Source organism: Haliotis asinina, chromosome 9 (genome assembly GCF_037392515.1).
Source record: "Haliotis asinina isolate JCU_RB_2024 chromosome 9, JCU_Hal_asi_v2, whole genome shotgun sequence".
NCBI classification, from domain to species: domain Eukaryota; kingdom Metazoa; phylum Mollusca; class Gastropoda; order Lepetellida; family Haliotidae; genus Haliotis; species Haliotis asinina.
The window spans coordinates 30,420,753-30,564,931 of record NC_090288.1 but is presented as its reverse complement, the minus strand read 5'-3'; the positions used below and the strand labels follow the sequence as shown (position 1 = coordinate 30,564,931).

Genomic DNA, 144,179 nt, shown 5'->3' with positions numbered 1-144,179 from the left:
TGCCACAGTTCTCAATGATAAACATATAAAACATATAAGACCGACAGAAAATCAAATGAATTACGTTCAGTGTCGTTTGTGGACGTCAGGGCGCCATGTTGAACCTGTGGCCACAAGGTTAAGTCGTAAATGCCACTTCCATGGTTTGAATACTAGGATGTGATGTCCATTTATGTTGTTTCCAGTACTGGAATCTTACGAGAAGCAGATGTATTTGTCGTATTTAAGAAAATGAAAATATATCTGAGACAATACTGCAATACTGACGTTCAGTTAGTTTCACGATCAGCCGCGGTAGTCCCCCTTGCGATCATCGAGTCAGTATAAGGGATCTCTCCTGTCATGCTGATTAATTCCCCAGAAAAATAAATACGACGTAAGTATACACTAGTACAACCAGCTAAACTCGTACACTCTTCCTTGTATGTGCAGTCATTTTGAACGCGATGTTCAATGCACTTTCCGAATCACGTTATGTTTCCATTGGCTCTAGTTGAATAGTTGACATGTAGACTTCACGTTACTGAGACTAGTGTCCGAAATAAAAAAAAGTAAAAATCCAAGTCGGACCATTAGATCTTTAGAGTCACTGGCCTGACTGAGCAATTAATTTCGATGGGGTCGTTTTGTAGATATATCACTCTCTCCTACCTGTTAAGTAATAATACACTTTCAAATCAAGCAATGCAAAATAATATTCTGATTACGTTCATCAGCTTAGCATCTTAATAGTGAAACCTGTATCTACATTCAAATTTCAGACAAGTGAATTTTGTAGGCTAGAAACTTTCGGGCATATCTACGCTGACTGGCTACCAAACTTCTGGCAAATAGTTCGAACACTGACTGAGACAGCGATTACGTTGCACCTGTAGACTAAGTCATCTCTAAAGCCTCAGTTCAATGCATCGCTTTATTCCGCGATTTCATCCAAGGCTTGTACAGATCGCCTCTAAATAATAAGCGGTGTCAAGAGCCCAACGAAATCTACAGAGGTTACCTCAACTTGCCTTGAATCGGACACCCGGTGTTTCCTTACTCGTCTGCAAAGGAAATACAAGGGCATAAAACGTACATCTAATGACTCAGGGTGAATGAACGAATGATATTTTGTGTCGCAGTTAGCAAAATTCCATAGGATAGAAAGCAAGAGAAAGCAGTATATCTGACGACCTGCCATTAACATGCATCACTTATAAATGCCATTCAAAGACCGTTTACTTCAATTATCTAAGAGTCTACGATACTGATGACAAACACCATGACTCCAAGTCAAGGACCGCGTTTCATTAAGTGATCTTAGCGCTACGACTGTTGTCACTCGGTGTTAAAGATTAGGAGATACGGGAGTCAAAGCGTGTTCTTTGTGAAACGCGACCAAGGAATGATTATTTTGTACGCCACCTGCAGCAATATTCCTTTCGGACGGGAGACACCAGGAATGGGCTCCACACATTGTATCCGTATTGTGGGGACTCGCACCCGAGTGACGGGTGGGCCCATTAACCGATAGGACACCCCACCCTCCGCCTTAACTCCTAATGTCAATTACTTATGTGGAATACTTCAGTTACGAGACTAGTGTACTTTCACTGTTTCTGTTTTGCCATTGCGACGAAAATGTCACTAAATTCATGCACTATTTGCAAGGGTCGTCTCGAAATCATCGTCTGGAAAATGCCATAGTTTCACATGTGTTTTGGCTGTTCTGTCTTTTTGTGGATTTAATCGTAACTAACATCACCACAAGTTCCAGTTACTCAGAAGTGTTTGTAAGGAAGACTACGGTATGAGTTGCAGTCAGCACTATTGCAGCTATATCGAGGCTTTATGTCCTGGAGTGTGAGCATAGCTTATAGAGGGGTTGTTAGAATGAGCAGCTTGGTAGCCATCCGTGGCACTATGATTCATGGTTTAACCTCACCTTCCCCACATGTTGGTAGCCGTCCGTGGCACTAAGATTCACGGCTCAACCTCACTTTCCTCACATCTGGATGTTTGGATGAGGGATTTGGAGGTCACTGGACTGTAGATGTCGGACTATGGTCTGTTCTATTTAGTGTAACTGATAACAATTCTCACTATCACTAGAAGGGAACTAAGGCCAGTTGTGGAAATCAGTTCACTTATAAATTGTGACCTGGTCTTGACGTATTAGTTAATTTGAAATGAAAGAAATAAACTACTGCCATTTCATTGTTGCTTATCGTTTTGACAGTCAACTTTAGTTACATGGCTAATGCTAAAAGTGGTCAGAATTTAGTGTTAGATAGTTTCAATTTCAGAATAAAGTCTAGACCTAATATTAACAAATACTGGGAATGTTGCGAAAAAGACTGCACAGCCAGAGTTACCATTCCTGATGGTCAGAGCTTACCGCAGAGCGTAGTGCAGAGCTGTACCTTCTTTGTTACTGACTATACCTCAATCCCCTTTGTTAACTAATTGGTCGTGGTCTGGTTGACTAGACTCTAAACAATAGATGTGGGGAATGTGAGGTCCTCCCCGACTCAGGACCAGCTATAACGCACAGAAACAACTGAAGTAGTCTCTCTCGAAAAGCAGGAATGAACTTCACATATTGTACACATGCCGGGATCTTCTGCGTGACGTGCGAACGCTATAACCATTAAGCTCCCTTGTTGTTAGAGCATTCTCGCCTAAGACCCAGTTCGATTCCCAACATGGATTATCACATCTCGACCTGATGTCTCCCAACACATGGCGGCGAAGTAATCGTGTGAGTAATGTCTTTGCTTGTCGTGCATGTCCCGGATTTGATTCGATGGAATGTGCGAAGCCCATTTCTGGTGTCAATCGTTATGACATCTCAAGCCAGTCAATGACAGTGACGTGGCGTGTCACGTCCCTGAATATGTCAGATCAATTTCTGCTGTCACCCGTCCTGACATCTCACAAGAAGCAGGTATTGGTGCTGTATTCTCCTCACCCGGTTCCTGGGAATAATGGCACAGGTCACAGTCTAGACAGCCCACAAAGGAACACTGGGTCTCACGGCAGTTCGGGGGACAACCTTGGACAAATGAAAACAAAGTAATTATAATTCCAGGAATTTACAAATTGGTAAGTCTTCTAACTAAACGACAAAACTCTTGTAAAACATAAAAGTAGCGTGAGCGATCACTAAAAGGTACGACTGTGGTCCCTCGGCAAAAGGTGTTGAAGAATTACACAATTAACCGTCTTAATATAACTGTGAGGGAACAGCTTTCATGGAACCATATAATCTGTATGTAACTGGTGGTAGAAGAACACGTGTACACAATGTAATTTATAAAATGTTCAAGTGTAATATGTCTTATATTGGTGATTACACGTTCTCAGTAAAGTATAGATTGTCCAGCTTTTACGTTGTACACGTTCAAAGAGTACCTATGTACATGGACCTCGGTTACGTGCTTTGTAAAGTAAAGATGTCCGTATGGGCGTTCACGTTAACTTTTGAGGATTTTATTAAAGTGGCAAACTAACAAACAACATACAGTTACTGTCATCGAACTGTGTCATTAAGTCTCATTAAGCTATTAAGACCTACTTTTCACCCGATCCGAATTTTCTCGAGTGAAAGTGAAAATAGACACCACAAACAACTCTGGTTAAACTGAATTCCAATTCCTTGTTTCATTAGAAAATAGTATTTACAAATTGATTTTAACTTACAAGTTTAATAACACCGTCTTTCTGATACGTTATGTCGAGGTTGAGGCAGCATGTACCCGTGTAACAGTGGAATCACAGATTGCCCTGTCTGATGAGGTAAAATGATTCACAATGTATCTGGCCACTGGTTTGTATTTTCTTACGCTTATTCAATGTAGTTGTGTAACGCAGAATGAGGCTGCTGTAATATCAGTTCCGTACCAGACCGCCAAACTTTGCTAGCGGCAGAGCCTCGTTTTGAGATTTCCACGATTTCCGTTCGTCAGAGCTTGCTGTACGACAGACCACACTGTACGATGCGTCCGCTAGGATTAGAAGGAGCGTAGTGTGGCAGTATACAAGTGCTTAGACTTATCAAATCGGTCTGGTTAATATTTTTGCATCCAGTTAAATGACACAGTCTAAAAATTCTGGACTGGTTATCGCACAAAGTTGAGAAGTAGGACGGAATTCATCCTCGATATCTCCAGGGTATACGTTCCGATAAGTCTCCACTATACCCTGGACGCATCTACTGTTCGGTCACCTCCATTTGCTGGCTCCACATTGTCACAATAGCCAATCTGCTATGCCTCTGTTACAACAGAACTTGACAGTGTCAATAAAGAGAGCTGTCGCAGCAGAAGGTTTGTTCGCAGTGCGACTTAGATTTTGCGGAAATCATACAGACACATTGATAGGCAGAACTCTTTCTGCCTCTTTCAGAGAACCTGTGCATGGTTCGTGTTGCCAAGTCTAATCGGTTAGATAATTTAAGAAGAGAAAGTGAGTTGTGGTTGTTCGCTCAACTTCAAAGCGTATACACATGATTGGATAAAAAGCCAGCCAAGGGAGGTAATAAATTCATCTCCACTATACCCTGAAGATACTGAGGATGGGCGGAATCCAGTAAACGCGAAACGAGACTATTCTGTAATCGATGTTTTGACATCTGGTTGAGGTGGGAATGTTTCTGTCCTTGCAAGTATCTATTGGTTATCATGTCATTGTGTTAAAATGAAAGCATGAAGTCTCGCCTTAAGTTCGTGGTCTTATTTGACAAGTCTAAAAATGTCACAACAGTAGAGAGAATCATATGTATTAGAAACAGACCTGGAGTCCGAAAACGTTTTCCAGACCCAAAGGTCAAGATCCTGAAAATGGTCATTACTGTATTCCATACAATTAATCTTGTACGACGCCGTATAGGTGCATATCATTCAAAAGCACCTATCAGATATCTCCTTGTTTAAAACATTTACTAATCCTATCAGTGTATATAAACAAGACACGAATCAGGTCAGCAGTTAAACAAAACACAACAAGAAGGAAATCGGTAATGTCAATATCGACTGTTATAAACCAATCACAAGCTGAGCGAGCGAATATAAGAACTGGGTGACTCGGTATAACGTGTCGAGTACACGTGAATAACCTAAGTATGTATTTGTGCACACCCTGGGAGAATGAATATCCTGGGTGAAGGTGATATCCACACAACTGCTGGTTATCTTGAGATGAAATATAAGATCAGAGTAAGATCTCATTAAAAGTGTCCTAAAGATTCTGCCCAATGTCAATAATAAATGTTGCACTCATCTCATGAAGGACTAGACATATGATTAAAGTTGTTCACTGGTCACGAGTGGGTGATGGGTTGTTGTACCCATGGGCCCCGAGGTGCCAGTGAATAACGTATTTACCTTACCGAACACACCAGTGTTAATTTTGAACTGTTTGAAGCAGGGGTATCGGATCGGACACTTCAGCCAGCCTATGTGAATCAAACGATTCTAATCTTGTGCTTTGTTTTTCCCGCAGGTAGTGTCTTAGTAAAGTCACCACAGTGTAATTCCCCTTCTTTTCACAGTCAAAATGTATTTATTAGAATGCGAGGTCAATTGTTTCGTAGCCGTCGCTAGATTTTGCAAACGACACAAGAAAAACAGATTTACAGATGTCCCTTCCATCGATTTGCATTCGCATCGGTAATTTCAATTATGTTATTCGATATCAAGAAGTACAACCACGGAGTACCGAATGAGTTGCCATTGGCATCGGGGACATTGAAATGTACCTCCCTTGTACGTGGGGTACACTGAAAATAATAGAAGAGCGCTTAGTCAGAAAACCGCATGTACGTGTGAGGCAAGATAATAATATTAATACAATGTTGACAAACAGAGCATACCTCCACAGTAAGGTATACTCTTCAGGAAAAGTAGGGGAACTGTACTTTCAATGTACGATTGTCGAAATTGGGAGATATATGCTATTGAACCAATGTTGATACAATCATAATGGATGTTTTGAGAATGCATCACTACATAGGTTTCATTCAGCTGTTCTTTCAGTTATCACCTTGTTAGGTGACTGGAGTATGACATGAAAATTTCAGGTTTACAATTTTCGGAAGAAGTGTGTGATTTCACCCTGAAAACCCTGACTATGCACGGATGCAAAACAATTATCGGAAAAAATGGTCTACCTGCCTGAAAAACATCAAGATTCATAATGACAACCCACGCACGTGTAGGAGGCTCCCACGTTGTGCACGTGCTTCCCATCTATTGTGTTTGCGTGTGGTGATAACGTGAAATGAAGATGAGTGTCAATATAACGTTCCCCAATGGGAACCAGACTTCAAAGTTCAGGTTCCCCTACTTATTTTGAAGAGTATATATAGCACGCAATACAGGAGGCTCCAGTGATGGTGATAGACTAACACTTTGTCCCTGAATATATATATGATTCTGTGGTTCAGGCACTGTGAGACAGACCACATTGCAGGGAGGTTTAGACATTTGGGAAAGTAAACTCACTTGACCATCCCCCTGCCTTTTATGACAACCAGCGTCACGTGATTTAAACATATTTTCACCTGTCAATAGAAGGCGATAGCGTGAAGAGTACTTTCCATTTTGCCTGTACAAATGAGATGCTACGTACTGAAATGAACCGACTTCATAAATGAGACCTGTGAATGTCAAGGTCATCGACCACGCAGCCTTAATACGAGACCCGCGTGTACTTTGTCACACATATATTTTCTTACCTGTAATCTAATCTGTAGGTATTTCTTCAACTCCTTTAGGTTCCTTGTGAGCAATGCGTCCAATGACACAAACGTCTAAGTGCATGAATGCAGTTTAATAAAATATTAATATTTACTTTACAAACCCTTCAGTTGCTCAAATTCATAGATGCTTATCGTTTCGGTTAGAACGTGTTGATATATTGTGACGTCTCTTCTTATTTCATGATTCTCCTGGGTGTTCATCATTATGGTAACGGGTACGACAGTGACTTTTTCTTCGTAGACATCGCTAGATTTTGCAGACCCCACAATAAAAACAGATTTAGAGTTATCTCCCTTCCATCGATTTGCTTTCGCAAAACATCGGTATTTTCCGTGCATCATTCGTGATTCAATGTTATTCGAAATGAAGAAGTACTACCACTAGGCATCGAATAACTAAGTGGTATATATATGTGGTATATTCTCTATTGCAATGTTGTTGATCACTGGAGTGTCTGGTCCAGACAGTCACACGCCACGTCGTTACCTGTATGACAATCTTGAACTGAACTTTAAGTCTCAATACCCGTATCAAATCTCATGTAGACAATATAGTAATTGATACATTGTTTCTGTCAAGATTTACTTATGTTCTAAATTTCATCAGTTTAATGTATAAACTTTTCTCATCACGATATGGTTAAACTATTGTCGATGTCACTAACTTAAGATTCGCGATAAGGCAGCATTGTGGATATAACCATACTTAGATGCTTTTCGGATCCAAGGTGCTCCAGAATCTTCTAGTAACGTATTGATATACTCACTATTTTTCTGACTATATAAAAGGGCAAACACGTGCTTCTCTCCTTATGCACATTTCACTTATAACAGTTAGCAGCTGAATTTAATGTGTAGTCCTGTTTGGAACTTGGCAATTGGTGTGAGTGAGTTTAGTTTTACGCCGCACTCAGAACTATTCCAGATCAACTGGGATATGATGACGTGTCAATCAAGTTAGCGAGTCTGACCACCCTATCCCGTAGGTCGCCTCTTACGACAAGCATGGGTTACTGAAGATCAACGAGTTCTGTGGATATACAATTTCTTTAATATAATATGAGCGAAATTTCGGTGAACCTACTAACCACGTTATCAAGCAAGTGGTCTGCTTCAGGGTCGGGCTTCCCCGTCAGCCACCGGTCCGTATAACTCTGATGAAGAGTTAAGCTATATAGCGTGTGTTTATCCTCCAAAACTGTGTTCCAGAGGAGATATCGCCTGTGTGAGACCAGACGATATCTCCTAGGAGATATGGCGTTGACAATAGATTTTGCACAATGCCCTGACACTGCTTTGACGACATAAACGTGATGACGTCACAATGCTATGTCATCGTTGCACTGCAAATCTATTGACAGTGTTGTGTTGAGATGTAGATTTTTCACTGAAAACTAATGAAGATGATTTGGATGATAAATAGAATCTCACCCTCCTGTCTACTGATATCAGTTATATCAACACTCGTTGATAAAGGTAAAAATATTTTAGATCCATAGTTAATCAATATGACATTTGTCTTGAACATTGATTTTGAACGAGATTCGTCGCTCATTAAGCGTACCTGATCATCAAGTTACGTGTATATTACCTGCCAACGCTGATAGCAATGTAAGTAACATCAGTAATATTAGAAAGAATTATTTCAACAGAACGAAATGAGATAAAAACAACATGGGTGTGTTCGAAAATCAACCTGAATAACAAACATCGGATGGCCTGAGGCGTTGAAAATATCAAGGGAGGTAACTCCTTGAATCCTTGCTTTCATGATCACCATGTAAAATTATTCTTCTTTGGTCAAACTGTTAGGGACTCATTGACTGTTTACAAATGCTGTCAGGCACAACGAGATGATATCTGTAGCTGCCGTAGACAGATGCGTCAGTCCTGATATATGAAGGTGATAAATGTTTCCATCATCGGAAACCCATTATATTTTCTCCATTCGGAATGTTCCAACTCCCCCCCCCCACCCCCTCACGCACACATGCACCGCGCACACACACGCAGGCACGCACAGACAGACAGACAGACAGACACACACACACACACACACACACACACACACACACACACACACACACACACACACACACACACACACACACACACACACACACACACTCAAACACACACAAGGAACAAATAAACAAATCCCCCCAAAAATATGATTTCCAGCGATGTGTCCTCTGTAATTTAAGTACCATAAAATCATTGTGGTTGACCCCAATCCTAGTAAAAACGGTGCACTGGAGTAGCCTAGTGGCTAAAGCATTCGATCATCACACCGAAGATCCGGGTTCGATCCTCCCCACGGGTACCATATGTTTAGTCCATGTCTGATACCCCCTTCCTTGATATTGCTGGAATATTGCTAAAAGCGGCGTAAAACCCATGTGGGGAATCGAACCCGAGTCTTCGACCTGACGAGTTAACCACGAGGCTACCCCACCGCCTACATATGGTTGTCAGCGCAATGCATTGACACTAACAGTATTAACAGTGTATGAAACTCCTACAAAAAGACAGGAAGCCCCCAGGGCTGATAACTTCAAAATGTTGCCGACCCTATTAACATGTAACCAGCCCTGCATTAAATATTAGGGAATTGAGACATGGTGTTAAAAGAAGGTACTTAATGAATTACCTGTAGTGAGGTAAACTTTAACATGTGCAAAAGCAAATTTGATTAAACCATGGCTTGGTGGTCACTGTTAATTCAATCAGTGTCTCTGCCATCAGAAAAGAACGACGTTATTCATTGGCTGAAAGAATTCTCTAGACCGGTCACATTTAGTGTTTGAAAAATGGGTAGGTTGATCTGTGTAAGTTACAGTTTGATTGATCATGAACTATACAGACATCATCAGTTACCACAGTTGTAAAATATTTTCGATATATTTCCCGTAGTCAGTGACATGGTCAAATATATACCCTTGGAAAATGTATTAGCTCACAGGACCTGCTATAAATTCAAATAAAGTTGTAAGCCCGACATGTAACTAGCAAGCAGTGGGCCGCCGGGCAGATGCTGTTTCATACACTGATATTAACTAGTATTTCTGAAAGTCACCCTTTCAACGGGCATCCTTATCTGAATACCACTGCATAACAGCACTACTCGTGCTGTCTCCAAGTGAAACAGGAGGACGAATCATAGATTTGAACTCCCAAACTAACACCTGCCACTTCGTAATAATCACTCTTTACGTAAGGCAGATAACTCTTCAAAATATACTGACGAGCAACAAGTCCTTGTTTGTATCCGGGTAGGACATAACAGATCTCATATCTCGCCATCGCGTCCGCAACTGCTGTAAAGATTCGATATTTCCCCAGCCCTGAGACAGGACCCGCCCACGACAGTGTGAAGGTCAGTATAACCCAGATATACTTCACAGACGGTAGCCCTTATGATTGACCTCGATACGGGTAGTGCAGTTGTTCACTCTCAGACACGGTCTTACATGTCGTAACAACCTGTATACCCCAATCACGAGTGACTTGTTTGTACAGGATAACTTACTATGGTCATTCGTACGCATGTGTTACGTATGTGTACATATTCCATGCTACAGATTTGACAGGTAATATTTTACTTGTCCTAGCACAAGCCTAAGATTCGATAAAGAAGTGCTTACTGATCAACAGTGAATTTCTTGAATTACAATTGCTTGTGTAGCATATAGGTCACCTTTACCACCTGTGTTGTCCATACCGTACATACCCTGTTTGTAAACCCGACTATGTTGAAGGCAGTATTCATGTAAATGGAATTGTTTGTCGAAAATCAATAGTTTTTGGTGTTTCACCTTGGACACATATTCCAAACTTGTAACAGCTTGTGTTTACAAATATATTATGAGGAAACACGAGCGTGAGGGTAAGGAAACAGAAAGTGGTTTGCATGGCCTCTATGCTCTCGGTGTGTGACATTTTTCGCCTTACTTTGGCGTGTGATATATATGTGTTGATGAACAGGCATAGTCTATTTATATACTCTCCCCACAAGGATATTTATCTATTTAAAAAGGAGACCTTGCAAGATATAGTACAGTTAGCTAACTTTAGCTACGTTTGTAGGTAGTTAAACGCAGATGTGCATAGTGTACATAACAGCAAAGAAAGTACGCGCATCTAATTAGTTCTTTCCATACGCTGACGGCTGCTGTTGATGTTGTGTTCAGACGTCGACTCTGTTGATTCTATTGTCAAATATTCTGTTGATGAAGCAAAAATGTTACACTTGACAAAATCGAAGATTTTTATGTATTATAAACGATAAAATGTGCTTGAGTATTCTGAAATCAACACACCTGTTGCATACACAGATACTCAAAAAGGTATCTGACTTCGTGCAATGTGATAAGTTTGGAAAGACACCGTGACGTTCTTAACACTGTAGGTGATCGGGTACTGTTAACGTCAAGATTAGTGTAACGTTATGAAAAATCAGGTGTTCTTTTGATACGTCTGAGAAAACTATTGTAAAAGTTTTCACCAGCACAAGTGAGTGCGTGTGTGTGTGGAATCCGAGACGGGACATTGTCGCATTGTCTCGTTGTCACGCTTTGGTTATGTTTTGTCTCATTTTGCTTTTTTTTTTTTTTTTTTTGTTTATTTTGTTTTGTTTTGGTTTTTTTTTGTTTTGTTTTTTTTTTGGGGGGGGGGGGGGGGCGACAATGCGGCAACACGAAACACGACAACGCCACAATGTCCCTTATCTGATTCAACATCTGTGTGTCTATGTACATGCATGTATATAATATAGACTCTAGGTGCATGTGCTGTTCTAAACTCCTATATATATACAACCAAGTACTCTGAACATCGAATTTAGTGTCGCTGTCAATGATTTATTTGAAATTTATGGCACATTCCTCTTGACAACTAGCAATACGTTTTTTTACAATATTTATTACGATGAAATATTACGTTCTGATTTAAAGATGTGTAGCCCTTCGTCCCAGTTACGCCTCACCTGCCACGGATGGCAAAGGCTGCGATCGATAACGTCTAGAACAGTGTCCAACCTGCGTGGTAGGATTCTATAAGTTTTGGAGGGGATTGTGTCACTGTGATAGATCTCGAACCGCATTAATTTTCCCTTACACCAAACTCTGCCTGCAATGATTAGATCTAAATAAAGCAAGATTAATATTCGGTTTCTGCAAGTTCCAAATCCCCCTTCTTTTGGGGGCACCTCTTCAATGTAAAATAAATTATATAGTATTATATATATTATATATTCAGAGATTATGCTTTAGTCGAGGTTCTCAGTAGCTGACGACGCTACATGACCGATCTCGGAGTGAGTAAGAGAGTGAGTTTAGTTTTGCGCCGTACTCAGCAATATTCCAACTGTATGGCGGCGGTCTGTAAATACTCGAGTCTGGGTCGATGCTCATGCTGTTGATCACTGGAATGTCTGGTCCAGACTGGATTATACGGAAAACCGCCGCCATATAGCTTAAATATTGCTGAGCGCGGTGTAAAATGTAACTCACTCACTCACTCACCCTATCATCATCACTGTCCCTCGTTCATATATATTGCTGTCCCTATATTCATACATAAAGTTGGGTGGATAAACTCCACGTCGCAAATGCTGGTGCCTTTGTATATATAATTACCGCGTCTTGCCCACTCTGACAAACCCTACATGCTAAGATCTGTGCATACGTCTTTATGATGCACAATGTGCCTGTACGACACAATATTAACCGTGAACTTCTCTCCACTACAAACTCCACTATGGTAGAACTGCACTAAACATTCAGTTACTATAACAGTAAACCCAGATATGTAACTATCCTGCCCATGGGCGAGCGAGTATATATTTTGAGTTTTGGGGGAAAAAATCACTTTTTCATCCTCAGTACATGTTTCTGGACTTTAGTGACTCCAGAATTAAATTGTGACGAGTTTAACAGTAATCCAGATCAGTTGTAATACGTATTTGTAGACTAATGAGAGTACACCTTCTTAAATGTCTTTTCTTTTTTTTTGTTTTTTGTTTTTGTTTTTTGGTTGTTTTTTTATTTTTGTTTTTTGTTTTTGCTTAAGGAAGCCCTGTTATCATGTGACGTATCAGAATCAAAATACGTATGATATTTATCTTATCAGGTCACGCTCCAGTATTCAGTTTCATATTTTCATACGCATCCAAAAACTGAGTTTAACAAAACAAAGAGTAAAACAATGTCATTTACCCAACATGTATCAAGTGTGAACACTGTGTAGAATGGTATAAATACAAAGAAATCTTGGGAGGTATCACCGATGATACAGGATACACTTGCCCCTTTCGGAAACACCCAGTGTCGGAACTATTTGATGCTGAATCCCTCTTACACACGTCCTAAGGGTATCGTCATTGTCGCACAGAATTTGCAGCTTTGATTAACGACGTTTCACCTTCCACAAAAGGACAAGGTATGATAACGGTGGGTTTTGGCCCACTAACAGAATTGGCTGAAAACATGTTATTTGTTTAGAGACAAGTTAGCTTTGCATAAAAATGCTAGATTCTATATCATCTGAGGTGTAAAAGAGGGGCCCAAAATTGGTTTTATCAGTTCCCATGAAAAATAACAAGAAGTCTGAAATATCAGTGTGCCATAATGACTTATTTACAACTGTCGTTATATTTACATACATATTACAGCAGTTTTACGACAGGTACTCATGCTGGAAAACATGTCAATGTCAGTCATAATGTCTTAACCTCAAGGGGCCCAATTAGGGTTGCAAAACACTGGTAATTCAATTACTCGCCAATTGTATCCCCAAAACTCACTCATTATTCACAGCATTCTTTGCAAATGTAATCCATGGGTCAATTTTACAACATGTAAGCATGATAACGAATAATGTTGTACTAAGAATCACAAGGGCCTGTTTTGGGTAAAGCTACATTTTGGGCACAGCTTCATGTTAACTAGTAAGTGTTACAAGTCAACATTTACAATCAGTTTTAGCAGATATACACTTAACATCTCAATCATCATATGTTATTACAATAACCTATCACGTTGCACTAAAAATCATAGGTCATGACCTCAAAGGGGCCCATTTCGGGTGACATTTCATTGACAGTACAGGTTCATATTAACACCATGCAAGTGTTAAAGCCAGTAATCACCATGTTCACATAGTAATTATTCACAACTTATCCACTTTAAAGATATAAAGCATCCACTATTACTCTTCATTCACACAGGCATCAATCTCAGTTTCTGACTCATTGTCTAGAACTGCAGTATTCAAGAGTGTATAAACCTAAAGTAGATCAAAATATATAAATTATTAATTTTAAGATATTGGGAACTAGACTAGACTAGACCGACTTGAAAAAGTGAATGGTCAGTGTCTTAAGAAACAATTTACATGATGTTAATCAAAGTTTGTTTCAACAGTGTTGTAACACAAATTACCAAACTTAAGAAAAACATACAATATTTGGATTTGATGTGAAATAGTTTTATTAAACATTGTAGACTTGATAAACAAACTTTAAAAAAGCAAGAAAGAAAAGTTACATGGATTTGAACCTGCATGTCTGATAACAAAAATCCCCCAACAATTCACTATTGCAACTACAAGGCTACATATTCCTTTGTCCCACAATGTGAACTTAAGCTTATATATTACACTTTACAACTATGTATGACTACGTCTGCTTGTGTTCATCATCTGCTAAACCTTGATACAATGTTCTTATTCTAGCTAAAACAAATCCTTTTCACACAGTTAAGTGTAGTCATTATGATTAAATGATATCTAACATGTCACTGGAAACATCAAGGTACATACGTTCTTGGAAAATGCATATGTTTATACATGGCAATCCTGTTGAATGACAGTGCTATTTTGACAGTGACAGGTGACTCAAAGGTGCTTGATAAACAGATGATAGAAAAACTATTATCAAATTCTGACATAATAACAAAGATTCTCACCTTTACAGTGCTCATATTTTGAAAATCTTCAGACGTCTTCTTACTTTTCTAGCAGAGACCAACAACCAAAATCCATTGTTTACCCCTCATATATCTGCCTTGCGAGTATTTAAAATTTTAATTAAGATGTTTGATATGTGTATTTTAGAGTACAAAACCATTCGAAATATAATGTCTCATGGCACAGATGTGTAAATGTGATGGATTGTTTATAAAGATGTTATTTTATGTCAATGTTTATTTTTTGAGATGTTGTATGGGGCATTTTCATACACTGAAAAAATAAAAAGCGTGACCCACCACAATTTTTTAGGTGTGCATTCTAATTTACTCTCTTCATATGTAGTGAAAAAATTGGGATGGGTCATGCTTTTGCTCACACTTTTCTATCAATCTGAAAATCAGAAAATGTAGGCTTCTAGAAGATGTTGTAAAATATGTTAACTTTGAGGTCTTCAAAGAGGAAAACAAACAACATTAAAAACATAACAATGCAATTGGAGGTAACGTCAATAATTTATTTAACCCTTTTTATGCTAAAATTATTATGCTGTAAAATTTTGATTATCATGACCTGTTGCGGGCCAATAAGGGCCTCTAAAATACCTTGTTCTTTACATTTGCCCAATACAGGGACTGTAATAAAAAAAACAGGCAACGCTTGTTTATTGTTATCATTGCGCTATGTGTCCAAACTGAACTACTGGATCATAGTCTGTACCAGACAATCCAGTGATTGAACATCGATGTAATAATGTGGAATATGATCACGTTGTCTGAACCTAGTCATCAAATCTGTTCAACTGGCCCCGATTTCTCAAACCAAATTTTCACTCAATTTCAAACTGTGTTTGACAATTTGAGTCCGCTTAAGTTGCTCAACTGCATTTAAAAAATTCTGTTTCGATTTCAGTTCATTCTGAGAATGCATTTTCTAAGAAAACACTAACTGCATTCAAAACTCGGTTTGTTTCGAGACATATGAGCCTGAGCTATGTATTTATTATACAGTATTACACAGAACCCTTACCACTAGTCTCTGTTAAAGGCGGAGTCGAGTGTACAGTTCTGTATATATCATGTTTCTTGCACGCCATATTCTGTAGTATCACAACTGTATCACGTGGTCTGTGGACAGTCATGTGTTCTTCTTACATCCTGTTTTCGTCAACCTTTAGCATAGCACGTACACATGAGATTAACAATCTGAATGAACACTGAACGCTGTCATTGTATTATGTGTATGTCATGTCATTCATTTTACAGATAAAAGTGTATCGTGATAGAATATGTACAGTATTTACCAATATATTGAAACATTGGTTTCCGTTACATTCGTTCCTTCGTCTCAGTAATAACCTATAACATCAATATACCTTCAAACACTGTCATAATGCAAGAAAATACATTATCATTTGTTATCAATTCTATGGAATAATTCCTTTTCATACCTGACAAAGGTTTGGCTGTAGTATCTGTTTAGTATTTAAATACGGGCTAGAACGGTGCAATAAGAGATGAATTTACTACAAACATATTGGGTTTCATGTTTTTCATGCGATACCCTAAGGCAAAATATCACTTTACAAGGAGTTGTTCCATTTCAAGCCTCAATCTCGAAGGGAACTACTTTTTTCAGTTATGAAATTTGACTATGTTTTACTACGTTCATTCACAGATGAGTATATTTTTCAATAAAATACATAATTAATATGCATTACAATTTTATCATCACGCGTGTTACATCGTGTTTACCTGCAGGCCATAAGGTAAACAAAGAATATGGCTGCCCTATCGGTTTTACCGCTGTCTGAATCAATGACTTTGTCACGATCGATGGCCGATTAGTTGGAATAGTGAAGAGTGTAGCCGCTTCGGACATTTCATGTGTATAATGTTCGAACGGAAACAGAAGGTGTGAAAAAGACCAAAGACACCGCCTCCAGATTTTGTCCGAGACTGTCACTCGTTCAATTGCGTCTGGCAGTCTGATAGTTGTCATGTGACGCAGTAACGTGTTCCACCGGTGACGTCAAAATTGTGACGTGACGTAATCATTCTTGCTCTGGTACTGTCTTGTGCACATTCCGGCACAGAGATGACTTAGCATAACTTCACTGCCACACGCTAATTTACATATCACATGACCGTAAACAAATGCGCACATTTAGGAGATAAACATACTGTGTTGGAAAAATATAAATACAAAATTTAGAGCTATTATAATTTCGTTATATACCTCTGAGTTTCCAACACAATACAATAATGTCCATTCTACTATAACCGTGTTATTCAGATTTTAAACAAATACATAAAGTGTTGGAAAATCAGAGGTATATAACGTGATTATATACCTCTGAATGACTTTGATTAACCAATCACAATCCAGTATTTACTGAAGTCATGGTAGAATCATTAATATGCTGAGACTGGCATAAGGCAAGCGATTTGACGATGTTTTCATAATGTTTTACACTGCTATGTTAATATTTTTATAAAACTACGTCAGTAAGCTTTATGACAACACATATTTATATTTCACACCGGCTGCATCGTTTGCTATCCACTAGGCTTCGATGACAGCATGTGGAGCCGTACAACCCATGTAATTAAAGGGTCGCTATGCAAATCGATATAGTATTACAAGTTTTAGGTTTATTCATCAGTGAAACTGAACCATTTCAACACAGATGTTTAACTGGATGTGTAAACTCATAAAAAATAGAACAGTTATGAAATCTGTACATTATATTGACTGAACTGTGTAAGATGTGACGAATCGTCATATCTTTCTGGCTTGTGGCTCGCCGCATGGAACTCTGGGTAGGAGAGTGTGTCTTCTGTTGAATTTGCTCTGCGTCCAAAAGTTGCTGTTTCAAACAAACTTCGTGTTTAAACGTCGTGAATTACATATGTACGACCTGAAATATATTCTTCCGTTTTTATTTAAAATCAAAGTTGACAAATAACCGTCGATGAAAATGTGCACTTGTTTCATATGCGTGTATGGAAGCTGTCGGTAAGTGGTGCTGAGGTCTTCGCCGAATTACGTGGATATTTACTGCCGCCCCCATTACAGATCATGCGGCATTATATATAATTATAGCTAAAGTGGATAGTATTATCATTAAAACGCCCGCACGTTATCAGAAATGAGCGGACCACTGTAACTTCATAATGCTCGCAAAATGCTTGACAACGGGCCATTATCAAGCCCTTGGTTAGGTGATGTCACAAGTAGCTCAGCTACGGCTCGTCTGAACTTGGGGTCACTGCTGACGATATATCTGGCTCACATTCGTCACATGTACTTGTGCCATTATGCACTTTCTTGCTCGTGTCAACCATAACAATTGTACCATAAATCACCGCATACAGCAATGAAAATATCGACTTGAAGTCTAACGTTGTTGATCACTGAAAACGATGGCGGCTATGGGCAAAGGTCAAGGTCACTCTCAATAGTGACGTCATCTGTGTTGTTTTATGACGTGTCTATGTTTCTAAAACGTGTGTCAGTGACCTCCGTCGTTTGTTGTTAGCAGTAAATGCTTCTAAACCGATGCCGTTGTTTTTATTCTTATTTCATTAAAATTTTTATTCACTTTAGCCATAATAACGGTAACGCTACTTCTTCAGGGCATTATCAGTTGCAGGATCCCACGGTTAATGAAAGACGTCGGGCTTCTGCAAATGATAATGCCCTGAAAAATAGCATTACCCTTATAACATACCCTTTGTTTCGTGACTGCATACATGGTACATATTTCTCAGGTAACAAACATAATATCACATTCGTGTCCATCCCATACAATGTTTTCAACACTGGTATACCTAAACTTCGGTATGCCCCTCGCTCGGGAAGTACCAACATTTCAGCACTCGTCTCGTACAGCGAATGAGTGAGTTTAGTTTTACGCCGCACTCAGCAATATTCCAGCTGACAATCCAGTGACCAACAACATGAGCATCGATCTGCGCAATAAGAAACCGATGACATGTGTCAACCAAGTCAGTGAGCCTGACCACCCGATCCCTCTTACGTCAAGCATAGTCGCCTTTTATGGCAAGAATGGGTTGCTGAAGGCCTATTCTATCTCGTACAAACATTATTACATGGTCACTATGCAATAACCTCTATATAGAGCACGACCAACATAGGCACCCTTATCGAGTAGACAGGATTCTTCAAAAGAGCACTTTAAATAACAACCATTAAGAACTGTTTGTCATCTTGTCCGTTTTGCTCACATGACTCGTGGGGTGGGTTACTCATTTCATTTCATAGTTCATGATCGATTACACCACGCCGTGATCAAACACACACGTCCTGATTGCTCGATGCACCACGATGTGTTCTCTCGTCCGGAATGAGTTTCGTCTGTGTAATTTCGGACTGAATTTTCTTCACCCTGAATACTTTGGGATCTCACAGGTAAGATACGCTACATATGTATTTACTTTCATATGAGGCATGAATATTAATTAAATAGTGTCAAAATAAAGTGATTTAATTTTTCGAATAAAATCATAGTGATGTTTTAGAATTTTGTAAATGTGGAAAGGCTGAGAATTATTGGGAAGAAAACAGACTGATCAGCAGTGAAAGAAAATATTAATTATGTACAAAAAATTCAAAACATATACTGGACAAATATAACAAATCTTGACATTATGAAAATGATCTGTATATTCATGGACAATTTGATGAAATATCAACCATAAATATACCAATATCCCTAAATTATTTTGTCCAATATATATAAAAAAACAAATCAACTGAAACAACAAAAAAAAAGAGAACAAAAATAACGCAAACAAACGTTTTCTCTCCTCCCCCTCCCTAACTCGGGTTAACAACGATGCTGTCGGTGTAAAACATTTTTATCACAATTCTAGTGCAATACGTAAGAGGCCCGCAGAACATTACAGAATATCTAGTCCCTACCAATAAATAGGTATTTAAGACACGGGACTGTTTTGACTATTATTATCGGATTTTTACAACAAAAGTCCATTGGCTTTTTCCTTCTTGCAAATTTCTCCCCTGTCCTTTGGACAATGACAACTGCAAGTCATTTCTTAAATCCACCTTGAAATCATTGAATGTTTAGTTTAGTATTACTGCTAAGTACACATGAAGCACTCAACACTTGGCGTTGAGCCGCCAGTGTTTGTTGTAGTAACACACACAATAGCATGAGTACTTCGTCAACATTATACCAATATGAGCCTCAAAATGGATAAAACGTTATGGATAACACCTTTATTATAATGTAATGTCCCCGTTTCGGTATAGATCTGTATACCATTGTCATGCAAGACATGTTTATGACTGATTAACTACTAGATACCGCACATAGGAGGAAGGAACGAAGGATGATAGTCGAGTGCTCAACTCCAAAAGCCAAGTAAACCGTATTAAATTATTTAGATGATATACCTGAACCTCACACAGTAGGAGAAAGGTTGAAGGCTCGTTTGGCGACTGTAGAGATGAATCTCTTAGATTGTAAGTTGAGGTTAGAGTATAATGGAGAAGTGCAAATAAAACAAAATGTCCACAAAGACTGCGTTAATAACCTTGTATTAAAAGTACCCAGCATTCATTGTTGAACCAATATCGAACCTTGGGTGTTATCAGTTGCGTTATATGCTTGCACCTGCACAAGTGTGGGCCTGGAGTAATTCATGCATGCACCTAGTGTAATATTTGCATGCACCGAGACTAATCTATGCATGCAACGAGAGATATATATCCATGCACCTATAGTAATGTAGGTATGCACCTTAAGTAGTATATGCATACAGCAAGAATTATATAGATGCATGCACCTATAGTAATGTAGGTATGCCCCTTAAGTAGTATATGCATACAGCAAGAATTATATATATCCATGCACCTATAGTAATCTAGGTATGCACCTTAAGTAGTATATGCATACAGCAAGAATTATATATATCCATGCACCTATAGTAATCTAGGTATGCCCCTTAAGTAGTATATGCATACAGCAAGAATTATATATATCCATGCACCTATAGTAATCTAGGTATGCACCTTAAGTAGTATATGCATACAGCAAGAATTATATATATCCATGCACCTATAGTAATCTAGGTATGCACCTTAAGTAGTATATGCATACAGCAAGAATTATATATATGCATGCACCTAGAATAACTTATACATGCGTTTCCAAAGTGAAATGGGGCATTGTGCAAATGCTTGACGTTCATTCTAGACTTGACTATAGTAACAGCTTGCTGATAGGAATCAGTAAACGTCAGTTGTACAAACTCCAGAAAGTCCAGAACACTGCTGCTAGGATAGTGACGGGAACACCAAAATAATCGCACATAACGCCAGTTCTTAATGATCTGCATAGGCTTCCAATTGAAGAGAAAATCAACTTTAAAGTTCTACGCATGGTGTACAAATGTCAAAACGATACGGTCCCACCGTTTCTTTCTAATATGCTAGTAGACTACATCCCTACAAAGACTCTTCGATCTCAAAATCTGAATCTTCAGAGCACACCAAAGTATAATCTTGCCACCTATGTAGGGAAGTCCTTCAATCACGCTGCTCCTCAACTATGGAACAAACTCCCTCTGGACATCAACCATTCATTATCATTAACTGCATTCAAATCAAAGATCTAGACGCAACTATTTTCAGGCTTTTATTCATAGACTCTATTTACCCTATTATTCATGAACTATACTTCACAGACAGTTTCTGCAGCTATTATTAATAGGCTTTATTTCATTCATAGGTTTTTATTTCATAATATTACTATTTTATGCGCTTTGAACATGCTCCTTGTGGATGGGTACAGTGCTTTATATACTCATTTTTATTATTATCATTTTCATTAGATGGCGTGAGATGGTGTTTACTGAACAGAGAATGTACGACTGGATTGAATTTCTTAAGCATGCGTGTACTTTGGCAACTGATCTGTTCATACTTCTCAGCTCCGAACAACTGAACTTAAAATTTCTGACTGGGATTGAAAACAAAATGTGAAAACAAAATTTGTGCATCAAATTTTAAGACAATTTTGATAACATATGATACATTTTCGGACACATTATTCTCACTGGATCGCTGTCTGTATCGACATTGTTCATAATATTGCGAAGAGAATACCATAGGTATGTGGATGCAATTGCCGATACTATGGAAAACATTGAAAGTCTGTATTACTGTTTATATGTATACTTTCAGTGGAGATGGCCCCGTCCAGTATATCTGACGTACCGTCTGGTGATGGCGGGATATACACTATTTGCCCTCATCTACACACTGGCGGAAGTCGAGACTGACAACAGCAGCGATGTAGCATCAGCAGAGCCCGCGTTCAATCCAATGGTGTTCTTAACCAACTGGTCATATCTAGTTCTGACTTTTCATTTCTTCATAGCTTTCGTTGTCGCTGTTGTATGTTACATACGTGACAGGGCGTCTACCAAACCACAACCAACGTCAGAAAACGCCCCGCCCAGGCACGTCGGTGAATCCCCGACTATCAGCAACCACGACAAAGGTATAGAAAGTCATGAAGACATTGCCGTTAAAAGTGACAATGAGATGGGCTCTGGTGGACCAAAGCCAGAATCCAAATCCCCAGACCTCAGTGAGACTCAAGACTTAAACACAACACCCTGGTATTCCAAGATATCCTGGATCCTTGCCAACATCACATCTGATACCTGCATCATTGTCACGTCCATCTACTTCGCTGCTTTATACGATCCTTCATCAGGAATGACACTGTCAAACCTGAACGTCCATGGCCTCAACACAGTCTTCGTTATTGTGGACACCTTCATCAGCGCACGGCCTGTCCGAATCTTACATTTTATCTATACGTTGATATACGCGGTGGCGTATATCATCTTCAGCCTCATCTATTGGGCTACAGATAGAGCCATCATCTACAAAAATATACTTGACTGGTCCACACCGGGGTCCACCGTTGGTATATTGATAGGGATATCCGTGCTTGTGTTTTTACTACAATTCATATACTTTGGTCTTTATCAACTCAGGTTGTATATCTACAGGAAAGTATACGGTAAAGAGAGCCGGTAGGCGAAATCATGTGATATCTCGAGCTTAAAAAACCCCGTTCTTCACTCTCAGTCATAATATTTCATTTCCCCTGTGGTAAGGGGTGACAATGGTCTTTTGTTGACGTCCTGATATGTTTATAGTCTAGGTCATTCCCATGAAGATCTGGGTGTGCATTACTGGCCTTCAACAATCCATGCTTGTCGTGAGAGACGACTAACGAATGCTCAGGCCTTTCTCATTTGGTTAACACATCCTATAGTATCTGAAGTGCGTAGATGCGGTTGATCACTGGATTGTCATTTGACTTATTGGACAAGAATCGATCATTTAGTTTGAAAAACTGCTAAATTTGGAGTAATACAACAAGCAAACATCCCTACAACAACCATAAAAAGGCAAAATAACATCACTTTATGCTAGTTATGAAGTCAGCAGCATACCTAGCAACTGCTTAGCAGCGTCTGTTTTTCAAACGGTATAGTTCGAAATTTTGTTTTGCATTAAAAACAGTAAATTTCTTAGGTTTCCATCTGATAAAAGCACTGTGCGACGATTATTTCGTATTTGTCATCTTTACAGAAAGTAAGCAAAATTAAAGTAATGCCAAGCATATCTGCATATGTGAAATGGGGTTATGCATTCGTATATAACGTTGTACACTCTATATGCAAACTGACTTGTGATAAATAACTGAACTTCCTCTATGACGTCAAAGGACGACCGAGAGGTCACACCGTAATGAAGATAAGTGGACAAACTACGCAATGTTTAACGTTAGGTCAGTATAGCTGTGGATGCGGATAATATATTTTCGTTCGTTTTGTTCACAATGAACAAAACTTTTCCAGTACAAATATCCACACTATAACCGGATACGTTTTGGTGGTGTAACAATTTATAAGAATTTCTGACATGGTATTACGAGAGTAAACAAGTAATATTGTAATATCGATCGAATTGGATTACCGCGTCCAACATGTAAATTAGTTCTTAAATCCTCATATTCTCTTGACTGTGTACATGCATTTTTTCTCAAATTTGCGTATGTCTTTTGTATGTTGTATGCGTGCGTTTGCGTATATGTGCGAGGGGGCGTGTGTGTGACGTTATTATCAATCTGTTCTCATATAACTGTGATATGTGTGTCGTATATTGACTATCTGGACAGATGTTGTCAGTTTTTATAAATTCCTGGAACAATGAAAGTGGATTATTGTAATTCAGCATGGGATACAGTAATAAACTCCCATTCCTCATCGTCTTCTTGTTATGAAATTACAAAGAACAGTACACCATTTGGCGTCCTTCCGTTCAAGTGGCGTCCTGGCTTACCTTGTGAGTTTTTGCGACGCCGGATGAAGGCGACATTGATAACGTATTTCCTCTAATAAACGCCACTTCTCTTAAAAGCGCCGGGGATAGAGCAGTTCATTAACACTTACGGTACTTACATCCAGTAAGTGCAAAAGCGCCGTGCCCCTTATAAGCGTTAGGTCCATAGTAAGCGCCGAGTTGGGAAGTCCGTATCTCATCTAATTTCAATAAATCGTAAAAGAAGCCTTGGTTTGGATGTCAGTATTTGACGCCCTTTCGGTAGAACCTAAAATTGTTTTACTATTTAAATAATGTCCTGAATCCAATGTAAACAATCACAAAATATTGTGCATTTTAATGTGGAAATATTATTTGGCAAAGTAAATGGGAAAAATAATGTTTGCGATAGGTGAATATATATTTTCACGATAAGGATTTTCATTGTTTTCATTGCTGTTTTTCGCCATCAGTATACAATGGACGGTGTCAAAAGATAGCCTTTTTGTATGGGCCTATCAGAATAATGAGGTTTATGCAAAGGCAGATATAGAATGGATTATATTTTTTAGCGTTCCTGTTGAAATATATACAATCATGTAGTTACAGTCAGATGTACTGTCACTTTTCGAATTAATAAATTGATGATTGTATTGAAAACAATGAGATTGAAGAATGAACGTTTGTGACTAAAGCTTTTCTGGACATTTTGCATGTTTTGTCCATAAAACGACAATCAGAAACAAATTGAATGCATGGACCAATTCCTTCAAAATGTTTAAATATACTGTTCACAAAATATGTCAAGCATTTTCATTAAGGTTGCTAGTTTTACTAACATTTTCTTAATTCAAAAATCAAGAGTTGATAAGTAACAAATATCCGAGGCTTGTCGAGGATATTTTTACTTTTATCAACGAGCGTTGATATAATTGATATCACTAGATACGAGGGTGAGATTCTATTTATCATCCCAAATCATTTTTCATTAGTTTTCAATGGAAAATGCACATCTCTAAACACAGCACTGACATTAGATTTGCAGTGCAACGATGTCATAGCATTGTGACGCCATCAAGCATTGATGCAGGGCATTGTGGAACATCTACTGTCAAAGCGATAGGAGATATCGTCTGATCTCACACAAGCGATATCTCCTGTGGAACACAGTTTTGGATGATAAAGATGTACAACACATTCCCACATTTGATAATACTGAACAAGGCAAGGTCGATAACAAAATTGGTTTTGTTAACAAATATCTGAACGCTACGCAAATAAATAGAGGATACTAAACTCGCTTCCGTGTAATATAATTTTTATTAAACGAGTTAATGATTTGGTATCAAACGAGCGAAAGCGAGTTTGATACTAAATCTTTAACGAGTTTAATAAAAATGATTTATCACGGAAGCGAGTTTAGTATTCTGTTTATTACTCGCCAACATAAATTGACATAAATTGACAGAAACTGCCGCGAAATTCCCTACAGTGTGACCACTCTTAGCTTTCCGAGTCAAGCAAGGGCTAGTAAAATTGCGACATCGGCATTAGCATTGTGACGTCACAACTTTGAAATATTTTGACGTCATACGTCAAGCGGTATTACACTAGTGGAATATTGCCGTAAAAATATTACACTGCAGTATCTTCAACGGGCGAGTAATAACACATATTATTAAAGTGTTTGCAGCAGGATTGGGGGATTGTATGTATTTATTCATTTGACCTACACCTGCAAGAAATTGCCAAATGTGTACGACAATGTTAACGTATGACATCACTGCCTATGACATCACTAACAAAACGGTGGGTTCACTAATATAGGTGAGAAGGATTTTGGGACTGGCCTTCCTTTATTCCAGGGAACGTTTGTCCATATGTAGAGTGTATCTACTCAGAATGGAGATTCTGTTAGCCTATTGTTTGTAAATTTAATGTTGTCATTGTAAGTAAGAGTTGTCAGAAATGCCAATATTTACCCTTGTTATTCTGATTGAGTCAATAATAATTAATGCAGATCATGAAAGCTAATCGCAGGATTTGTAACTGTACTCACCCATGATGAAACCGGAACCAGATTCGGCATCGCACACATGTACGTAAAATATGCACGACTTGGAAAACAACTATTGATACATCATCTAAATAGATTCAAATACCACTGAAATGCCAAAATGTATTGAATAATTAACTTTTTAATCACCTTCCCTTGTTTAGTGGTAATTGGTATCAACTGTTTTTGTTTTTTCTTGTATGTTTTCTTTCGCAATATTGCCGCCGGTGCGAGGGTTTTTTTTGCCACAAATCCTAAGTCGTGAATGATTTTTCTGTCGATGATCGAATGCAGTCGAATAATGTTCTGACACAGGGTGATGTTATAAAACATCAGCATGCTGTAACAATCACATATTATTGTTCTTTGTTTATCATCACTAGAAGGGCGATTTCTAATTTATGAAATCGTGTTCTGATGGAGTCGTATCACAAAAGGATAAAACATAACTTGTGTAAGAAACTGGATTTATGATAATTGGAGAGAGAGGCGTTAGTTCACCTTATACGGTTCACAGTTCTCAGTATTGAGTATCCATTATCGCTATCCTGAAAACAAAACTCGGGAGAGAAAGTGTTTCGTAAACAATGAAATTCTCACCCTATAATCCGAGTTTTTGATGAAGTCAGGCTGATCGCAGAGAGATTCCCTTTTGAGAAACTAAAACCCTTATATTTTAAACTGGAGTGAAGGATCGTATCATTGATTCATATAAACTTGCGTGACGATTATTGTGCATTCACACGTAAGCATGAGACGCTTTCTTTAGGCTTCTATGGCAGGTGACAACCCCTTCCTGTTCAAATACCTGAGGGTTCAAGGGCTCGTGTCATGTCAATTCACAGGTGCATATAGCCGTGACTGAAGTCCTGGCAAAATGGCTGAGGTACAGAGCAGACTGCGCTCGTTTGTGAGGCAACTCTCCCCCGTTCCCGAGAGAATAGAACCCTTCACCGAATCACAGGTAAGAGTGGAACGTGAATAGATTCTCATTTCTGTTTGATTATGGAAATAGCCCCTTCGCTTCTATTTGTTAGAGTACACTTTGACACTTCAGGTATCCAATTGCACAACGAACCCGTAATCCCAACTGCCGAACCTCAGCATCCAATGAATTATTGACGAGCACAGACCACATGGTTTTCTAGAGTTACTACCCACGTTTGATGCACTGTGTTGTGGATGTGAGGAGGGGTGGGGAACCTCTAGGGTTGTGGGGTAAAGGGATTAAGGCGAGTATTAAGGGTGAAGCTGGGTTTTGATGGATGGTTTTGGATATGTGTGTGTGTGTGTGTGTGTGCGCGCGTGCGTGGATGGAGAGAGAGAGAGTAGAGGGATTGAAAGAGAGGGTTCAGGGGTGGGGGACTGAAGATTGCGAAAAGCATTCAGGGGACGTTGGGGTGAATAGGTGTGGGGGATGGGGAGTGAAGGGGGGCATTCGTGGATATTGCATGGAGGGTGTGGAGTGGAGGGATCAGGGAGAATGTGAGCTTTAGATCCTTCAGGAAAGTGGGATGTCGGGGGTGAAATCGAGCCCTCAAAGTTATGGAGGTGGGATTAAAGAGACCTATTAGGAGAGTTGGGGAGGAGGAGAGCCTTCAGCAGCCTGGTCTATTTACAGACCGGCGAGTTATATGCGGAACAGACCGGCGTTAAGCTACAAACGAATTCACAAATATCCTTTCCAAGAAAGTGTGTCATTACTTGGAAAATGATCACTCCATTACTGATTTGTTTCAGTGGAGATGGTGCCCGTCCATAGTCCTGGCAGTGTTCTATGCGGTAGTGACGATCTATTCCTTGTATGCCCTCACACTGTGGTACAAGTCAGCTGATGTCAAGTATGGTGTGGACGTATATCTCACCACGTGGTCCTACTGTACGGTATTCCTCCACTTCCTTCTGTCCACAGTCATTGTATGTACTCACCACATATCACACTACTGTCACCAGTCAGGTTCACCTGTTGCTGTAAGATATAAACAAGGCGATGAGGAGTCCTCGAACCTGGACGGTCTACCAGACCCCAATGACATCCTTAAAGAAGACGACACCAACATTTCTGACAGCAACACCAACGAGTGGATTACGTGTAGAGACCACTTCCTGAAACACGTGACCATCCCAGGATCATGGATACTTTCCAATATTGTTTTTGTGTTTGTGATCGTTGTGACCGGCGTTTACTACACCGTCATGTGTCCGAAGGATGTCACCTGCTGGAGATACTTCAACATCAACGTTCACGCTCTGAACACTGTCTTCATCATCGTGGACGTCATCGTCAACGGACGCCCAGTGCGAATGTGTCACGTTGTTTATCCTTTCATCTTTGGATTCATCTACGTGATGTTCAGTATATTTTTCTGGGCGCCCGATCACAGTCGTGTTATTTACCGCATTGTGTTGAACTGGAACAATCCAGGACTGACAATTGGTGTTTTGGTTGGTGCCTTTATTGGCATTGTGTTTCTCCATGCTCTTCACCTCGGACTCTACAAACTGAAACTTTATCTGTACAATAGAAATTACCAACAACCTGTTCGAGTGTAAATGATAAGATACATGAAAGCACGACCATGCTGTAAAGGTCCTCATCTTGCCGCAACTTTGCCCTAATTGCACAGCAACCGCGTATACGAGGGGGCGTTCATTGAACATTTCCCCAGACCCTTTTCTGGTTTTCATATGTGCCTGAAACTTCAGGTGAGTAATGACACACATGTCTATGGGTCATGTGGTTATTGTCAGCACTGAAGTATGAAAGTTATTTCTTTGTCACGCGTTATACTGAAGCATGGTGTCACAGCGGAACCAGCTGAATACCGAGCTGTGATCAAGTACTTGAAAGGTCGCATAGCAAAAGAGACCTCTGATGAAATGAAAGCAGCTTATAGGAATATGCCGCATCGTATGACGTAGTTAAACACTGGCATCGCCAGTTTAAATCAGTTCGGAAATCTGTGGAAACTGATCCCATTCCTGATCGACCTCATTCAGCCATTGATCTCCGTCACTGGTGACTGTCATTTTGTTTGCCAGTTAGCCCATGATGAGATTTGCATGAGATTGCTATGTAGAGGAGGACTAAAAACTCTGCCAAGTTTCGTTCAACTAAGTCCACTGCAAGTGGGACAGGGGAATAATGAACGCCCCTCGTAAACATATTGCAGAATAACATTATACATGTACAGTTTGCAACGGCCTACCAATCCTACAAGAGAAGTCTTGGATTTTTAGAATCAAACGACACGTCAGTGAAGTGTTTTTACTCGATTCCACTGATCGATTCGAGCCGACATTCACAGAGTACTCGTGGTAATAGATTTCATGATTGCGAGAGAGGGTTACTTAGATTGTAGGATTTGTTTACCTGCTTCTGTTTACTCATATTTGAACATATTATCCTCTAATGTGTGTATATATATATATATATATATATATATATATCTTGGAGAATGATTTCTAAACGACTTACTTTGAAGTATGACCAGACGTTGCCAGACAGTTGCGAAAGCACACGGAGAACATACTCGATCTAACGTCTTTATCTTTTCTTTATCTAACTTTGTGATGTTTGATACGATTTAAATTTGGAATTTTATGCTATCCCTTATTGTTTCCTCACATTACAGAAAAATGAATTCCAATTCTCAGATAGGTTATATATTGCTTCCGACAAACGTGAACAAGGATGGGGATGTAATGCTATACTATGACCCTAACGTGTAACCTTTGACTTACCAGATGCTTGACAATAACATGAGAATCTACATGGAAACGTCGCTTTCATAGAATAAAGAAGTTTTATATCCATAAAATGATCCTCATTCTTCATTGCCTGGATTTCTAAAACGACTATCGAAGACGTGTTAGAATATTGCTCATGGAAGGTGACTGATAGAAGAATTATTATTATTATTATTATTATCATTAACACACGCCTTGATATTTCGGTGGTCGAACTGTGTTACGCCCTGCTATGTTAGATGTCTGGTACATATTTCTGTATGTCATTATGTAACGACCATTATGACAGAGAGTTAGAAGACATGTTTCCTGAAAATAAAAATGAAAAAAATAAAAAATGGAGGGAGGACTTAATCAAATGGAATAACTAAAAAATAAAAAACAACTACCACATTCTTGCATAGAAGTATCTCTCTAGCAGCTCTGCAATAAATGTCAAAAAGTATCTATGAATATTTAAAGGATAGCTCTGAGACTGTTGTGCATGGGGTGAATGGATTAGAAAAGATCATGTTAAAGCTGAGTCTACAATCGACTATGTTCTTGGCAGAACTTATCAAGTAAATGAGTCAAAAGTATGTTGTGTCACTTATATATATCCCATATGGGTACAGTGTGTGAAGCTCATTTCTGGTGTTCCCCGTCATGAAGTTGTTTGAATATTTCTGAGAGTGGCATAAAACTAAACTCACTCACTCAGAGGTTTGTACCTGAAAGGTATTAACCTACACAGCTGCAGGTGGTTACCTATATGTTCACCAGTAATTCGTCCACGTGAGCGTAAAGGGCACAGCAACATCGTGAACACCCAGGTATGCATAATGAACTTCAGTCAACTTGAGAACACAGTTATCATTCGTGAAGTATGTTCCTCCTTGCAGTGAAATCTAAAACTACTCTTTTCGCAACACCGTATACTTTAGTTTTACTGCGTTGGTAGGTATTTTAAAAACCACCTGTACAGCTATACAAGCGTTCAGGCTTCAGGTGTACTGAGTTTGACACTACGCGAGTAAACGAAACCTGTTTGAAAAACGCAATGCACAAGGAAGTAACATGGTATAATTACACCATAGTATTTGCGTGTTTTGTTGCGGAGATAACACAGGGCGCCACCAGACTGTTACAGCTGTTTGCTATTGTTAATGCACAGGAGCTCATCATTTGCAACACGTCTTTGATAGGTTAATGTGACGGATATCCCTTCTCCATCCGGGCTTACAAAAATATTTCAGGCATATCTTGAAGAAAAGTGTGAAAATCGTTTTTTCGTAAGTGACTATCATAATAGTACAATACCTAGGTAAACATTGGTCGGAATAAGGGAAAACTATATTGGCTAAAAGGTGAGGTGACGTTACACGGGGTTTAACGTCACACTTGAAAATATTTCACTCATATGACTGCCTGCATGTGTTCATGTATCTGATTGTAATAGTCCAGATATAAGCTGGTTTTATAGTGTTAGCTCACCGAGATACCATGCTACAGTTAAGCATGAATACATAACTCAAACTGACTCCGAGTCGACCAGCCCTTGTGTTACCCAATGGCATTATTGCCCAGTGTCAGGCAGAGACCAACACGCACCATATTATTTTAACGTCTTTTGGTACAACGCGACCGGGGATCGAACACGGGACATTCTGCTCTCAGGACAGTGATTTCATTGAAGGTCCCAAATGTATCTTTAAGCATTGTAAAAACAGTTCAAGAATATTTTAAGCATATACCGAAAATGGAATTCAAACTGGAAGCACCAATATTCCCATACCTAACTGAAAAATTAATAATATCCCACTACCTTCCCTTTATATAAAACTGATACAACTCTAAAACGCCAATCAAATTCGTGAAGTTGGCTCCAGCTCCAACGCACATGACATCAAAATACCATTCCATAGTTGTTTTCGGCATCATGAAGTTGGGACGATGCTGAGTGCCGATTTAATCACCAACCAAGCCAAAGAAAACCTGGTTCCAAGCAAAATGGTATCAGTGTCGAATAATCCGTACGATATTACCACCAAATGAAATGGCGCCACGGACCTCAACATGTGCAGTATATGTGATCAAAGTATGGTAAGAATTGTAACAATTCCTAATATATGGCACTTTTGTAAAAGCTACAAAAAACCTAAAGTGGTAATGGCTCTTTAAGAAGTCTCACCTGACGACAGACAAGGTGAGACGTGCAAAATGCATAGACGATGAACATTGATTATTCAGCTAACAACTACTTGTCACTCCAACAGAGAACTTCTGGTGCTTGGAATAAGTCGGAGTTATTGACAGGTATCGGGAGGTAAACATGCTGGCATTTTTAATGTGCTGTTAGAATATCTGTACACGTTGCCACACTACAATGAGCTGGCATTGAAATCCTGATGCCAAGGTACAAATACGACCTGGGCCATGTCGCCAAACTAGACCAAACTGGATTAAATAGAGAAAAGAACCAAGATAAATCTGTGTAATAAGTAGGTATTGACATTTTAGTTGTAAATATACATGTAGTTTATAGTTTATACACACGTTACTCGCAATTCACTTGACAAAAATCAAAATGGTATTTTTTGCTGTAAATGATTGATGTAAATACTTTTGGAATATTTCAGCTGATGTCATGCTCTCGAGTAACTTCGATGTAGATTTCTAAGGTCCTCTTCAAGAGGCTCTTTATAGTTCCAAGTTCAAGCAGTTACATTTCATTGAATCACACCTATCATCACCACCTGTAAACCATAAAGGAAGCTTAACCTTATGCAGAGAGCGTAAACGTCGTCCAACAGAAACTGGTGGATGGTGTGGGCAGAGACTCAGAGACACGTGATCTAATTGCCCAATCATTGATGTCCCCAAGGGTACATCCACCGAGCACTGTTGTAATGCTGACATTGGTTGCAATGGCCCCAACATTCAAGCAGTTCTTTAAATCACTGGAAGACTCTGTGAGAACAGAGATTTTCGGATCTTCAGCATGCCATAAATCGGTAAGTGTAATACTATTTTCTACATCTATGTTGCATCTTGCTGGTGCTCCCACTGCTTGTACTGTTCATTCTACAGCTGCCGTTAAACGCTGGATGAATACCATTCACATTCAAGGAAGCATAGAAAAGTAATTGTAATAAACATCATGAACGACAAACATCTGAACAAAGACAAGATAGTTATAACCTTGTTGAAATTTTTTTCAGGGCAATAAATGACAAACGTCAAAAATGGATTCGGACAAAATATGTAAAAATCATGCACTGTTAATTACAAGGACAAAAACGAAAAGAAAGATGGAGAAGAAGACGTAAACAAAATATTGCTCAAAAATGATGACACACAACAGGCACTGAATCTACAAACATTCCTATCTAATGAGTTGTTATTATTTTTAATATGTAGAGTTAAAAAACATGTGTTGATAAAAACAGTAAAGTGTTCAGTTTGTTGACGCATTTCGGTAATGGAACCCCAAAGGACACTAACAATACACAAAATATTGAGAAAACTTAAATAGTACGGACATATGGTTCAGGAACACATAAATCTGTATTTTAGTTAATCATGCATTGTGCCCAAATGTTGAATGCCACACAATCTGCTACCACGTCTCGTCTCGAATAGTTTGTTTGCTGAGTCATTAGAAAACGAAAGCTCTGGTGAACGGTCATGACGTTTTAAGGTTGATCGTTTATTTGTGAAAGGTGTCGCTGAGTTCAATATCAGACTGATAAAGGTGGACATTAGCTTGTCTTAAGTAGCCAAATGATGTGATCGCTATCCATGGATGCGAGTTTCAGATCAAATAGTTAACAGACGAGCAGGACATCATAGATTAGAATCATGCTTGGGTAAGTTGTCTGGAATCGTGCAATCTTTTTTGTCTCTTTAGTTTATTTCTTTTTGTGGGTACCACACATATTTAAAGTTATATTTTCACAAATATAAGTTGAAATATGTGTGGTATCTATATATACTGAGTCAAAACAAACTTCACAAAATGTAATTTTTAAAAATAATGAATAATGTTTCTCTGATGATACATCTGTGTATCCGAAATGGGATCCCTATCTTTCGACTCTAGAAAAACGTTAGCAAAATCCACTGAAACCCATCCATTCGTCGTGCAATTGACGTGCCAAGTCAGGTTTTGCACATGCAGACGATCACGTAATCTCCGCATCGAAGTTTTCTTCAATTGCACATGTTAGCATTGGCCTCAAGAATTGAAAAAAACGACACTTCTAAACCACAATTCTAACGGTACTTTAAATGCAAAATGTGCAACGTGAACGTGCCGTTGGCATGTTGCATGCGAAAGGATCAGTTATTGACAGGTACAGGAAGTCGACAGATTCGGGGGAGTAAGTTGCATGGTGTGGGATGCTTTCTGTGGGAACAACCGTTCCCGACTTCTGGTCATCCGTGGAAACCTCACAGCTGCTGCTAACCGCAACCTGGCTCAGGGCCCAGGTCTACAGTTCCAGCATGATAATGCTCGGCCGCATACCGCGAAATTGCCTTCAAAACGCTGGAATCAACGTCATGGACTGGCCATCGAGGTCCCCTGACCTTAATCCAGTAGAGCACGTTTGGGATGCCCTTGGGGGAAGGTTTCGTTGTCTTTGGAACCAACCTCAAAATTTACAGGAACTTGGAGCTGCCTTGCAAGAGCAATGGCGCAGAATCCCCAACCACGTGTTCACAAGCATTAGGCAGTCGATGGGGAGACGATGTTTGGCAGTGGTGAATGCGCAGGGCGGACATACACAATACTGAACTGAGAAATTTCGAATCGTTATTCTTGTGACTTGACATTCTGTATACCCATGGTGTGGAACGGCGGTGTAGCCTGATGGAACTGATTGTGGCACTGTCCGTGTATGGAATACATCACATAGATCTCACCACTGAAATAATAGCAATTTAAACATCTTACCATCTCTTGTTCTTTTATAGTGATGAGAAGAAAGAATGTGAAGTTTCTTTTTTGACGCCACATTGGCAATTGATCTGGTAGACTGCTCCCATGGGGTCTTCTTTAGCTGTTGATGATGGTTTGCCTGTGGCAACATCCAGCGTTTCAACCCCACCATGAACAGGAATCAAGGATATTTCATCTCATCAGCCTATCACCACCTAATAAAAGATCATTACTTATCCACCCATAACCCGTCCACTGGCTCCTATGCTCCCTTTTGTGTCTAATAATCACAACCAATGAATATGTACATCAATCTCTCTTCAACCATTTCAGTATGCATCAACATATCTATTGTATGAGCTCATTCAACATATTGTTTTAATCACTATTACTCTGTACATCTACCTACTCTGCTCAAAGCACTAATCAGCACTCCAATGTACTGCAACCTTGCCAAATGTATATACACACTTGCAGCTATGTATAATTATATTATCTATGTTACAACTCAGTCTAAGTAAACTCTGAGTGTCATTCGTTAAACTCCACCACTGAGTCTAAGAAACCCTAGCAGAAGGTCGCGTCAGGTAACCTTTGACCGACCTATGACCGTCCAATCAAACGCGAGACGATTAAATAGATTTAACCAATCAGATAACGGCTACTGCTTATGGATCGGAGGGACTTACATAATATTCAGGTCACTGACACAGATCTCTCCACAAACAAAAATCCCCATATAACACAGTGAATTGACCTGCAGTATATACGCTCTGTTGACATGGTTACCATTAGCTAATATTTCCGCAAGATGACATCTTTGAATACTGCCTAAAACACTTTTTTTCAGCGACTGTTTACTAACCGTTGTCATGATTGTAACGTGTGCCGTGTGCATCACCCGGAAACGAGCGTACGCTAAATAGCATTCGGAATCGTTCGGGTACGGACCTTTTCGACTCGGAGGTAAAAAGTTCGAAAGGTATGTGCGAATGTCCACTTTCGCGATTGGTAAGCTGTGTTCTGATTGGTCAGTCTCAAAGGTTACCTGACGCGACCTCCCATAAGGTTTTGTCAGACTCGCTAGTGGAGTGTAACAAAAAGTACTGAGGCTAAGTTTACTTAGACTGAGTTAGAACTCTGTGTATCACTTGATTGATAACGATGTTAGTACCTACACCAAAACGTCGCCTCCACTGCAATAAAGAAGATGACTATCCACAGAACTTGGTTTTCCTTCATCTATACAATTTCCAAAATGCCTTTCAAAGATGTTTGTTTGTTGTTTAACGGTCTGGAGCAATATTCTGAGTATATGACGTCGATATTTTGATAATCAAATTTCGACCAGCCAGTCTCATCATAAGTATTGATTAATGCAAGTATGAAACAGTGATCACTGGTCAACAAGCCTGATCACTGATGCCGTTAACATGACAAGCGGGTCGGTGGAAAACGGTTCATTTGTAACACACTATTCAGCTTTCCATCCCACAGAAAAACACAATGTAAAATAAATAAATTATTCTATTACAATAAGGAAGGACCAATAAACAATTTACAGATGAATGAGAATATAGGGTCAACAAATGATCTGATGAGTATACATATATGTATATGTGTGTGTGTGTGTGTGTGTGTGTGTGTGTGTGTGTGTGTGTGTGTGTGTGTGTGTGTGTGTGTGTGTGTGTGTGTGTGTGTGTGTGTGTGTGTGTACATGACAAACATGTTTAGAAAAGGCAAAGTACAGCTGAAGGGAGGTAACTCCGTATGCCCTAAACTGGAGGCGACTGCTTAAGACTGTTATGGTAATATTTATTATCCCCCGTCCCGAGCTGGGAGGGAGATATTGCTTTGAGCGTCGTCCTATCGTCAGTCGGACCGTCAGTTTGCACTTTTCTATTCAAACAGTATTCCAGATAAAAATAGTCTCTTGTTGTAGACCTAACACTCCACAGATTGAAATCTTAAAGATGCATCTTAAATAATTGTAACGATGGCAGCCAAGTCAACAAGTCTGACAACATACTTACAGGCATCCAAAGCACCGAATGTCCCACCTGCTGTTCCACTTTGCTGCTTGCCTTTTGTTTAAATCCGTATTTTAGGTTCTTCCCAACAGACTTATATGAACCAGATTGTCGATGTCTTTGTAGGTTTCACCAAAGCGACAAACAATATGGATAAATATCTCTTTCTTAATGCTGTAAGAGATATTATAGTCAACTTCTTGGGAAGAAAAAAGTATCATACTAGAGTGATTCAGGTGTATACTTCAAAAACATTCCTGTATCAAATTGTAGAGAGGCATTTCTTTGGATGAAAGTTTAGTATCAAATGCCTTAAGTAGCATAATGAACAATTTAATTGTTACGAATCTTTGCTGGTGAGGCTGTGGTGTTATCAGTTTAATCCGGTCTGTCTATTGAAAAGTATTTGTAGTTGACAAATACGTAATTGGAAGTCGTTGTTGTCAGGATTCATCTTGACGAAAGACAATCAGACAATCGGTAGTTTATGTTTGCGAATCCCCCGTGTGAACGGTTATGTGAAACGCAAGGGCTTTTAACGTTAACAACTGCCATCGATGTACATTCTGTCACGAATCGGGTCTTTGTAATTATATATAAAAGGAAAGGGGTGTAACCAGGTCAACAGACCTAGTTCGTTCTAGCGAATATTCAAAAATGATCACTGCATCTAGCCTATTAAATAAATATCTGCACACATTTCAAGCAAATAGATTTACCTAAAAAATGAGATATACAGAACAAGAAAGCAAAGTGATTTCTCGATACACAGCCAAAACCCCAGCTCAGAATTTGTAGCGCAAAGTCACTTGTTTCCTTGTTTATTTCACAGTATTGTTATAGTGTCTACTTCAGGACTGCCATTTCCAAATATTTCTAAAGACCCAAAACTATGTAGCCACATGTAGTTATTATTGTTCAATCTGCATTCTTAGTCTTTACCACTACCGCAGAGTACTTTGTTTTGTCAGCTACCCTGTTCCTCTTTGTCACTCCCATTAATGACCGTATTTGACATTTATGGTCTTTATTGGTCACCCCTCTTGGCTAAAGAAGTTTGAGCAACTAAACTATGCCTTCGTCTTCATCAACGTATTCATTTGTCTTCGTCAACGTAATGTTCATCAAAATCACGAGCTAATTCACACAGAGCCGATGACTACAGGCACGCGTTGACAGTGTTCACAGACGACGTGCACCAATACAAACTTTATTTAAATTCGTGGCACCTGTCAGTGCGCTAATCGCCATTCTTTAGGAGACACTTATACCTTACTGTCATAAAGAGTTTACGTAATTTATTCATCTCAAACAGGATTGTGTGATTGATGATCTTGACCTGCCCTGCACAAAACAGAGCCAAGTAGCCAATTGGCTATAAATCAAATATGTCCCGTCAGATCGCAGACTCATTTCAGTGCAGGGCGGGTGAAGGCAAAGGTCGTCAACAGCTAACGGATTCGACACAATTCTGTTTGCGAAATAAATGTACGTAAACTTTTTATGATAGTAAGGTGTGAGTGTAATAGCAATATATTGCTGAAATATCGCTAAAAGCGACGTGAAGTCATATTTACTCACCTATATGTTTGCACCTGGTAATATTCCTGGATTGTTGCTAAAGGCCACTTAAAGCCATACTCATTCACATACCTGTGTGTTGGACATGCACTCTTTAATTAGATGCATCTAACCTTATATGTACAATCTGTTACAGGCATGGTTCAAACTCCTCCCACCACGTGCAAGATTCATACTGCACTTCATGTACCACTTAGCAGTGTTTCTCTACTCTGTGGTGAACCTCATTCTGTGGTACACTGGAACAGAACACACGAACGACAAAGGCGTTTATCTGTCAACCTGGTCCCACATCACGGTACTGATCCATTTCTTCATCTCAAGTATCATCAGCTTTTTGAAGGCAGTCCTTAATCGTCGGTCTGAAGACCCGGACTCAGCACGTCAAACAAATGCCCCATCAGATCAAGAGGCAACAAATGACGATGAAAAGACAAGACTGGCGCCCAAAGCAGGCAGCCCAGGCACACATAAAATGACCCGGTCACTTCTCCACCTTTCTGAAATATTCACAAGTATCGTCTTTGTACATGCGCCATTTGTAACAATCGCATATTACATCAGCGTCTGTCCCACAGACGACAACTGCAGTGCATACCCTAACATCAGCGTCCATGCTGTTGATACAATACTGGTTGGGTTCGACTCCCTCGTCACTGTCCGTGAAATACGTTGGTGGTCTGTCGTTTGGCCGTTGCTGTATGGGCTCATCTACACCATCTTCACCTTGTGCATGTGGCTCTTCTACGACAATGTTATATACCCAGATATCCTGGACTTGGACGACTTTTGGCTCACCTTTGCTTTGATTGTCGGGGCTATGGTCGGTGTTATAGGTTTACACATTATTCATGTATGCTTACACAACTGCCGTTTACACAAGTATAAGATCAAACAGGGTTCTTAGAATATGGATAGACTAGATCAGGATGACACCAGTAAACATCCACTAAGAAAATTCCCCTCGAGTTTTGGGGACCCTAAAAACTTCACAATGACAATAGCCGTTTAAGTTTACACCTGACAAGTGTGACCAAGAGCCAAGATGTCGTTTGAAATCCTTCTTGAAAGATCAATCCCGTTTGCTCTACGTGATGGAGCTTTTGCACCGAATTCCTCTGTTTTGATTTTGCCAGATCTAACAGTATATATGGCCACCATATGTAGTTAGGGTTAGGTATTACTTCTGTTTGTAGAAAGTGGTCTACAAGGACGATGTTTCACAATCGTTTATGTTAATGGATTAAATTTAATATTAATCTGTGAAACCGGGATTCTAGGGTTCATTAGTTTCACCCTTTAGTGTATTTCTATTTTCACGTCTCTTCGTGGATTCCAGGACCCTTATTCTCGAAACGTTCGTAGCGCTAAGAATTCTTAGCCGTAGCTAATGTGCTACGAATGGGCGTAAGAACTTCGCAGGACTACGAACGTTTGGGGAATAGCTAGCCAGGATTGTGAGAGGCATGAACATGCCTTCTGTTTTAGAGACACAGTCCCTAGTGCTGGAGAGAGCGTGTTCCAAAGTCGGATAACGTGTACCTAATCTATTTTGTTTTGAATAGAATATGTTTAAAACTTGTGCTGCAACTGTGATGCCAGTTACATTCAATCTCCTTGTATAGCATATACAGGAAGTGACATGTTTCTGTAGAATTCCCATTGACAGAATTAATACATGAATTGTTTTCGTTTATTGTTGGCGCTTTACGACGAACTTTTTGGTTCAGGTTGTTAAGTAAATGACAACTGCGTGACTCACCTGACTGTCACATTGTATTTTATGTCCCAACAGTGTTACCTGGTGGTTTCTGCTCTGAACTGTTGTTGGTTTGTTTGTGTAAATAAAACAAATGACACAAAATCATTTCAGTAAATGGTGAAGGCTTTCAATTGGTGGTATTATTTTAATGTTAAAAATGGTGAAACGTATCAATGATATAAATGTTGTACCAATATTGTATATGAATTAACATTCATGCTTGGGTTGTGATCATGTTTTCCGTCTGATATAAGTGTGGTGGTTGGGGATGTTGTTGTTGTTGTCGTTGTTCATTACACATATGTGGGTGAGACACATCTGCTGGAAACGGGTGTTAACGAATTCCATGTCTTGACTTTTGGTAAGATTATTAAGAAAAAATATCTCGAGTGTAATATGATTGAGTCCTATTGTTATAGGAAAGAGTTTTTATGTTAACATTTTACTCTGGTGTCTTTTTAGAAGTCTGTATCATACATTGATCAACTGTGACACTATGCGTCAGATATTGTGGTGGAGGGAATTCTATGATTTGTTTTCACAAAACTGTTGTGTGCCTTTATACAAATTATCTGTCTACTAATAAAAATAAGCCGCCTCTATAAGTGTGTTGTTTACATGTTCCTTTCTCTTCAACACGTATTTATTTCTACGTCAGCTACGTCAAACCATACCTTTATTTTCATTATTACCTGTACACAAGTCACGTAGCACTCACTGTTTACACAAGGACGAAAACACCTCATGATACTGTATATGCTTTGAAACCACCTTTTTTTAAAAAAAAAAACTAGCTGTAAAATATTTTTTTTAAGATTAAGACAAGGGCAAACACTGGGTGGAGTACATATTAACGTTAATATTCACAATGCCGGACAGTAATGCCGCCGTTCTGATTGTCGCACAGTTCTCAACAGCGACATGAACCCAATCTGGCGATCGTGTCAGCTGCTGGAGTAGCCACACACCCTTTACACATCTGCCAGGTACTCAAGAGTCAGAATGATTAGTATTGGAACCCTCTACCATTCCTCATTTTGCCTGTGCCTGCCTAAGTGGAAAGGACATCAGAGAGAACGACCTTTCATCAGCCTAGAGCCTTCCTCTGATGGTACAGGCGGAGTGTCGAAGTACAGCAACCAAGACGCTCCTTCTGAAGGTACTGGTGGAGCGTCGAACTCCAGCATCTCACAGCCTCCTTCTGAAGGTAATGATGGAGAGTCGAACTCCTGCAACCCAGAGCCTTTTTCTGATGGTACTGGTGGACGTTTAACTCCAGGAACACAGAGCCTTCTTCTCATGGTACCGATGAAGAGTCACTCCATCAACCCAGAACCGTCTTCTGAAGGAACTGTTGGAAAGTCGAGCTCCAGTAACCTAAAGCCTTCTTCTGAAGGACCTGTTGGAGAGTAGAGCTCCAGCAGCCTAGAGCAGTCTTCTGAAGGAACTGTTGGAGAGTAGAGCTCCAGTAACCCAGAGCCTTCTACTGATGGTACTGGTGGACGTCGAACTCCAGCAGCCCAGAGCCTTCTCCTGATGGTACTGGTGTGGTGTCTACATATATCCAGTAAATTGTCGCATCAACTGCACCGATAAATACTGTCAAAAAAACTGCATGACGAAAGCGATGCTTGCAGCCTTTCATTAGTTGACCATTCCTTCTTTGGTGTGTAAATGTCACTTTAAGGAGGTATTATCCTACATTCCCATCTTTACACCAAGACTTCAAAGAGCGTTGCGCGACTCCTGCTCAGAAGTTGTGCTATCAAGATTACAAGATTCAATTCTGCATAAATTTCACAAAAGATTTTTAGGTGACAGGGTTTATGCATATGTTTATGACGGATGTCATAGATGGGGCGGGATACGCAAACACCTGTATCATCACTATAGTATGTTTGCTGTGAAAACGCATAAATGAATTTCACCTTCAACAACACAGTGTTTGCCTGTATCTCACAAGTCATCTAAAACTGAACAATAACAAAATATGACCCACAAGTCTGACTACAGTTCAGGAGTGTTTATTGAAAAAGGCAAGAATTAATAACGTCAGTATATATTCATAATCAATGGATTATTAATATCGTCTGTAACATATTTAAATACAACTTTCAACAATGATAACATTGTTGTAAATTACATTTATGTCTGTACGTTTTACTATCTTATAGATAGAACCTGAATAACATCAAGAGTAACACAATAGTAAGTTACATATACAATATAGGAGATAATCTGGCAATAGAATATAACTTTATTAAGAGTACACGTTACATAAACGTTAACAGTGCATGTTTAATCATACGTACTCAAGTAATTATATATTATACAATAAGAGTTACTTAAATGTATTTAATCAGATACAGGTTCAAAATAACTCTACAATTTATAAGTCCAACATCAACTTATTAACCTTTCATAAATGAAATGTAAGTCACACAAGTAATACATAAAAGAAATATAGAATGCAAGGTCTTACCTGAACAATAACAAAATATGACCAACAAGTCTGACTGCAGTTCAAGAGGGAAGATGAGGGGACGATACCCTGTATTGAAATGTAAGGAACGTGCAGTCAAACCTGTTGGGGTTAGACCCGTTTCACAATAACTCTTTTGGTTCAAACTAAATGAAACAAAAATTTGAATGCAATAGTGTGGCATATTTACGCCGTAGGCATGTGTAACGTCACAGAGACTGGCAAAGGTACTTCAGAAAACTATAAACAATGGAGTGAGCCGTGCTCACGAGCTTAGCCTGAAGATAATGGGATACTGACAAGGAAGTGATGACCGGAGGCTATACTGATTGGTATACAGCGATAGTTGTTTTGACAAGTCGAGAGGGCAGCGATGGGATTTAATTTATGCTTATTGAAAGGAGCTTATCTGAAGTGTCTTTACCTTTGCCAGATGAATTTTATAAAGTAACATGTAATATACAGTAAATGAAATGTATGAAAAGTCTTTATTTCAAACAATATCGAATGTATAAAATTATACAAAACATATTCCACATTCTTACTCTATAACATCAGTAAATAAACAAGTGAAATTATGATTGCGAATCCTCATAACTTAAAAATACCTTGCCAACTGAAAATTTATATGTAAGAATTTTATTCATCTCAGGATAAAAGTCGTTTAACAAACGACCATAGATTCAAACGGCTGTTATTGGTTTGTATTACAAGGTTGGTAAGGGCGGTAGCTGGAATCCCCTTGCAATAAAAGCCAGTATTAGCGATTTAAATCAATGATTGTTTGTTAAACGACTTTAGTCTTACGTTCCCTGGGCAAGATAAAATCACGAGGGTTCGCAATCTTAATTTCACTTTATTCGATTTATTTTAGGTTCAAAGTGAAATTCATCGGTACGTTTTTCACTGCAAACAAATTGTATATGTGATAGTTATTCAGAATACTTTCTCCCGCTGATGTGAATCGGTGGGTTATCTGTTGAGAGAGGGGTTGTTTTAACCTTCAGAGTCTGTTTTTTTGGTTCTGAGGAAAGCGAAGTGAGACGAGAGAGTTCTCCATGTTGTTGTGTAGACAATTACGCAGTCTCTGTCTGAGCATTTTCACACGCTGCGACTGTGTGAAAAAGAATTAGGTTATTTTGTTTTATTTGGTTTCTCGGAAAACCGGATCTGCCTTAAGGGCTGGATTTGGCAGCTTATGGAACAGTGGAAGGGACATTCTCGGGACAATATACTTGCGAAAGGCGTTGTAAGGTTCATAAACCTTTGATGGCACCCCTCGCTTTGTAGCAATCTGACCACAAACACAAGGGATCAGACATGTTTCTTTACTTTCAGGACGTGACGCTGTGGCGGTACATGTATCAGTGATAACCTCAGGTTAAGGTCAGTGTCATTACGTCTTTCATTAACATTCATTTAACATGCGGCGGTGAGGTGGTCTGATGGTTAAAGAGTTCGCCTGTAGCGCTGATGACCTGGGTTTGATTCCCCACATGAGTACAATGTGTACAGCCATATCTGGAATAGTGTTAAATCCAAACTCACTCACTCACTCACTCACTCACTCACTCTTCGTTTACCCAGTCCCATGACCTTCAATGAAACTTGACTGCCGAGATCTTGATGTACTGCTTGGCAAGTATTAGATGAGCCAACGCAGTGAACGCGTTTGTGACAAGCAGGCGGGGTAAGTAATCTGGACGAATCATGTTGCTACATGTAGACTGGCGATTAAGCACGTGCAATACATGCTGACCATGACGTGAAATAAATACCGCTACTGTGTAACATGTGTCTCGCAGAGTGATTTAGCTCAGCAAAACACCATCACGACACGATTCGCACGAGGAAATTGAACTTTTCAATATTTAGATGACAACCTGTTTCTCTCTTGTTTCAAATAGAATGGTCTGGAGGACTTTTACTAACATGCAAATTGGGGACATTCGTCAGGTGGTGGCTCATCTAACATTTGTCAAGCAGTAGTTAGTCAGTGACAAAGTTATCACATTCCTAAATGAGGATTTAGTTCGTTATTTTGCGCAAAATATACAAGACGTTTTCAGCTCAACATGTTTGTCCCACAACATGCTTCTAAATATTTAACAGATATGGCGATTAATGCAAGCTTCTTAACGCCAAACACAAGTTTTCAACTACTTTTGATTACAGTATCACGTTATATGATATTATAATTTATCATCACAGCATGATAGGCCATACCTGATAACTTAATATGATCGTGTAGACATTTTAGAAAGTGTACGAAAATGTCGCCGTATCACAAAGCATTCTTCAAATAAGGAAGTGAGTGAGTTTTGGGCTTTGCACCGCTTTTAGCAATGTACCAGCAATATCACGGCTGTGGACACCAGAAATGTAGGGAATCGAACCCGGGTGCTCGGTGTGACAAGCAACCGTTTTAACCACGAAGCAAACACCGCCGCTTTCAAGTAAGGAATGTATAGCACAAGACCACGGTGGGCAGGAGAAGAAACGGCCATCTTTTCGCTCCAGATGTTACGTTGTTAATTGGATATACGCCATATTTTAAGCTTAGTGCCAATTTTAATAGATTACAATCATCAGTTTTGTGGGAAATAGTACGTGGATATGAAAAGTGTGACTCGAGCACTACAAGCTGGTTCAGCAAAAAACAGCAATGAATATGCTATTATAATAATTCAAAATTATTACAAACAAAACCATGTCGTTACTAGCCGATGAGAGTTTGCACACAGACAACCTTCTTTTTAACATGCACTCTTATCATGTAAAACATACTCGGCTTTTGCCGTAAAACTGTAATGGAAATGCACTTCCTGCAACTCAACATTCCATAAAAATCATCGTACTGTCGCCAAGGTACCGACGGCGAGAACGCACCTGCTCTCAGCTCTCATTACCATACGTTTATGTCCCTTAGAGTACACCGTAGTAAAACTCTATCGTCAAGAAAGCATTGCGCAACTTTTATTAGCATTGGCAAGTAAACGCTTCACATCTGACTTAGTCTCCTGTTCTGACAAGTCGTGCTGTGACAATGGCGAAGTCTTTGCTTCTCCTGCTCATGACTATACTGGCGATATCTGCAATTACAGAGGCACAGTTTTTCTCTTTCGGTTAGTATTTCTATATAACCATTAACGGTTGACGGCATACCAGTATTTATCTCGTGATATACCATAGCACATTAAAATATTACGAACATATAACGCCATGTAATTGAAACAGGTCTGCTATCGTCTCACAGTTTTAGCTAACATGTCGTAAACGACCATTTTAACAGGGCGAGATTTGTCATGATTGTGATAATCTAAGCACTACCACTGACAACTGACTGTGTTTTGCACCGCACGTAGAATTAAAGAAAATCAAGCCTTTCATTATATTCCACCTACACCATTCGTAAGTACTCGTGTCATTCCGGCAAGCCGGGAGGCGTCTCGTACCCTTCTCGTGGCCATGTTTACGACCGGGTCCTGTCTAAGCGCACACGGGCATGGGGATAAAAATAGTCTAGTACCATCACCAAGGAAAGACAACTATGAATTTCCAAACGTGGCTCTGATGGGCGGAAATAGGCTTTTTACTGGCCCAAGTCGCCCTAAAACTGTAAAACCAACCAACCAACATGGCTCTGAGAATATCCTACATCCCGTGGACAAAGCAGCAACACAGTGATTCCCTTTGCAAATATGTTTCACTGTTGAAATTTGTTCATCCTTTTGCTCAAAATTTATGCTTAAATTGTGCTTTGTATAGAGTAGCGAAGTTTCAGAGTTCAACGGTTCCGCCATTTTCATGATTTGAAATGCGTTCTACTATGCGCGATTTGATTGTTTTGCCATGATTCTTGGCAATGATGGCGTACGAGAGGGGTACGAGTCTTCTTGTGGGTCACATAAGAGACAAGTAGTTACGAATGCCACCTTCACAACTGTAGAGATATGTGTTGTATTTGTTTTTGTTCCCAGTGTTTCGGACATCTAAGTCACTATCAAAACCCCTTTCAAATTGTTTATTTTGCTTTGTGGAAAATTATCCCCAAACACCAGTTCTTGTTCTCCAATCTAACCTTTTCGTTTCCTTGAGTATCTACCCGTGAAGATCCGGGTTAGAACTGATCTTCAGTAACACCTGCTTGTCATAAGAGGTGACTAAGTGGATCGGGTGGTCAGGCTCGCTGACTGGGTTGACACTTCATCGTAACCCAGTGAAGATCGATGCCGTCGATCCCTGCATTGTCTGATTCAGACTCGATTGTTTACTAGTCGCCGTATTATAAATCATATAGCATCTAATAAGCACTGCGTACGTTGTCTTCTATATGTATTCTCCCTTTGACCAAAATAGATTTATTAAGAAATTGTCCCTTTATTCATAACTGCCTATCCTAAAATGGCACGTTTGATATACATTATGTAACCGCTGCATTTGGGAGGCTGCATTTGGGATTTTTATAGGTGCCACATCTATCTGCCCACGCGCCGCATCTGCAATACGTTCCCGGCCTCTAATAAGTTGATTTAAACTGTATTCTCCCTGATCCGAACGCTCACTAACGATCAGTCATGGTTCACTCAGTATGCCCTTGCTTATTAGAGGAAATACTATATTGTAGAATGCCCTCCCAACTGCCGGGACACCACCTGCACCTCTAGTGGGTGTGTCAACTGCTACCCTGACTACTGCCTATACTTCAGCACTGCTAGAACTCGGACTAGAAGGTGAAACGATTCTGCGATATTTCATAGTACACAATGAGCGAGCTGTCTTAATAGTAAGGCTGGTAAACCGGCGAGCTAGAATGTGGCGGGAACGAACCCACATGTGACCGTGCGCACTTAAAAGAGTCCATAAATCCGTTTGTTACTGACCAGATTGTGGCAACATGAATATGTGCAAATACATATTAACCTGCTGGTACTCCCTACGGTAAGCTTCGACAAAGTACTGTGACTGTGTGTCCAGGTCCACCCAACTATGAATTGTAAGGATGGGAAAGTCAAATTAACTCGATGTGCCCAGTAAGCAGCAAGAGTTTAATGATCCCCAGGGAGTTGAGATTGAACTACGACGTGCCGTTGTGATGGACATCCAATGATCCGAGCGCCTTTGAGCAGTTCAACTTGACATCGGCGCTATACAAATGTGTGTGTGTGTGTGTGTGTGTGTGTGTGTGTGTGTGTGTGTGTGTGTGATACCAATAAGAGGGACGTGGTCGTGTTCGATGACGTCAGAATACACTGTCCCGACCCTGCCGTAACTCTACAGTTAACACAGGCTTCGGAATGTCGTAACACTACGAACGTGTTGTGGATTAGGGAATAGGACCTATTTCTGGTGTTCCCCGCTGTGATATTGCTGGAATATTGCTGGAATATTGCCAAAAGCGACGTAAATAGCTCTTCATTCATTCACTACTGAGAAATAAATATTATTAACGATCTCAAATCTAACATTTCCCTACTTTCTAAATGATATTGTGTGGTCATAGGCAGTATCATATCTACGACGCCATGTCTTCACATTCGGGGTCGTGGGCTGCCTATATATTGGTTAAAGCTTTCACCCTTCAAGCCGATTCCACACATGGGTACAATGTGTGACGCTGTGATATTGCTAGAATATCGGCGGGGTAATATCGCAATCACTCACTCACCTTAAATTCACTGTGCTCTGATTACAATATTCTGTTTGTCCGACAGAATAGGCATATGCGTCCCCCAATGCCCGAGTGGAATGTACTGCTACCGAGGAGTTCTCTCGGTCTGTACTGCAAGTAAGTACAACATTCTAAGTCTCGTTATGTGTGTGTGTCTCTCTCTCTCTCTCTCTCTCTGTGTGTCTCTCTGTGTGTGTGTGTGTGTGTCTCTCTCTCTCTCTCTCTGTGTGTGTGTGTGTGTGTGTGTCTGTCTGGGGGGTGGGGGTGGGTTGTTTAATTAAAGTGGAAGGAACGACGTTATTCAGGGACAATGGATTGTTCAAGTGTACACATGATCATTAGTTAACCACCACTCACTTTCATACTATAAGACTTTGTTGAACACAGCAGACTGGTCATTCATGATACGGAAACCAAACACATGGTTATAATGTCGTTAAATGAACCATCTAAAGTGTCAATCCATCAACTACCATCACTACAGCTACTTTCGGCTGTCATGTATTGACGGTCAGACGGTGGCACTAAAAGTGTTATCAATAATCATGTCCAAAACTATGGTCACACAGACAATGTCTGTGGCAGAACGTAAACAAGTTCTGAAAAAAAAGTTCACTGTTCAATCCTAAGCCAACAGTAACGGTGACATCAGTATTTGGTGTATCCTCCCCTCGCACGGATAACTGCTGTAACCCTCCTCCTCATGCTGGAAATCAAACGCCGAATGCGCATCATTGGAATCCTCTGCCATTCGCCATGAAGAGCCTGGGATAATTCATGTAGATTTTGAACAAGTGGATCCCTTACTTGAACTTGACGCCTCATAAATGCTCAAAATTCAGTTGAGGTCAGGGCTTCTCGCAGGCCATGGTAATCTGTCAAATGCGTTGTTATGCAGTATGCGACACCAGCTCAGTAACGATCTCTGACCATTGAGTGTCCCTTCACGGTGATTAGATTCAGCTTACAGTGATAGGAGATACACCCCTACACCATTACAGATCCACCGCCAAACGGTTCAGCTGCATGGATCATCCGCTGTTGATAGGCCTCATTACTCCTCCCCCAAACTCGCCAACGGCCATCAGTAACACGAAGAAGAAAACGGCTTTCGTCTCACCAGTGGATCAGGGTTCAGTGCCATGCACTCAGATTGTGGTTTTGCTGTTGATCACACCACGCCAAACGTTGAGCCTTGTGTCCATCAGTGAGTAAGGGACGCCTGATTGGACAACGTGCACGGAGTCCAGCGTGTCTGACGCCTCCTTCGGATGGTGCTGGATGAGAGACGAACACCCACTCTCCATTGTTCTGTTAGATGTTAGGCATTGGTCATGGGCCTGCGTCTCAATAGGCGAACTAGGGCACGGTCATCACGTGGAGTGGTCTTTCTCGGCCTTCCTGATCGTGGACGATCCTTGACGCAACTAGTGGCCGCATATTTCCTTACAAGGCGACCGATGACAGTGTGATTGATATTCAGTCTGGACCCAATGCTGCGACAGGACAAACCAGCTTCATGCATACCAATAATCTGCCATCTGGTATTTTCGGAAAGCCTACGCCTCGGCACGCCCCAAAACGTTCAATTTCAGCACCGTTCACTTATTGATGCGTCGATAAGAAAGCAATGAGAATATTTCATTTCACCATTTACCATGACAGAACTTTAGCATGAAAAGCATGCGTGTGAGTCAGCACGTGAATTTCATGCTAACCTCCTGCGTATATAGATATCACTGGTTGACTTCTCCGTTTTGATCCCCTTATGTTACAATCGACAATTATTTTTGGTAGTGCTTAATAAATGATCATGTGTATATATTATAAATACTTCACAGTTATGCAAGGCGGTTGACGATGCATTTTCCTCAAATATCGGCCACAGCTGGCAAATAAGGATGAGCTGAGCACCGACCTGACAATTAACTCGTATTAGCAATGCTGAGTATCACTCACTGTCGCTTACCATTATTATCGAAGGGTCGGCGATCACGTGTAGCGCGATGGGTGAAGCGCGTGGCCTGTCTCAGCAAACGCCTACGTGCGGAATCAATTTAATCCTCATGCAGTGCATGTGCACTAGCCTCCATCTGCTATACCTTTCATAAACCGGGTTTGCTCATTGCCAATGATCACCTGTATCTCGTAAACGCGTTTCCAGCGCCGGCCCAACGTCTCCTTGTTTGCCAGTAGAAACCAACGTCTCCTTGTTTGCCAGTAGAAACAACCTTTACACAATAAAGCAAGTAAAGAGCTGTTTGTTACACTGAACATCCTCAAAATGATTTAGGGAATCGGGCTGGAATAAGTTCCCAGTCTAGGAATTAAAATTAAAAGGAACTGGAATGTTGAAATGTGTGAAATGGCTCAATGAGTGCTATCTTATACCGACTGTGTAGATATCGCTGTTCCATTAAGTGGGCTATTTATCGTTTGTCCTTAACTCGTTGGAATATTGTGTAATAAAGCATCGTCCACCAAGTCCTTTTGACGCTGCAAGACTAACTCTCACCACATTCTTTTTTTGCAGGACGAAACTAACGACAGTGTGCCGGACTTAAGGAAAGACAAAGGAGACTCGCAACACTTTTTGAACGAAACTTGACCTGTTTAATCAATCGACGAATAAATACATGCAATAACAACTTTCCGTTTTAAATTATTTTGCAATGGCAGAGATATAAGTAAGATTTGTTACTATGATTATCTAGATCTGACTGGGTTTAACGTCACGGTCAAGACTGTCTTGTCCTCTCCTAAGCATGTATACCTAAGATGGTCCGTTGAGATATCATGCCTTGTAGGTGTCAATGAGTGCACATTCTCCCCAACATTTGCCTGAAGCTTGCTACAAGGGTAGAACCAATGAATGACCCCTAACTTTTACCCACCCCATAATTTGGGATTACATAGTGTCTAGAAATGTTCAGTAGGCTTTTTTTATCAAACCGTTTTAGTTAAACCTTCTTGGTGGTGAACGAACTTTTTTTTTTTAAATTCGTCGACCTACAGATTGAAATCATCTGTCTCCTGCTTTACAGTAACATGAAACAATTCAATCATGAATACATAAATATTTTACAGTCGCCTGAAACAATTCAATCATGAATACATATATTAAACATTTCACAGTCACCTGAAACAATTCAATCATGAATACATAAACATTTCACAGTCACCTGAAACAATTCAATCATGAATACATAAACATTTCACAGTCACCTGAATCAATTCAATCATGAATACATAAACATTCTACAGTCACCTGAAACAATTCGATCATGAATATATAAACATTTTACGGTCAGGTTATCTGAAACAATTCAGTCATGAATACATAAACATTCTACAGTCACCTGAAACAATTCGATCATGAATACATAAACATTCTACAGTCACCTGAAACAATTCGATCATGAATACATAACATTCTACAGTCACCTGAAACAATTCAATCATGAATACATAAACATTTCACAGTCACCTGAAACAATTCAATCATGAATACATATATTAAACATTTCACAGTCACCTGAAACAATTCAATCATGAATGCATAAACATTCTGCAGTCACCTGAATCAATTTAATCATGAATAAATAAACATTTCACAGTCACCTCAAACAATTCATTCATGAATACAGAAACATTTCACAGCCACCTGAAACAATTCAATCATGAATATATAAACATTTTACGGTCATCTGAAACAATTCAGTCATGAATAAATAGTTGCTTCATTGGCATTCAGAAGCTGGTGGGTGACATGACAACAAATGGTATGGATGTACAACTTATTTAATGTTTACAACACGACGTTTGTGGGCTACGTCTTTCCTCTTTACCGGGTGGATGACATAGTAAGGCAATGAGCAAACATAGTGAGCAAACAATGAGCATATAGTATGTACAGGAAGCCGGTGAGATAGTATTTACAGATGAGATGTACAGAGATCAAGAGGATTACTGAAGTGTTGATGTACAGAGTGGGCAATGGAAGAACTGAATGTTTGAAGGATGGGATTAACATGATAGGATGATTGGAAGTCAGTTATTCCTTCCTATCATTGTTTTTAATAACTGGCTCCCAATCATCCTATCAACTAATTTATTAAAAAACTTAATTGTTATTCCTCAGTAGCATGTCTCTGTTTTGTACAATGTTTAGTTCTCATATTTTCGTGCATTATAGGGTTAAACAGTAACACATCTCACAGAGAGCAATGTTCAGTAACAGTGAAGCCAAATATTATTATTTGAATTATGTACGTTCTTTGAGCAGATACTTGGTATATGGACGGTGTGAAGCATATTATGAACACAAGTATATAACTTTCAATACCTGGAGCATTTCTTGAATATGTTTTTACAACTATTTGCTATGCATTTATTTTTCATTTACCATTATTTTATTAATAGATGATTAATAGATAATGTTTGTGCTGTTAATGCTTTCACTTTGATTTTCCTTGGTTAGAAAACAGAACTCATAGACTTTTCTTTTTTTGAAATTGATAAAATTCAAAGGCTTCATTTAAATGTGGTTCAAATTGCTTAATTTGTTTATCAAAATTATCATGATATTCAGGAATTCTAAGACTGATATTGCCAGAGACGTTACAGTTCCTTTTTATCTAGAATCTACAGATAACATACAATGTACTATACTTAAACCCTGGACACCAAGGCATGAATGAATGATTAGGTTAACTTTTAATAGTTATTATCAAATGAACATGCCTGCACAATATATTCCGCTACTGACTTACCATCTTCATTGAGGCTTATTGGTAGGTGTTTATCGCCAGCTTGGGGAGTGTTGCTTAAATATCTGGCTACTGCTCAATACATCTGTCCATTATTTCGTATGAGCTGTTCGACTTTGTCATTTTTTAATTTATGTTTTGGAAGGCTCAGACGTACTTGCTTTACTTTCAAAATAACGAAGACTTTCGGACTTCCTCTCAACTGTTAGCAAATGATAAGCGATTTATGTATAAATTATAACTACAAACATTCTACAACTGAAATTGCCGACAACCAAATTTGAAAAGAACGTATTAATTACAGTACATGATGGATCAGAGTTGGGAGAGAATGGTTCTTGCATGAAGTCACTCGCCACTGTCGCTCTTTGCTGTTTCCTTTGTTTATGACCTAACCATAATTATCGTCATATCAGCCACATACTTCAAAAATGCTATAATCAAAATAAAATATATATCTGCTCTTTGAAGATTGTATTGTCCGTATGGTAATATTTCAGTCTCTCATGTATATGAAAACTTTGTTACTTTCCAATGTTTATGTTCAAGGTCGTGCTTTGAAACCTGGCCATTTGATTTGTTCATGTACAGTAAATTTACAGTTTGGACGATTCTCTGGGTGACCTCGACTTTGTTAACAGCTGAACGGACAATAGAGGTAAACAGATTGCATTTCGAAACAGAACTATTGTGGTGATCCATTATGGCTCCGACTCAACTATACGTATGATGACTAGCTCACATGATAAAGAACCAAATATTGAGAGGTAGGCCAAGGCCGTTTAATATAAGGTGAAGATTGTGTAGGTATTTTCACGATGTGTTTCATGTTAACCTAAGGTCAACCAAATGAACAACGGTCTTTTCAAGAAACCGTCTTCAGACGCCTAAAATGACGAGAAAATCTCACTGCCTTTCTATCCGGAACTGTTGTGGCGATCCATTACGGTTCAGCCTCAAGCACAAGAAAAGCAACACGGCACTAATTGAATAAGTTAGGATAATTTTTAAAGTAAGGGTTTCTTTTACTATTCCCCGTCCTCATTGATTAACTAGGAGTGAGTGAGTCGAAACTGCCCCACATCGGCAGTATTTCAGCCATATTGTGACTATAAATTATTATAGTTATAAATTCATAATGAATAATTGAAAAAAGAAATTTCGAGAATATACTTCACTGTCTGCAAAGGACAGTAAAAGAACGTGATTTATCACAAATATGAATTTAAAACAAGTAATTAAATCCGAAATAGTTTGACCATAAATGCCAATACGATATAAACACATGCTGCAGATTGCTGAAGGAACATTACTAGGGACCATGGGGACTTTTAAAACATTTCCTTCCTGTGTGGATCCTTGCTGGGTTTACACCATCCCTTCCAATGATATCACGGTAAACGATCCACAACGCAAACTTCTACGCAATGGTTGCAATGAAGCTGTATGTGCTGCACAGTTACAACACAGTGGAGTATCCCCACAGCGACCAGCGTTTAAACAGGGACGGTAAACAGATGTGGGCTACTGTGCAGAGGCTTCATTTTAAACAAACCAAGGGAGGCTACTTCGCATGCAGGTTGCCACCCTACTCGTCGCTATAAAAATGTAAAACCAACCAACCTATACTTGGATGAGTGAGTGGGCATGGTACGACGTCATCCTTAAGAACATTTCAGCAACATCGCAACACGGGACAGAGGAAATGTGCTTGCATCCATGTGGGGGAATCCCTGAGGGACGCAGTTACCAGAAAGTTACACCACGTCCCTACCTCAACTCGAATTGGTATGTAAACATCACATCGGATACTGAGCCATTCGTGGTAATTATGAGTGAGAACAATTAAAGGATGCTTAAAACGGTCATCTAAATAAAGACATTTGTAAAAGAAAATGACTGGAAACCTTCAGACGTAATTCACATTGACTATAACTCAGATTAATAGTTTTCACTGGAGGTCGCTAGGGTTATGTATTTTCTGTGTCATTTCTGCAATAATGCTCAAGCAAAATTATGCCTACTATATTTCTTTCAGCTTCATAAGGGTGGAAGTGTTGTCTCCCTTTGACGAATCAGGCAACGGAAGCATATTCACGTCTATCATAAAATGGTTGTATGTCATCTCGCATCAAGAAACTAAATCGTATTACGAGTCATCCCTCTTTATATTCCGGACTACTTCCGGGAGGCAAAGCCAAAAGCGACGCCATTACAGCACATCTCAAATTTACAAGCATTTCCCTAAAAGAATGGAGGGGGGCCTACTCGGCCAAACGGCAGCTGAGGTCGGAGTTGTTTTATTTAGATCGGCACTTGCACTCTGTCCAGCTTCGTGACATGACAGGAGCAGTCATAGGACAGATGCTGTAGGACAGATGCAGTCACTACTATGTGAGATGCAAAATGATTCCTTCAGTGGACATCACGATTCCCGATTATACAGTGTGGCTGTTGATCTCAAAACTAACAGGGTACGTGCATTCCGGGGATTATGAATGCACTGCAGGGTAGGTAAAATTTAACATGAACTGGCCTACCTGTTAAAGTATCGTTTTCATGTAAAATATCATACGCTATATATGTACGTGCATGGTCCTCAAAACAACTATGACTATAATTTGCCAAAGTTTCTGAGAACCGAACTAAGGGTATACTATCAGTAATGCAAAAATCGAAAGTAAACCTTTTAAGTTAACTATGTAGAGTTATCTAGCACAAGATGTGAACATGAATGAGTCTTATCGAACAGCAGCAGAATGTTGGTCTGGCTAAAGGCATATTCAAGTAAAAATAGTCGAAATAATAGTGAATGAAAAGAATAAGTGACCACTGAATAGTTGAAGACACCACCTTCATGATTCACATGACTAAAGTATTACCAATAAAGGCACTTTCCATTACGTTTTATACATTGACCTCTCACAGTGTTCCTGTCACTGTGTTAGTTGTAAAGAAAGCAGTATTCTTCTTGAATTATTAATTACATGTTTCATAATTATGTCAATTTGTTTTGTCATTATAGGACTTAAGAAGCATGGGACCATAAAAGTGTTGAAGGAGAGCTGTCTTCTACATCAGGATGTCACGCCAGAGACCTTGGTTCGATTCCCCACATGTGTACAATGTGTATAGTCCATTTGCTGGTGTCCGCCGCCAACAAAAGACAAGCAAACTTTACAACAGCTATTCAGTTCCGCAATGAGGATTGGTCATAAATCCTTCACACCCTTCTCTTGCAGCAAAAAACTGTGTAAAACTGTCACAAGGCTTTCTAAGACACCTTTCCAGTTTTGTCCAATAATAAGATCAACAAGAAAGAAAGAAGTTATGGAACTACATGTATAACCATCAAGCATCAATGGCGAATCAGATCAGATCGGCAATATGTCATATATTTCACACACACCTCAAATACACCCTAACATTTTGTTTTAGATTATGAAACTATCACTGTTACTTGCAAACACATTTCACCCGATAGTATATTCCCCTCATAAGAATAAAAGGTGTATGTGAAAGATGTTTTTGAAGAAATAACTAGAAACACTTAAACAATGGCGTGTAACATTTCAATGGCGGATCAGAGCAGATCGGCAATATGTCATATTTTCCACACACCTCAAATAACCTAACATTCTTTTTTAGATTATGAAACTATCACTATGACTTGCAAACACATTTCACCTGATAGTATATTCCCCTCACATGAATTACAGGTGTATGTGAAAGATGTTTTTGAAGAAATAACTAGAAACACTTAAACAATGGCGTGTTGCATTTCAATGGCGGATCAGAGCAGATCGGCAATATGTCATATTTTCCACACACCTCAAATAACCTAACATTCTTTTTTAGATTATGAAACTATCACTATTACTTGCAAACACATTTCACCTGATAGTATATTCCCCTCACATGAATTACAGATGTATGTGAAAGATGTTTTTGAAGAAATAACTAGAAACACTCAAACAATGGCGTGTAGAATTTCAGTGGCAGATCGGCGAAATGTCATATTTTTCACACACCTCTGTTACACGCTAACACTTTTTTTTAAAGTCATAAAACTGTCACTATTACTTGCAAATATCTTTCAACTAAAGCTGTGTTTCCTTCTAAAATTAAACGAATGTGTGAACGAAGTTTTCATCGGCACAGTTTAATCTGTCTTCGCGGTGAATCGAGAATAGAAGCCAATGAGATATAACATACCGACTTGAAACTTTATTACAAATCTACTGTCCTAAGACAGACACCAATACCAATTATTTGACTTAAACTGAAGTGACAAACTAGTTAGCCTATCTTCTGCGTGTAGGATTTCAGTTGTTACAACACTCAGCGAACTTAAACAGCTGTTGAAAATAAACCGGGCTCAATCTTAAGTACTACGCTGCCACCATATTGGCTACACTGGTTACGTAACGACCCGAGACATACGTTCAGCGGCTTTTCGAGGAGTTTCTTCGCCCCCTCTCTATAGGCTCCCTGCGTTAAACGAGCACAACCTGGCGTGATCACTGAACGAATACGCTGCACTGACGGTTTTCTCCTGATCTACGAGCGTCGTTTACAAGTTGCCACGGGACACCCTTGAAGGGATATCTTCACTTTGTCTGCACCTTTAACACGTTAGTTACAATATATACAGCAGTAGTGTCGATCTTTAGGTTTCCATTTGATTATGCTTTGATTATGGTGCCTTCGAAATTGCTCGCCGGGAGTATTTGGGGTGAAGAGCACTAGAGGGACGTAATTTACATGGGAAGATAACTTATAAATCCACCTGTATCCCAAAATGGCCATGTTCTGATTCCTTGCCAACATCTTCTTGGATTTTTAGCACTGTTACTGCTTGCTGACATCAGACGTGACAAAACCTCAGGCCGGGGTAGAATAGGCCTTCAGCAATCCATACTTGCCCTAAAAGGCGACTATGCATGTCGTAAGAAGCGACTAAAGGGGTCGGGTGGCCAGGCTCACTGACGTGGTTGACACATGTCATCGCTTCCCAATTGCGCAGATTGATGCTCATACTGTTGGTCACTGGATTGTCTGGTCCAGACTTGATTATTTACAGACCGCCGCCACATAACTTGAATATTGCTGAGTGTGGCGTGTGGCTAACCTCACTCACTCGCTCGCTCAAAATGAAGCTGCATACATGATTACCACGTCAACAAAATATGAACCCCAAAGGAAGGTTGTTCTACCATTGTTCCACTCCTGACATGTGAGCTGGATAGCCATCTACGTGGTCGTTGTCTCAGATCTATTTCCAAGCAAACTGCTGGAATTCTAGGGTAAGATAAATCGTTCAGATCCGTTGCTTCACGGAGATGTAAAGGACGTCCGGAGACTGTCAAGAATCCAGAAATTCACTGCAAAAGCATCTGGGACTTATTTATTGATGTACATATTGTGCGGATCAGGTAGGGACCTGGCTGTGCTGGGTTGCACCTGGAGTGCGTGCACCTGTTACACCAGCCGCTTGTCACACCTCGCAGTGAAGCGTGCAAATGTCTCAGTATCACATGATGGTTTCTTAAGCAACTTTTTCCGTGATCGGTAATAACATGTCAGATTTCAGACCCTGTTGGGTAAGATGTTCCGAGACCACGTGTCTTACTTACGTTTCGTGTAACATCGGCAACCACAGCGTAGCCACCCATGAGGCATGGTATCGCCACAGACCAGCGCTATACAAGCTTGAACGTACGTTCACCCTATTTCGCCTCAGCTTTCAAGTTCTTTACCATATAGCCGGTAGGTGAAAGCGAATGATTTGGAGCTCTCCGTGATCAATAGCAGTAACAAATCTTAATCATATCTCTGCCGTTGCAACATATCTCAAAACGAAGAGATGAGTGTGTGAGATTATTCATCTTTTAATTAAACCGATCAAGTCTCAGTCATAAATGATGCAATCGCGAAATGTTCCGAGTTTCCTGCTGTCGTCTCATGCAACCGTCACTTGTTGTTAGTTTCGATCTTCTACAAAGAAAACATGGTCATTCTTACAGCGTCAAAGGGACTTGCCGGATGTTGCTTTATTTCAAAATATTCCAGTCATCAAAGGACAACCAATACATATTCAACTCGATGTAACAACGATATATACGCAGTTATATGACGACACACATTCAAGCATCAATATCCCGGACTTATTAATTTCGGCTCCTGAACTTGAAACATGTTGTGGGTCAATTTTAAAAGTAGGTTCAGAATAGTAAACGGCCCCTTCCCAACGGTGTCTTTATTGTGTAATGATTCCGCCAGTTTGCATTTATGTTCGAAGTAGTATTGGACATGAAAACAAGGTTAACCGCCTTGCATATATAGGAAGAAATATATGCTCCCAAAATCTGATAATCATTTTTCTTATCCTGTATCCCTCCACTTTCGAAACACAAAGTCCTCCTCTGCCAATTTTACCATTATAAACGAAGCACAAAGAGACATACAGTACTTACGCGTGCAGACAGAAAGAACACCATGGTAACAGTGCATTCCACTTGGACACTGAAGGACGCATATGCCTAATCTGTCGACCAACCGAATTGGGTTGAGTACAGTGAATTTAAACAGATGGCATCGTAGATGTGACACTGTTTATGAATGCACATTGCCATTTTGAAAGCGATCAAATGTAACATATGGAATATTCGCGATTACAACTTGTAAGTAAAGCACTGATTCTAGTACGTTTGGGGACTGATTTTAACAACCTAAAATGACAGATTTTCAAAGTAAAGCACATTGGTTCATATCTTCTGCAAAATAAGCCTTTGCCCTGAATGAAGGTAAAATTCACGAGTGACGAAATCTTAGATTTACGACAATCGTACGACATCTTAAGGTAACGATATTTTCAAAAATATGCTACGACAGGGTAAAGATCGATTCCAAAATCTAGGACCAGGATCTCGATCCACAAAACGTTCGTAATTATAGAGTTACGACATACCGTAACGTTACGAACGCTTTGTGGACTGGGACCCTGAACGTTGATGTCTCCACACACGACCATATTGTCCTTATATTGGTAATATTAAATGTAGCACCAATCATCTCGGTCTCGTCTCACTTGCTGCTTTTGTCGTAGTATAGGCAGTAGCCGGTGTCGCAGATGGTACAGCCCATGGAGCAGGTGGTGTCTCGGCAGTTGGGTGGACAATCTGTGTCAATATTATACAACAACTCGCATTGTCAGAATGTCCCTACAGAAAAAGGTCAATGAAACCCGTGTAACGATAGCAAAAGTATTCTAATCATAAAGCGTTACTTATTCGTAATAATGTACCGTCAATCATTAATGGTTTATATGAATACTAACCAAAGAGGAATTGTGCCTCTGTAATTGCAGATATCGACAGTACAGTCAACACCACGAGCAACAAAGACTTCGCCATTGTCACAACACGAACGGGAGAACTATCAAGTCCGAAGCCTCTACTATGCAAAGCCAATACCAATATCGCTCTACTATGGTGTTCTGTAAGGGACATAAAATGTACGATGACGAGAGCTGGAACGTACTCTGTAGGCACACTTGTGAGACTACAATCATTTGTGGCGGGATGTTAAATTGTGAGAACGGTAGGCATGAATGTTTCCATTATAGTATTGCGGCAAAGAGTCGAGTATGTTTTAGAGTTACCTTAGATGGTTTTAGTGCATGTCTATATGAAACTGTGTGTATACATATTAGTCAGTAACGAAAATGCAATTGATTGTAATTGTTGTTACTGGTTTGTAGAGATGCATAGTACGTCACACGTTTTACTTACTGTTTCCCATAAAAATAATTATTGTATTGTTATTTCTAGCCCCGAGGTTAGAATATGCCAATGTATCCACACTGTATCACCAGTAATACTTGTTCTCCTCAATACCAAAGTCACCTCTTCCGTGAAGATCCGGGTTAGAACTGATCTTCAGTAACCCATGCTTGTCGTAAGATCGACAAACGGGTGATCATAGGGATGGAACGGTAGTCCGCCGACATTTGTTTTTGGTTCGGTACACTGATATGAACTTTGATAATACGGTACGTTCGCTAAAATATCACCTTACTTAATGCACATTACTTTCGGAATATCGCGACAAATATTCCACTTAATTTAATTCTACATGACATCTACGTGTAGCCTCATTTTTGTGTCAAAGTGCTATTGTCAACAACTAATGGTAACTAGAAAATCATGGTAGGCAACAAAAAACGACTGCCATAATTTAATTCGGGTTACAAAAAGTGTAATTGTGAACATACAAAGATATATATGGATGTGTGATTATGTATTTATATATGCCGGCAATGTTCAGAATTGTAATTTTGGCCTTTCACAAATGCACAGATACTTCATTGTTTTAAATGAACAATTTTCTAAATAATTTACATGATGATGATGAGTTAACAAATTAAAGCCAGTTTACTGATATTCACGTGAAGATGTTCTGCTCTTGTTGCAAGTGCTAGCGAACATAGTTATCGATTTCAGCAAATTTTCCAGCGATAGCTATGACGGTAGTCTGTATGTAAATGGTCTCTGGGTAGACAATCCAGTGATTGACATCAACCCCGAACCTCTTACAACAATCTGGGGTTACTGAAGGTCAATGGTAGCAGAGATCTTCAAGGTTATCGCCTAGATTTAAACATTTAAATAGAGGGTACCGGGTGTGATATATTGTATGAGGGATACTGATAAGAATAAGGTCAGTTCAGACACTTTTCAAGCACCGACCGCTTTAACCTCGCGGTGTCAAGTTATAGAATTTCTCCCTTACCATATACTTTCCTATAGATATACAGCCTATGCTGATAAAGACAATAAATTCAAGCCCAAATATACCTAATAGTATATCAAGGGTGGGTCCCGGAGTGGATACGTCCAGTACATACCTGTACATGATGGCATTGTATGTAGTCCTGTAGATGAGGCTGGGGATGATAAACACAACAACGCATGGATAAGTGTCAGATTCGGACAGGTCGCGCGCTGATGGTGTCCACAATGACGAAGACTGTGCTGAGGACATGGCTGTTCAAGGTTGACTATGCCATGGCGTATGAAGAATTGTGAAATACACCGAAGTAGATCAACATCACAAACATGCAGCTATCGTGTGCCATGTTGACCAGGATCCAGGATACAACTGCTACAATGAATGCAAATGAAAATATGAAAATCATTGATTTGATCTCGTTATTCGTAGGCGCGTAGATGAGGCCAAACAGGGTACACATATACTAGACGGGGCTCTCCACTGAAAGCAGACATTTAGACATATAGACTTTCAATATGTTTTATGATAACGACAATTCTAACATGCAATGCAAATATACACATACTGATATTATTCGCTTCCCTATATTACGACCAGGCGATATTGGGCGAGTAAGTCGATCGGATAGTAAGACTCGCTGACTTGGTTGAAACATGTCATCGGTTCCCATTTGCTCAAATCGATGCCCATACTGTTAATCACAGACTTGTCTGACCCAGACTCTATTATACAGACCGCCGCCATATAGCTGGAATGTTGCTGGGTGCGGCTCCAGAGTAAACTCACTCAGCCAATATTAGAGACAAAAAGAGACCATGACGACATGGCATAAGGTTATGAATCACTATACAAAAAGTAATGATACCTGGGTACAGATTTTCGAAGTTAATGTTTCGAGAATCTAGACCCAGGTGTTCAAGAAGACGTAAACGTATCCTGCTCAAGCGATTGTGCCGGTCAAAGTCAAAACGTTTCTTGTACAAAAGGCCTTCGACCCGTACACAAGAGAGTATGTACATATAGTATGACCAGAAATCAATGAGAATTTTAGGAATATGTTTAATTGGATTTCTAGTATAAACAACCGAAACCAGCTAACCTTGGTTTCATTCAAGAGATTAGTTTCTGACGAGTTATCCTCCTTTGTTTACTTGCCAGCAGACGACATTTTCAATGATACGTTTGTATCAGCGCCGAAGTTTAACGAGTAGTGTGACATATCTGTGCTAGGGGCAACATATTCTTGAAGGAAATATGAACAGTGAGCGATACACAGATACTCTCGAGGGACTTTTACTGCTCACGTGTTCTATGGAATGTTTTTGGATTTTCCAGTAGTACAACGACCCCAAACATTCACAGACCTGGTTTCAGACCCAAACATTCACAGACCTGGTCTCAGACCCAAACATTCACAGACCTGGTTTCAGACCCAAACATTCACAGACCTGGTTTCAGACCCAAACATTCACAGACCTGGTTTCAGACCCAAACATTCACAGACCTGGTTTCAGACCCAAAACATTCACAGACCTGGTTTCAAACCCAAACATTCACAGACCTGGTTTCAGACCCAAACATTCACAGACCTGGTTTCAGACCCAAACATTCACAGACCTGGTTTCAGACCCACAGACCTGGTTTCGGACCCAAACATTCACAGACCTGGTTTCAGACCCAAACATTCACAGACCTGGTTTCAGACCCAAACATTCACAGACCTGGTCTCAGACCCAAACATTCACAGACCTGGTTTCAGACCCAAACATTCACAGACCTGGTTTCAGACCCAAACATTCACAGACCTGGTTTCAGACCCAAACATTCACAGACCTGGTTTCAGACCCAAAACATTCACAGACCTGGTTTCAAACCCAAACATTCACAGACCTGGTTTCAGACCCAAACATTCACAGACCTGGTTTCAGACCCAAACATTCACAGACCTGGTTTCAGACCCACAGACCTGGTTTCGGACCCAAACATTCACAGACCTGGTTTCAGACCCAAACATTCACAGACCTGGTTTCAGACCCAAAATTTGATAGACCAAGACGTAGACCTTAGATAGGTCAATCTATAGCCCTGACCTAAACCCAATAGAAAATGATTGGGACTTATGAGGGAAAGCGCCAATAAGAAAAATCTGACAACTATTGCTGAAATGAAACAAGGTTTGGTCCGATATTGGGACAGCATGGAGCACGACTTTCTAACTTCTTTCATCAGTAGTATGCCCTGCCGTATTGAAGCCTGCGTTGCTGCCCCTGGTGACCTGACTTAATACTGACTGTTCACGTGTCTTTGAATCTGGAGTTGTGTTCTGCTAATAATCACATTTAATACGTGAGTAATGAGTGAAAAAAATCTATTACTAACGTATTGACTATACATTTTAACTCGCTCACCTTCAAATGTGTTCTCGATGTTCGGCATTACACATGCTGCTTTTCAGTATGCCTCGAATTGAGATTTCGGGGGATGGGGTAACCTAGCTGTTAAACTATCTCTTGTCATGCGGAAGGTCCAGGTTCGATTCCCCACATGGACATAATGCGTGAAGACACATTTCTGGTGTCCCCCTCAGTGATATTCTGGAAAATTGCTAAAAGTAAACTCACTGAAATGAGATTTGCTTTCATTTTTGACAAATTGTGCTGAACGTGTACATATATATATGTAGAGTGAGTGAGTTAGTTAATATTTATCGTCCCATCAGCAATATTTTAGCCATATCATATATATGTAGATATGTGTGTGTTCATCACATGTTTTAAGCAATTCCTCATGGATCAAGGAATTAAGGTTTCCATGAATGGTTTAAAAATCAAATGCTTTAACTAAGCTCGGTCCGTTTCTGAGATCGTAAACAAATATTTAACTATAGAGAAAGGGATACGGTGGTACTTTTAAACGCCATTTAAGCGGTAGAAATTGAATATTTGATGACGACCACAGAGGTGGCGAATGAAGCGACTTTTTTGTTCTTGAACAATATATAACTTTCTTACATTTTACTTTTTACTCATTACCCAGTTGCACAGATGCCTGTGTTAGGGCACACTTTGGTCACTTTTCACTTTTACCTGTTACCGTAGCGTTTTCTCAGGAATACATGTTAGGAGAATTGTATAGTTGCCAATGGTAATAACTGAGATTGCATAGTTATAGCTGTGAGGATATTTGTTATGTGTGAATATTCTGTTGTACCACAGATACCTTGCAGGACGGAGTGTAATGCACTTTACGTTTGCACTGTATAAATCCAACACACATATTTCTAAGGCTATGGAAGAATGAATCTTGTTTAACACCTCATCAGCAGTCATCTAGCTTTTCGCGTTTGCTGTTCCTCATAAATAATCATTCAAATTTTGGTGAGTGAGTTAATATTCTAAAGTCACATCGGCGGTGACTGTGAAAGTTGTAAATTTATGATTGAATACAAATAAGGTTGGATATTATGCATACCTGTCAGCAAACATAGTTCTGATCATGCCCGAAATGAAATCCTTCAAGAAGTGCACGAGTCGATATTTGGCTTGTCCGGAAGCAACACGAGGGTGTCACGAATGGGTGTCTACAGATAGGACCGAAAGTACTTTACGGAGAATTAACGTTATAGATATATTACATGGTTCTGCCAACAATAGCAGAAAGAGGTAGAGTCGTCTTCAGTGAGTCTGTGTAATTAAATCTCACTAGTTGGAATAGCTGTGAAAGTACCATGTTGACGTCACCTCATTGTAACAAGGTGTTGGGTTAGCAACTTGTGTAAGTACCATGTTGAAGTCACCTCGTTGTAACACGGTAATACAACGGCAACGTTTGTAAGTACCATGTTGACGTCACCTCATTGTAACACGGTAATACAACGGCAACGTTTGTAAGTACCATGTTGACGTCAGCCCATTGTATCACGGTAGTACAACGGCAACATTTGTAAGTACCATGTGAAGTCACCTCATTGTAACAAGGTGGTGGGTTAGCAACTTGTGTGAGTACCATGTTGAAGTCACCTCATTCTAACACGGTAGTACAACGGCAACGTTTGTAAGTACCATGTGAAGTCACCTCATTGCAACACGGTAGTACAACGGCAACGTTTGTAAATACCATGTTGACGTCAGCCCATTGTATCACGGTAGTACAACGGCAACGTTTGTAAGTACCATGTGAAGTCACCTCATTGTAACTCGGTAGTAGAACGGCACCTTCATCTCACCTTACCACACCACACCACATGACGTCACAGGCACTCAAGCACACTGTCAGACATGACACACTACAGACCATGACACCACATTCACCCCCACACCACACCACACCACACCACACCACACCACACCACACCGCACTCGAGCCCACCACACCACACCACACCACTCCCACACCACTTGACCACACCCCACGGAACACAAAATGCAACAAAATAACGTAACATTCTAGAGTACGTGACCTAACAAGCCAGGCACTGCTGCAATGTACTTGAGCTCATGGCAAGAGCAGTCACGCTCACGACTAAAACAAAGAAACCAACACCAACGTCCTCTTTTATCAGACATATATTATGAAGCTATAACGCATAAAATAACCTATAAAACAACACATTTATCCAGTTCCCCTAAGTCAACCAGTGACCGCTGTGACGTGTGAGCAATGCACGAGAATGAGAAAGGGGTTTACGGACATACATAGAATGGGCAAGAAGGCAATGTGTATTCATTTACACGAGAAATTGTATTTACACATGATGCATTAAATGGACAAAATCTCTTCATGCAAACACTTATGTAGAAACAACATGAAAATGTCAGTCTGCAGTAACAAGACATTAAAGGCATATTACGATATCGTCACTACATGCTTTCCCTTTCAAAAACCTATTCCACTGACTAAAGGGATTCTTATGATGAATGCTAACCAGAAGACAATAAATTCGGCCAGAGAATTTCGTTTGTTAAATTCTCAACAGTAGATGTGGTCAAACTGAAATGCGTAATTATAATAATGCAAGAAGAAGCAGAAGAAGCATTTTTCGCATTGATAAAATGTTCGCATTAATTTCATGATCTACAATAGCGTAATTCGGGCTAGGCAATGCAGAGGTACTGTAGGATCCAGCATGCGGTTGATACTTTTATGTATTTATAACCTGTCCAGTCACAAGTTAGTTGAATAATGTGTGGCTTTAAATTTCGACTCACCAATCACTCATATGAGTAGACAGAAGTTAGACATCACTTGCAGGTACTTCGAGCTATCCCTTGTTCGATTACTATACATTTGGAATTCATATCGGTATCGGCCAAGCTCTTACTTGAAGTCAAACACAACGGTGTTTGATGCCATGTGTTATTGTGGATGCTTGTGTTTGGTTGTTTGATTGTTTGATTGTTGAGTGACTCCGCACTTAGCGATATTCCAGCTATATGGCGGCAGTCTGTGAATACTCGAGACTGGACCAGACAGGCCAGTGATCAACATCACGAGCATCTACGCAAATGGGATAGGATTATATGTGACAATCCAGTCGGCGATTCTGACCACCCGATCCCGCTAGTCGCCTCTAAGACAAGTATGGGTTTATTGTGGAAGGGATTGGGTGAGGTTGATGAGGTAAAGGGAGTTGTACGGGTCGGAGAGTTTCACACCCGCAACAACGAATATAATGAACGTTACACCAATAAATGCAGCTAGTGCTTGGTTTAAGGAACAGTCCACGTTCCACTGCCAGCAGCGAAATTGTTAAAACCTTTCATTTACAAGCCATCCTTCCGCTGCTACTCCCTTCAGCTTACCCCAGCAAAACACTAACTATACACTTGCTTAGAAATTGTCAGCAAACGATTCCACAGAACTGTGTCATGGAGTCTCAACCATTGCGGCTGCCATCTGTTGAATATTCCTCAAGAAGAGTTCACAATGTGTACTAGCACAAGCACCATCGACGAGGGTCTGATTAGATGACATTCTACACAAGAACAAACGCAGCGCATGTGATTGGCACCTCTCCTCCTGGGCAGCACCTGTCTTTGCTTCCACTAAGCAGTATCTCATGTCGCGATTCAGTTCAGGGTACATGTCAGTGATTCTGTCTAGAGACAATGATCCATAGCCTAACGTTACAAGAGCTGTCTTTCCAACGAAATTCCCCTTTGACAGTTGTTTGAGACACAAAGGAGCACAAATATCTATACCTTCTATAGTTCCACTCGCTTCTTCTCTTTCGTAACAGTCAACGAGACTGCATACCTTGTCTGAACTAACAATGAGTGTGAGGTCAGCTTTACATATTTGCTTCATTGTCCATTCCTGTGGACCAATTTCCTTAATGACATTTCTGTCGACATCATATGGATCGATGACACTCTTGCCTACCATTCGCAGAAGTTCACCAAGTTCATGGCATGCGTTTCTATGGAACCGATGATCAGATCCAGAAATGAGTAAAATGTTTTTTATTTCATCTGTGAAAAAAATAAATTGTTATAATTCAATGAAAGTGTTTTTCATAAACTAATCTACTATCATTTTACAAAATACAAAATTACTTCCACCATATGATACATTTCTATAATTACCAAGAGTTGAAATTTATAATTAAGAAGGTGTTTCCGTAGTTGTTCACAAAACATAAATGATATTGCATTTTAGAAGACAAAACTCGCAGATATATGCGCTTTCATATACAAACCTCTTCTGTATTTAGAGAGCTGTTTCACCTCCTCCTGGAGGCCAGTCATCTCAGGGCTGGTAAGACTGCATCTTATATCCATCTTTTGCAAGAAATCAGACAAGCTCAAACCAACTGATTGTTCTGAGTGGTTATTTCTCCATGTGAAACTTGGGTGATCCATATTGTGTGGCACGTGAACCACCAGTGGGGATTCCATCTCTGGTCGTGTATAGTCCAACTGCAGCGTGACTGATCTGTTGCTGTAGTTTCCTAGCTTCGAGTGGCCATCCTGGGCATGTATGTCGTGTAGAAGGACAACTATCTGGATGTCATTCATGGAAGGCCTGTCCTGATTTGTGTTGGCATCGTTGTTAGACCCGGGCAGTGCTCGTCTCAAGGATTCAGCTATTGCCTTTACTGCCTTTTCCTTGGACCCTTTGACAATTGTATATGTCGGGTTTCCTGTAAACGACAAGGGGTTGGTTAAACAACAGAGCTGAAGATCCGGGTTAGAATGGAAACTCGTTTCCTTTCATGTATTCTGTTAGGCAACAAGTAATCATACATTTTTAAGCACTTTCGGGTTAGAATTGGCCTTCAACAGCCCGTGCTTGTCGTAAGAGGCGACAGAAAGGATCGGTAATCAGGCTCGAGGACTTCGTTGACATATGTCGAATGGGTGGATCGATGTCAATAATGTTGATCACGGGATTATCTAGTCCAGACTTGATTTATTACCGACCACAGCCATATAGCTGGAATTGTTTTGATTACGGCCTTATACAACCAACCAACCAATTTGAAACCAACCGGGAATCTGTCCTACCTGTAAGTGGTTCTGTCTCAGGATCTGTCACTGGAGCCTGTCGACCTGAAGTGAGATTATCGCCTTTATCACCTCAGTAAACTATTCGTATCGTAGTGGTTCAACGGTACTATTGACAGTTTACTATAGATTACAACAAAATGTAAGTATGAGAGAAAGACGTTACCATAGCCAAGCATCCGTTTGATAAGACATGCCACGCCTAGTGAAAGACACCCAATGAAGGCGAATGCTCCAACCAAAACCACCACAAGCGTGATTGAGGGATACCTTGAAACTTCATCAGGCTGGGTGATCGCTCGGAACACCTCATTCTCAGGGACTGAAATAATAACACTTCTCCCATTTTAGGTGAAATAATTTGTTTGGGTAACAGGCGTACGAATATGAAACCATTCTTTCAAATGACATAAACCTTGAAGTAATTACCAAATACATTTCATTGTGTAAACAAATTTACAGAACATGTATACAGAGAGATATTTTACTACAGCGGCATCAGTACTTCCATATATATCTACAATAATGACACACCTGCTCCTTCATGAGGTGAATGCTGGGTCAGTAGAGAGAGTGGATATATACTGTATATATAGTCATGTATACTGAAATACTAGTAAGGTAATAACTCATCTTGCATCACACTTTTGTTAGTGTTTGTTTCCAGTCGTAAAATGACAATCGCATACTTGCAAATTACATGCCATACACCAATCATCTTTCAAAAGCGACTACATTCCAAATACCTATGGTTGTAAGGAAGTGCAAATGGTGATGCACTCAAAACATTCAAAATATCATATCCACATTGATTGACTCCGATAAATCTCCTAAATATTTATAATCATAAATTTAAAAAACGAAGATCCCCTACTTTATTTAAGAGTATATTCATATCCGTTCATCCTCATGCCTTACAAAAAATTCACAGTGTAAAGTTTTCTAGTGAAATGTTGTAAATGTAAGTACTGAAGATGTTGTAATTAAATTTGTAAGATTTTTCTATCTTGTACCAAATCAAGGAACAATACCAACCAGTATAGGGTTGATATGGCATCTGAAGAGCAGCGCTCTTGACGTACACGGGTGACTCGCATCCCAAAGCACCAACCTGTTTCACAGAACAAAGGAGAGAACTCGTCATTTACCGATTATATAAAAACTTTGCAAATCTGTTTCTTAGCTCCTTAGTTAAACATGTTCATTAATTAGTTATGTGGATTAGAAATAGCGTATATATACTGAGTGAAATTTGGGTTTTTTGCAATAATCAGTGGGTGTGAAATTGGACATTACGCATTGCATCCCAGTGGGGAATCGAACAACACGGGTTTTCAGACTCTCTAACCACTAATACTCCCATTGTCCCTTTTGACTAGTGAGCATTTGCATATGTTTACAAACGTATTTTTCACACGTCATATATACAATTTTCATAATTACCCAAGCTTCGTATTCTCCAGGCTCCTTGATAGTAAACTTTTGACTGTGAAGACAGTTCCTCGACTGTGGCATAACAGAACAACATATATTTTGCGTAAGTCATCATTGCATCATACACATGTTGCTCAACCTCCACAATTTAATTAGTTTTGTGAATCTCATTCGGCTTTAAGCAATAACCAGGTCCGAAAACCTACACCTATTTTACATGGCACTCAGCAATATTCCAGATGTATGGAAGCGTATATAAAGATCACTGGGCCCGTTCGTAACCCTAGAAATACGTAGCCAGTGTGTTAAAAATGGGCTGAAGAAGTTCGTTGGGCTAAGAACGATTCAAGAATAGCTAGTCAGGTTCCTGAACGATGTTCATACATATTGTTTGAGTTGTGTTTCGGAATCAATGGCAGATTATTAATCTCCTAGTAAGCTATTCAAAACTCACTACCTTGTACGTAGGGAACGTGGCCATGTCACTGGTTGTATGCGAGCCCTTCTGTCCGATCATGACAACTATTTCACTGGACGTATTGCATGGATTCCACACGACGTCTACCTCCATGGATCTGTTCTCGATTGGATTCAACTGCACCCAGCCTGGAGACCAGCAGTCTAGCTTCCCCTGGTGTGGGTCCTCCACAGACCAACAATCGCATGTCTTACCAGGTTCATGGAACGCTTCGACGCCTGGCATTGGCTAAGAAATAAATACATCACGATGTATTACACTCAGCAAAGAGATCATCGACAGCCTCAAGATGCAATGACTTTGAAGGTTAGAATTGTTACACAGATACCTGGATTACATGTCGATGAGCAGCCTACCTTGTTTACTGCAACTGGGTTAGCATCCTCGTCGACCAGGAGAAACCTCCTGTTAGTCACATCCATGGTGTCTGCATCCGTGCATCGAAGCCTCAATCTCTTATGCCTGTAACTTTTCTGAATAACAAAAGACATCAGAGAGTTCATCTGACTGTGTACCATAATGTACAGGTGTATGTTGGCTTCATATATTGTTTTCTGAATGTAGAGGCATTGGAGACGAAAATGCACTTATTGTCATTACTCCATGTCATTTGTACACGTTGAGAAATATGTCTCTGCCATGTACATATACAAGGATAAAATAGATATCACAAATCTGACAGCTGTATGTTAACAGCTGAGGGAGAAACTGAGACATTTTACTAAAGCTATATTTATTGACTGACGATGTGAATGCAACTGTCATTGAAGATGAAGTACACTTATTAATTGATGTTGTGCGTACAAGTGAGTTGAGAAACAGGTTCTGTACAAGCAGTATATGTAATGGAAACATCTTTGCAAAAATATATATCAGAATCTACAGCACAGTATACTTTCTAACTGTACACAAACCAAACAGTTGTATGCGAGAAGCTAAGGGAGACAACTTAATCATTATACAAACGTTTCAGTTACTTTTGGTGATGGGGCATCAAATATCCACAGAAATCCTGATGATATATGTGTATACATTTGTTATACTTGACTCTGTATACGCATGTTATCTGGGCTGGAGGCCTTGGACACTGAATAAAAATCCTGAATCTTGAATATGTATGTTGGCTGGTTCTTATATGGTATTATATGACAATGTAAACTTAGGATAGTAATATAGTAATACAGAGGTGGTATAACGGGTCGAATTATGTATTGCACCCTAGATTCCGTTTTGAACCCCCATCGCTTTTATTTTCGTTAAAATATAGTTGTCACAGAACACAGAACACAGAACGTCATACTAGTGCAACTGTATGTTTTGTACTGAACTTGAGTGAGTGGGTGAGAATAGTTTTACGCCGCACTCAGCAATATTCCAGTAGTCTGGACCAGATAATCCAATGATCAACAGCTTGAGCATCGACCTGCCGAAGTGGGAACCGTTGACATGAGTCAACCACGTCAGCGAGCCTGATCGCCCAATCCAGTTAGTCGCCTCTTACGACAATCATAGTCGCTTTTTGGCAAGTATGGGTTGCTGGAGGCCTACTCTACCCCGGACCTTCACCGGTGGTATTGAACTTGAAGATGTCACAGGAGCAGAGAAGCAACTCGTTCTTCGAACTCTTCTCGTTCAATACAAAATATCCAAATACACAAATATGACGTTTATAGATCTGATACAAGAGCCTCTAAAATGATTCATTTTCATTCAGTCGCCTTCTACATAATGGATGTCCACAAAGCTCGCAACAGCGACCGTGACGTGATTTTTCGAGTCGGTCACTCGGCTGGTCCTGTTCATTGATTTGTCATCCAGTCTGTGGATTGTACTGACCGCTACACTTTGAGGTGATTTGAAAGGGTCATCCTTTGCAGGTGTTGTGCTCATGTCTTCAGGATAGGTTTTCGTGTGAAGACGAACTGACGTTTCTCCACGTTGTTTGTTTCCCAAGGTTACAGTCACCCTTTTATTAAACATGTCTTGAACCTTCCATGACATTAAATAAGTGTCACTACAAAATCTTTTACTACCATAATATTACTGCTACAGGTTAAAAACTTCAGTCAACAAATGTACATACGCGTTTATCTTACCTCACACATGAACGTCGCCTTCTGACTGACTATTCTATTATTTTCAAAGTACCCCGCTTACAGGTGATGTATCATTTTCAGTGTACACCTGTGGGAATTCCGAACTCTTCTGGTGCTTCATGGTAGTACCTCGAATACCATTGAATCACGCATCAAGCACGGAAATTACCGATATTTTGCGATTGAAAAGCGATGGAAGTGAGATAACTCTAAATCTTATACCTGAAGTCGTCTGCAAAATGGCGATTCGCCTCGCATATTCAACAGAAGTGCTTCAAACAGTTCAAAATTAAAATTCAGGTGTTCGGTAAGATGAATACGTTACGCACTGGTCCCTCGAGGTCCATGGGCCTATGTACCCACGAGGTTTGTTTATGTTCCAAACCTCGAGGGTACATGATCGAGCCCATGGCCCCCCGCGACCAGTGAACAACTTAAAATGTGTATAGGAGCGGTGGCACCTTGTGGCATTTAGGCATGTCAACATACATGAATAATGTTTATGAAGCTAAAATTACTGTAAGACATCACATTGTATAAAGAACGATATATGCTTACTGAATTGATTGTGATGTTATAACAGATTCCAGAATCATTCGCCACCAAAGGTATGAATAGTAACGAATTCCGGGACCCTGCAAAAAGAAAACTCGCCATTAACGTCAATGTATTTCTGATTCTGTAGGATAGATTATTAGTTAATGCTCACTCCTAACGTGTGAGTGAGTGAGTTTAGTTTCACTCCGCACTTAGCAGTATTCCAACAATATTTCGGCGGTTTGTCAATAATTGAGTCTGGACAAGAAAACCCAGTGATCAACGGCATGAGCATCGATCTGCGTAAATGACAATCGATGACATGTGTCACCCGATCCCGATAGTCGCCTCTTGTGACAAGCATAGTCAGCTGTTGTCAAGCATGGGTTTCTAAAAACCTATTCTACCCCGGATCATCATTGGGCCACTCCGGACGAAGGCACACTCACTCCTGGTGAACATTCATTTACTTCCACTTAACTCACACTTCCTGAAATATCATCCATCCCTGCTGAACTCTTTGAGATGGGAACTTTCACTACTTCACGTTGAGGGGCGGTGGGTAGCCAATTGGTTAAAGTGTTCGTTCGTCACGCCGAAGACCCGAGTTCGATTCCCCACATGGGTACAATATGTGAATTCCATTTCTCATTGTCATTCACCCATTCTTGTTGCATACTACAGCACCTCTGCCTAACGCTCCCATACTCGTACACCCGTATTGAATCACCCCCCTCACTCATCTGGGGTGATGGGTTAGCCTAGTGGTTAAAGCGTTCCCGACGAAGACTCGGGTTCGATTCCCATCATGGGCACAACATGTGAAGCCAATTTCTGGGGTCCCCCGCTGTGATATCTCTAAAAGTGGCCTATGACTACACTCACTCACTCACTCACTCACTCACTCACTCACTCACTCATCTCACCTCAGACAATAGCCTAGACAAACGGCTACTCACGCGATACTAGTTTCTTTTTCCACTTGATTATCAACATATTCCTTTGGGGATCTTCAGTCAAACCCAGGTGAGATGGCATCGTTGTACCCCTCACTCTCGACTTCAGTGCCAAAGATCTGCATACTGAAGGGAACAAAAAACAACACAACTTAATCTATCTGACTGAGATTTGTAAACGGGCTGAGATTTGAAAAGTTTAATAGGAAAATGACAGAGATAATTGCCGAACAGTATTTGCTTCATACATCCCTGACTGTGCTTGGTTCCCTGCAAATCCTACTCAAAGAAAAACAAACTCTAGAAGAATGATGTAATGGTGCAGTGGATAGCGGGTCTGGCGGAGAACGAATGAGGTATCGGTAAGAGTTTCAATGCCGAAATCCCGCCTTATGAAGTTACGTTTATCAAATGATATCCGTTTCTCTCCGTCCCGTGGCTCGGCATACAGGGGGTAAACACGACTTGTAGCCATGAAGTCACCCGATTTATGTCCACTAGTGTTGGGAATTGGATGAAATCTCACAACTGATGATTGCTTCATCACCAACGAACAATCATCGAAAGAAATAGGTTAACGGCGGTTTTGAAATTTCCCTATTTCATTTAGTTATTGCAGATAATTATAACAGGATGCAGCTTGGTACTAGTGATATATCATGAAAATATACTTCCTGGAGTCTTCATGAAATATTCACTCATGACTCGCAGTCATGACAGTTATTTAGAATGAAACGTTTCCAGGCCCAGACAGCTTCAAAGATATGTTCCATAGTCATATGTTCCAAAGACTAAATCAGTAGTTCCAAAATCGTTTGTGTTCGATTATGGGAAATGTTATCAACTGCTTGGTCGTTTGGTCACTGCGTCCAGTCTTCGATTATTTCAATTGAGGGAACCACCAGCAATGTCCACTGCGGTATGGTACTTGGGACTTGCATTGTATAACCGGCATTAGTCGGAACAAGTACAATCGGGAAAATGGGCACAAAATTTACATTTAAAACTAGTTTTCAACTTTTGTTTAGTTTTGTACAAATTTGTTATTAGAATATGAACAAAGTCACCGAAATCGTCACTGTCCTGATTAGGAATTCTATAACGTCTTTGGATACGACGAAAAATACAATTTACGAGACATGAATTTTCCATATTTTCTCGTGGCCTTAAATTTAACAGTAAACGCGTACATACCTTCACCATAAACTGGCGATACACTGCCTTCGCTCCTGCGGCAGGTTTTTCGCTGAAAAACAAAGTCATCAGAATGACAGATACTTGCACGAAAAGGATATCACAAATACAGATCATGTATTAGCACTGGACTCTCACTCATCTGGGGTGGTGGGGTAGCCTAGTGGTTAAAGCGTTCGCTCGTCACATCGAAGATCCGGGTTCGATTCATCATGCTTGAAGCAGGAAAAAACTAAACTCACTCATTAACTGACATATAATCACATGACCTGCAGTTTGATTGTTAGGCACCAAGGTTTCGTTACCATGACGACACGTTACAACGCCGTCGTGTTTCGACCAACTAATACTTCAGTCATATTGACTTACAAGTAGTCTATTAACCTAATAAATCTGCTTAAATAAAAATGAGGACAAGAGTCGGTCAACAGTATTCCTCGACTCATTTCCTAAATAAATATTAAATATCAGTTAAATATTCGTAGTCTTTCTGTTTCGTCAGATAATCGATAATCTGTTTTTGATGTTATGTATTTACATTCTATATTAGCCTCATGGAGTATTAAATGACTTCCCACCTAGAAACAAAACATGACTCATAACGGTAATGTTAAACTCTTTCGAATCAGATCATTCGGACTAATACTATCACAACACGCAAGCCTGGCGTATATTGCTTCTTATCCATTAATCAGTTATTAATATACAATGTAGAATTTAGAATACCAGACTGCTTCTTGAATCGGTATGGCCAAATAAAAACATGTTCGGTTCTCGAATACACCTCTTGAAAATTAAGGATATTTTTAAAAACTTTCTTTGCATTTTGGCATTTATTTCAGAAATAAAGTAAAACACTTTTACCACTTTGTAATTGTTTATCAAATCAGACTTGCCGCCATCATGTCGACTTTCTCTATCGGAATGACGACTGTCCGTAGGTGCCGGTAAAAAACAATGGTATCTGAAAGCTTTTGTTGTTCATACGGCTCAAAATCATAGGGTTGGCACCAGAATTCAAGGGTCGGTCGGGCAATCGGAGCCACACTATATTTCAGACCTAACGTTGATGCTTGTTGGTGACAGTCACATGGATTACAGTGGCGGTGGGGTAGCCATGTAGTTAAAGCGTTCGCTCGTCACGCCGAAGACCCAGGTTCGATTCTCCTCATGTGTAGAGAAGTTATCGCTGGAATATTGCTAAATGAGGACTAAAGTCATTCACTCACTTGGATTACAACCAATACCTATCGACAATCCAGTGATCAACAACATGAGCATCGACCTGTGCAACTGAGAACCGATGATATGTGTCAACCACGTCATCGTGCCTGACCAGCCGATCCCGTTAGTATCCTTTTCTGACAGGCATGAGTTACTGAAGATGAACTCTTACACGGAACTTCACGTAATTACTGTACGTTTTCATGGATAAAAATGACAATTGAACGATACATACAATATACCTGCAGGGAAGTACAGACATGTGGGCGTCCTTCTAAACAGTGGCTTGGTTCGTTCGTTGGGACGTTTGTTTGTTTGTTTGTTTGTTTGTTTGTTTGTTTGCGCTGCATCAAGCAGTATCCAAACTATATGAAATCTGTCTACAAGTTTCCAGCCTGGACCAGAATACCCAGTGATCATAATCATCGATCTACGTGTACATCAACATCAGCGAGCCTATCTGTCCGATCCTGTTAGACGCTTGTTCAGATAGAAAGGGGTTGTTTAACAGCTAGTCTGACACGTATCTTCTCAGTACGTTCAAAGTATTATGCGCGATAAACGGGTGTGTCGGTATATACTGAGGCGAATTATTCCAGACACAAAGGACCATCCCTTTGATGAAAGTGTAACAGGGCATACCTGCGCAGATGACTTTTCACTTCAGTAGGTTAGAAAAGAGCTCTCTTTGTTTATTCAGACATTCTCACAAACTATTCAAACTAATGTGGTTTAACCATAATTATTTCTGATATATTTTTCAGGAACGTGATCGACAAACACGCAAAAAGTTCATAATAATTCCTCTCCAGACAAAATAACATTTATGCGACTTGCATTTCATATCATGCTTACAACAGTAGATATACAGCAAAAGTACTTACAGTTCTGCAAAGAGCCAGATGAAAACTTTAAACTGATAAACTCTTCTTAAAGTGGAAATAAAGTTATGTGCTGATTTGATAATATCTTGGTTTATAGATCTTGGTAATTCGATGTTACCATGCAGAGCTAACTTATACTCTTCAAAAAAGTAAGGCATAATGAGCTTTCAATTTGGATCATGCGAAGTGTAAACGTTAACGAACGTTTCAAGGACACACATCTTATGAACGCACCACCATTTCCCTCTATTGCCACCCCTAAACACAACGCATGATATGCACATGCACAACGCAGTAGCCCCATACACGTGCAATTCTTGAATTTGAGGGTTTTTTTCAAGAAGGTCGAGAAATCACTTAGAACATTAATTTTGACATTCATCTTGTATCACACTTTCGTTAGTGTTTGTTTCCAGTCGTTTGTTTTAAAATGACAATCGTATACTTGCAAATTACATGACATACACCAATCATCTTTCAAAAGCGACTACATTCCAAATACCTATGGTTGTAAGGAAGTGCAAATGGTGATACACTCAAAACATTCAGTAATATCATATCAACATTGATTGACTCCGATAAATCTCCTAAATATTTTTAATCGTAAATATAAAAAAAACGAGGATCCCCTACTTTTTAAGAGTATATATCCATGTGTGAAAGAAAATGAATCGTTTCCTGTAGCATCATGTTTGGGACATATGTAAAAATAATGAAGGGTATCCTCGGAGGCAGCATCCCAAGTACACTCTTCAAAAAGGGAAACGCAAAACCCATATATCAGTGAACATTTGGTGTTATTCTCTACCATCACGTCGCCTGAGGAGGTACTGGGATTCATAGCTAAACCATATGCGCCTCCAGTTTGCCAGGTTCCATGGCAGCACCATGTTACACAATCTCAAATCGGTCTTTGTAACTCCTTCAACAATATATTATTGGTGAAAGTTTATAAAGTACAGAATTTATATGTGCAGTCCAGTTTGCGTCCTTTTGAAACCAGAGTCATAAATGTTTGTGCTCGGAATAAAAATTATTTATTGCTCAAATAATCTTGGACTAGTTAAAATCACTTCACTGATATCACGAATTGAGCATATCTTGAAATTCGTATCACTATCAATACCAAATCAATGTATCTCACCTTGATACAAATGTCGCAATGTGACCAATTGAATATTTCCTCAAATCCTCCAAAAATATTCTAATGATACCATCTCAAAACATGTATCTCAATTTAATACAAGTTCACGAATCTCACCAACTGAGCATTTTGTTGAAACAAGTTATGGCTCATCTGGACTAAGTGTTATCAAAACACTAACCCCAGTCAGCTAAATCCCACTCTGACTACGTGAGAGACCAGTTTTGACAGAATCTGGCGGTGCGGTAATGTCACCTCGCTCCAGGCTGCATGGTGTAAACAGGGGCCCTCATAAAATGAAAGTCAATATAGGGGTGGCAGGGACATGTGAGCTGGGTAAGCAGAATGACACAGCTTGCTGGAGACGTGTGCATGCGTTTTTGTCATTTCTACTACACACTGACATTTTACTTATTCTATTAAGAATTTTACAGTATACAGATAGAGTAGCTGAAACATCCTAGTTTCCAGGGCACCGTGAGAATTCACTGGAGCGAAGTAAAGACACATACGTTGTGCAACGAAATCTTAGTCATGAGCACACAATGTCTAACTAGGGAAACGTAAACAGAAGACATTGTCTAACCGGAGCAACGTGAGTAGAACACATTGCACATCTAGAGCAGAGTAAAGAGAAATATTGTACAACTAGAGGAACCTAAAGAGAACATATTGTACAACTGGAGGAACGTTAAAAGAACATGTTGTACAGCCAGAGCAACGCAAATAGAACACATTGTACAACTTGGTGTCATGAAAGGAACACATGGTACAAGTAGAGCAAAGTAAAAACAACACGTACACAGAAAGCAGCGTAAAGACACAACATGTACCTGATGGTGGACCCGCCACTGTACCCACCCCTGTACCCACCACTGGACCCGCCACTGTACCCACCACTGGACCCACCCCTGGACCTGCAAACCTCATTCGAAACCTAATCTTGACCCACCTCTGAATCTACCTCTGGGTCCCTCCTAGACCCGCTAATAAACACACCGCAGAACTCACCCGCGGACTCCCCAAGTGAGAGTATGTGCACAGCCGAGAAAAAACACGGACAACGTTTGTACGACAGAGAAGTCGGTAATATCGGCGCGAATCAATGACATGGACCCAGAACGCATGAGTGACAAAATACAAGGGCGGCCACCCTACAGAGAAACAATAAGGAGAAAATGGCACCAGCGCTCCTTTTACCAGAAGGATCTTCGCCCAGCTGTCACCCACCTGGATGTATCAGGCAGACTGTCAATCCAAAGACTAAACTGAGACACACTTTCATACTTTGTGGCGCAAAACAAGTTTGGGGTAATTGCTAAACGAGATGCAGGTGTCAGATAGCAATATATTCGGGTACAGGGTAATAACAATACGTATATTTACACTGCCCCATTCATGAGGTGAATGCTCATAGCGCTAACAGTCAAAGCACGCACATTATTACCCCGGAAAACACAAGCTGCCTCTTAGGCGCTAGAAGGTTATGGTTACATGACATATCCCGACCCGTGAAGGTCCCCGGGGTAGAATAGGCCTTCAACAACCCATGTTTGCCATAAAAGGCGACTATGCTTGTCGTAAGAGACGACTAACGGGATCGAGTGGTCAGGCTTGCTGACTTGGTTGACACATGTCATCGGTTCTGCAGATCGATGCTCATGTTGTTGATCTGGTCCAGACTCGATTCATTACAGACCGCCGCAATATAGTTGAAATAGTACTGAGTGCGGCGTAAATATAACCTCACTCACATGACACATCCCACCGGGTACCCATTGTCTGCTGGGTGAACAAAGGCAATTGTGAACAAACTCACTTGCCCAAGGTGAGACCACATGTCTCATGTTCTTCGTTGTGGAGCAAAAGAAAAACTGCCGGTGAGCCCATCCGAACACTGTCCGCGCCCATCGTTTCTTCACTGATTGTGACCTGAGCTTTATGCACAGGACATACGCCACCAAAATCAGGGTATCCTAGATACTCAATATCCTCGTGTTGACAAAAGGACGGGTTTCAGATACACCACATTGCTACACGTCCCCCTTGTTTCTGTCTCGTTTCCTTCCTTCCCAAGGATGTTGTTTTGGGTGTAACCACGACAATATATCAGCTTGCAATAAAGAAGCTGTCTATCCCTAAAAAGTGTTCCTCATCAGTATATCACCTGTGCAATAAAAATGCATATAGCTTGACCAAAGTCCAATATGGATGATAGCGTACTTTCTGTAACTAATTACACCTTTTGTTGCAGACATTTTTATTTTCATTTGTACCACTCTAATGAGCGCAGGACGTGTACGCAACGCGTGAGGCTCATCGAAACGCACCCTCTCCTTCAACTGCAGCAGACGGCATGATATCCTGGAATGACAAGAACCACCGACTGGCGTACAGGTATATTTAGAGCCATCATTGACGTGTAAATCTGTCCCAAATATTTGACCTTTATTATGACAAGACATGCAGGTTTAGCGTTGCTCTCGTAATTACATTACTCCGCGAAGTATCAGGCATGGAAGTTTGATTGATTATTCGCAAACACGATTGTTTCAGAGAATGTTATTGTGTCCTCATCAGCAATCCGCTTGTATCGAACTACGGATTACTTGATCTGTGGAATTGTTTTAGATTACGTTAATGTATACCACGCAACAATCTGCTTGCATCGAACTACGGGTTACTCGATTTATTGTTGCTGTTTATGTTAAGGTATCCTCAGCAACAATCCGCTAGTATCGAACGATGGCTAACTCGATATCATTTCAGATTATAAGCTTGTATCACTTAACGGTGTATGACTTTAGATTATGTAAATGCATCCCCAGCAACAATCGAACAAGGGGTAACTCGATGTATTTGGAAAACTATTGACTTCGAGTTGCGGGGTATAATATATTATCATGACTGCAGAACGCCACTGCGTGTACGACATCCATGTTCAGTATTCCTGGGGAAACAACGTTTAGTCTCACCTACTTCATGTTGTAATGCAAGCAGGGTATTCATACTGACACGCTGGCGAGGTGAACCTGCGTAAATGTTGACTATTGTGAATCGGAGACGTCACATTGTGAGGTTGGGGGTAATATATCATCCATAGAGACGTGGACTGCAAATAGACACCAAATGCCTGAGTTGCGATGATTAAAAGCTACCATAGTGGGCATGTCGATTCAGGTTACCTGGACGGGTCGGCTGGGGTAGGGCTGCACAGAGCTGGAGCTGGATGGATGGCATCAGTATAAGGACCTATAAATCCATTTCAGTTTGTGTTTGAGGAAAACTCATGCAAACACAGAAATAGAATAGAATTCAATTATTCGATTTTTTCAGATGAACAAAAAACATTTCAGGATATACAAAAGTATCGGGGTAAATTACCAGCCAACATGTAAAATCCTAGTGTGGGAGGTATGCAGTGGGGAGTTTTGGTTCACTTGTGTGCTGAGTTGACCCTCAAGAGTGGTGTAGGACTTTGACCAGTGAGAAATGGGAGGAATCCGTTGCCGCGATATCAAACATTAATAAGGTCGAGGCTCTGAACGATACAGATTGTGAAAAAACACGTGAAATAGGTCACAAAATGCCTGTTTCTAGTCCAGATTTAATGTTGCATTTTATCAAAGATATCCAAGACTACGAACCCATATGTACCTCTGTCTCAGGGAGGATGATGAATTCGTCGCCTCTTACGACAAGCATAGTCGCCTTTTATGGCAAGCATGGGTTGCTGAAGGCCTATTCTACCCCGTGTCCTTCACGGGTCAGCTTCATTTTGAATATGTAGTTGTCTGTGGTTTGTGACGTGTGATGTCAACAAGCAGTAATAGTTGCTGAAAGCCTATTCTACTTCAGACCTTTACAGGTCGATCTGTGTATGAAAGGGCACACTTGGAGACAGAGGGTTTGAGTGAGATAACCGTATAAGCGTGGCCAAAAAACATGTAATGATAGAAGGCCTATCGTCTGCGCGTATCATTACCTTGAAATTAAAAAAAACAACATGGAAAATGTATGGCCGCTAGTCAGTCGAGGCAGAAAGTCGGGAAGGTGTAAAGGTAGCGTGTCAGGCTAGTACAACATTACACTGAATACAGTAGCAGGCTGGCTAGTCTCGAAACGTTCACAGCCCTACGAACTTCTTAAGCCCATTCTTAACACATTGGCTACGATCAAAGTTAAGAATTCTTAGGGCTACGAACGTTTCGAGTATAAAGGCCCTGGTGCGCCTGGGCGCTCTTCTGACTCCATTCGTTTTATGCAATGCCGCGTAATAAAGCCATATTGATATCAGACTATGTGATCTATTCATTTCTGAATGCTGGTTGTTTTTCTCATTTCCGGGAAAATGAAAAGATTGATAACATGAAAGAAACGTGGTAGAAAACGTGTTTTGAAAGGTATTTTCAATACACGCTTCCCTATCATGAGACGTGAATTGACTCCAGTGTGCCTGCCGATATCAAGATTGGCTAGATATCTTACATTTCAGCGATTCAGGAGACGTCATGCGTGACACACAGCCAGCCCTTGACGTGTTGAGGGTGTTTTTTTGGTTTTAACAGAACTAAGTGTAGTGGTTCCTTTAAGTTCATTACAATATTAGTTTGGTTGTATTTTTTTCATCGTTTAAGTGTACCAACCAGCACAAGATCAAGGTGTCATGCGAAGGTATCATGGCACAAATAAACGCTAACGTCCGTATTTTCTACTGATAGATGTAGTTCACAGATGGGAAGGTGGGGTTGCCAAGTGGTTAAAGCATTTGTTCGTCACACCAAAGTCCCGGGTTCGATTCCCCAGATGTGTACACATATAAGATGTGAAGAGCAAATCTGGTGTTCCCCGAAGCTGTATTGCTGAGATATTGCTAAAAGGGTCGTAAAACTAAAATCTCCTTCACACACATGCACCAAGTCGTTATATGGTCATTGTCAATGGCAGTATCAACAGCTCGCTGTCGTCTACGTGACCAGCGCCACCATTGCATCGTCGACGAGTGGTATTTGACGCCTCATATCAGTGCCTCAGCTGTGTATCATGCCAGTCTATAAACCGATAGCTTGTACCAGACAATACAATTATTGCTGTGAAGTAAAATCGTTATAGGTAAATGAATTACAAGGATCAACCAAGCAAGTTTGTCCGTCCCCCTTACTGAAATCTACTGAAAAATAGTCCAAAGTGGAGAACTGTGTATTATTCGGATGAATTATTTATCAATCCTTGATGGCCTCATCTTTTATATTAAATTTTACTTGTTATTTGATGACTATATGTATGTTGTTTTGCGTGCACATGAGTGCGTACGCGCGTGTGTTTGAAATACTTTCGCTCTGTGTGTGTGTGTGTGTGTGTGTGTGTGTGTGTGTGTGTGTGTGTGTGTGTGTGAATAACTTAATCTTCGCCTACAACCAAGTCAGCAAGCCTGATCATCGGAAACGTGTTGGATTGTTGAAGGTAGCGCAGGTACACTGTCCTTGATAACGACACGCACGCTTCACATCTATATACAAGCTGTACGATGAGTCACACGAATCTAGTTCAGTGAAATTCAGTGACACTAGCCTAGGCACGGGGGAATATTAACCACTTCCCCGTTGAAGACACTACAGTGCAATATTCTTACGGCAACATTACACTAGTGTAATGTCACTAGACGTCATAGTGTAATGTCACTAGACGTCATAGTTTAATGTCACTAGACGTCATAATGGTTACCGTTGTGACGTCACAATGCTAAACTTTGCTCGACTCGGGTACAGTTGATATAATTTTTGTTTCTAGAGTAATAAACAGAATACTAAACTCGCTTTCGTGGAGTACCATTTTTATTAAACACGTGAAGGATTTAGCATCAAACTCGCTTTCGCTCGTTCGACACCAAATCATTAAGTCGTTTAATAAAATTGGTATTGCACGGTATGTCGTTTAAAATCTTCTATGTATTACCCAGTCGATGAAAATATCACTGTTTAATAAATCTACAATGTTATTACTCACAATAACATCGCGTGGCGCCATAATGGTTGACTGTTATGGTGTCACAATGTTAATAACTCTGTCACAAAGGTATGAGACCTTGCTTGAGCCACGGAAAGCCGAGAGTAACCACACTGTAAGCAGCGTAAAACTACACAAAATTACTCGTAGGGCGTAAAGAGCAAAAACAGATATAACGGTCCCTACGCCTAAGATACGACCACATGTGTCAATGAAACGAACAACCATGTCATGCCCTACTAGCGACTCCCTTCACAATTAATGAAAATCAGACACCCATCACAATTAATGAAAATTACACAGGAGTACCCCTGCCCTATGACGATGGCCCGAAAACAATCTGATGTTGCACTGCAGTGATAACTTGACATTTCTTTATCGCGTTATCTGTGACTCAAGATGCACCCTTGTGAACTTGATGATACCGTATCAGGTTTTTATACAGCCCTTACTAAGATATTAAAATTTACTTCAAATTATTCTTGGCTTTTTACGTCGCACTCAGCCATAACGCTAAGTGGTGGTTAATAATCAAGCCTGAACCAGACCTTCCAGTGATCACCAGCCTGAAAATCGATCAACTCAACTGGGATAGGATGACATGTGTCACCCAAGTCAACAAGTCTGATAACCCTATCCTTTTAGCTGCTTCTTACGACAAATATGGGTTGCTAAAGATCAGTTAGTGTTCATCCTAGTGTACACGGGCCATAACATTTATCACCTAGAACCTCTTTCTACAAACAATAAGGAATCCCAGGAAATTGTGGAAAGAGTGATAACACTAAGCTCCTGGTTGGTATCCGTCTCAGACATTGTTCCACTTGTATTGGGAACGTCTGTATCAGTGAATGACGATCCCCAAGAAATCCCCAATGCAAATGCGTGCGTAACTAACTATGCATTCCAAAGCATTCACCAACTGTTCATCCTAAACAGCTTACTCCAACCAACTTATCCATAAACAGATGTCGGTGAAATAGGGTGTCATTTGTAACACAATACAGAAAACGGCATGACAAGAAAGCCGAACAAAAGCTTCCACGCTCTGTTTCCTACGTCAATAACACACCGTCTCTCATCGCAGTGTTGGGTCACATACGTCTCCTTGTCATGAAGGGGAGGTGTGGTGAAACGTTCGCTCGTCACAATGAAGACCCGTTCGTCATGTTTGATTCTCCGCACGGGTACAAAGTTCAACCCATTGTTGTTCCCCGACGTGATATTGCTGAAATATTGCTAAAAGCGGCGCAAAACTAGATTCATTCACTCACTCGCAGTCATTATGAAATAGGTTTAGTTGATGTTTTGCATAAAGGTCTTTTACAAGTGTGTAAGATACAGGGTAATGTTTTGGACATTGCAATACACATGTAACAACGTAAAACTATAAATAATTTAGAAACTAACTTACTGGATAACAACTGCTATGTTATCCAGTTCGTTCTATACTGTACCTCTCAACTTCTAAAATGCTAACTCACAGGAATGTAAAACATGTTGTAGTGGGGAGTACACTTCCTCAGTAAACAACAGATTCCAGTACGTTTGTTGGGTTGAGTCCCATCAGAGATTCGAACCCAATATTTGAAACAATTTGGATGCAGGATTCCAGCTATATAACTTGCACGACTCCAGGACGTCTGTAATACATTTGCATTCTTAACTGATAACCCGTAAATGTGACGTTCACGAAGCTGCATAGCAACATCGTATTCTCGAACAACGCTGGGCACTACATATACTGAGGCGAAAAATAGGGGATCACAGGAACGCACAAGTGTCCCATTTCTCCAGCTTTTTTACGAGCTGTGCGATACTAAGCTTGTGAAGAAATCAGAAAAAATAAAAATGCTTTCATGTGATCTCTTATTTTTTTCCCTCGGTATATAATTATATAATTATATTTTGAAGACTGGTGGTAAGTATAATGGGGTCATGTGAAACAGATACAGTAAACCGCTTTTATTATGAACTGTCTGATATCTTGCACTGTTTGGTGACAATGGGACTTCCTGGTTCTATTCGAAATAGGTATATTGGTTCCCAATTGCTAAGATCGATGCTCATGCTGTTGACCACTGGATTGTCTAGTCTAGACTCGACTATTTACAGACCGCCGCCATACAGTTGGAATATTGCTGAGTGCGGCGTAAAACGAACTGCTGTTATAAATAACGAACTAAAGCTAAGTACTGTTTCCCCTGAGTTCGTAACAACCGTAGATAACTGTAGGCCCTTATTACATAAATGAATCCTTGTCTAAATGGTATGCTATTTTTCAGAAAATACCTGATAAAGTGACGCCCTTGAATGGTGTTGTAAAGAAAGGGCATAGTTTCGGAGCGGTACAAAGTCAATAGAGTGGATTTGATTTTACGCCACATGAAATATTTGAGCAATATCACCACAGGAGACATCAGAAACACAATCTGCCCATTGTCGGAAATGAACCTGATCTTCGACAAGACGAGCAAACATCTTAACCAGTAGCCTACTCCGCCACCGCTCGCATTGAATGGAAATAAGTCCATATTTATATACCCCTTGCAAATCTCGGATATTTCACCTGCTGACAAATGTTTTGATTACCAGCAAGGGAGGACCTTCATCCATGTAAATCTATTATGTGTACAAACTATTTTTTCGCCGATGAATCAACTACTATGAAATAGGCGAGGGGAGTTATGGTCTAACCCCGCGTTACCGAATTTACAACTATTTAACGACTATGTGGGAGAGAGCCCAATAACGATATAGCTATTAGTTATAGCGCCAAGTGTACATTATAGCGACAGAACTCTGTTCATAGTTACAAGCGACCTACTGGATACGGCCTAATCATCAACATGTGCTTATGAATCACGAAAAAAAAGACAAAATGTGTTTGCGACAAGAATAACGTATCCTGCCCCCTGCGGTTTCACGTCACAAACACATGCAATTGTTCGCCTAGAAAAACATCCACAAAACATTAGATGCAAAATAGTGAACTGAATAGGACATCAGTTTATCGCTGGAGTGTTAAATATGCGAAGTCTGAGGTAGAAGAATTAAAAATATTTTCTTTTTCCTTAGTTCTTGAAATTCCCAATTCGTAAGTCATGTGATCTCTTGAAAGTTTAAGAATCCAACACGAATTCGAATCGTTCTCTAAATGACATCCAGATGAGTAAGGATCGTTATCACGGCACACGTTAACCGTTAACATCAGCTCGGGTTGTTAACGCATATATCAACCGGTCTTGTCACACACACACTGTAGTTTTAAGACAAAATAGTAATGACTGACACATGTACTTCAGCTGAAATCCACATAAAATATATAGGACATAATGCGAGTTGACAGACAGTCACACCTTATAACAGCCGTCTTTATATTCTACCCCTTGAAAAAAAATGGTGAACGTCACGACCACATGTTTGACATTCCGATCTCGAGAAGAGTGTTCAAATGAACCTACCTTACATCTAAGGGTACAATTCGGTTGGGAGGCACCCCCAAGCTCCACCCATAACACGAGGACGATGAGCGTTAGGGGTAGGGCAGCCATTACCCCCAAACCCCTCCGCTTTGACAGGTAGACTCGCGTTAGGGTATCTCTTGGCGCGCTGTCAAATAATCCACACATGCGCATTATCGAGGTTAGAGTTCAGCTGAACCCGGCCCGTCACATGTGTGAGGTATCTCTTGTAATACTCTCAGCTCTTTGGCCATGCTCAGCATGTACATGACAACATAGGTTTTAGCGTACAAATTGCGAAATGACGTATCGCTTTCCTGGAAAACCCGTTCCAGCGAGCGCGGTCGCCATATCTGTGATATCAAATGGGAAGGCCCACGTGATTGTTATTCAGTGAAGGTTATCCGGTGCTTAATAGAGACATTGTATCTAGAATATTACATATCAGTTGTGTTTGAAAAACACACAGATGCTTCTTGTACAAAGAGTATTACGAACAAAAAATTGTTTTTTGTCACACCATTTTTTGTCATTTTATAGGACGTAATTTTTAAAATATTGTCTGTTTATATATATTTTATATATTGTATCATGCACCACCTTTTCAAAATTATTTTATAGGGATGTTTTGTTGTATTATATTTTATTATGCCGAATGCTTTTGTTTTGTTGTTTTGGGTTGTTTTGTTTGTATTTGTATATTCTAGTTGTTGTTTTTGGTTTGTGCATTCTATTCTTTTGGTTTTGAGCGTATTTGTTTTGTTTGCTCTCTTTAGTGTATGTTTTCGTTTCTGTTTTGCATTTGTTTTTATGCCTTCGATTTTTGTTGGTCTTTCTCTCACACGGGTGGTGTGTGGTGTGTGTGTGTGTGGTGTGGTGTGTGTGTGGTGTGCGTGCGTGCGTGCGAGCGGTGCCGAGATGGGGCTGGAATAAGTGGTTGACAGGTTGTGTGATGCGTGATGTCCCAACCCAACCAACAGTTTTCAACAGTTATGCAGGCCATGGATTTTAAAGGAAACATTTACGAATGGTCAGTGGTTATCGTTACTTCTTCGTCTTCGTCTTCTTGTTATTATTTGATACGTTGCAAAACCAGGCACTTGCCTGTACTCGTTTATATTTTATTAGATTTAACGCCTAAAACAATCACGGCATCAACAACACATTTGCTGATAACGTAAACATGGCGACAGGGAATCACGGCAGTATCTGTATAGAACAGTGGCACAGACGATGTCAATTTTAGAAGGGCATTTAGAAGTGGACAGCATAAGAAAAGATTACAAAATGTAACAGCGATGAAACAGAGTATGCATATTACAACGTCATTGAATGCCCAACATATAGTCACCTAGTAATTAAATATTGAAAGCAAGACTGTTTTAAACAACCTTCAGTTACACATTTCTACAATTGTTTTCTACAAATAACGTTAAAGAATTAAGAAACCTAGCGACGTGTGTACAAAGCTTTCCAACAACGAAACTCTTAGTCTGCATAAAAAGTTTATTACTGTTACATCCTCGCTATCTCGATAGCATTACAAAATATCATGTATATGATCAGATGCCATTTGTAATGGCTTGTGTCGATATATGTATCTGCAGTCTATCGTAAGCACCTGTAGATCCCGGGACAATTCGAACGGTAACCTCCCCAAACCCCCACAACCCCCTAACAACAAAGTTTGTGGTCCAGTGCATTGCTAATCTCCTTCCTGTTACCTATTTCATACAATGAACCAGCCAGAATACTTAGAAATTAAGAGAATGATTTTAATGAGCAATAACCGAACTAAGAGTCTGAGAGAATGGTTTGCATGGATGATGGCAACATTTTTATAAAATGTACCAAATGACAGATCGTTTGCTTTTTCTGCAATTCTTTTTTTGGAAATTTTAGATCCCATTATTAACCACATTACTCACATATGTGAAATTTTGGATATGGCTTTGCTAATGATTTCTTGAAAATAAAACGGGACTTTTTCGAACATTGGACATCGAGAATATAGTTAGACTGATTACTGTTTTGGGAGACATTTAACCCTTCTAGCCAGTGGGGCGAACTATGTTTGTTACAAACTACACCAATAGATTCAAATGATGTAATAACTACAATATACTATTTTTCGCATACGAGGCGCGTTTGTAATGATAAATAATCATATCTTGAACAGTTATAAAAACGATTCTTGGAAACGTGCGCGGAAAACAAATCTTTCCATCGTTTACGACTGAGGCTGACTGTTACACAAGCTATCTGGATGCATTTGCTTCAGTGTTGAGTGTTGACTTAACACCCGTGTCATATTGGGTGTGTATACATTGTAACGCTACCCCCTGACCCCAGTACGTGACAAACACAGGCTATATTGTCGAGGTTCATATTAACATGACATTAATACAGAATTTAGTGATGCAGGACACGTTTGCAGTATTGTAGATGGTGAAAGAGAAGATATTTGTATGAGTAAAGGGTGTGGAACAAGTAGGCCTTTGAATATCACGAGCCTGCAATGTGTACACTGCGCAGCGAACAAAGAAAACAGTAGTTGACAAAATTAATGTTTTAGTAGCTTCTTCAGGAAAGCTATCAGCACTGAAAATCAGAAAAAAGAAAAATACACGTTTATGCATACGAATATCAGACCAGTTTGCGTTCTCGTATTATTAGACTTCACATACCCTTCCAGACCTTGCGTTTTGACTCACTAGACATGTTCAGACATATACGTCTCTGTACCTATAGCCGTGCTCTTAATCATAGCTTATTAACAAGGCATCGTGACTGCTACATTACGTGTATTTCTTAAATGCATGGCCTTCAAGTGACATCACGAATACGGAATTCACGGAATTCACGAAGCGACCGTGCGACCAGCAACAGAAGTCTATTATTTTATTGAAAATGTTGCTGCTAGACGCGATTTGTTCCGTGATGCTTGGCTTTGGTATACATGTCTCACATTTCAATTCAAACACAATGTATGTTCTTACAACCATAGGTCTAGTGAGTGAGTTTAGTTTTACGTCACGTTCAGCAATTTGCAAGCAATATCACGGCGGGGACACCAGTTATCATCCTCGATATCTCCAGGGTATACGTTCCGATAAATCTCCACTTTTCCCTGGACGCATCTACGGGTCAGTCCGATAAATGTATTACCTCCCTTGGCTTGTTTTTATCCAATCAGGTGTCTACGCTGGGAAGTTGAGCGAACCAATCACAACTCACTGTCGCTTTTTAAATTAACTAACCGATTAAACTTGGCAAAGCAAACCATGAAGACGTTCTCTGCAAGAGGTAGAGGGGGGTTTTGCATACATTTTAAAAACTTTTCGGACCTATAAATTTGTCTGTATGATTTCCACCAAATCTGAGTCGCACTGCAATGCAAACCTTCGCAGATGCGACCGTTACCTGTGTTGACACTGGCCAGCTCGGTTATAAAGGCGGCCTAGCTGATTGGCAACAGTGAGAATGCGGAGCCAGCAAAGGGAGGTAATAAAATTATCGGGATGACTCGTAGATGCGTCCAGGGTATAGTGGAGACTTATCGGCTTGGCACATCTGCATCCATCGAGAAATGGAACACGGGTCTTCAGCGTGACAAGAGAACGCTCTAACCACTAGGCTGCCCACACAGACCCAGATTAGCGCTGGGTTACAAGGATCACAGCGGTGTTGCATCACCTGTATTTGTGATATCCCATACGTGCATACAGCTGTCACTGTTAAGAAATCTCGGTTATCGACGTGTAGTATTTAACACTATACGATAAACATCGGATACTTGCTGTCGTAAGAGGCGACTAACGGGTCAGGATCGCTGGCTTGGTTGACTCATGTCATCGGTTCCCAAATGCGCAGATCGATACTCATGTTGTTGATAACTGGATTGTCTGGTCCACACCCGATTATTTACAGACGCCCTCACTTGTATAGTTGCACACCGACATAGTTGGGACTTTTGCTTTTGTTGAATATTCACAAAACAATGTAATGATGCTGAAATTAGCAATTGTCAGAAAAAGGTGATAATTATATATATGTACGCCATGGTCTACTGAAAGTTTGAAGTTATGTATAAAAACACGTACGGCTGATTTGTGACTTCTGCTACCTTTGCTTCATATACTGTCTCTATGTTGTAGTTGTTGTCGTCGTACAACGAAGGGATGGTATCAACAGCATGAGCATCGATCTACACAGTTTGGATACGATGAAGTGTGTCAAGCTAAACATCGAGCCTGACCACACGATCCCGTTAGTCGCCTCTTACGACAAGGATGGGTTGCTGAAGACCAATTCTAACCCTGATCTTTACGGCTTTATTTTCTTTTCTTTTTTTTAAAAAAAAAGAAAGAAAGAAAGAAAATAAAGAAAAAGGAAATAATACTATATGGGGATGCCAAGATCGGTGCCAAGATGCCAAGATAATTTCGGGAGCTGTAAAGCTGGTGAGGTGCTGTAAGTGACATGAGGTGGAAGAGGTGATAGGGTGGTCGTGCTGCCCTGGGTGAATGAGTGAGTTTAGTTGTGTGGCGGTGGAGCTTGTGCTGGAACATGGTTGTCAGTTTGACTCTTCTCTACAGGTCAAGGTGAAACATAGCTGTGCAACACTATTCACTTATTTTTAGACACCCTTCACTTTATTTGTGTAGCTCAGGGCCCTTCTACCCTGCTTTCGTGTTGGTGACAAAGGCATGCGGCGAAAAGGAGTGCACTTTTACATCGCGTTAAAGGTGTTCAGCACTGACACAGCGTCACGCATGCACATGAATGTGCGAGTGTGTTTATTAGAAATCCTAACGCCGTCAAGTACCAACTTTTAATATGAAATTGAAACTTAAGACAGAAATCAACTATTTGTTTGTACGTAGATCTAATTTGCATTATCATTAGTATCTTCCTGTCGGGTACCCATCCGTTGCTGAATGAGCCGAAGTACATGTAGAGGAGTTTGGTTTCATGCATTGCATGGGATAAAAACTCCAAGGGATCATAGCAACCAAGATAACCTAGCGTTGCATAGTTACTCTGGGTTGCTGTCATGGAGATAAAGGGATAAGCTTGATAACAATAGGCCCCCGATTAGCTTGTGCTTGTCATACGGCCGCGATGTTTGGGTCGGTGTTTATTGCAAGTCCTCCAATGCAGCCAGACATCTTAGAGCGTTGCTCGCAATATCAACCACCGGTTTTCTACTTCTAAACATGACTGTTTTCAGCTGGCAACCTGAATAAAAGTAACGTCACTATTATGAAAACTGTCTAGAAATAAGCACTAAAAATAATTCTATCTCTATGAATCTTCCCTTTTGCCAAATTTCATCTCAAATCTATAAAACATAATTCATAAAATTCCCGGATAAATCAAATCTCGTCAATACTCGTCTTTAACTGGAAGGCTCATGGCTATGGAATACTAATGAGAAATTCACGAGAAACTGTGGAGAAAAATAGTGCTCCAGATTTTTCGCCAAAGTTAGGATGACGTAATCAGGATATAACAATAGTGCTTAATACATAACCTTCGGTTTAAATAAAAGCTACAATTCGAAAATTTATTACCAAAGACAGTCAGGTATTCTTACATATGGCTACCACGGTTTTGTTTTTCGCGTACAACAAGGGCAATGCAATCAATCAGCATGATTTGACTTGATAACATTCTCACAAAACACAGAACATGAAAAAATATGTATTTCAGGGATACAAATTACATTTCCTTTTAACAACTGTGTGATACGATAGCCATGGTGTTGAAGTACACTCAGCGCGCCACGGTTGCATCGTAAAGAATATTGATGAGGAAGACAGTGCAGGTTGGGACAGGGATACGGCAGGGTTCAGCCAATCTTGCACAGGAAGCAGAAGAAATCAAAACCCAATGGTTATTTTTGTCCTCAGGAAGGTATTCAACATCAGATTCAAACTGCTGTTGATTTTTTTCTTCCTGAGTATGATTAAATACCCTTCCAGACGTGTTTCACTTATATATGTCAATGTCCATACCCTACATATTGACACGGCCCTAGTTTCTTCCCACAAACTAAACACTTTATCCTCGGTTGTTACAAAAAGGAAGTCTATATGTTGATATAATACAGATCGCCCACAAGGTGATAGAGAAGGATATAAAACTACTTCCATGAAAGTCTTCCTCCGTTGTGATGTGAACGAACATTAGGATTAAACAACATTGTCAGCGTCAAGCTGGAAGTCAAGATGACACACATTGGTCGTGATCAAATGTATAAACGGGAATTCACATGACTACATAATTTGTTTGTTGGCCTATGGTTAGAGTGAACCAATTCCTTCTGCCTTCCACTCTTTCTAAGCTTAAATATTTTTGTTAGCAACGAAAACGCAATTTCCCTTGGTTACGTATTACGTAATAATTTCAGCGCATGTGTTAAGATCACGGTCCCGGGTTCCGATCCACAAAGCATTCCTAATAAGAACCATGGCCCAAGTGTCTAATTCTTCTTGTAACCAACAGTCCCCTGCCCTCTCTATATACTCTAAAAGGAGTATAGTATTCTGTGTTACGTATTTTGTAATTTCAGTTTCGTCATTATTGTATAAAAAATGAATATATTAGCCCGTGGGGATAAATCTGGATTGGAGCAGGTTCTCGGTAACATATTGCTTGTCGTGCGGGCGGTCAGTCCCAGTGAAACTCGAAAGTGCATGGCGTTCCCCATAGCATCAATCACTGGTGTGATAGGACAAAACACGACTATCCAAATCTCTCAATGAAACTAAGATACTTGTAATGAACACTGTAAGCAAAAAGCATCGAAAATTAACGGTACTATCGCTAGCCTTATAGCCTTTCACCCTCGGATCAGTATGAGTTATACTGTCTAACACCTGTGTGACACCAGTTAATCCCTGCTGTGACAAGTCCTGATTACATTATGCCGAGGGTGGTTTATGCATGATATATTAAACCCCTGATACTCCGGGTTAGAACTGATCTCAATAACCCATGCATGCTTGTCTTAAGCTGCGATCGGGTTGTCAGGTTCTCGGACTTAGTTGACACATGTCACCGTATCCTAATTGCGTAAATCGATGCTCATGCTGTTCATCACTGGAATGACTCCCACCATGTATGTTGAATATTGCTGAGTGCGCGTTAACAGCAGACAAACAAACACAACACAAACACGTTTAACAGGAACAAAGCAAAAATAAAAAAATAAAAAAGATAACTAAAATGTCGATCCATGGTTAAGGAACTTCTGTCGACACATATCTGTTTACATTACAGCGATGCACAGCAAAGCTAATATGTACAGTTGTGACGAAACCCTGTATTAAGCTGTTTGTGTTTGTCAAGGACAATTCATGTCGAGATTTAAGGTACACGCGTGAATTTAACCTAAATCTTTTATCATGCAGTTGGGCCTATAACACCTAATTTTCAGCCTACATGGTCTAAATTATGTTAACTTGTTTATTTTGGGAGGAATGCAGTATTTCCTTCTATAAAACTAGGTGGAAAACTACAGTGGGAGCTGTCTAAACCGGCACTCATTGGGACAGAAGAGATAGTCCGGTTTAGATAATGTACCGGATTGTACAGCTGATGATAAATGTTCAAGGCACAGGCGGGACTGGGATGTTAAGCTGGATCGGACAGATGCCGGTTTTGACACATTCCACTGTATTTCTAAATATTTATTGGAACTACATCTTCATTATTAGTTACTCTAGAACAACTGAAATTATATGTGAAGGTAGCCAGTAGTGTCTCCCATCACATGTTCAAATTTCAACTCATAAATTAATTAATAGTTTTGCTCTATATTAAAACCTGATGCTTGAGGAACGCAGTTACTAAGTTTCAAGTGTCAGTTTCTATCTTCCTTGGTCCAGTGAGAGATTGTTCCCTCCGACGCCCGCCAAGCACCTATAAATTCCAAAACCATCCTAGTTGAGGAGTTTCCACGGGGGGTTCACACCAACTAGGACCTCTTGGGACGCTGGACACAGGGATATGTTGGTAAGTTCCTTGTATTCTTACCTTCAGTCTGGCGTTCCAGTTGTAACTTCATAGCCTCATAGACTATAATCCTGACAGGGGTTATGTTATCATTACTCTCATCACAGCACGAAGATTCACACCCTTCACGTTCATATAGTCGCATAACAATGCAAGTCTTGACATGTGTTGAAAGGGTACTGATATTTTGTTAGATGACAATTTGTTCCTATCTACTAAAACAATATCTACGACTATCTTCATTCCGTTTGAAGATTAATGAGGTGCAGTTCTCAGACACTAGAAGACCTCAGTCCATTGCTTACCATATTACATTCAGACTGATTTTGGTTATTCATATCTCCATGTGATATCGTCATGTTAAATGGTACTATAGTTGGGTTGTGCTCTTTTTCATATATATTAAATTGATTTTAATAAAAGTTCACTGGCACTCATAGACAACCACATGTGGTTGGGCCATTGACGCTTAACGCAGGGGTCATTACCGCTGAGAGCACCTAGATAACAGTGAAGCACGGGTGCTTGTAACGATGAAACCTGCCATCAAGGTATGTACTGTTACTTACGGCCATTGACACCTTGGCCTTGAAGTGCGCCTGCACTAAACAGAATCATGGAGCTCATTGGCTATAAATGAAATATGTCCTATCTGATCGCTGACTCTTTTCAGCGCGGGGCAGGTCATCAATGACGAACGGACTCGACACAATTCTGTTTGCGAAAAAAATGTACGTAAACTCATTATGACTGTTAGTAAGTGCGCTGACAGGTGCCATCAGTTCAACAAGGTTTGGAGCACGTCGTCTGTGTATCCTATGAAATAAACAAGAAAGTAGGCGAGTTACCGCTACGAATTCTGAGCAGAGATTTAGGCCCGGAATCGAGAAAGCACTATTTTTCGAGCTTCCGAAGACCTTAGCTCTCAAGGTACCGCTTCTATTTTTGTGCTGTATGTCTCATTTTGTAGGTAAATCTATTGACTTGAAATGCGTGCATACTTTGGATAGGATACATACAGTGATCAATGTTGAATTCCCCCAGAAATGAGCATGGTGTGTTGACCTCGTTACATCCCTTTCCTTTTTATATAGTGCTAAGACCCCGTTCGTGACAGTACATACCTTGATGGCAGTTTTTAGCGTTACACTTAAAAGTACGGACAATTACGAAAGGTTAAAGATCGCGACATGATGATAACCATAACACATATTCATTAAATCAAATGGAATGCTTGTCTCCGACTGGACGTCTGAATGGAAAATATACAATGGATTACCAAACAAATATTTTTCACCTTAAATACAGATAATTTCCGCGAGAGGCGCATTTGACACAACTAAAAATTTCGTGTCGTGTCCTGCAGCATTTGCTGGTTGTCCTGCGCGAAACAACGGCAAAGGAGTGTTAGTTTGACACGAAAGAAGAATCATTTTACAGTGGTGACAGCAGGTTACTTCATCCCACGTACATTCACCATTTTCTTTTAGTGGTACGCTAAATAAACTACGTCAAATGTTTCTCGGGCATCGGCGTGTCACTGTTATTTTTGCGTGAAAAACTTTTTTTATTGCCATTCAAAAAGTATAATTTTGATTTGGCCTCGTCCCGATAATCCGTTTTGTCCACTATAAGAATGAATGTCTGTAAGAAGGAGTGTGACTACAACTCATAAACTCATAAACTCGTGCTAAACTTTACAAGCTGTATTTCTGAGAGAGAAAAAATATGTCCCTCCCTCGCCATTTTTTCTATCCAAAATTAAAAGAAAAGTCCTACCGCCCTTTAAAAAATGTGCCCGAGAAACATATATATTTTTAATGTACCCTAAGTATTTGCATCTTGAGACCCACACCGCGGAGACATGACGGACCAAGGATTCAAGGATTTATCTCCCTTGGTATCTTCAAGGACTCCGATGATCGAATGTTTGATATTTTCCAGTTATTTTACAGGCAGACTCATGTTTGTGTCTCATGCTTTATATTTTAGAGTCAAGGAATTGAGAGGAATTGGGTGGTCAGACATATGTCATCGTATCCAAAAAACGTTGATCACTGGATTGTCTGGTCCTGTCTCGACTACGTACAGACCGCCAAATAGCTGGAATATTGCTGAGTGCGGCGTAAAATTAAATACTATTATATTTTAGAAATCTAATAACACGAAATAATTCTTCACGTTAAAGGTTGCTTAAATATCTGTTAGAGTTGGCAAGCTGTAACTTGATGAACAGGTACTCTGAATGAGCGACCAAACACTACGTTCAAAATGAACGACAATCAACATTCAAGAAAGATGTGGCCATATCGATTAAGTATAGACCTCAAAATACTTTCTGAACTCTGAAAGATACGTTTTAATTGCACTACACTTAAAAAATTTGAGCCTGGTTTGTTATACCATGACTTCGAAAATATGTGTTAAAGTATCTTCTACCAGTAACTGTCTGTTAAAAAGAAGCATTGACGTCTGTCTTCACACATGCATGCAAAGCCCGACCCCCGATCAAGGTGAGTGAGTCTAGTTTTACGCCGCTTTAGCAATATTCCAGCAATATCAAGGCGGGGGACGGCAGAGAATGGATTCCGATCGGAAAGCCCGGGATACACAATATGAGGCCTTCTTGAACCATTGCTAACAGTTGAGACTCGAGTGACGGTCAGCATTCAAGTGAAGATCTCGGGTCAGAGTGATGCTGACATTGTCAACGTGATGGTGATATAGTTATTGTGATGGTTTAGACAGAAAGACCACTGAGGGGTGTCTCATGTGTCAGGAACTGTTGAAGGGTCAAACTATACAAATCACGTAAATCTTTTATGATAATATAAAAAATGGTTGCAACAACTATCCCATTCCACGTTCGTTCAATAAAAGACCAGAACGAACCAGTGATCAGAATCTTGCACAAATATTATTGTATATGTATGACATTCTCATGTATTCCAATGTATGTGTCCCTGATGATAGAGCCCCATATTAAGGAAATAACATTAAACGTCCCTAATGACAGTTTTAATCTGAAATTCTGCATGTTGTGCTGTGCTCTCTGAAGATACAATTCCTTTTATGATTGATAATTGCATAGACTCTACATAACTGACACAAACAGACAAAGTCATTCATTCGTTAACCTTACTGTTCTGTGTCACACACAGCAGTTGTTTGTATGTTTGCAACCAAATGAACAGTAACGCGTTATTGCAGGAAATTGTCTTCTGAAATCTGAATCGGTTAACCGCTGGCTGAAGAATAGCACACACATTTGATTCCGATGCGAAAACAATACCAAAAGTCTTTTTTCATGGCATGACAATACAGACACACCAGGTTCAATAATGATCTCATTAATGCCCCTTTGGAGTAATACAGTCAGATATGACAACTACAATACCATGTAGCTATAACATGACTCATAATATGCCCTAATTTAATCATTTTTGTCATCACAACCGAAACAGTTAAGTCTAAGATTCATGAATTTGCTGTTATAACTGAAACTCATACCGGCAATATTGAACAATATTGTAACTCGAACAAACTGTACTGCTACTCTACCTTATCAACTGTCACTAACAAGCAATGTATCACATTCTGGTCTGAACTAGTCGCAGAGAAATACAGTATATGACTGTTAAATTATGAAAACAGAGCCAGTGGAGCGGTAAATCACCAACAAGGTCAAGGTCACCATTGGAACCTACGGTACCTTTACTGCCTTCACGATTCCCACGGGATTTATAGATTTCTCTTAAATACTAGTGATTGTTGCAAAACTAGTTCCCCGGAGTGTATGTACTGAAATGCGAGTGAGTGAGTTTAGTTTTATGCCGCACTCAGCAATATTCCAGCTATATGGCGGCGGTCTGTAAATAATCAAGTGTGGACCATACAGTCCAGTCATCAACAGCTTGAGCATCGATCTGCACAATGGGGAACCGATGACGTGTCAACCAAGTCAGCGAGTCTGACCATTCGATCCCGTTTGTCGCTCTTGCGACAAGCATAGTCACATTTTATGGCAAGCATGAATTGCTGAAGGCCTATTCTACCCCGGGACCTTCACGGGTTGCAAAACTAGAAACAGTGACTTGAATAAGATGGTTTTCGGAACAACTGCGGTTACTTAAGCCCCAGTGGAGGGCACGGCCTTAACTTTAGACCCTTAACACCAATATAAAACTATATTAAATATATCACTTTTTACCGAACATTCTACGAATGAAATATGTTTCTTTGAAAAAGGACAATATTAAATGAGAATGAGCTTTTGCTGTGCTATAGCAATGAGTCGACCACTTTGAAATAGAACCCGCGTCAGTCTGGATGGGTACACATACAAACAAATGGTATATTAGTTGTATTTCAAGAAATATGATCCCCTCGGGTTTTTTGTTGTTGTTTTTATTTGTTTTTTGTTGTTGTTGTTGCTGCTTTTTGTTTTGTTTTTTTTTTCTAGTGATTTTTGAGTAGAAACAATTCTAACAACTGGCATGAGCGTTCAGGCCCCCGTAGACACCGTTGGGCATTCTTGGTAAAACAGTCGGAGATGACTCTTGTTGATAGTAGGCAAAGTTGTTTTGTCTGAAATAAATAGAGAATGCGGTTACGTACTCTTGAAATTATGTTTTCATGATTAAACCTGTAAAGATTTCTCCCTATTTACGCATTACATTTTCAGCAATAATTCAATATAATGAAGAATATCTACATATCCACGTTCTCAAGGACTTGTCCTGACAGCTTGTAGTATGCGACATGTAGTAACAATAAAAATGGTCACGGCCTTGCATTTGTCAAGTGAAGAAAAGACGCGGGGTTGAAAGTCTCCTCATAAATTGCAGTCACTGCAGATGTAGTAAGGGCATATTTTGTAACGTACTGAATTCCGCATGACGAAGGGGGCGCTAACAATCTGAGGCCCATTACCCAGGAAAACCCAAGCTGCCTCTCAGGTACTAGAACGTTAAAAGCCTCTATACAGAGGCCAACACACAATCAGAGAAACCAGAGTTTAAGTCGGCGTAGGTTCGCAACTGGATTCTCAGTTGAAACAACGTTCAGTTTCTGTTCTGGTAACATCAAACTCCTTCAGTCATGTCTGTCGACCAATAAATACTTTTGATAAACACAAATTATTCCATCCGAACCCTTGTAAGAATGGAGATTCAGAACCTGAGCTAACCAAGACTTGATTCATTTAGGGCTTTCTCTTCAGCAAAGGGCCGAAAGGGACAATAATGTTGTCCAAGGACTGTGAAACAGACTATCGTGTCTCCGACATGAAGTCAAAACAATGTGACGTCACTCTGAGGTGAACTCACATGCAAACGATGTGACTGGTCGAGAGCCTGTCACTTTCAGTAAGAATTAGGACAATTCCTATTTTTGAACACTCGCCTTCAGCTAGTTGTATGAGATTTTACATCCTTACGAAATGGGTGATCTGACGTTACAACTTTGCATGCGACAAGTTTTTAAAAGTTGCAAAGTGAGAACATACCTTTACCCATTTCAGTTATTCGAGTAGTAGAAACATCTTCAGCAATGTGTCATATGAGCGGAATTCCTATTTAACATACCTTATCGAGCGTAACCATAAAAAAAACGTGTCCTACGAAGACAAAATTTGTTATCCGTCTTGAAACATGCCCTGCGAAAAATTTGTGTCATAATCAGTCTTTGTTTAACTGAATCTGACAACTTGTCGTAGGAGATCTTTAAGTGATCTGAATATAACGACTAAACATTACTAGCAACATTAAACTCACGTCGACCATGACCGTGTCCGGGTGTTGTACACATGGTACGTGTTGGCTCCGAGGGTATTCACGTGGCGGATATACAGGTGACGAGTCTGAGGGTCGAATCCGTCAAGGACCATGTACTCCATGTGCTTCTGGCCCACAGATGGGTAGGTCTACAAAGGTATTGTAGTAGTTTAATATCATACTGAAAAACACCAACATGTATATTTGTTCGAATGCTTCTGCAAACAATGAGAATAATGTTAGAGCATACTAGCGTGGAGGTCGGAATTGTAAGATTCGTCGATTACGTCTCGTCATATTTTCTAAGATTTCTTATCAGTACCACTAGTGATGAGATATGAGTCGCACTGCTAAGGTCGCTTTAGGTAAACAATATGAAGACTGGGTCAACATTGAAAAGAGTATTTATGTCGTAAACCGATGTTAAAGTGACAATCTCGGGTTTTTTTTCATATATAGGTCGCATACCTCTGATGAACACAAACTTCCCTCACGGGTAGTAAAGTACTATCTTATGTTATCTTCTTAAACCACCGGCGCTACTTCCGGCGCTACTTCCGGTATTATCTGGTTCCTGTGTCCCTGGGCGCGATATTCAAAACGGGGTCCCAGCTTACTTCCCTTACCAGATTTCCCGTGACAGTTGTTCATTCAAGAACCAGTTTCGGTTCCGAATTCCGCGAGTGCCAAAGATAATCGTTTCAAACCTAGACCAAATGTACAAACATGCTTAGTTGTCACAACTGTTGACAGTCGTAATAGCTGACAGATGGGATGGTAAAATTGGAAAGTTGTTATTCCTTTCTGTTAACTAACAACCATGAGACCATTCGAAAATGTACGAATCCTAGCCACCGGAATTACTAAATACCGTAAGGTCACGTGAAGCTCTATCAGCACAATGATGTGAACAACATCTCGTAACTCAAAACAGCTCTTCCCTCAGAATAGGATTGGCTCCAGTGCTATGACAAATGCACAATACCACGGATAGGATCTGTGTAAAAGTCAATCCTCTTTACAATGTACTCACAGACACAGCAAAACATTTGTGTGTTTTCATATATTTTTCGTTCAAAGTGACTACTTGTCAACTCAAAATCTTTGTGACCTTCGAATATGTGTCGAATTATCGTTTGAAGACCACAGCTCATATGACGCATCTCAAACCTATTTCACCCTACACTAGATGACGCGTTAACGTTGGTGACATTTCTGATTACTCATTGGCACACTGGATGAACATGTATCTTTCGGAATAATTTGGAATTGAGGCTTACACTCCACGTTCTGCCATTGTCGCTAGTCTGGCCACACTGGAAGTTTCCAGGTGTATGTTGAAAACACCCATAGGCCAGAGCCCCATTTTGAACAAAGCTGCACTTTGGCCCGAGAACGTTATTCTTGTAGTGGTCAGTTATGAACTTCTGTACGGCTCTGAACTTGGGGACGGTGTTGGGGTCCTGGCCAGTGTATTCAAGAATGCCCCAGCTGCCGTACTTGCTGGGGGTGGACGTGTAGGAGAAGTAGTTAAACAGGCCGCCTGAAGAAGAGTCGTTGTCAGCATCTTTCTATTTACGCCATGAAGGTTGTAGTTAATTCATTGTTTATCTATAACGCTGACACATTGAGGGCCATTCGACTCTTTCATTACTACAATTTGTTGCATTTAAGAATTTGGTTGTATAGGGATGGCAAAACTTTGTGGATGATTGACTTCTTTATTTTGACACGTTTCGGTATGCTTGAAAACGGTAAAAGAATATAATATTATACCGAATCGTTGCCATTGTCAAAATAGTCGCCATATAGTTTGAATATTGCTGAGCGAGGCATGGAACAACAAACCAAAGTAAAGAAGTTGATCATCTATAAAGTTGTGTCATCTCTACTGTTTATCTGATATGCCAGTAAGATAAGGGTGTCTTTAACTAATTTTGAGTATGGTGTAACGTCTCATTGTGTTTTTTTTCAGCGTCAGGAAGAAGGCCATGAAAATACGGACTTATAATACCGTTGGTTAAAAGTGAGCTAATGAATGAATTCAGTTTTACGTCGCCTTTACCAATATTCCAGCAATATCACGACGGAGGACACCAGAAATGGGCTTCACACATTGGGGAATCGAACCTGGATTCTGAGTGATATGAGCAAACACTTTAACCTCTAAGCTACCCAACCGCTCCCAGCGGATAATATTTCAACGTCCCATCTTTTCATGCAACCTACAATGTCAACGTATCTATTCACAAGCACGGATTATAAGTCAACCGATGGGATCGGTTGGTCAGGTTCGCCGACATGTCTGACACTAGTCAGCATATCCCAGCTGCTCTAGTAGACGGAAATATTCACAAGCACGGAGTATAAGTCAACCGATGGGATCGGTTGGTCAGGTTCGCCGACATGTCTGACACTAGTCAGCATATCCCAGCTGCTCTAGTAGATGGAAATATTCACAAGCACGAGTATAAGTCAACCGATGGGATCGGTTGGTCAGGTTCGCCGACATGTCTGACACTAGTCAGCATATCCCAGCTGCGTAAATTGATGCTCATACTGTTGATCACTTGACTGTGTGGTCCAGCGTCGGTTACTTACAGATCGTCGTCTGGAATATGCGGCGTAAAACAACAAACCAACAAAACACGCACGGACAGATGGGGAGCTGTTCTAATCAGTGTCTGCAGGGGATCTGGCTGCAAATGCTGCCTTGTCCCCAAATACAAGGAAGTATGTTTTCATGTCATAAATACATTCTGAGGGAAACAAATAACACCCTTTATGGCAGTGTTCCTTTATTTACTCTCCTACAGCACTTCTCAATGCCGTTGATTAAAACTGCAAAGTATTAAAGGAGCGCTTGAATTTTCCAGCGTTCATTCATTCGTTTCTGTCTATATATATAAAAAATCACTTGGGAATACAAGAAGGACCTGGGTAAAGATGCATTTGTTTGCCAATTCACTATTGTAGTGAATGGCAGTACTGGTTGAGTGTTGATGTATCAGCAGCCCCTGCTATAACTAGTGTACTCTGATGATGGTCTGGGATGAGAACTGGGGTTAGCCTTGTGGTCAAAGCGTTCGCTCGTCACGCCGAAGACCCGGGTTCTATTCCCCACATGGGTATAATGTGTGAAGTCCACTTCAAGTGTCTCTCGTCGTGATATTGTTGGAATATTGCTAAAATCAACGTAAAACCAAACTCACGAAATACTCATCTTGAAACAACATCCACTCAGTTGTAAGGTACCTACCAGGGTATTTATTGCTGGTATCCTGGGTGACGGTACTATACCAAAGATTCATGACATCTGTAATGGGCTGCTCAATATGGCTGTCCCTGTTGAAGGCGATAGCCTTGTCTGTGATGGCTTGGTTAGAAGCAGCGCCGTTGAATACCTTATTCTGCATCACTGACGGCCCTCCTTCGTACATCACCAACTGCAAGTGGTGCGTCTGTGGAAAAGATTAATCAGATAATCTTCAGTTATGAAGATATGGATGGTGTCAGCGACTGATTACGCCTATGAGTTCGGGTTCGATTCTTACATGGATACAATGTGTGAAGCTCATTTCTGAACGTCTCCAGCTGTGACATTTGCTGGTATATTGCTAAAAGCGGGACAAATGTAAACTCACTCGCTGGAATGAGATGGAAGGCGATTTATTTCCATAAAGTTATATTAAATTACATCTGATTAACGGATCCGACAATGAATGTATCTCTCTCTCTCTCTCTCTCTCTCTCTCTCTCTCTCTCTCTCTCTCTCTCTGTGTGTGTGTGTGTGTGTGTGTGTGTGTGTGTGTGTGTGTATTGCTGGAGCATGGCTAAAGGCGGCGTAATCCCATTCGCACTCACTCACACCTATCCGAGGGACACTATATCTAAAACATCATTGTTTACCAATTTTATAAAGACACCCAACCACATTTTAAACATAGAGACAATTAAAAACTGTTGGAGGACTATCTGTATGTTCATATCGTTCAGACAACTGGTATCAGTATGATCGTGGACATGAGCTGCGGTGTGATCGACAATACGATCTGATCCATGACACTACCTTGGCTAAATCCATGAAGTACTGGAAGGACTTCTGCATGGTAGGAAGCTCGTTCTTGCAGTACTGTTGTATCTGGGCCATCGACATGTGGATCATCTCAGCTCCCTGGGGAATATCCATTTCTTACGTACATGAAATAGTTCACGCCTCTCACAAAAACAGTGCTTGAGCAATGACCTCTATATTACACATGACCAATTATTAAGCACCGCCTACACAGACAAAAAAACTTCAATGTGGTCATAAGTCATGTTGGGGGTGGGGATTGGGGTGGGGTTGTGTTCGAACTCCTTTTACTCTTTCTTTTTAATCTACCCGATTAGAAATGGCAACACAAGGTCATCTGTAAGAGGTAGAAGGATATTATTTTAATTTTCGGATCTATGACTTCTTTCTGTATGATTTCCCCCAAATGTGAGTTGCACTGAACAAACCCTCGCACCTACGAACGCTATTTCTGTGGACACTGGCAAGCTCGGCTTATCTGATTGGCTACTTTGAGAATGCGGAGTCAGCCAAGGGAGATAATAAAATTATGGGGCCGTAGATGCATACTGGGTATAATCATGGAGATCTATCGAAACCTATACCCTTGAGGTATATGTAGGTTTACAGACTATAGGCGTTACACAACAAACAAAAGGTTTGTTATCTGAGACTCTATCGCCTTTGGAAGAGGCCCAAATAAGGAGATCGGCTCATCATTCTAACCAAGAGGGCGTAGCCAGCTCCTCTTAGTTTGGTCACGTGCTAGTCTGTCCAAACATTCACAACATCATAAGGTCTCTATTATGTACTCACGTGGTCGTCGGCTACTTTGTTACACGAGAAGTACCCTGTGATGGCGAGAGCCTTGAAGTTGCTGATCTTGCTGCCCACAGCATCGACCGCCTGTTTAAAGTAGTCCTGGAACCCGGTCTGCCAGGAGAACACTGGATATAGCCTGGAGCTGAGGGACCCGTACACCTGGATAACCACAGGGAGTTCATTAAGATAAGCTGGAATGGTCATAGTTCCGACAATGCAAACAGTTTTGACATTTTGACTCAATGGTCGTGTTCATCCAAAATGTAGTTGAAGCTGAAAACAATTGGGTTCGGAGGATGAAATTGCAGCACTTGGTCTATTAGGTTTACAGAAACACCTTACAGTTATTTAGTACTGATTGTCTAAACTCATTGGTCCTTGGCGTCTATTTCTCCATTGCCAATCAGCGCAAATTTCCTACTAGCTTCGCTTCCTGTGTTGTTGTTGTTTCACATATACATATATAAGTATCAGCTTCCTGATCTTTCATCCACCTGATGAGGGAGTAAGAATACACTCCGAAACGTCATGTTTGTCAAAATAAGGAAGTCGACATCAATATATTTTCGCCTTTATACATATCACTTCTAAATGACGTCAAAAGCCACATTTGTTATTTGCTTTTTCTTTTTTTCAGCTTCAAAACAACATACGAAGGTGTGATTATAATAAGTGAAAACAATTTCACAAAGCCGCCAAAGAGATGCACTTTACATATCAGTCTTTTCCCGCTTCTGTGCACGTCGGGTTTACATAATTTGGACTTGACTTCAGTTATTACCTGACGCCATATGTCGGCCACCTGCGCGGCCCTCTTGCTGTAGAACTTCATCCCCGCCTTCCAGTTAGCTGGGTCTAGATTCAGCTTCTTACCCTGCTCCATAGCATAGACGTGTTGACGGAAAATGGGGTTCCACACTTCGTTAGAGTATTCGATGTACACCTGGATAAACACAATATGCTATCATGTATACACCTGGATAAACACAATATGCTATGTATACGCCTGGACAAACACATGATGTATTCGATGTACACTTGGAGAAACACATGATGTACTCTATGTACACATGAAAAAAGATAGGATATGTACATGATGAATGTACACAAAATGTTTTCCATGGACACCAGAGTAAACATCAGATGTACTCCGTGGGCACCAGAATAATTTCCTTTTTCGTTATGAAACACCGTGCTGCAGTTGACATGGATTCCCAGCGTAGACACAAAGGAAGAAATCCACTCGGCTTCTACAACTACGCGTTCTTTCATTAAAACCTACCTTAAAGATAGGCCTTAGATCCTTTTTCAAGTAGTGCAAAGGTTTGACTACCCATCCAAGTTCTTTCAGCAAAGCAGAAATCCTACCTTCAGATCAGGCCTGAGATCCTTCTTTACAAGTTGTGCAAAGTTCCTGATGTAATCGTCATCTGCCGCATGAGGCATGTTGAACCAGGGGTTGGCTCCAAGAGTGTTTGCCAGGTGTATCATATACTCTACAGCAGCCCCGTACGGACCCTGTTGTGAGTAGTAGTCGGTCTTACGACGTGTCACCCAGGTCGTCGGCTCGGGCTGGAACGTGAAATGAGTGAGTGAGTGAGCGAGTGAGCGAGTGAGTGGGTGAATTAACATTGTCTTGTTCTCCAGCTGTTTCAAGACAATCTTTGATTGATTATAGCCTATGATGAAATCCGCGTATAACATTAGCACGTTCAAAAGTTACATATTTAAGAAAAGGTGTAATTAGGAGATAAACATACTGTGTTGGAAAATCAGAGGTATATAAACAAATTATAGCAGTTCTAAATTTGATTTAAATCCGAACGCTTGTTACGATTTTAAAAAATCACATGGAGTTGGAAAATCAGGGGTATATAATGTTATTATATACCTTTTAATGACTTTGACCCACAAGCCAGTATCTCCTAAAGTCATGGTAGAATTCCAAATATCACATATAATGCATTTCTGCATTTGTTTACCTGATGTCCGTTGGTCTTCATGAAGTCCATGAACCTGATCTCCGAGAATCTTTTGAGGTTCTCTAGGAACACTGGATGAAAGGGAAACCTCTTGTACAAATACTCGTATCCTGGAGGAAGTACCCGGATGTTGTGGATTGGGTTCCTGGGATTCGTCCTCAGAACCACTATTGTGAAACCCCCATCGCCGAGTTTGGGAATGTTGACCACTAACCTGCCTAGAAAATCGAAGTATGGAGGTGATTCCCAGTTCAGTAATTGTCGCTATCCTTAACACTAAATAAATTGAATATGATTTTACGCGACTTCTATCAGCATTTCAGTAACATCCCAGCCGTTCAGTGGATACCAGCCGTTGTGTCGCACATTGTACCTGTCTGTGAAATCGAAACCAGGTCATCTCCTACACGTGCGCAAACACTAGGCTACCTAACCGCCCCTAATGAGAAATGAACAGTTGACAAGGTATATGAGATATAACCCAAAAATTAATCTTCGAAATTGCTTTTGTCATGGTTTTAGACAATGCCAAAGTGACACGGTGGGAGTTACAATCTCTACTGTCAATCAGAATGTGTTCTTTTTGGACAAGTATCACTCCAGCTATAAGTAAGATGTCCTATCATAATGTATTGGGAGAGCCAGGGCGGTACAAGTATACATCGGATATTTCTAAATCTGGCTAATGAAGGTTACCAGGTGCATCGAACATTGTATGTTTGTTTGTTGCCTTGTTGTTTAACGTTGCGTTCAGCAATATTGTGTAAATAATCCAGTCGTGACAAGACAATCCAGTGATCAAAACCATGACTATCATAGATAAAGCTTAAGATCAGTTCTAACCTTGCTCTCTATGAGTCAGTTTTGTACTAGCGTGACGTGTGCACTAGCGGTTAGATGCAAACAACGAATATCAGGATGGCAATTACCACAATCAGAGTAAAACGTGTGCGGAACCTGGCAATGCAAAAGGGCGTAACTCTGCATTTAGTCATTAGTGAGTGAGTGTGTGAGTATGGTTTTACTATTCACAATACACCAGCAAGGCACCAGAAATGGGCTTTACACATTGTATCCATGAGGGGAATCGAACCCGGGTGTTCGGCGTTACAAGCGGACGCTAACCCATCAACTTCACTAGGGGAAGCATGACACGTGTTTGTAGTGCTGGTTGTGGTTATTCTTTAATCAATGCATGTTACCTTTCCCATCATGAACTGTGTGGTGTTCTGAAAGTCCCACATCTACCTCCCCTTCGCCATCATATAGGATTGTGTATTGCCCAGAGGGTTCGTGAGAAGCAAAGCCTCTCATTTGAAGTTGAACCAACTTCTGATTGGCTGAAACAGATGGTAAACAACAATAATCGGGATCATATGCCAAATGATTTTTATTGATTCTTCGGGTTTTTATAGGTTCGATCTTCTGACCATGACATAACACAAAAATAGAACGGTAAAAGGTGGTACGCAGAGTTATCTCACCTAGCGACAGAGCAAGAGGATGTGGGTTCGAATCCAGGATGGGACTCAACCCAACAGTAGTACTAGAATCTGTACTTAACTAAGAAAGTGTAGTCCAAAATATAATAATTTTTTTGATGCTGCATTTGGAAACTTTCTAAATCGCATTGTGCAGCATAGCGATAGATGAATTAAATATTGTTTGGTTATGAGTTTGAATTCGGTGCCCATGTTAAACTCAGCATAGGATTTCACTGAGTTCAATTGAGTTGCGTCTTACGTCTCATCGACGTGAGTCATCACTATAGTTAAACAAAAAAATAAAAATTAATGAAATCGTAATGTTGACTAGTACAAGCAGTCGTAAACGTCCACTGAATGCACTAGGCTGTAGAAGAGGAAGAGCGTATGTCGTCAGTTACTTCCCCTTAATGTTCTTCAAATGACCTTACGTTGCAGACTGGCTGGGTACCCGTCAGATCTCCAATGGATTTGGCTCTGCTCCTTAGTGTCCCACGCGTTGCTTCCCACCCTCTGTGTCAGCCAGCTCTGGGACTGCTTGTGGATGTCCACAAAGTTTAGCTCGGGGCTGAAGTAGTCGTTGTCGGCGAGGTTGATCCCCACTGACACGCCATGGCTCATCATGCTGCGAGGACGTTTGAGTGAGTGAGTGAGTTAGTGGGTTTACACTATGTATGAACACGGCTTCAGCGCTGTCACATAGGGTGGAACCAAATACAGCCACATACACTGTGTCAATGTGAGAATCGAAACCGGGACGCTTACATGACGAGTTAACACTTTAGACGCTGTGTTATTACTCCAGCTTGACATTTCAAAACAGGAGTGAGTGAGTGAGTTTAGTTTTACGCCGCACTCAGCAATATTCCAGCTATATATGTAAATAATCGAGTCTGGACCAGACAATCCAGTGACCAACAACATGAGCATCGATATGCGCAATTGGGAACCGATGACATGTGTCAACCAAGTCAGCGAGCCTGACCACCCGATCCCGTTAGTCGCCTCTTACGACAAACACAGTCGCTCTTTGTGGCAAGCATGGGTTGCTGAAGGCCTATTCTACCCCGGAACCTTCACGGGTCTTCAAAACAAGAGGCGAATCTGGCGATTTCATATATAATCGTCGCCTCAGCATTTGTTCAGATCCCCGGAGGTAAGGTGACTGGACGTGAAGATATAACTCTCGTGAATTGAATTTTTAGGCAATGAAAAACATGAAAAACAGTTTAGAACTCTTCTCTAGTATGGTGTGTAACAAATAGCTTGCGCTTGGTGCACGAGAATACAAAGTTGTGAACACACAGAGGTTCTTGAGAGTGCAAAGCGACCTCAGCGCCACGACGATCGTAACTCCCATATCGTAACATAGACATACGACTGGCGAAACACTGAAACACTAAGGTTTCTTTGTAGTACAGCATCAGCAGACAAAACCACGCATCCTCAGACACCCATGGGGTGCAACTCTGCACGGAGAAATACAAATTAATGATATAACAGTGACCATTTGGGTATTTAAGGACCCTTCGAGCACTTGAGCGGTTCAGCTTGAGAAATTTCCTTTTGGTTTGTTGTTTAAGGCCGCACTGAGCAATATTTCAGCGATATATAATCGAGTCTTAATCGGACAATCATGTGATCAACAGCATGAGCATCGATCGCAGCGCAATCGGGTTACGATGACATGCGTCAGCCCAGTTAGTGAGCCTGACCACCCAATCCCGTCAGTCACCTCTTATGACAAACATGACCAATTCTAACCCGGATGATCATTGAGCTCCCTAAATACACTTGTAAACTGTGTGGCCTAGAAAATCACTTAATCATTAAACGGTCTATTCTGATTTGATTTCTGTTAGATTTTATCAGCATATCTACGTTCGTAATATGTGCAGAATCAAATTCTCCAAAAGAAATTACAGTGGTTGAAGAACGGTTTTGTACCGGACACATTTGACCATTCTGTAATCCAACTCACATGCTGGCATCGTAGTGGGAGCAGTCCTCGCCCTTGTAGCCCTCCCAGCACACGCACTGACCGTTACGACAGGCGCCATATTTACACGTGTGGGTGCAGCCGCACTCCCCGGGCCCGATGCAGCCTTTACCTGTTGACAGATGCATGTACACTGTAGGTGCATGACATATACATTGTTGGTGTATTTGACTGTATTCTGTATGGTATGGCGTGAACGTTTAAAATTCCCGCCTGTTGTCCGCCCGAAACGGTCTGTTTTCATCTCGGACGGTCAAATTTCAAAAGTAGCCTGTCTTGTGGTCTCGTGGATATTTTTACCCATAGCAGTGAATATTTTATGATATCAGACAGGTTCTCCAATCTCCACTATGAGGTGTTTAATGTGTTGTGAAAATTATGTTAAACTACTTACGACTGGACAGTTCATGTTACGTAAACCAATCACAAAACGTCTACTTTCAGTTTAACTCGGTTCATTGCCTGTTAGCGCTATGTTGTTCGTTGCGATGCCTACAAGTAGGAACCTCATTTTTTCACTTGTTAAAAACAGACAAGCAAAAGAAGACTCGTACCTGTATGCTACGCCATTATTGCCATGAATCGTGGCAAACCAATCAAATCGCGCGTAGTAAAACGCTTTTCAAAGTATGAAAATGGCAGCAACGTCGAACGTTAAAACGTCGCTAAGCTATTTAAAACGGAGTTGAAATTTCCGTGCTAAAAGATCAGCAAGTTTCAATACCGAAATATTTTTACAAAGGGAATGACTGAATGGCTGTTTTGCCCACGGGACATGGGATCTTCTCTTTGGAAATTCCTAGGAGTTGTTTGGCAATCCAGAATTAACTATTCATGGAAATAGACTATTTTCGCCTCCGTGCCCGTTTGCGCTTACACAAGGTCGACATCCGGATTGCCGGAATACTATAGGCGGATGCTGAGAGGGGTCCGTGAAAACGGCTGAAAATGAGTTTGTGCACCCCGCAACCCCTTCTCAAGGGTATGCACCCCCAACCCCCAACCCCCATCTCCCCGAACAATGAACTGTATTCCGGTTATAACAAGGCATGTTAGCTTTCTGTACGGAAAAAGCCCGAAGGTAGTTTCATTTCATCTATGTGTGGTGGACAGGGGGTCGTGAGGTGTGGGTGCTCTGGACACAGCAAGCGTCAAACAACCAGGTGCTAATGTTTAAAAGCAAAACTGAAATGCAACAGTTGCTGCCACAATAGTTTTAACTGTTAGTGACAATAAGTGATGTTGTAATTGTAATCCACTTTTGTAGATTACGTTATTAAGTGAAATTTCATAAAATGACTGAAGTATATTGATTGTTATTAAACAACATGGTTGACCCTCCTAGTCATTTCACAAAATGACAGATTTTAGAATCTGACTGTAACATATATTCACTGATATGATACATGTAATATCACTTCTGATCCGAATCAAATCAGTTTGACTGGATGCCCGAATCAAATAAGTATGATTGGATGCCCGAATCAAATAAGTATGACTGGACGCCCGAATCAAATAAGTATGATTGGATGCCCAAATCAAATAAGTACGATTGGATGCCCGAATCAAATAAGTATGACTGGACGCCCGATTCAAATAAGTATGACTGGACGCCCGAATCAAATAAGTATGATTGGATGCCCAAATCAAATACATATGTTTTCAAGTTCAGATCTAGGGTTTAGCTTCCTGTCCTCGGAAGACGAGTTGACTAAGCTAGTCAGAATTTCAGTTCTTCACATTAGTTTAAAAGCAAGACCGTATGAACAAGGTTGTCGACAGCCTGGATTTATTAAAATTCTATGGGAAAGCATTTGATAACCTTTACCTACCGTTCTGGCAATGACAATCCCATACACACTTCCTCTGAGCCCCGTTCCACCTCCAGCCTGTCTCACACTGACAGGTACCGTCTTGAAATCAGAGAAACATGGAATGGTAAGTAAGCTGACATTGTCGACTTCAGTCGTCATGTGGATACCATATTTACAGTAAGGTCGTTATATGACTGCAATCACAATCAAATGTAACGACATGGTTTTAGTATCAATCTCACAGCTAACAGGGACATATTTACACAGAAACAGACAGTTTTGTGTTTGTTTATTTCTTTGGTTGTCACTTGTTGAAATCATTCATCCGTATGGGGTAATAATCAACTCTGCTCCTGACAAACCAGTGGTGATAGCGTGAGCATCGTACTACGCAACTGGGATACGATAACATGTGTCAACCAAGTATGCGTGCCTGATCACCCGATCCCGTTAATCGCCTATTGCGTAATCATGGGTTGCTGAAGACCAACTCAACCCGAAATTTCACTTGAAATAACCCACAATCTACGGTGGGTTTTTGCTTTAGTATTTGTTGTTTCACTCCGTGGTCAGCAATAATCTAGCTATATGATGAATAAACGATCACATTCGAACCAAATAAAAAAGTGATTGAGATTATGAGCATTGAGTAACATTATTCAGAAACAACATTTTACCAACACTGAGACAACGGGCTGAGGCAACTTTGCGATTAGCATATAGGTTGATGGAGATTTCCTGCAACTCGCAATGCACACAAAGGATACGAAATGTATATATTATTTAAATAAACCGAGTTAAAAGAACATGAGATTGTTTAAACATATTCAGTTGAATACACCTTAAAATATTCTATAACATATAATATGAAGGGGAAATGACTGATGAGGGTTAGTTGGTAGCATATGTTCTTCAGGTTATTATCATTCACACTTTAGTCACTGTGTGTTTCATAACGTGTCTCATAAATGGGTTAAAGTTTGTAAAACTTCTCCGTGTAATGACCTACTATCAGTATATTATCATCTCACCATGTGCGCATGTGCCATGGCCTTGACATCCACAGTCAGTGCTGCAGTCCGCTCCTTGGAAGCCAGCATAACAATGACAGGTGTTGGTTTGGCAGCGACCGTTGTAGTGACAGTCACTTGGGCATGCTGCCTCCAGTGGCCTTGTGCATCAATTGATTGAAAATGTGAAAAACATGAAACATAGTTACGATGAACAAGCTTACTCAATCACTATTACATCTTAACTTGGTCGTCTAGATGGGTTTTTTTTTTGTAGTTGTTTTGCTTTTGTTTTTTGTTGTTTTGCTTTTTTTGTTATTGTTTGGTTTTTTGTTGGGTGGGGTTTTTTGGTATGTTTTGTTCATTTATTAATAGTATGTTTTAGGGGGGGAGGGGTCTGGGGGAGTTGTTGGGATGGCGATTGTGTTTATTTCTTTGGAGTGGGCTTTTTTGTTTGTGCTTGATTTTGTTTTACACCTCACTGGAGATGTACGGCAATGGCCTGTTAGTCTGGACCAGACAATCCATTGATTAACATTCTGATTATCAATCTACGCATATGGGATACAATGAGATACAACGGCATGTGTCAACTAAGTGAATGCACCTGAACACCCTATCCCGTTAGTCGCCTCTTACGACAAGGATGGGTTGCTGAACATTCTTCTGAATCTTCATTGGGATATGTTTATCTTGGGTAAATCCTCGACAGGATGACAGGAGAACTACAGATATGTGCTTCATAAACTGAGACTTGAACGCATGCGTTTTACTAACGAACGTTTTTGCCTCAAAGCTATCCTCGCGGCGACGATTATGACTTCAGAATGAACAGAACAGGCAAGGGTAGATGCGACGTAATCGCGCCGAGACCAGTTAATGAAATGCGGTGCCGAAAGCAGCTCAACAAAAATCCACGTCATCGGAACACGGTGACGTACAATGGGCTACGTCAGCGAATCTGGTCAGCTGATTCAAAATGCAAAATTTGTGAAGAAGATTATGCGAACCATATGTTTTCTTCCACTGAGCACAGATTCAACCGTTGTGACCGTTCACATGCTCCTATTATACTCACGTAAATGGACACTGTACGTATATATGGTCATGTAAATTATGTAATATGCGTTCGCAAGAACATTAACTTATGTGTGGAAATAATACGTTAAATGATGCGTAGCGCACATTACCACGGTCTGTTTACGACTTTAAATATGAAAAGATGATTTTCCAAACGAATTCGTGAGAGAAAAGATTTACCACGCAAGACTCTGGAACCAACATGCATTTGATATAACCTGTACACCATGCATGGGACCCCTTCCAAATGAAACTGCTATCCACCCAAGGGTTTTGTTGAAACCCCTCGAAACATTCATCATCACCAGTCGAGCTGTAGATCGTTATGAGTTGAGTTGTGTTTTATGGAGCACTATTCCAGCAATATTCCAGCTGTATGGTGGGTTGATCGTTATGGTCTGAACATGTTTGTGACAGCATGGTGTTTCTATTTCTTATGAAAAATGAATTCCCATTAGTTGGAGAATCCGGGAAATTACTGTAACCAAACTAAATTTGAATACAGTGGTGTTCGGGAGTCAGGGAAATTACTGTAACCAAAGAAAAATCTCAATACAGTGGCGTTCGGGAGTCAGGGAAATTAATATAACCAAAAGTTAAATCCGAATACAGTTGTGTTTCACAGAAATTACTACAACCAAAGTTAAATCTAAATACAGTTTGAAATCACTGCACACCCACTGCGACGTTTCAGTGGGTATGGTTCGGTCTGGATTAACAAGGTTTAAGTGTAGGCAAACAACATATGTAGATATGAGCGGCAGGGGTACAGTCAATTTTTTGCTTCCATTATTTTCGCTGTTGGAAACATATGTAAGAAATGGTAAACTATCTATCTTGGATCACAGACTTTACTCTTGTCATTCACCCTTTTGCACTGGGTTGATATGCTCTTCTGTACTGGTAATTAAAAGATATGCAATCACTTTCCTGAACATGTTAAAGGGTTTTCTGTACATCTTAGTTTTAATAGATTTTCTGTGTTGTTTTTTGTACAAAAAGTCCTAACACGATCTACCGTTATAAATGATGCGTTTTAGCAATGGCAAGTAGTAACAAGAGCAACTTACAGGCTGTTAGTGGCTAGACAAAGTAACAAGAAGAACGATCGCATTGTGTTGGAAAAGTCCCGGGACTGCTGCACCAAGCTCTCTAAAGCCTTCTTATCTGTTTGGACACTTGCAGATAAGTATACATGTATGTTACAGTTTCACTCCTTTTATTATCCGATAGCTGACCAACAACTCAGATAATATGTCGACTTACTTTGCCTAATTTCAGGAAATCGGTTAGTGGAATGTCCACACACGTCCAAGCGCGGAGAGGACGGTGGGAAAGTCCAGCCTAAGGTCCAGGTTCTACACCGTACATGGATTCGACGTAAAAAGTCAACGATTATCGCTCACCTCCGCAGAATGTATCATCGTTTACTAACATTAATGGTACGGTGGTTCCCACAAGGTGTGATCAAGCTTTTGTCAATAATTTGATCATGTTTGATTAATAATATGCATTCAGTAACCTGTTCTACAGGGCTAACGAGGTCATTTTACGTTACTGTGATGTAGCTGCTAAACTGTTCATTTTGTTTATTGATCTTGTACGTCAGCCATAGTACAGCTACTGTAAAGACTGACCCTCCACAAACACCCCACTGTGTATATAAAGTCAAAATTATTCAGAATATCACGTGCACCAACAGAACCCATATTCTCGGGAGGGGTGTTAATATTATCTAGTGTAAAATAATACACTGCGATGTAATGTAATTATGCCTTGTTTTGTAATATAATGTAACATTACGTCACATTACAAGTACAAAGGCCACCTACCTCTCACCACTCCTTATTTTCTCTCTCACTTACTTTACACCTTTATTTGAGTGTATGGGTAGCCTAGTGGTTAAAGCGTTCGCTCGTCACGAGATCTAGTGGTTAAAGCGTTCGATTTCCCACATGGGTATAATGAATGGAGCCCATTTCTGGGGTTCCCCGCTGTGACAAAACGGCGTAGACTCCCTCAATAATTACGCCTTAGTTACAACTCCAGATTGTGTCGAAGTTAACCATGCTCTTCAACTTCAAGTTCAGTGGAGTTAATATTTATTAAACCCTAACTTATGGCTCAGTGGTATGGGGGCGGTCTGTAAATAATCAAGACTGGGCCAGATAATCAAATGATCAACAGCGTGAGCATCAATCTACGAGACAAGGATTGGATTAAATGTGCCAACCAATATAAGTAAGCGAGCCTCACCGCCCGATCCCGTTAGTCGCTTATTACAAGCATGGGTTACTGAAGATCGCTAACAGTCCAGGTCGTGCAATGTTAGTCTAGACTGGCAAACTTACACATTAAAACATCATAGGCAATCGACACGTTCTGTTTTCATAATACCAAGTATCATTAATGTCAGAATTGAACAAATAAATCCAAATTTATTGACTGATTTCCTACGCTTTAAGACGTGACTTATACTCGATAGATCGGCTTTATAATAACATATAATGGTGCGAATAAAAACTCTCATCAAATATCGTTCACACGCCGACAATCCGGACCCGAATACTATCAACCAGGACACGCGAAGCCCGTTAACACAGCACCGACCCCAAAGACGGTGAAAGACAGCACAGAAGGACTGAAGCGTGAATTATGCATGGAGGCAGTCAGTCACACGGAGTGCAGTTAGCGCTTCTCTGAAAAACCAGTCAAACCGCCCTGACAAGCGAGCCTGTATTCACCTGCGCGGAAAGCAATATGGCGTAAGGTAACTTAGATTATTAATATTCTGTGTTGGAAACATTTCAGCAATATCTTCATCACAAGTAGGTGAGTTGAAATGATTCACGTTCATTGCCCCGCGATCATTTTCCCAGTGATATAGTAAACAAAACGTGTTTATTGACTGTGTAATAAACGGAAGGAGGTGAAATAAGATACACGTGATATATGATATACAATGTTGTAATATGAACACAGATTGAGGTTTAGGAGTAGAGCTGGTGTAGTAGTAGTAGTAGTAGTAGTAGTAGTAGTAGTAGTAGTAGTTTGTTCTAATGATGACTGTAGTCATTGGGGTAGTAGTATCAGGCAGCTTTGTATCCCGGGGTGAAGGGGGCTCAAACTCGTAGTATGGTCGAGCTAGTGGTGACGAGGTAGTGGTGACGTAGTGGTAGTGGTAGTGGTGACGGTGATGTAGTGGAAGTGATGGCGATGATGTTGTGGTTGTCGTAGCGATGACGATGATATAGACGTAGTGGTGACGGTGATGTAGTGGTAGGGATGACGGCGATGTTGTGGTAGTCGTAGTGATGACGATGATATAGAAGTAGTGGTGACGGTGATGTAGTGGTAGGGATGACGGCGATGTTGTGGTAGTCGTAGTGATGACGATGATATAGACGTAGTGGTGACGGTGATGTAGTGGTAGGGATGACGGCGATGTTGTGGTAGTCGTAGTGATGACGATGATATAGAAGTAGTGGTGACGGTGATGTAGTGGTAGGGATGACGGTGATGTTGTGGTAGTTGTAGTCGTGACGATGATATAGAAGTAGTGGTGACGGTGATGTAGTGGTAGGGATGACGGCGATGTTGTGGTAGTCGTAGTGATGACGATGATATAGACGTAGTGGTGACGGTGATGTAGTGGTAGGGATGACGGTGATGTTGTGGTAGTGGTAACGATGATATAGAAGTAGTGGTGACGGTGATGTAGTGGTAGGGGTGACGGAGATGTTGTGGTAGTCGTAACGATGACGATGATATAGACGTAGTGGTGACGGTGATGTAGTGGTAGGGATGACGGTGTTGTTGTGGTAGTCATTGTTGTAGCAGTGACGGTCATCATGTGGTGTTCGTAGTAGTAACGGCGATTTTGTTGTAGTCGTAGTGGTGGTGTAAGAGTAATAGTGACAGTGATGGTACTAGTATCAGTAGTAGAGGTATTGTCAACAGTATCAATAGGACAGGTAACAGTAAAGCTCAAGTGTTCAAGCTCACATAATTCTGTGATCATGAAAACTATGAGAAGTAGTTGCCAGGAAGTAGTAGCTGTGACACAGTAACAGAACACGAAGACTCACTGGTAATATACCTACCACATCAGCAACAGTAACAGAGATGGGTATTAATTATATTGTCATGATTAAACCACGACAGCTCTGCAGTTACATCCGTCCTGCCATGCATCTCAACATAACAGTGCGTCGACAAGTTTGAGTAATAATATGTCGCCACGTTTCTTTACCAGGTGACGACGGGCACCTTGACACACCATGAAAAGCCTCGCCTGTTTGCTCTTGGGTCTCATTGTCGGGACATCAATTCACCCCCTGTACGCCAACACTGTATGCTCGCGTGAATGCACACCCGACTGTACACTATGTCGCTTCATGTTTACAATTGATCCTTGCCTTACTATGATGCACGGGAACGAACGAGTTGTCCCGAGGAATGGAAGTCTCTATTACTATGATGACATAATGTATTATAACGCCACGACCGGCCTGCCCTTGAACGACACGACGGCCTGGCGCATTAACGACACCGTGGCCAGACGTATTATTACAACCGATGGCGAACAGGCAAGGTTTGTAATCAGCATCCACGACCAAATGGCTGATTCAGCTTTGAAGGAACATTTCCCAGGCCCTCCTGTCGTTGTTTATGAAGGACAGTTGGTTGAAGTTTACTTTACAAATAGACTCCACGCTGACACTGTTTCCGTTCATTTCCATGGCATTCACCAGAAAGATACTCCATGGATGGACGGGGTGCCTTTCATCACTCAATGTCCAATACTTCCGGGTGTAACATTTAAGTATAAATTCAAGGCAAATCCGGCAGGAACCCACTATTACCATTCCCAGATTGCAGGACAGACAGGGCTGGGTTTGTACGGTCCACTCATTGTAAAGAGGAGACAAGAAGTCGATATACCGCAGCACATCATGCTTCTGCAAGACTGGAATCATGATCTAGATCCTGAAACGGTGTATCTGAAGAGTGTCACTTCGGCATATACCTGTACATCAACCACCAACTGTTCTAAATATGAGCAAACACGATCATCGGATGACACCAAATTTGCCAATTTTGAATTCTACAGTGGTTTAATCAATGGACGGGGCAGGTACTACGATCCGATAACGGGTCGACATAATGGTGCTCCTCTAACCAGGTTTGTGGTCAAGAAAGGGAATACCTACAGGTTTAGAGTCATCAACGCTGCCACCGTCTACGCATTCAGAGTGTACATCCCAGGTCACAACCTCACCATCATTACAACAGACGGACAAGACCTGCAGCGAATTGAAGTAGACTCGTTTGTAATTCAGCCCGGGGAACGAATTGACTTTTTACTGTATGCTTCGAATCCTTTCAATGTGACTGAATACAAGATAACTGCCGACACCCTTGAAGTCAGTCCTCCCGTTCGCCATATCGCGGAAGCCATTTTACAATATGATGATGAGGATGTCAACGGATCGCTAAGCATACCAGACCACCCCTGTAACCCCAGGGGAAATTTTACCTGTAGGGTATTTAACTGTCCATTCAAATATTTCGCCAGAATGCCGAACTTGACATGCATTACATTAAATGATGTTAACGGATATGCCATTGATCCGAACAGAGATGAAATCATCAGCGAAAGGTACCCCAAAAGACTCTTCCTCAACTTTGCTTTCCCTGGAAGAGACACAAACCCTGGATCCGTCAACGGAATTCGGTTCCTCCGACCTAAAGTCTCAGCATTGACCCAGCGGCCTCAGGTCGAAATTGAGTGTAATGATCCTTGTAGTGTTGACCAAACCCCCTGTTACTGCATGCATACTGTCTACATCAACGAAGGGGATATCGTAGAGATGATCCTGCTGAACAAAGGATCGGGGAAGGGAGTCTCACAACCAGTTCATCTCCACGGCCACTCCTTCTATGTTGCACACCAAGGCTTCCCGGAGTACCAGGATTACTCTGGTGAAGTGCTGAACGACAATGACGATGTTGAGTGTTTGGACATCTACTGCAATAGGGCAAGATGGAGATCAGGACAGAACTGGCAAGCTTCGGAAGTCAATCCTCGGATCCCTCCTCTCAAGGACACAACTGTAGTGCCATCTGGTGGATATGTCGTTTTGAGATTCAAGGCCGATAACCTGGGTCTATGGTACCTTCAGTCCATGGTTGATATTTACAACACCAATGGTCTAGCTGTGCTTCTGGACGAGTCAGCATCTAAACTCCCACACAGACCTGACGGCTATCCAGTGTGTGGAGACTACACAGCCTTTCAACTGCCACTCGATAGTAAGTATACTGAGACGGTACCCGGTTATTGACCACAATATGTGCGGAATGAGTTCCAGTTATCTACCAGTGAACACCTAGGTTGGAATTGGTCTTTGACAACCCATACTTGTCGTACGACGTCGTATCGTATCCCAAGGTGCTGACGTTGTTCATCATTTGATTGTCTGGTCCAGAGTCGATTGTTTAAAGACGCTGCCATATAGTTGGAATATTGCTGAGTGTGGCGTACAGCAACAATCACTCCAGGTATCTCTATCCACGTTTGCCGTACAGTGTGTATTCATTTTGCAGCAATGTAAGGTTCTACCGATCATGAGTTTAATTCATAAGTTCGCCAGTGGAAACAACGTGACATGCAATAGTGCAAAAACTTAACGTTCATTGTGTAAATTGTCTGGCGATTCCCAGGCTCATGTAAAAGATGTGTTCTGTTCCAGATGAGCGAAGGGGGTTGAGTGGAGGTCTGATCGCCCTGATCGTCATCAGCCTGCTGCTGATGCTGGCTCTCATCGTCCTCCTCATCTTGTACTTCCACAGGAGAAAAGTGAGGGTGTTCAGGACAAAAATGTTCAAATGGTGCAAGTGATCACACTGTAATCAGAGAAACGTTTGTTTGTCTCCATGAAACCATAGTTGTGTTGACTGCTAAGTTGATGTTTCGCATTCACCAAAAGTAGTAATTCATAAAAGTAAACTGACACACAAACGAAAATACACACATTGTCTTTGGGTGATTATTTCCTAAAAAGATACTTAAATATGCATTTCTCAGTTTACTATAAGTACGGTTCTCGATGAAATCGTCAATGCACACTACATTGGTTATACGATCATATGGCTGATATTAATGAAAGACATGTAGATACAACGTGCCAGCGAGAAAGGTTATACAGCTTGGTTGCCAGAATTTCCTTTTTCTTTTGAAAAATGTTAAGATTGTATTTTCCAAGGTCCTAATGTCTACTGAAATCTAGAAATAGTGCCTGTATGTGTACGAAGTTTCTATAAAAATGGTATAATTATCATTGAATATCCCGATTATCATTACTTGAAGTTTTTGTATGTTACCTGCTGTTGGCAGTTTTTCTCACGTTATACTCAGGATTTAGCAATAGTGTCCGTGAATCAAAGAAATGAAAAAGCATTTAACCTAGATTTAGTGGCATAACTATAAGATTTGTTTTCTTCGTCGATGTTATATTCACGAGGTCGATTCGATTTGTCGGACAAAAAATATAAACGGGCCAGAAAAAAATATGTTGTCTGTTCGACCACAAATCAGACAATTCAAACGGAACAAATAAATCTGATCACGATAAGATAGCATACCAAATCTCTGCAAGATAAGAAAACACGGTATGTGTTGCCGTGTACTGTGTTTGGTTACCTCCCATTGACGTACAACACGCTGCATATTCCCAACCAGCTCACGCTATACGGAAAGATAAGAGTATTTACGAATTGAGGCCTTTAATGGCTGAGACGATAAGGGAGACTTCAACGTACGCGTACTAATCATATACCCTTGTAGTTGTGAGATAGACTGTAGTCGGTTAGTACTTATAGTTCTAGTGGTTCTAGTTCGAAGTTGCTATGGTGTAAGATGTGTCTCTATTAAGAGTGGATGTGTAGGACTGTCATTAAACTGACATTGATGAAGGGCGAAATGTCACCGTCACCATCTGATTTAGTAGTAACGTATCAGGTAGGAAGGCACACGTGGATGTGTTGGCCCATTATGTGCATGAGTTGGATTTTATGCCGTTTTTGCAGAACAGAACCTCGACCTTCAAAGTGACGAGCGAACGCTTTATCCACTAGACTACCAACCTCCCCTGTTGGTCTACGTGTATATCAAATCCAGGTGACTGCAGTTTTCTGTGTCCCTCCAGAGTGGTTTCTGTTTGATAGCTGAGTTCACCGGGTGAACACATGACATATCCATGAGTATATGTGTCTTATTTCCTCAGCATTGATATCCAAAAATGTACAATCCTGCGATTGTTTTCTTTGAGGCTTTTATAAACCCCGGGTTGCATGAATAACCCTCTTTAATATATGTGGTAGATCTGTATAATTGTGTATACACTATTATTTATTTGTATATTTTTTTTTACATAACTAGAGAATGTTGCATAATAATAATCCCGTCTTATGAATGCGAGATGCTCTTGTGATGATTAAACCTCGTGGTTTTATTTCTGAGTTTGTTTGTCATTTCCCCCAAAACAGCACACTCCAAGACTTGGAATCGATTGAAAGTGAAGTGATTACACATAATAACAAATATTCAAAAAATTCAAACGTGTTTTCTCGTTTTGTTATTGATGGTATTTTACCTATTTGTAATCTTTTATTTAGTTTCTACATTCAAATTTCGAGCTTGTGAATTATTTTATTGGGAGCTAGGAACTTTCACTAAAAGCTAGCCAGACTGGCTAGCAAACTTTGGAAACTATTTTGCAAACTGGTGCTCATATATCACAAACTGGGCTGTTATAGTAATTTCGAACGTTAAATTATGTGTACTGCGACATAGTCCCTAGAAATATGCTTGTCCTCAGAGGCGATCAGGTGGTCAGGTTCGCTAACTTATCCGTATTTCCAATTGCATAGATCGACGCTCATGTTATTGATCACTAGTTTGTCTGATTTATTTGGAGGTTGCTACCATATAACAGGGATATTGCTAAGAGTGGCGTTAAACAACAAACCAATACAAATCAAATCATAACAATCTTCAAGCAACTTCAAACTTTTAACGTAGATCTTAAAATTACACATTTATTTATTATTTCAACAACTATACCCACCAGTTTTAGATTAAACCCACCTTTATGTATGGACTATTGTTTCAAATAACCATGCTTGAACACAACGTTACGGCGGTGGAATAAACTCGTGGTTAAAGCGTTCGCTCTTCACGCCGAAGACCCGGTTTCGATTCCCCACATGGGTACAAGATCTATACCTACTTTGTTCAAGTAGTTCTCCTGTCCAGCGTGTGACAAGCATGGTATTGGGTGTGGCATTCTAGAGCGGTTTGGTCCATTAACACATGCATCTAACAGATGAAAAATACCTGAACAAGAACTCCGTGAGTTTAGACAAATTAACCAATGCTGCAAAGAATATAATCAATATTTTGAACAGTAATTAAGTACTCATTATATAAACATGCAGGTCATACAAAATATGTCAAATATTGTATTTGCTTCCTAACAGTCATCGGAGCATGAATAGATACACCGCTTTTCCGTAATTAATAAATTTCCCTCGACGAGGCAAGGAATGACTGACTGAATTTAATGATACGCCGCACTTTACAATATTCCAGTTATATGACGTACTTCTCTAAATAGTCCAAATCAACCACACAAGAAAGTGAATTTCCTTTGGAAGAGTAGATGTTAAAGAACAAAATGTGACAGGAAACACGGGTGTCCATGCGTATTGTGACGCATTGTCCACATTTAACGGGCTATTGAATTGTGTACATATTTGCATTATTATTGTAAATTGTACATGTAGTGATAAATAAACTGATGAACCTGATCAATGGCTAATTTATGTCCAAGTGATACTTAATATTCAATACCATTGTTTACTTTAAGTAGAACACCGCCACCAGTGTCTTGCCATCCCTTTCGATGGCAAGTGATGATTTTAATCTATTGCGTATGGTCATTAATGTAATGAGACGATCCTGTCGTGGTGTCGTTGATTTTGGTCTACCACGCCCAGGTCTCATTGCCACCCCACCTGTCTGACGTCCAACAAGCGTGACATTACACTTTTTGATTTACCCAACATTCGGGCAACTTGACGCAATGATGTCCCCCTCCCCACCCTCTTCTATCATCCCCACAATTCTAAATTTTGTGTGTTTATTGAGATACTGCCTAGAAGGCATTTTCAGCATGTGTTCAACTCTACTGCATTAGTGATTGGTGTGTTCTCCAATAAGCGTACAGAGGTTAACTTCTGTGTGCACGTGCATCACGTGCTGGTAGTGAATCATGTGGAATTTCATTGTCATTGGATATTGGATGTTGCGTGCTGGTGCAACGCTACGGTAACGCTCAACGTTTGCCGCATTCAATTTCTTAGTTCCCTTATTTTTGTCGATAGCATATATAGTCGACAGAATATTCTTTTGATGTCCTATGCCTTTATCTTTTGGTTTAGCTTCATTGTGACTGGGTCCAATTTTGCACAGATAATGAAAAGATTAGGAGAGACTGAACACTCCCATGTAAACAAACATCTGTCAGGATAAGTGAGCGAGAGAGTGGTTTTAACAATAACAACATTCAAGTAGTGGCACCTCGAGGGACACCTACAATGGATTTCCATTGTTGTAACCACCTGAGGAATAGAACCGGAGTTTCCGTGTAGCAAGCGAACGCTTTAAAAACTTGACTACCCTGCCAAGATTAAGAAAACTTTGAGAAATAACCAGCGACGTCTTGGATTTTAACCAGTGAAAAGATTCTGTTTAGAATAACGGATTTGTGTTTCACTGATGATATGAGTAAATATTCTGTAGGGCTAATGCACAGGATGTGACTTTATGGTCTACACTACGTTGGCATATAGGGCGCCATATATATATGACTTACTTTGTGCAAGAGACGCCCTTCATGTATATACAGGTAGCCTGATAACTGTGAACACTTCATCATTAATGCTAGTCTGTTTTGGACGTATTCGGTACCGAAGACACGCCAGACCTGTTCACTATGACACTGCAGTAGGCCCCGTCCTGAGTTCATATGACGTCCCAGCATCCCACAGGTACTGAAGAGTTGTCTCCCCTTTTCAAACTCAACACAAACTACAGACCAAGCGTTTAGGACACAGGTATGTATAGGACCCGTCTCTGTGTCAACAGCTGAAACCTGAACTACCAGCCGAGTTAAAAAATTTAAGATCTTAATTCAGAGAGTCACTTTAAATTTGTTTGTTTTGAGCTTTGTTTTGAACTTCGAGGTAGCATGACCAGTGTATGAAATACGGCCCGTCCACCCACCCGAGATGGGCTAGATTTCTAAATGACTGTCTACATTTCAGCTAGCCAGTCCGATGGTCTGTTACAATTTGTGCATGTTCCATTCATCTGAGTAAATTCACCATACCTTGGTGTCTACGTTTTGGGCTGGTAACATTCTGAAATTACCAACCCTGATTTCTGGTTGTTTTTTTTCTGCTCATTTCATACACTGGTATAACGAATTTACATTCGCTCGAAATATGATTTAAAACCGAACGCTATAAAAATTCTATAATACTACCTCTAGTTTCAAAATTGGATTTATCTCCATTCTGCCATGAAAATTTAATGAACAGATTTAGTTTGAAGTCTTTCTTTGGTTACGCGTTAAAACGTGACGTGGCCTTTTCAACCAAAGGAAAAAATAATGCATTACCGTAAGCCATACATAAATGTGAACAGAAGACCAACATGACGAGAATATATACCCTGAATGATCTTAAATAACCATTAACAATTCAGTATGTACTGTTATCGTGAAAGAATTTGGTTCAGTACCGCATTACCTAAGCGAAACCTGAACTGTAAGGTCACTATCGTGGACATCACATACTGCAGCCACGCGAGGAAACGTCAGCTTTCGTCGTGAAACGACATCGTCAGCAGTGAGTATGCGCAACATCTGACGAATTCACCTCTGGCATAAACTGAATTCAGGTCACTGCAGATACATGCCAAGGAGTTTTCTATAGAAGACAGCGATAAACCTGTTTTATAAATGCGAGACTTTATGGGGTAGATTAAACCAAGTGAAATTATTTACGCTTATATATTCCTCTAAACAGCAGGCCCGTTTACAAGAGAAAGTCAAGTGGTTACAATTAATTTTGGCTTTCCTTTGGACCGAATTTATAGAAACAAATCTCTAAACAAACGCTCAACAAAAACCAACATATCCAGTGCGAATTATGCGACAGATTTCTTTACTGACGAATCCAACTTAAAAGAACTTAGTGTGCTTTGTCTTTGCTTGTTTTTGCTTGTTTTTGCTCGTTTTTGCTCGTTTGTTTGATTGTTGTTATTCCAGGTATCACTTTCATTTCTGTCATGAGGCACAGAATAACTTACCTCAACATATTTTAGATTTTAGAGCTCTAAAATTATTTATTCGCTCATGAATTGTATTGATTGAAGGGTTAGTATCCTCCGTTATGCGTGTCTGATGATGAAAGAATCACGGCCGAGCTATCATGCTCGATTGTGTAACTTATTCCATTACATGGAATAAATCTTAGTCTTAAAACAGTAAAATATTTTTTTAATAAAATTCATACTCTTTTAGTTTTGTGCTTTGTAAGAGTAATGTATTTCGTTCATAATTGTTTATGTACAAAGTAATGTATATAATACATTGGTAGCTGGTTAGTGGCAGTGCCGTCGACCGTGACTGAAGTACAGTTATGTTTACGTCTCCGTGAGTAGAGGTATTTGTGACTGCATCATTCAAAGTATTAGATTTTCTATATTTACCATTTTTAAAAAAATATTTATATAATTATCTGTGTTATCTTCATGTTCGGCCGAAATATCGCAACACCCGAGGGGATGGTGTAAATCTGACTGGCGTCCATACAGGTAGCAAAGGTACTGAAGTCCCCAAGGTCCCTGGCGTTCCGACCCCGCTGCAGTTTATAGCTGTTTTTTTCATAGTATCCTTCTCTGTTGTGATATCACGTCCCAATCACATGTATTTTGACGTCAACTGCGACTTTATCAAGAAGCACAGCACTCGCAAACAATCCAAATGCGATGTCACATTCAGTGCACGATTGGTAGCGAGTCCAAGGTCTCTCCCCCTTTATCTGATAGCAATATGTCAAAGTCTAAGGTAATGATTTGTTTGTTTGTCCTTTGACCAGACAAGTCAGTTATCAACAGTATGAGCATCGATTTACGTAACTTTGGCATGAGTGAGTGAGTTACGATTTTAAGCCACATTAGCCTTATTTCAGTCATATCCTGACTAAAACAAATTCTATATTCATGATAAGTACACATAACTTACAAAATCCTATCCACCAATAACAGTAGCATGACTAGACCTTAAAATGAGTTAAAACTAGCTAACATATATCTTCAAAAGTAAATAACTGTGTTGGACAATACAGCGTAAAATCTATCGCCAACAGCTACAAGTAGCGAGTGAATGAGTTTAGTTTTACGCTGCATTCAGCAATATTCCAGCTATATGGCGGCGGTCTGTAAATAATCGAGTCGGGACCAGACAATCCAATGTTCACCAACATGAGCATCGATCTGCACATTTGGGAACCGATGACATGTGTCAACCAAGTCATCATGAACCTATGACATGTGTCTAGCAAGCCTGAACACCCGATCCCGTTAGCCGCCTCTTACAAGCATAGTAGCCTTTTATGGCAAGCATGGCTTGCTGAAGGCACCGAACCTTCAATTTTAACGTCAGTATTGACAAGAATGCAAAAAACACAATGACGTAAACACTTTTTTATATCTCTGCATTAGCGATAAATGACCAGTATATACGACCGTGATAAACGAGGTTATCAACCACGACTTTACACAAAGGGCTCACACAGCACCTGCTTTGATACAGGGACAGTCTGGCAGCTTGTATTATAGTGCTGCTGCTGCTGCTGCAACAATGATGAACCCGCGTCACGTTGTGATCCTCCTCCTTGTCTGGGCGCTACTGCAAGTTGTGAGTATTTGAAAATGAAAACCTATCTTTAATAAGGTTCTATTTAGCATATGTTATACTTGGAATTACACTTTATCGGTAAAGATTCTAGTATTTTTGTAAGGCTGAATCCCATCCGGAATTGATCTCAGAGTCAAACACAAAAACGCCATCACACGGTGTAATACAGCGCTCAGGTGTTTTGTTACTTTTTATTTAGTTTCTATGTTCCAGCTTACAAAGCTTTGAAAGTGCACGTGATGATGTATATAATATTTATTTTTTGACAAGGTCACTGCGCCTTGAAGTATCATCATCATCACCATCATCATCATCATCTTTATTTCCTCCAAGTGTGGATATTACAAGAAAATTCAAACATGAAATTATGTATATCTTTATGTATATATTTATATATCAGTTCATGTCTGTAGTGAAGGGTATATGTTATGGGGAAACAGTCTTTGACGAGAGAGACGTCACATGAGTTCTGGTGAGTTGTACACAGGGGCGGAGGTCAACAGGAAGCTGGATGTGAGCTTCAGGAACTCACTACGGCAGGATGAGTCCAGGGCGGTGGGCGGTGGCATCGCCAACATATAGAACAGGAGTTGCTCGTCACCACAGGCGTTCAACATGACGTGCAGCTTGATAGGGTAGACATAATAGACAACTGCCCACAAATTATCCCTTAGTCTAAGGATCTGTAGCAACACGTCGCAGTGTGTTGGATGAGGTCTGTGTAAGGCGTGTCACAGTGTTGAAGACACGGGAGATCTGGCTACCCAGAGGCAGGAGAGGAAGTCAAGCTGTTTGACGTAACGTCTGTCCCTTGACGTCATCTACAAGGTGGTTTGATGGACGGATGCAGTATCAGGACTCTTCGAGAGTCTTTGTCAGCCTGCACTCTGTCGCACCACGCCGGAGAGTAAGACAGACTGACAATGGCGTTTACAGTTTTTCCACAGTGATCTTGTTGGTACAGCTCCAGATTGTACATATTGCAGGAAGCGGTCCTGCATGTTGAATTTATGGAGATCTTCGAAGATGTCTGTGATGAAGCTGTGCTTTTGACTTGGGAGGGTGCCTGAAGTGAATAGTCGGATGCTGAAAAAGTGCCTGGATACGGTGCTGGAGTTTAGCTTGTGAACATAGCTTATGGAGGAACATCAGCTTTCTTTCTTCTATTTCAGCCTTGATGCAGTGCCAGCCTAGCTTGCTAAGAGGCATGTCCGTTCTTGTCTGCTTTTGGAAACCTTGAATCTTTGTGGCAAAATACTTCCAATTTGTCTCAAGTGTAGGTATGTCGTGCTGATATTGTTCCATACTTCACACCCATATAACATCAAAGACAGAACTACCAAGGCTAGCAGCAGTATATGGACTGAGGGAGTTTGGTTTTATTCCAAGTCCAGTGATGCCATGAAAGGATGCTTTTCCTATTCTGCATGCATCATCAATAGCGTCGGTGAAATCCTGGGTGCTTGACGACAATGACAGGCTTGGTGGAGTTCTTGTTGATGTTAACGAAGGAGTTATGATGAGGAGGATGATACTTTCATGTACGGGGTGAAACAGATGCCTTTACATTTTGTCGGGTGGATTTCGAATCTCCATCTGTTGGTGTAGTTGTAGGCAATGTTCATAATGAGTTGGAGGTTTCTTGGGATGAGGGCTATAATGCATGTATCGTTGGCGAGTGTCGGATTTCCACAAGGCAGTGATGCCACTTTGATACCATAGTCGCAGTGCTGGAGGAGGTCGAAAAGTTCGTTGATGTAGAGGAGATACATAAATGTCGACAGGGCTCCTCCTTGTCTGACTCTGCGTTGTAGAGAGAACCATGTTGACGTACAGTCGTTACTGATAACACAACTCTGGAGATTTACATATGAGTCAGACAGGATTCTTAGTAGGTATCCAGGAAGGTGAAGGCGATGGAGCTTGCACAGTAATCCATTGGGCCATGCAGTGTCAAACGCTTTCTTTATGTCAATGAAGGCGGCAAATACCCTGCTCCCAAGGCTTTGGTTGAGTAAAATGGCCACTTTTACGTTGAACGCGGCTGTGGTTGTATCAAGTCCTTTCTGGTATCCTTGCTGTTGAGGGTTGGGTAATATGGGATCGTTTTCGTAGCAGTGTTGTTTCAATCTATGGTGAACTACTTTCTCAAAAAGATTGTAGATCATGGGGCGTAGTGTTATAGGTCCGTAGTTTTCTGGGAGGTGCTCAATCAACTCAATTCTCATCCCACAGAAACTGTTTTGAAATTCTGTAAATCGGTGCTGATGAGATCAAATGGTTTACTTTAACCATCAGTTCTATAATTTAATATGCAAATGAGCTTTTTATCCTTTTCTGCATCAAATTAAACCGAAGACAATTAAACCATGCAGCAGTTTTCCGAGACTGTTTGATACGCACCGGTGAAGCGCAGGTCGTTGCTGGGGTAACGACTGCAGAACCAAATAGACTTTGTCAATTATGAGAATATGACATATGATGGTCTTGTCTTTAGGTAGACAGTGTGATACAAGAAATAATTTCAATTCATGTCCGAAATTGTATTTGATGAAGAAAGCTCTGTCTCTACACTGATCAAGTGCAGTGTTATGTTAAATCATTTCCTCATTTCCTCATTCATAAATTATAATACCTGTGATCTGGTCATAGCATTAACCTTTATGATCAGTATCCAGTGCCTATAGTAAGAGGACAGGACACATGAACTGGATTGGGTGGTCCAGACTCGATTATTTACAAACGGCCACCATATCGCTGGGATATTACAAAGTTTGGCGTTTAACAACAAGCAAACAAACCGTATTATAGTATGACAATTTATTATTTAACTTAAACGATACTAACCCAGAGTCTGGTATGATTCCGATTCGTGTACCATCACAAAGGGGCATTTTGTTGTTTTACAACTTTGAAACAGTTTAACGACCTGGTTTATCCATTTGTCTCCAGTTTACAGGAACCCAAGGGTTCCGTCGGCGGGACGTAAGGCGCAACATCAAGCGGATAGCTGACAGTTACAATGGTAGTACACGGTGGTCGTATTCATCACGCTATGAAACAGGCAGGAACACCAACAAGTGCAACATCTTTGTAGCCGATGTGATTGACGAGGCTGGAGGTAGCGTGCCCCATCGATGGTAAGATTCATCACCATTATGTTATGTCATAGATCAGCGACATACATACATACATACATGTATGTATACATACATACATACATACATACATACATACATACATACATACATACATACATACATACATACATACATACATACGTACGTACGTACATACGTACGTACGTAAGTGCGTGAGTGCAGTTGTACGTGGGTATCTGTAAGTAACTTTTCCATGTGTGTATGTGTGTGTGCGTGTGTATGGCTGTGTGTGCGCGCGTGTGTGAATAATCCAATCAGCTTTCGTCTACCTGCAGGATCGGCTTGGCGTTTGTTTGAATAGTCTCGCACCGAACTGGAAGTCTGGCTTGCCATGCGTTTCATCGAAGCAGCGGACGAAGAATGGGGACTATTTCATGGATACACAACATCTTTATTGAATTTCTGTATTGGCGACGTTCACGTGATCACTTGCTTGACAACGACGTGAGAATCTGTGTCGAAACTACGTAGCCTATACAGAATATAGAAGTTGTAAATTCATAAAAATAGTCCTCACGCTTCATCTATCCAACTTCTAGATTGCCAGTCAAAGAAATTGAAGTACATGTAGTATATCTGACGCTTTGTTCCCACACGAAAGTTGATATTCTATCTGAAATTCTACATAATTGGATTTAGATCCATCACACTCACTCAGGGAATAATATTATACTGGTTTATCATAATCCAAAAGCCGGTATGGCATTGTTACAGTAGATAATCCGTAGAAGCCAATGAGTCTGATTGGTATACAGCGGGGTGGCTGATAGTGGGCTAAGATACTAATTGCTGGGATGAAGATGTTACTGTGGATTAAGAGGAGATTGGTGAAGACCTAGGTCTAATTAATTTCCCGGACATCCATAACATTTTGTCTCAGGTTACAATAACAACTTCTAAATGCCTCTCAAGAACGTTATTATGCTGATTATTGCTTCTATTCGTTCGTGTATGGACTGCCCACTGCCCACTCCCATGACCGTATATGACGATACAGCCTCTTTTCCAAACAACACTATTTTCTCTAAACAAGGGATCATATTTCAGGTGGGGATTATCCGGTCCCATTGGAGCAAGAGAATGGGGAAATCCTAGTTCCAGCTACCTGACAAGCGATAGTTGCTGGACCAATCTCCAGACTGGTAGTGAAGGTGATGTCATTGCCGGAGGAGGACACGTTGGCATAGTAACGGGATTGGAAATGACAACCAGTGCAGCGCACTACAGCGTGGTGAAGAACGACTGGGGCTACCGCCCTGGACAGATTGTCACGTTCTGGAGATACACCTGTTGACGTCATATTGGTTTCTTCTCTTCTCACCATTGAATACTTCAAATGATATCAGAGTGATTATACCGATATTTTTCTGCAGAATAAACCCTTTTATGTCTTATTAATGACCAGCAATCACGGAAAAGGTATTCTTGTTTTCGTTATAATTCCAAAACAGTACATCGTCGACATATGCTACAACGAGGTGAACTATACAGCTTAAATAGATTAGGTGGGGTAAGGTGGGGTAGCCTAGCTAGTGGTTAAAGTGTTCCCTCCTCACGCCGAAGACACGGGATCGATTCCTCACATGGGTACTGTACGTGTGTGAAGCTCATTTCTGGTGTCCCCATACTGAATATGGCTGGAGGTGGCGTATAAACACGCTCATTATATACTAAGCATCAAAAGAAACGTCAGGTTGGTAGTTTCCTTACTGCGACCATAAAACTAAAAACTTAGCAAATGTTGTGATTGTATTTTTTGGTCAGAAAATCAAGCTTTACGTGACAAAAACCATTTGTCTCCAAACACAAATTCGAACCAAGGAAAGGTCCACCAAAACGCAGCATGAACATGAAGAGGGTACGGTGTTCTGCATGCAGTGCATGCATCAAATGCTGCACGTGCTTTTCTCTTGATCCAGCCCAATACAATGCACCCCCAAACTTGGTTGAAACATTAACGTCAAAACGTCAGCAGGATGCCACGTCTTACATCAGCTCAGAGGAACCAAGCCATAGGACGACTAGAAGCTGGTCACACTGCCCAAGCCGTTGCTAACCACTTCCATGTTAATGTTCGGACCATCTACAGGCTTCAGGAACGCTTCCGGACCACCAACACCACAGACGACCGTCCCCGCACCGGCAGACCAAGGGTCACCACGAGACGTCAAGATCGCCACATTGTGCGACGCCACGTACAGACTCCTTTCCAACAGGCCTCTGAGACAGCACGTCAGACAATTGGGACATATGGGCGACCGCTCAGCACTTCCACTGTACGCCGACGTCTTAGCAGCAGTAACCTTCAGTGCCGCAGACCTTACCGTGGACCAATCCTCACGCCACGTCATCGCCGTGAACGTCTACAGTTTGCCCAGTACCGTCAAAACTGGAGACACAGACAGTGCAGAACTGTTCTTTTCACAGATGAGAGTCGGTACTGCATTTCTACGGCAGATGGCAGAACAAGAATTTGGCGACGTCGCGGCCAGCGTTACGCAGACGAGTGTGTGATGGAAAGGGACGCATGGGGAGGTGCCAGCATCATGGTTTGGGGGGGAATTGGCCTAAACCAGAGAGTTGGTCCTGAGGTATTCCAGAATCTTGGTCCTGGAAGAGGAGGCGGCATCACAGCAGCGAGTTACATTGACCAAGCCCTCAGACCCCACGTTATACCACATTTGCCTCGTCACCGTAACAACGTGTTTCAGCACGATAATGCCAGAGCCCACACTGCAAGGGCTACACGGGACTTCCTACAGCAGAAAGGTGTCAAAGTCCCGATTTAAATCCAATTGAACACCTTTGGGACGAAATTCAAAGGCGGTTGAATGACGTCATCCCAAGACCAAACACAGCTGATTTACTGCGTGAAGCCTTCCTAAGAGTGTGGAACCAGGTGCCCATGGCATTCATCAATCGACTTGTGCACTCCATGCCTCGACGTTGTGCTGCGGTCATTGCCTCCCGTGGTGGTCACACGAGGTACTGAAGTCAGGACTCTGTTTGGACATTAAACGTTAACATATTCCAATGAAATGCTGTTTAGTTATTCATCAATGTGTGTAGAAACTGTAAACAAAACCGTTTTTCCATACACTTATTGCATCACATTCTGTAATGAATTGAATAAAGTGCCTGTCAAATTTGGAATATCTACTGACGTTTCTTTTGATGCTTAGTATATTTTGTTTCACAGTAACAACCACAAACCTCGTGTTTTGAACTTATCCTTGTACAGGGAGAATAAATTCAAATTTACGATACGAACCAGCAAAACATGACGATTGCTCCTTGAATTAGTTGTACGTGGAATACAGTTGGTGCCACCAACATGTCACTAGATCAATATATAGAATTCTTGTTATGTACGTATGTGTGTGATCAGTTTGTGATCTTACGTAAATTCGTACACATTATTCAGGCGGATCCAAAGAGGGGTGGAGGGGTGAAACCTGGAATAGCCAATCTATGTCTTGCATGCTACAAGCGTCCCTGTCATTTTCATACTTTTCAAAGCGTTGCTCCACTATTGTAAGTCTGTTCTTCACCTGAGTGAGTGAGTATGGTTTTACGCCATTTTAGCAATACTCCAGTAATGTCAAGACAAAGAACACAAGAAATTGGTCTCACATATTGTTCCCATGTGGGGAACTGAACCCGTGTCTTCTTCGTGACAAGCGAACGTTTTAACCACTCGGCTACCGCACCGCCCTCTTCTTCTGGAAGTGGCCAGAAATGAATATACACGTTACGCTGGTTACATTACCTCAAGGTTTCTATTTGGATATGGAAATGATATCCTTATGACGAGTCTTTTGACCATGTTGCCATTCCTTCCATTTTCCTTTGCCATTTTTGAAAACCTTCAAACTCATTAATATAATAAATGGAGCTGCTTAACTCTGCTTTAGGCTATATCTACTCTTGTATTTGATTGCAATGATTCTCCTAGGTCAAGAAAACCTAAAGTGTCTGGCAGCACAATCGCCAGCACAGCTAACACCTACATCAGAAGCACCAAGTGGTCCGAAGCTTCCACGCACAGAACCGAGGCAAACACCAAGAAGTGTGACATCTTCCTCGCTGAAGTCAAGGAGGAGGCCGGAGCCATAGTTCCCCCCAGGTTTCACCTGCGTGATTCAGCGACTGAGTGGTAATCATTAACTTTGACAGCATATAAGTTTAATCGGGCTGTTCGTAAATGGTAACTGTCAGAGCGCATGCACACACTTGGTAAATAAGTGACAATTCACACGTCTGCAGAAAAAGACTGCACCAACACAACAACTGTCTTTATTGCTGTGTTTCTGTTTACTTGATTCCACAAGATGAAGTCAAAGTCAATACTTTGTACGGCCACCATTGGCAGCAAATCAGAGGTTGGTCGGACAAAGGTCACACAACGTACCTTTGCAAAAATTGTGACTTGGCTAATCCCAAAAACATCAGCCCCATCACATGTTTGAATACTCAACATAAACATTCACATGGCTTTTGACAAAGCTTGTGTCATCCTACTGTTCGTCAAATTACATAATCCACAGAGAGTAGAAGGGAGAAAGGAAAGGATGTCAGGGACAAAAAAATAATTTTGGAAGATGTTAAACCACATCACTGCAGCCTCTCCATGTGCTAGATCGACTACAAGAAAGCATAAGACTTTTGAATGGATTGTGAATTATTTTTGTACAGCTGACCTTCCTGAACGACTATGTACTTGCTTACTTAATTCTTTAATGAGCTGGTGATCGACTCAACTGTATTCGCAAGGACAGGTGCAGACTTCGGAATCTATTCCAACAGATGGGGACTATTTCAGAGGGACGTCTTCTGTCTTGTGCATTTTTGCTTGTCATTAAATCCTTTGAGCTTATTCCTCAGTAAAGAGGAGGGTTACCATCGATGACATCCTCAGTACAGATCGCCAACACAGCCTAGTGGTTAAAGCATGCGTTTGTCATGCAGAAGACCCAGGTTCGATTCCTCAATTATATACAATATGTCAAACCCATTTCTGGTGTCCCGTCCCTGAATAATCCTGAAAGGTACATATAACCATACTCACTCACTCACTTACTAAAAGACCCGGTGACATGGCTCGTTGCTTCTATTATCGTCTTCACTATGCCTATACTGTACCCTGAAATATGGTACCATGGAAAATGATTCTTTTAAACTTCTTTGGAATAGACCCACATATAGCCTCAGAAGAATTCCTGCCTACAAACCTGATCTTGTCCTTTTTGATTGAGCCAATGAATTATTCAGGTAAGAGAACTTTCTGTCCTTCTTGACAGCAAAGTGGCATGCTGCTTGGCTGGTTGGCCTGATGGTCGGGTGTATGGGAAGGTGACCGGGCTAGTTGGTTGGTTGATCTTTAAAGACGCACTCAGCAATATTCCAGACCAGACGATCTGTGCATCGAGCTATGGAGCTGGGATACTATGACGGGTGTGTGTCAGCCAAGTCAGCGAACCTGGCCACCCGATCCAGTTTGTCGCTTCGTAGGACTGGGCACCATTTTGAAAATGCGTGAGGATGAATGCCTGAACCGTAACCTTAACCGCACAAAACATTCCTGCTGGAGAGTTTGTTCAAACAAACGACAGTCCCCCTGCAGTCATTACCATTATCAGGTCGAAGCCAAGTTCACCTGCGGCCGTTCCAGACAGCCCTGTTCGACAAGTACAAGGTTCGACAAGTGCAAATCGTCTAGAAGTATGATCACGTAACTCTCATATCATATCTTAGACTTACGACTGGCGAACCACTAAGGCATTTTGGTACTACAGCACCAGGACACAACCACGCATCCTCAGACACCCAAGGGATGCAACTCTGCACGGAGAAAAACAAAATAATGATATAACGGTGACCATTTGGGTATTTAAGGACCCTTCGAGCACTTGCGCGGTTCCTGGTTGGTTTGTTGTTTAACGCCGCACTGAGCAATATTTCGGCTATATGGCCGCGGTCTGTAAATAATCGAGTCTGGACCAGACAATCCAGTGATCAACAACATGAGCATCTATCTGCGCTATTGGGAACCGATGACATGTATCAACCAAGTCAGCGAACCTGACCAACCGATCCCGTTAGTTGCCTCATACGACAAGCACAGTCGCCGTTTATAGCAAGCATGAGTTGCTGAAGGCCTATCCTACACCGGGACCTTCAAGGGTCTACAAAGCACAGGAAAACTTGTACGTTACAGGTCTTTCACCTTTAGTCTTGTCTGACGGTATTATCATGCATGATCCTGACGACAATCTCTTTGTCATCTAAATTTGTGGCTAATCTAGCATACAATCGTCAGCAGGTGAAAGGATCGTGTAAATCCAGCCTGCTCCTCGAATGGTGATCTACCTTTAGATCTACCTTTTGGTGATCAATAGCCCATTTTTAAATGGTACTGTCTAAATTTTCTCTTTTTAGAAATACATACTAGCTAGTTTTAACTCTTTTTGTGATACTCCCGTTATTTTACAGTACGTTGATGACTGGTTCTTTCACTACTTATGTTCACTGTGTATCTACAAGATTTCTCGTCAATACTGACGATGTGACGTTAAATTTCAACTCACTCACTCACTCACTCACTCACCAGTCTATCACAGGTTTTGGTAAGTTTGGCGAGGTAGTTTGAATTTTGTGTGTTTGAGAAATAACATCAGTGTATCCTTATCCTTATAGTCATGGCAACTGCAAGTTGAAATCCTTTGTCGGAAAGTGATCATAGTGCTGAGAGTTTCTGTTCGTTTAGGTTTCCAGAATTAAATGAATATCTTTCCAGAAGCATATGTGCATATTTTCGGGGAAATAACTCATCTGAAGAGCGTGTGGGTTTACGCCATACTCGGTAATAGTCCAGCTATATGTCGGCGGTCTGTAAATAATCGAGTCTGGACCAGACAATCCAGTGATCAACAGCATGAGCATCGGTCTACGCAAATGGGATACAGTGACACGTGTCAACCATGTCAGCGAACCTGACCACCCGATCCCGTTAGTCGCCTCTTGCGATAAGCATGGGTCAATGAAGATCAGTTTTAACCGGATCTTCATGGGTTGCACATGACGACACACTCTAACAACGACTTCTGTGAGTTTTATTGTTCCACTGAGTACAGCTACATGAGCTGGTTCAGCAGATGTAGCGCCACAGTGTCATTGGTTTCTGAGAGGAACGGAAACCAAAATTGTTCCTCACAACTTTATCAAACCTTGCACTCGTAGTGAGCTTGTAGCCCGTAACTATGCCAACATGCCAACCGTCCCCGATGACGTCACCAGTTCGTGCTGAGGTCACGCGTGTCCAGCATCGGTCTCTGGTCAAGTACGTTGATCTAGGATTGCCCCACTCTCCTGCACCGATAGGGCTCCAGGTGAACCAGTGTCTGCAACAAGCAATGAGACCTCTGGATTAACGCTCATTTCAAATCACAGAAAACAAACACGAGGAAAACTTATAGGGGGAACATAACTCTATCCCTTTATCATGCATGCAGGATGTAAAGATAACAACATAGCAAGAAAGTCAACGTGATCAACAGAAGTATGGATAAGCCGAAGAAAATAAGTAATGACAGAGTCCATGTGTAGTGTCTCGTATTACAGAGAATCAGGACTTGGAGACAAATACATTGCAAAAGACGTCCATTCACATTCTGTGATGACAGTCTGACAGGTCCTGGTGTTCGGAAGTCTGTGTTATTTGTCTGTCAAGTCCTGGTTCCGATATCTGTGTTAACAGTCTGATAAGTCCTGGTACATAAGAATACTTGTTGATGGAAGCAATTTCTGGTAGTTTTAATCCAGTGACATTGATAGCTTTCGATTGCCTTCAGTTTTGATGCTGATTTCAGGTGTGGGTTGACTTCAGCGCATGATGATAAAGACATGAGAATTGCCACAAAATGCTTCGGGATCCGCTTTTCTTGGGTTGCAGTTGTTCACATACAGTCTTTTACACCCTGATGCAATAATCGCGCTTCACTGCCTTAAAATATGCTGATAATCACTCACTTATTCGCTCATGCCCTCGAGTGACATTTACAAATACCTTTGAGGGACTTTGGCTCCAGCCTCCTCCAGGACTTCAGCCACGAAGATGTTACACTTGTCGGTGTTTGCCCCGGTTCTGTGACGGGAGGCTTTGGACCACTTGGTGCTCCCTATATACTTGTTAGCTGTTCTGGCGATGGTGCTGCCAGCTACTTTAGACACCTTCTTCCTTGAAGACCACTGCAATCATATATAGCACTAATATAGCTTAGAACAGTGTCCAAAGACCCCACTTTTCTGGGTGATGTCAACATTTTCATATGTAACCGCCAAAAGGTTATAACAAAATAAACTAGTATGGTTTTTACAAATCGTTTCAAAATCACGAAAACATAGCCGAGTTTGTTTACTGGAACTGAAAGACTGAGTCTTATATATGGGTTACCACAGTGTCCCGATGTGTGAAGGGAATGTGGTTTAGAATCGTGTTAAACATCACTGAACACATATAGCGACGAGCTAGTAGCTGTTCTAATTGGTAGGTTTTGTAGTGTAACCAGTTGCGGTCTCAATCTGGTGCATCACGCTGATAGAGAACTCCAAACCAGCAAGAGCTCGGAGAGACAAGTAATAATGGGATTTGTAGTAAGCTGAATTCCGCACCACGGAGGAGCACACTAAAGGCACTACAGTCTGATGATGATTATCATTATTAACCCTGAAAATCAAAGCTGCATGTGAGGCATGGAGGTTAATGGCCACCTTAACATATTGACACATTTCACTGTTTACTACGAGGGAGGAGTGCAGGGAAAGGCACAGCCAGGTGTTGGAGAAGCACGTACACAAGTGCCTAGAAAGCTATTATTTATTAACCGTTATTGTGCTTTCTCCATGCTTTCTCGCACACCTGGCTGTCCCATTGTCGGCACTCCTCCCTCGTAAAAAATAGTGAACTGTGTCAACATTTTAATGATAGTTTCTCAAACAAGTTTTTTTTGTTTTAAGGGAAAATATTCTAACGAAGTTCGTATGATGTTCTGATTATGATCAGCGTTTCATTGAGTATGTTATGTTTATCAGTTTTCGAGCTACATGATTGCAATTCATCGGCCCGCTTTGTGTCAAACTGACTGCATACTTTTAACCCGGATCTTTCCAGGTTTGACTGAATGAGTCAGAAGACAGAACTTGACCAGAATAATCACCCTGCACCTTCTATAATGACCTGTATCAATATATGTTCATTGTAACACTCACCCATCCGTTCACATATGCAGGGCATATCAGACACAACAGGAACGTGATGGCAAGGTATCGGCCGTTCATGATGCTGGTGGTGATGTGTTTTGTCCAGGCTGCTGGTCCTGACTTATATAAATTCACTTGCACACATTAAGAGTTGCGCACAAAGCTAATAAAATAATCACACCAACTGTCTACCAATCGCGAGAGTTATCAGAGTTTTCACTAATAGCGGCTGACAAACACCATGCTGATTATTGATTATCCTTACTGATTTTGTTACATGTGTCATCTACATTAAAGAACGAAGGTGTAAAGCAGGAACTGAAACATCTGTTGTTTGGAAATCAAGGACACAAGGGTTCGGATGTTGGACCTTCTAAAGTGGTGTTCACCGTCGTCAAGTGTGGAATCAAGGACTCAGGTGTTCACTTTCGTCAGGTGTAGAATCATGGACACAAGGGTTCGGATGTTGAACCATCCAAAGTGGAGTGCCCCTTCGTCAGGTGTAGAATCATGGACTCAAAGGTTCGGATGGCAGTAGTCTAAGTGAACTTAGGCCCTGTATTATACGTTACACTGCTATACTTAGCCTAACAAACCCTAGTGGAAGGTCCAGCCTCATAAAGTGGTGCTCACCTACGTCATGTGTGGAATCATGGACTGAAGGGTTCGTATGTCCCGGCTTACAAAGTGCGACTCACACTGGTCGGCATATTGTAATGGCCCGCCAATTTCCATACATGGTACATGTTCGGTGGTTGTAACGATAGAACAGGCCTTCAGCAACCCATGCTTGCCATAAAAGGAGACTATGCTTGTCGTAAGAGGCGACTAACG

The 144,179-nt window shown here is 40.7% G+C and overlaps 8 protein-coding genes across 11 annotated transcripts; 5 read left to right on the top strand and 3 right to left on the bottom strand.

The window, feature by feature from the left end:
- Positions 1–9,986: 9,986 nt before the first annotated feature.
- On the top strand, positions 9,987–30,245 carry LOC137296097 (uncharacterized). Its single transcript, XM_067827773.1, has 3 exons — positions 9,987–10,115; positions 26,999–27,117; positions 27,894–30,245. The coding sequence occupies exons 2-3, from the start codon at positions 27,031–27,033 to the stop codon at positions 28,704–28,706; spliced, it is 900 nt and encodes a 299-aa protein (XP_067683874.1). The 5' UTR covers positions 9,987–10,115; positions 26,999–27,030; the 3' UTR covers positions 28,707–30,245.
- On the top strand, positions 18,992–24,044 carry LOC137296096 (protein rolling stone-like). The gene is made up of 2 exons (XM_067827772.1): positions 18,992–19,138; positions 21,938–24,044. The coding sequence occupies exons 1-2, from the start codon at positions 19,055–19,057 to the stop codon at positions 22,802–22,804; spliced, it is 951 nt and encodes a 316-aa protein (XP_067683873.1). The 5' UTR covers positions 18,992–19,054; the 3' UTR covers positions 22,805–24,044.
- Positions 30,246–32,809: 2,564 nt separating the features above from the next.
- On the top strand, positions 32,810–39,559 carry LOC137296433 (uncharacterized). Its single transcript, XM_067828227.1, has 2 exons — positions 32,810–32,896; positions 38,572–39,559. The coding sequence occupies exons 1-2, from the start codon at positions 32,810–32,812 to the stop codon at positions 39,340–39,342; spliced, it is 858 nt and encodes a 285-aa protein (XP_067684328.1). The 3' UTR covers positions 39,343–39,559.
- A 26,905-nt stretch (positions 39,560–66,464) lies between these two features.
- Positions 66,465–89,219, bottom strand: LOC137295903 (uncharacterized). Of its 2 annotated transcripts, none has more exons than XM_067827477.1 (12): positions 88,835–89,219; positions 76,113–76,164; positions 74,922–75,044; positions 73,984–74,060; positions 71,686–71,802; positions 71,309–71,557; positions 70,861–70,923; positions 70,453–70,528; positions 69,584–69,739; positions 69,418–69,462; positions 68,610–69,053; positions 66,465–68,382 (listed from the first exon to the last, which is right to left on the bottom strand). In XM_067827477.1, the coding sequence occupies exons 1-12, from the start codon at positions 89,006–89,008 to the stop codon at positions 67,778–67,780; spliced, it is 2,181 nt and encodes a 726-aa protein (XP_067683578.1). In that variant the 5' UTR covers positions 89,009–89,219; the 3' UTR covers positions 66,465–67,777. The 2 variants fall into 2 exon arrangements, with proteins under 2 accessions (XP_067683578.1, XP_067683579.1); XM_067827478.1 differs by having other exon boundaries at positions 88,840–88,964.
- A 12,074-nt stretch (positions 89,220–101,293) lies between these two features.
- On the bottom strand, positions 101,294–118,064 carry LOC137296365 (uncharacterized). Its single transcript, XM_067828148.1, has 15 exons — positions 117,946–118,064; positions 115,817–115,956; positions 114,804–114,884; positions 112,954–113,083; positions 111,404–111,597; positions 110,691–110,828; positions 109,489–109,706; positions 108,875–109,078; positions 108,288–108,449; positions 107,501–107,665; positions 106,700–106,804; positions 105,890–106,091; positions 103,911–104,173; positions 102,631–102,779; positions 101,294–101,443 (listed from the first exon to the last, which is right to left on the bottom strand). The coding sequence occupies exons 1-15, from the start codon at positions 117,987–117,989 to the stop codon at positions 101,341–101,343; spliced, it is 2,298 nt and encodes a 765-aa protein (XP_067684249.1). The 5' UTR covers positions 117,990–118,064; the 3' UTR covers positions 101,294–101,340.
- A 1,498-nt stretch (positions 118,065–119,562) lies between these two features.
- Positions 119,563–125,391, top strand: LOC137296364 (uncharacterized). 3 transcript variants are annotated; one of them, XM_067828145.1, is made up of 3 exons: positions 119,563–119,645; positions 121,131–123,190; positions 123,631–125,391. In XM_067828145.1, the coding sequence occupies exons 2-3, from the start codon at positions 121,156–121,158 to the stop codon at positions 123,777–123,779; spliced, it is 2,184 nt and encodes a 727-aa protein (XP_067684246.1). In that variant the 5' UTR covers positions 119,563–119,645; positions 121,131–121,155; the 3' UTR covers positions 123,780–125,391. The 3 variants fall into 3 exon arrangements, with proteins under 3 accessions (XP_067684246.1, XP_067684248.1, XP_067684247.1); XM_067828147.1 differs by having other exon boundaries at positions 119,612–119,707; XM_067828146.1 differs by lacking the exon at positions 119,563–119,645 and adding an exon at positions 119,655–119,703.
- Positions 125,392–130,757: 5,366 nt separating this feature from the next.
- On the top strand, positions 130,758–139,198 carry LOC137295687 (uncharacterized). Its single transcript, XM_067827169.1, has 3 exons — positions 130,758–130,926; positions 133,879–134,066; positions 135,135–139,198. Exons 1-3 carry the CDS (start codon positions 130,870–130,872, stop codon positions 135,379–135,381), a joined length of 492 nt encoding a protein of 163 aa, XP_067683270.1. The 5' UTR covers positions 130,758–130,869; the 3' UTR covers positions 135,382–139,198.
- A 1,987-nt stretch (positions 139,199–141,185) lies between these two features.
- On the bottom strand, positions 141,186–143,446 carry LOC137296805 (uncharacterized). Its single transcript, XM_067828664.1, has 3 exons — positions 143,355–143,446; positions 142,153–142,334; positions 141,186–141,487 (listed from the first exon to the last, which is right to left on the bottom strand). The coding sequence occupies exons 1-3, from the start codon at positions 143,421–143,423 to the stop codon at positions 141,235–141,237; spliced, it is 504 nt and encodes a 167-aa protein (XP_067684765.1). The 5' UTR covers positions 143,424–143,446; the 3' UTR covers positions 141,186–141,234.
- Between the last annotated feature and the right edge of the window lie 733 nt (positions 143,447–144,179).

Excerpts from the sequence above, each read along its gene's own strand:
- LOC137296096 (XM_067827772.1), top strand. The coding sequence starts at position 19,055 with ATGTGTTCTCTCGTCCGGAATGAGTTTCGTCTGTGTAATTTCGGACTG. Across the intron at positions 19,139-21,937 it reads AATACTTTGGGATCTCACAG|TGGAGATGGCCCCGTCCAGT; the intron begins GTAAGATACGCT and ends GTATACTTTCAG.
- LOC137296097 (XM_067827773.1), top strand. The coding sequence starts at position 27,031 with ATGGCTGAGGTACAGAGCAGACTGCGCTCGTTTGTGAGGCAACTCTCC. Across the intron at positions 27,118-27,893 it reads AACCCTTCACCGAATCACAG|TGGAGATGGTGCCCGTCCAT; the intron begins GTAAGAGTGGAA and ends GATTTGTTTCAG.
- LOC137296433 (XM_067828227.1), top strand. The coding sequence starts at position 32,810 with ATGGCCCCAACATTCAAGCAGTTCTTTAAATCACTGGAAGACTCTGTG. Across the intron at positions 32,897-38,571 it reads CTTCAGCATGCCATAAATCG|GCATGGTTCAAACTCCTCCC; the intron begins GTAAGTGTAATA and ends AATCTGTTACAG.
- LOC137295903 (XM_067827477.1), bottom strand. The coding sequence starts at position 89,008 with ATGCGCATGTGTGGATTATTTGACAGCGCGCCAAGAGATACCCTAACG. Across the intron at positions 75,045-76,112 it reads ATCGCCAGTTTATGGTGAAG|TATGCAGATCTTTGGCACTG; the intron begins GTATGTACGCGT and ends TGTTCCCTTCAG. Across the intron at positions 69,740-70,452 it reads GCCATATCAACCCTATACTG|TCCCTGAGAATGAGGTGTTC; the intron begins GTTGGTATTGTT and ends TTATTATTTCAG.
- LOC137296365 (XM_067828148.1), bottom strand. The coding sequence starts at position 117,989 with ATGCGATCGTTCTTCTTGTTACTTTGTCTAGCCACTAACAGCCT. Across the intron at positions 114,885-115,816 it reads CCATGGCACATGCGCACATG|ACGGTACCTGTCAGTGTGAG; the intron begins GTGAGATGATAA and ends TCTGATTTCAAG. Across the intron at positions 109,079-109,488 it reads TGAAGACCAACGGACATCAG|CCCGAGCCGACGACCTGGGT; the intron begins GTAAACAAATGC and ends TTCACGTTCCAG.
- LOC137296364 (XM_067828145.1), top strand. The coding sequence starts at position 121,156 with ATGAAAAGCCTCGCCTGTTTGCTCTTGGGTCTCATTGTCGGGACATCA. Across the intron at positions 123,191-123,630 it reads CTTTCAACTGCCACTCGATA|ATGAGCGAAGGGGGTTGAGT; the intron begins GTAAGTATACTG and ends GTTCTGTTCCAG.
- LOC137295687 (XM_067827169.1), top strand. The coding sequence starts at position 130,870 with ATGATGAACCCGCGTCACGTTGTGATCCTCCTCCTTGTCTGGGCGCTA. Across the intron at positions 130,927-133,878 it reads TCTGGGCGCTACTGCAAGTT|TTTACAGGAACCCAAGGGTT; the intron begins GTGAGTATTTGA and ends ATTTGTCTCCAG. Across the intron at positions 134,067-135,134 it reads GGTAGCGTGCCCCATCGATG|GTGGGGATTATCCGGTCCCA; the intron begins GTAAGATTCATC and ends ATCATATTTCAG.
- LOC137296805 (XM_067828664.1), bottom strand. The coding sequence starts at position 143,423 with ATGAACGGCCGATACCTTGCCATCACGTTCCTGTTGTGTCTGATATGC. Across the intron at positions 142,335-143,354 it reads CTGCATATGTGAACGGATGG|TGGTCTTCAAGGAAGAAGGT; the intron begins GTGAGTGTTACA and ends ATATGATTGCAG. Across the intron at positions 141,488-142,152 it reads GGAGCCAAAGTCCCTCAAAG|ACACTGGTTCACCTGGAGCC; the intron begins GTATTTGTAAAT and ends TGCTTGTTGCAG.